Consider the following 144179-nt stretch of genomic DNA (forward strand, 5'->3'; position numbering starts at 1 on the left):
TCTCCTCTATTTCATTGGACTTATAATTCTAGATTGGCAGTGTGGGTTTCAGGTTTTACTTTTTTTCTTTCAACACTTTGAAGATTTCATTCCAGTCGCTTCTTGCTTGCGTGGTTTCAATAATATGGCTGCCATTATTATTCTTATCCTCTATAGATGAGGTAGTTTTTCTCCTCTGGCTTTCTTCAAGAGTTTCTCCTTATATTTGGTTCTCCACTGTTTGAACATGATATGTCTAGTTGTGGGGTTTGGGGTTTATTTTGTTTAGTTTTGTGGGGTTTTTTTGGGTATTTATCTTGCTTATTTTTTTCAGAGCTTCCAGATTTGTGCAGTGTGTGTCATTAATTTTGTAAAGTTCTTAGTCATTATTAACTTAAATATTTCTTCTGCCCATATTTTCTTTATTTTCCTTCTGGTATTCCAGTTATACATAAGTTACAACATTTTTTGTTTTCCCACCATTCCTAAATGTTATCTCCTGGATCTCTCTCTCTCTCTCTCTCTGCATTTCAGTTTAAGAAGTTCCTATTGACCTATTTTCAAGATTGCTCTTCTTTCCTGAATCAACTGCTGAGCCCTTTAAAGGCATTCTTCATTTCTGTTCCAGTGTTTTGATATCTAACATTTCCTTTTTTTCCCCCAAGATGGAGTCTCACTCTGTCGCCCAAGTTGGAGTGCAATGGCGCGATCTCGGCTCACTATAACCTCTACCTCCTGGGTTCAAGCGATTCTCCTGCTTCAGCCTCCTGAGTAGCTAGGATTACAGGCACCCACCATAACACCCGGCTAATTTTTTGTATTTCTAGTAGAGGCGGGGTTTCACCATGTTGGTCAGGCTGATCTTGAACTTCTGGCCTCCAGTGATCTGCCCGCCTCAGCCTCCCAAAGTGCTGGGGTTACAGGCGTGAGCCACCGCACCCGGCCTAACATTTCCTTTTGATTCTTTCTTACAGTTTCCATCTCTTTGTAAACATTACCTATTTGGTGTAATGTCTGTTTTATCCCCTAGTGTCCTTAATATGTTAATCATAGTTATTTTAAATTCTAATAATTCCAACATTTATGTTTTAGCTAAGTCTGTTTCTGATGATTTTTTTTTCATCTCTTCAGACTGTATTTTGTAATCTTTAGTTGAAAGCTGGACATGTATCTTTAATATGTACTGAGGTTAAACAGACCTTTTGTGTGAGAATGGAGTTTTGTTAATCTGGCCAGGAATTGGGCTGTGTGTGATGTTTGTTATGGCTACAGGCACCAAAGGCTTGAAATTCTCCACTGACCTTTCATTTGCCTCGTTGGCTGTGGGGCTTCCCTTTTTTCTGCTCCTTGCTCCTCTGAGAGAGTCTATGTCTTGCAGCTCTTTCTGCTATAACCCACTGTTGTTATACTGGAGGCGTGTTCAAGTGGTGGTAGGATGCAAAGGAAGCTTTGTACAATCTATAGTCCCAGGGTTTTAGTGGACCTCTGTCTTGGGGTTTGGCCTTCTCGAGTGTTTCTGCTCCTTCCTTTAGAATATTGCTCTTCCCAGCTCACCTCCTGCTCCATTCCTTGACTACAGTATTCTAAATCTATTACCTTGATGCCCTGTCCCTTGTTGATTATTGTTTTCTTTTTCTTTAGGGGAAACGGGAAGGCTGGAACCATGTCCAGCTGGGATAAGGCTTCAGTCTCATCCTGTGATGAAGAAATTTTCCCTGTAGAACAGGCCTTTGTTATGGAGAAAAATTAGGTGAGGTTACACAATGCCTACTTTTCCTTTTCTTATGCCAGAGCCATGAGGGGGTTTTTCTTGGATCCTCAGCCTGAAGAACCTGGTAGGGATCATGGAGGGAACTTGTATGAAAGTACAAGGTCTCTCTGTGATTGTCCTCATTTTCACAGTAGTCCACACTCAGCCTCCAGCAACTCTCCAGATAACTAGCAAGGCAAGGATGAGTAGCTCCTGCCCAAGGGAAGCAGGTTTCAGCTGTATCTCACTGAATGTCCCTGTCCCTCTAGATTTCAAGGTGATAGTTTGGCCCGAAACCTCAGTTCTTTGATGGGTCCAAGAAAAGTCATTGATTATCGGGTTGTTCCATTTTCTCTTGTTGTAAGGACAGGGGTGATGAACTCCAAGCTCTTTAACATGTTGGAGCTGAAACTGGAAGTGGAACAACTGGTTTCATAATGTTTGGCACATTTTATGACTTTGTTTCACTTTTCCTAGAATTGCAGGTTTCCCAGCATCAGTTAACTGTCCTAGCATTTCTTTTCAAATGAACTACAATCTGGAAATAGCGATGCTTCACATATCAACTTAGAAACATATTTTTTTCCAAAAAGTATCAAAGTTGTCAAAAAAAATTAAGCTGTCTCAACCATCCTAAGAACTGACAAGAAAAAGAGAATTTTAATTTTATTTCTTATGGATCAAATATTCTAGAGTAAATGCTTGAAAGAATGGTGTTCAGTTAAGAAAATCAATTCCATTGTAGCATTGTGAATTCTAGGAGGCATTGTCATTCTTTCAACATTCTACAGGAACATGAGGCTTCTACTTGACTGAAATAAGGGTTTGAACTCTGGTTTGGGGTTTTAGTTCTCGTTTCTTTATTTTATCCACCTCATCTCCAACTTTTTCATCCTAGTTCATTCTCTTCTGCAGCTTTGTGTTCCATTTTTATATCTTCTTTCAAGTTATGAAAGATACCAGTCCTTTGAAATGTTCCCTTAAGCCTTGCTTATAGCCTTTTTAGGAGTATGTTCTTATTAAGTTTTCCAGATGCTCTTTCCATTTCCTTTTGTTACACCGTTTTTGTTTTTCATATTCTCTTCATTGCTTTCTTCATTTTTGCTGCTAGTTTCTTTACTGATCTTCAAAGAAGGCAGGATTTGTTCAGACAGAGAAGCCACTTATCGCCACAGAGGATTTTGGATCCTTTTGGCCCTGCCTTCTGTCTGCCTATAGAATGGAAGAACTGTTTCTTCAGATCTCAACTCTGAAAACATGTCTGAGGTCAGACTGCCTAGATCTGAATGCTAGCTGCGATAGCATGTTCTAGGTAAGCTCCTTACTGTGTTTGTGCCTCACTTTCCTCAATTGTGAAATGAAGATAATCGTTAACTCTACATCTAAGATTGCTTACAGGATTAAATGGGGTAAGGCATGTTATACATGTAGAATCATGCCTGGCACATAGTAAGTACTCAAAACACGTTAGCTCTCCTTATAATCCAGAAACAAGATCCAGGGTTGTTAAAGCAGACACCCTGGGCACTGCAGGTGATAAGTTGTGTTGTTTGTACCTTGGGGACCACGCCACACTTGGTATGACTCACTCACCTTGCTATGGATGGAACTAAGGGTCCAGTTCTCTTGTTCTAACAAAGTTTCACCTACTGCTCCTCTGTTGTACTGGGACAGCAGAGTTTCCTTCCATACTACCTGGCTGATTTATAGTCTTCAAATAGAGAGTAACTTATAAAATCAATATTTCACATTTCATCTACCAGTGCTCTTCCTACCTCGGTCTCACATATGAAGATTTTATCACACAGGATATAACTGTCTCCCACTGCCTCTTTTCAACTACGTTTACGATTTTAAGAGTGGACACTTATCTTTCTTTTTTAAACGTGTTCTCAGACTCACTAAAATAATGACTGGGCTAGGTGCCATGTTGCGTACCTCTAGTCCCAGCTACTTGGGAGGCTGGGGCATGGGGATTGCTTGAGCCCAGGAGTTTGAATCCAGTGAGACCTTGTCTCTAAAAAAATATTTTTTTAAGTTGGATTGTTTTTTTCTCGAGTCAGTTTAACTGAGCCCTGTCTGTTTCACCGTAAGTACAGATTTTGGCCATATTCTGCAATTAAGCTATATTTGGACACTTGTTGGGGGTACAGCTATGTGTTTTCAATTTATTGTTATGGTTATTCATTTGGAGATATTTCAGTGGGAAGCTAGAAGGCCTGCATTGCCATATGTCATTTAAAAGCAGAGTTTGAACTTAAATTTTGAAGGAACAGGTTAAAGAAAACATAAAAATTTCAAGTATACTCTCCGTACCTGATTTTAATATCTCTCAATAATGCCAGTATTGAAAATATTTTTCCCCAGAACCTTTACACAATCTGCCTTCAAAACAACTTCTAGACCTGAGTCAATACAGCTTTAAGACCATTTCTATACATTTGTCTTAAGAATCATAGTTTTGTGGGGGTTTTGAGAATTTATTCAGAATTTTTAAGTCTAAGAAGATCTTGTATTTTATTCTTATATTATTTCACAGATGAGAAACAGATGAGGCTAAATAACACTATAAAAATTACACATAACCAGTTAGGGGGCAAAATTAGAATTAAAACCCAGGTCTTCTTGTATTATTTTTACTAGAGCAACTTGCTGAAATCTAATTTTATGTACTAAACATAACTTGTTATTTTCTTTTTATCTTAAATCACTCTATGACTTTCATAAAAGGCAAAATTGGCATTTCTTCTATGTGATTTGGATTCTCATTTCTTCCTGTTCAGTCTTATGTGCTGATTTATGCTGAAAGACCCAATCAGTGCTGAAATGTTACAGTTTACAAAGGACAAGCTAAGCTAACTGTGGAAACCTTCTTGTTCTGTTGATATCCCATCTGAATCACCCCACAGAAGATTCTAGCTTTCCAGCTATCAAGTGTTGACCTTACGCCCCTTGTCTTCCTCTAACATGAGGCTCTGAAGGCTAGTACCAGTCTCCACAGGACTGGTAGAGAAGGAAATTTTTGCCCATTACGTTCTATTTCCCCCTGCATTTTCATGTAAATTACCCCTGCATGCAGAAGTAGTTCCCAAAAGACACTCACCTGTGACTATCCGTATTCTTATAATGGATCCTAAGTTATCATCCACTACTACAATGAGCTTCCAGGATGGAGAAAAGAGTACAAATATATAATAACAAGTTAGAAAAAGAATTCTACTGGTCTTGCAGGAGAAAGGTTTAAAGCTCACAAGTGCAAAAGAAAGAATATACAAAAGTGAAATACGTCCTCCCACTAGCTAGTTGAAATGCAAGGGCACATGAAACTCAGATCTATAAGAAGGAAAAGCAAAGTGCTTTTTTTCTATTCTTTTATTGTGACAGCTTCTGCACCATGAATGCTGGTCTATTTAGTACCAGCTGATTCTCTCTCATGCAAACTTCCTCCTCATGTGTAATTTTTGCATAAAAGGTTTTGCTTTTAAATACCACCTCCTCCAATTTCCTACTAAGAAATGTTTTCATGTGTTTAGAGTAAAGTAATCACGATGGTTAACTTGCAAATGAATTAAAACTACAAATGTCAGGAGTTTCTGAGAGCTGACATTAACATAATATTCTTGAGGGATTGTGCTGCTCCAGCTAATTGGACTGTTCTGATAGAAGACAAAATGGAATAAAAATAATGTGTCTCATGAAGCATGTTAGATTCAACCTTAGAGAGAAGCTATCGGAATGATTTGCTGGGGTCACAGTCACCTGGTAAGTGAAACTAAATGGATCAACACCATTCATGTATATTGGGTGAGGAACTAGAAAGGAAGGAATAAGCCCTTCATATTCAGAGACCATTCAAATCAGGAAAAATCTATGCTGATAAAAATACAGTTCCTTTACTTGGATGTGGTAAATCAAATGAATAATTTGAAATCAAAGACAAGAGATGCCATGTGTCTAACTGCTTACAAAACTACCATTCCCAGTAACTGAAGAAGTTTTTCATTTGCACCTTCTCCTTTTGTTCTTTGACAATACCTCTGTCATTTACATATATGGAAACCAAATAGCCCAGCTTATGCAAAGCTCCATTCACTTACCCAAAATCAGGAGGCCACTTGAGGCTGTTGTCCACATGGAGCTTTTGGTCTAATGATATGGTTCATCACAAACTACCACAAATTTAGCCACTTAAAACAACACCCATTTATTAGCTCTCAATTCTGCAGGCAGAAGTTTGGGTGGGCTTGGTTGGGTTCTATACTCAAGATATCACAGCACCAAAATCAAGGTGTTAGATGAGTTCTTTCTTGAAGACTTTAGAATTTAGTTCTTTGCAGTTGTAAGACTAAGGTCTCTGTCTACTTGCAGGCTGTTGGTTGGGAGTTATTCACAGCTCCTAGGCCCTCTAAGTCTTTGTATGTGGACCCATCTTTCTTCAAGCCAACAACAGTGAGTGAAATCCTTGTCATGCTTCGAATCCTTCTGATTTCCCTTCTGCCTTCCTCCTTGCCACCAGCCAGAGAAAGCCCTCTGCTTTTAAAGACTCCTGTGATTAATAGGCCTGCTCAGAAAACTTCTTTATCATAAGGTCTACCATCCCATATAATATAACAGAATCAGAGGAGTGATTGATTATCATATTTACAGGTTCCAGGGATGACTGCATAGAATATTCTACATTATACAAGAACATATGTATCCAACATATTGTACAATATTGGAATATCATCACTATTGGATAGCAGGTTACTGCATTCAGTAAGCGTTGGACAGAGGTGAAAACCAAGTTAGGGGACGTGAAGAGTCAGAGCCAGAATATTCAGGAACCAAAGCAGGTGGAATCTTGCACCAAGAAACAGAATCCAAAAAAAGTCACAAGAGATGTTTCTGGTACTTCACGAGTGGGCAAGTTGAAGAGAAACTACCAGAGACATTTTGAGAGGTGTGATCCAGGAAGGAGACCAAAATCCAAAGCTATGGAATACTGCCATGTCCAGGAAGAGGCCTTTCTTCTCTCTGCCTGGCTCTGTTCTCTCCAGATGTACCCATAGCTTACACTTGATACAACAAGGAGTATAGAGGTCTGGTTATCCCCTGCTTAGACAAATATTTTTTAAAAATAAATTTATCTTTTATTCTGCAAATCAATTCACCATGAAATGGTTCCTGAAAATATTTTATCTAAATGTGAAGACAATGTCTTCACTCTAGAGAGGACTGTCATTGGGTGCAGTGTACGTGTAATCATTGCGCACACACCATCTAGACCCTCCTCTCCCTTCTCAGCAAACACCAGACCATTGGTTTAAGAACCCATCCCCTCCTATGTGTACAGCAGCTGCATGGATTGGGAGGGTACGCACGCTATTGCTTTCTTTGGGTATAAATGGATCCTCCTCCTGGTCACAGTGATAGGACCAGAGACAGAAATTTACGCAGGCCTAGGTTCATTAGTACAATACATTATCCTAGGTTAGTCAGAGAGAAATATAGGCACTTTGTTCTATGCTTGGAGGCAGAAAAGACAATTCTCTTGCTTTTTACAGATTAGTATGAATACAGTAAGGACATTTTACTACCAAGAAAGAAGCTTGGAAAAAATCACATCAAAAGTGAAAATAGTATTTTTTTATTTGCAGAGCAAAACTGCTATAAAATTAAGTTTGAGAAAGAAATAAGGAAGAAAGAAAAATTTCCATTTCTTAGCTTACTGCAGGAGAAGTAATTTCCATTTCCATTTTCTCGATTTGTCCTCACTACTTTTGATTTGTTAGCAACAGAAGAAGCTTCCATATTTTTTAACCTTCTCTGTAAGCTTTACGCCACTGCCCAGTATCTATGTAAGTTAGTATTTTGGTGCAGGTATTAAATTGCTTGCAACCCATAAGAACACCTACATAATCTTTAAATTGTCCTATCATTGTGAAAGCTTGTTTCTGCTAGGTGCTCAGTTCAGGTATCACATTTGTCAAATGGTATAATCATCTCTTCGCCTGAAGACAAGAGCCTGGGGAACTTCTCAAATGCCAGCCAGCACTTAGCCAGCAAAACTCCTTGAAGGTAAAGATGGCCAAAAGGCACACACCATGAAGGACAGGTACGCAATCACTCATTTTTAAAATTAGCTGAAAAACCCAAGTATTTTGGCTCATCAGCACGAAGAGACAGTAGGATATATAGCCTAAATTGACAATTCCCTCAATATGAAGAAAGCAGGCAGTCTCAGATTGAAACGTGTAAGCCAGATAGTCATACTTGTTAAACCTGGGTAAGTAGTTAATCTCCTCAGGCCTCTGGTTTTCCATCTGTAAAATTTGGATAATAGTAACTAGCAAATAGAGTAGTTTTAAAGATGAAAATAAATACTGTCATGTGTTTCTAAAATAAAGAAAATGTTTCTGAACATAAGGACTATATTTAAGAACATAGTATTGTATACTGGAAATTTGCTGAGAGTAGATTTTAAGTGCTCTTACCAGACATACACACACATACATAAAAGGTAACTGTGGGATGGTACATATGTTAATCTGGTTGACTGTAGCTATCATTTCACTATGTATTTGTAAAACAAAACATCATGTTGTTCACCATAAATATATGCAACTTTTTTAAAAAGTTCATTTGAAACTTCAGTACAGGCTTATGCTTAAAACATTTCAGATGAAACTAGAAAGTTTATCCTTAGTACAATTGCTCTAGGTTGATTATTCATTCTTTATTCTTAGGATTTTGGGGGGCAGAAAGGATTCATCTTTTGCATCTTTCAGATATTTTGTGAAAGGGAAATTCAGAAAGAGATGTTAAATCCCAAATGTTAACCTTAGCTCTGAGCAATGACTTCCTCTATCCGGACCTCAGCTCTCTTGCTGAGGCCTGGTAGGAACTGAATGGCATCTCTGTTGTGGACAACCTGATCCCCTAGGCCTATGAACGTTTCAGGCCTCTGTTCCTGGTAATCAGGCTCTGTCTGTGTCTGTTGGAGAACCACTTGGGATGCCCTACAGTTAAACCTAGGATCCTCTCAACACAGGCTGACTCACTAGCTTCTCCTTCTTTCCACAGATTCCTAGGACTCAGTCAACCATTCTTTCCTCTTTGGTGTTTACAGTACTCATTCTACTCCTTGGGGCTTGTGAAAGACATAATAGTGCTGATAGCGTTCACCATAGAGTCCTTTCTCTCCTTCATCCCCCAGCCCCTGGGTTAGGTAGGATCATGTAATGAGTTCTGGATAGTGGCCTGGCAGAGGTGATGATGTGTGTCCCCTCCTGGCCAAAGCATTAAACTCATGGTGCATGATTCCTTCATTCTTGCTCCTCTACTGTGGCTACCAGCTGCATTCTAGATGGTGCAGCCTCCATCAGCCTGGGTTCCCAAGGGACTATACAGAGCAGAGACCCCAACAAACCCACCATGGACATATAGTGTGAAAAATAGATCTTTGTGTTGTAAACAAGTGGCATATTGGAATTACTTCAGCTATCATGATTAATTCTGGATCTTCACTGAAATTTGAGAAACTATTGCTCAAGACTCCCCCTGCTTCACTGTCCCCAAAAGCAAGTACAATGGCCATTTTCATTCTAGGGATTGTAATATGCATCACTGTGTAAGCAATGATTAAATGTTAAGTTGGATATTTTTTAAAGTTGAATAAAGTATAGAGACAGAAAAGTATTAGATGAGTATAGGAAACCTAAAATGATAGATATGATTTGTGAGGAGCAGAATAGATGTTTCTTTCTGGTATTCAGTGAAAAGGACCACAAAAAAGGGAAGGAAATTGAAAGGAACAGATAAGGGCTGGAGAAGATAACTGAAGTAGAACCAGGTTGTGAGTGGCCTTGAGTGTCAGGAGAATGAGTTGGCCTTGGTAACAGAAATATGTGCATGGATTATGAAGACCTTTAATATTAAGAGTGATGGCTTTCTTTATATTTCTTATTCTTGAAGTTTGTATAACTTCTATTTGTAGGTTAATATCTTTTATCAATTTTGGAAAGTTCTCATCCATTTTCTCCTCATATTACGTCTGCACCATTTTCCCCTCTCCTGTTTTCTCAGACTATATAATCTTGTGTGAGATCTTTCCACTGTGTCCCACAGGACTCTTTACATGTTTTCTGCATTTTTGATAGTTTTTTGTCCTCTGTCTAACCTACCTTCACTAATACTGTCTTCTGTGTCAAAATCTGCCACTAAATCCATCTGAGTTCTTCAGTTACGGTGTTATTTCTTTCTTTCTTTCTTTCTTTCTTTTCTTTTTTTTTTTTTGAGATGGAGTCTTGCTCTTGATGCCCAGGCTGGAGTACAGTGCTTCAATCTCAGCTCACTGCACCTCCACCTCCCGGGTTCAAGTGATTCTCCTGCCTCAGCCTCCCAAGTACCTGGGATTACAGGCACGCACCACCATGCCCAGCTAATTTTTGTATGTTTATTAAAGACGGGGTTTCACCACGTTGGCCAGGCTGGTCTCTGTCTCCTGACCTCAGGTGATCTGCCCGCCTCGGCCTCCCAAAGTGCTGGGATTACAGGTGTGAGCCACCGTGCCTGGCTGGTGTTATTTATTTCTATAATTTCAAATTGATTCTCTTTTTAATAAATACTAATTGTCTGGTGCATTCTTCATCTTTACCCCTCCACATGTTTCTCCATATATTAATGATAAAGACTTTAAAGTCCCTGTCCAATATCTGGATCACCTGTGTATGTTTCTATTATCTGTTGTTGTTTTTTGTCATGCGATCTTATCACTTTATATACCTGATAATTTTAAAATTAAATGCAGAATATGATGTATGAAAAATTATAGAAGTTTAGGACCATATTATCTTCTTCTATACAAGATTTGGCTTTTCCTTTGGTAGGTAATAGTATGGGGCTGTTCACCTTAATCCTACTGGGGGCTTAGCTGTATTGAGGTATTGTCACTACCTTGAGTTCATTTCCTGCTAATAGGAGGTGGCCCTGCAGTACCTCCCACTGAGAGCCTGGGGCATTCACTAGAATCCCTCCCCGTGGAATGTCCTGAACTCTAACCCTTGTCTCAGCATCATGACTGCTGTCAACTATTCCCTGCATTTCCAGGGCTTTTTGTTTATCTTCTTGCTCTACTTAGCCTCCTACCCCACGCAGCTCTAGAATCACACAGATGTCTCGAGGGGAAAAAGCAGTGGTATTGGTGTCAGTTCTTTACCCATCTCTTCTCATTGAGGTCCTGGAATCTCAAGTCTCTAAATGTTATTTTTTCCTGTATCTTGACAAAATCTCTGATTGTTTCTCTGCCTTTCACCAGTAATCCTCTGCATATGCCCTTCATTAAACTCTCAGCCTTTTGACTTGCATCTATAATCAGCAACACCCTAAAAGAAAAGTGGCTAGATGGTATCAGCCCACCTCTGCATGTGGATTCTACTCTCCCAAGATCTTGTGCCCTGAAGTCTTGTTGTAGAAGCTCTCTGATGCCTTCAAAGAAATGTTATTGTTTGTACTTTCTTTGGTTTTTCTAGATTATCTCAGCAGGACTTCCACAAACAACTCCATCAGAGCCAGAAATGGAAATGCCAAATAATGGCTTTTCAAATTGCAGAATTATCCCATCATTGCTTTTTAAACTTACAGAAGTCTTCTGAGTTTATGGATAATGATTTACAATATTAAAAGTGGTCATGAATCATGGACATGCTTTTCTTTAGACTTAACATGATTTTGTTCCTTTTGGATGCTAAACATTTTCATTGCAGCCACTTTTTCAAGAGAATTCAAGATTATGTTCACATGTTACAAATCAGCTGTGGGAGAAGTAAAATCCAAGCAATGGCATTTTAAAAATGTTTTTAATGTCATTATATCAGTGAAAAATCAACAAAGTGATAGTTTTGCATTACAATATGTAAGCAGTTGAGGACCTCTTTTTTTTCCTCTCTTTTATGGGTTATTTAAACATTTAAAACACTAAATGCATCTCCATCGAGTATCAAATTTTTACCATGTGACTGATAAGACAGGAGCTGATTCAGGGTTATCATAGCCCAAATTCATATCTCTTAGAAATCAGAAGTAAATGGGCCATATTTCTTGAAAACTTGATCATCTTTCTTGAGAATCTCCATTAACACACCCTTACCTAATAGCTCTGCATTCTTTGATGCTTACATTTATATTTTTCTTTTCATTTCCTCTTTTGACAAAGAAAATGGCTTTTATTAAGATAAAAGTTCTCTGCATCAAAGTTTAGAAGCAAAAAAGAAGCAATCTAGAGGATCACTTAACAAGAACATGTCAATTTTTTTTGAAATAATCTATATAAAATTGTCATAAATGTCAAGAAAGTTGAACTTTGATCCTTTCAAAGAAGACTTTCAGCATTTAAATGAAATCTTAACTTAATAAATACAATTTAATTTTCTCTATTAATATAATTGTTCAATGTCCATAACATAATTTTGTGTGTTATATTAAAAATTATAAATATTATGAATGTTCTGAGTATAGAAAGAGCACAGACTCTAAAAAATAAAAAAGGAAATAAGGTTCAAGGGATTGGACTGGTAATGGAAGATTTTTTGAAAGATCTCTTAGTTTACCCTATCATTTTTAAAATTGATGAGTAAAGATAAGTCATTTTCACACTTCAAGGTAACTGAAAATGAATCATCAACTAAAAGCAGAACAGCAAAGATTTTCCTTTCATCATGACTTCAATCACTTAAGTTTTCCTGCCCATATTTATCCTACTGAGACCCCAAAGAACTGAGAGAGGCTCTCTTCAGGTCAAGTACAGCTCTGCAACCAAGTAATATACACACAAAGCAAGAATAATCTATCAGTCTCATTTGGCATTCAAGTCTATCATCAAAATAGCATAAACAAGTAGCTCTTTTAAGTCTATCTCCCAGGAAGATTCCCTGAGGCCATAATATGAAGTAGTTCTAATTCTGTGTTTATTAGGTAGTTGACCTACCATTCTCTCTATTGCTTTATCTACAAAAATCATGAGTATTGAGAACAAATAATTGCATTATATTTACCATGTTTCAAAATGTTTTTAAAATGACTGTGATTCCAAAAAAATATGATTTTAAATTTGACTTAATTCTTTTCAATTTATATTCCATTGTGTTATTTCTAAACCAGCACTATGAGATGAATCAATATTATTTCACATGGAATCTCATGAATTATAGAATATGTAAGCTGAAAACTGCTCAGTATAGGAAAACAAAATTTAACACAATTATTTTAATTGTATATAATGCCTTTTCATATTCATTCTTACATTATAATGTATATTTTGAGTTCTAATTTCTTTTACTTAGTAATTTATCCTGATTGCTTCCACTGTCATCATAATCATCATTTCTAGTGAACAGATAACTCCATTGACATAGGAGTTTCCTACCACTGAACATTAATATTATATATAAATTTTTATAAATATTGTTGCTGTGGTTATTTTAATATATGAAGTTTCTCTCAAAACCTATTATGTGCCGCTCCCAAAGAATTAGTCTTTAGTTCTCTTCTCTTCTCCATTTATATTTATTCCCTTGATGATCTCATCTCATCTCATGGCTTTTCATGCCAAATATGTGCCAATAACTCCCAAATTTGGATCACCAGCCAAAGAGCTCTCTCGGCCAAGCTCCACACTTTTATATCCAACTGCCTACTCAAATCTCCATTTAGATATCTAAAAAAAAAAAAAAAGAAAATCTCAAACCCAGAAATGTCCCAAACAGAACTCTTGGTTACCCCTTGAAAAACCTCCACATGCAACTTATTTTAATCTCGACTGATACAAAATTATCTTAGTTGTTTGGGCAAAAATTTTGGAGCTAGCCTTGACTTCTTTATTTTATATCCCATTTCTGATCTGACTGAAAATCCTATTTGTTCTACATTTAAAACCTTTTTAAAATGCAATTCTTTTTACCATCTTCATTTTTATCATCCTAGTCTTAACCACCATCATCTTTTTTCTGTATAACAGCATAGTTTCCTGGATGACACTGTAGTTTCTGGTACTAATTTCCTACAGCTGCTGTAACAAATTACCATGAACTTGATGTCTTAGAAGAACAGAATTCTATTCTCTTATGGTTTTGAGCCAAGAGTCCAAAATCAATATCACTGAGCCAAAATTAAGCTATCAGCAGGACTGAGAAATTATTTCCTTTGGATAAAATCTTTATTTATATAATGAGGGGTCCAAAACACTTAAATATTTTTATGGGCTCTGAAAGATACAGCTACATTGCTCTCCAATATGTTCATATCATGTTATATTTTTATCAATATGTTTATCTGTCTCATCATCATCTCACTAGAATTGAGTTTATATTTTCTCTCTTTAAAACAAATTGCAAATGCATTGGATCAAGATGCAGATCTACTTCCAAGACATATACAGAGCATCTAATATTATGATGGATTATGCTATGGATTCAGGAGGGAGGTATAAAATAATAAGATTTCTTAAAGGATCATCTATGCCTTCCACAAGGTCACAATTTATTAGGAGTAGAAAGAACATATAAAATGGGTGACTAAGTGACATTGCAAAGTGTGAAGGAAGATCATCAAAACATATCATAGAGCGTACTATGACTGCTTGTGGTAACTCTTTTATATTGGAATTTGATACACTTAGATCAAGTTCAAATGAGAAAAGAGGTCCTTCTTATTTCATTTCTACAGGGTATTTAATTATCCTATTAATTTCCTGACATAAGATAGCAATGACCCTTCAGGAAACCTTTCTTTAATTCCTGAAGTTATGATTAAATAACATAATGTGTAGCTACTGCACTTTTATTCAAAAGGAAAATACTTGTCTATTTTTTTTTTTGAGACGGAGTCTCGCTCTGTCGCCCAGGCTGGAGTGCAGTGGCGCGATCTCGGCTCACTGCAAGCACCGCCTCCCGGGTTCACGCCATTCTCCTGCCTTAGCCTCCCAAGTAGCTGGGACTACAGGCGCCCGCCACCACGCCCGGCTAATTTTTTGTATTTTTAGTAGAGACGGGGTTTCACCGTTTTAGCCGGGATGGTCTCGATCTCCTGACCTCGTGATCCGCCCGCCTCGGCCTCCCAAAGTGCTGGGATTACAGGCGTGAGCCACCGCGCCCGGCCTACTTGTCTATTTTTTAACTGCAAAGTCTTATGCACTGCTTCTTCAGTGTTTCAATTTAAACAAAAACAAATCTATAGTTTGGATAATCATAGGAGGTCCCAATCAGACTTATTGAGCTCTGCCGTGACTCCAGAACTTACCGGGAGAAAGCCCTATCTGCAAGTGGCAGGGAGGGCTCATGAGGGTGATGATTTCCTGAAGAACTGAACCACGTCAAGAACATCCGGGGAATTAAAAATCAAATCCTGCAATGGAAACAATTATCTTGAAGTCCTGACAGCAGTGACCTAGAGAATAGGCCTTGGTTCAAGACCATAATTGCACAAAGGGTTATGATCTCTTTGATGATGTGAGACCGAAAAGTAAATCTGAAATTTACTACAGGAAATTCCTAAGTCTAGTAAATGATGTTTTATCTAAGATTGGCCAGAGCCACTTTTTAAAAGACAATTTTTGAGATTTTTACTTTAATAAAAACATGGGGCATTTTAAAACAGCTGTCTCCTACCGAGAAATCTGCTACTCCATCAATTTCTAAATTTCACAGTTATAAATAAGAAGCCTGAAAGTATGCCCTCCTTATTGATTATCCCTCAAAACCTAACACATGTGAAAAATAATGTAAGCTTTTGAGGTATACATGGTACTAGCTAAAGATGTAAAAGTATCCTGGGGATAAGTCTTCAAATTTGAGTTAGAAAGCTTGAATTTGTACCCACAATACTCATGCTTTGTATAACCCTGAAAATATTTAATTCCTTTTAAAAAAAAGGTATAAATAGTATCTACTTCAGTATTTATTATGACTATTAAGCGAGATAGGCTTTGTAAAGAGTCATTCATAGATGAGGAACTACCATTATTGACAGTTTATTCATTTATTTAGTTAGTTTATGTAACTGAATAAATATGTAGGAGCCACATGACAAATTATTTTATTTGTGGTAAGATTCTTTCAGTATCAAAAGACACAAAATCCAATTGGGGCTTTAGTAGAAATAAGGGAACATATTGTCTGATCTGGTCTGGGAGGAGAGAGAGAAATGGCTTCCTAGTGATTTAATCAGGGCGTTAAACTACACCACACACTCACAGGCTCCAACTTGGCTGGAACCCCGGGGTAGGCTTCCTGCTCAGCCCAGTCATCCCAGGTAGGAAGATGCTCAGCACTTCCAGCCTCACTTCATCATCCGCCCAATCTAGGAGATGCATACATACAATCCAGGTTGAAGTACACATTGATCGATTCATTGGCTGCAAAAGCCTTTTTTCCCTCAAAGCCCAACAAAAAAGCTTCCCGTGGCCTCTAATGGGATTATGTGCTTCCCATGGGGAGAAAAACCATTGAGACCATGGAGGAGTGGAAACCTTGATTGTCATAAGCCCCTGGGAATGGGGATGAGAGCCCACTCAAGTCGCATGGATGAGCCTGAAGAAGAGTTGATCTGCACCTCCAAAGTGAGCTCTGGATGCAATCATCAAGAATGAATACTAGAAGGCAAGACAGCCCATGTTTGTATCATCAGGTACATCTGATGATAGCCATCCTTACTGGCCCCTAAGAAAATATGGCAGTGCCTAGAATGTCCCGGGATTCCTGCAGCCACCTGCAGCCCATTATCACCCTGAGGTGAATCTTGCAGCTGATTTTCATGTCACCTTCAGTTCTGCTCAGTTCTCGATGCTCCTGTGGTCTTGTTTCCATATCCGTTCCACACAATTCTGGGGTTAATCACCACTCTGAAGCTCCTTTTCTTCATATGTTAAAGCAAACACTTTCCTTCTTGAATACTCATCATTTTTTTAATCTCTTCTCTGACTAATTGTAGACCAGAAGCATCAATGATATTTAATCGTCCTGGCAAAACTGGAAAACAAGTAAAAAGAAAACTACGTATACCAATACCCTTTTACATACAATTTAAGGAAAAAGATTAAGTTGCCGTCTATTGACGTCACTCGCTGCAACACACTGCTTGTAGCCCCACACTCATCGCCTGGTTCCTGCCTCTATATATTTTTTGTGTGCTGTTTCATTGCCTCAGACTCCATTCCCACCTTTTTTAACCTGGCTGAATGTTTGTGTTTCTTCCACGCTCAGTACAGGCTCCAGAAGTTCAAGGTAGCTTCTCTGGAACTCATCTCTTTGTCCCCTCTTCCCTGGTGATACCTCTCTCAGCACTTACCATATTATGTTGATATTTGGTATAGGGGGCTAGTCTCTACCACTGGTCTACACATTCCTTGAGAGCAGGAATTGTCATATGTATCCCATGGCATAGTGATTGACCATTAACACACAGACAATAAATGTTGTCTGTTGAAGTATACATTGATTGATTCATTGGCTGTCACCATTTTAGCCTGTATACTGTTTAAAATTGTAGTTACATTCTAACTGGGTTTAGCATTGCAAATTACATCTGTAATCCACCAATGTGTGATAAATAGGTGCTGGTGATGTTTTCTGCTTAGAAAACATATTCGTGAGTGACTTACAGAAAGAAGATTTAGTAATAAACATAGGTTTTTAGTAGTCAGCACTACCTTTAAGCATATTATGGAAAAGAAGAAAATAATGAGATAGAAACAGAAGCAGCCAGAGAAGGAGGAAATAAGGAACAGAGGGAGAAAAAACAAGCAAGAGAATAATATGAGAGAGGAGACAAAAAACTAAAATGGGATTACTTGAGAAACTGATTTTTAGAATGGTTGTAAACATTTTTAAGCTGTTTACTTGGAAGTAAAACTAAAATGAAATTATCTCAACAATGACAAATGAGAACCATAAATTATCTGCATTTTCAACAGTCAAAACCTCTTCCTGGGTGTCTGTAAATGATTTGTATGCCGTATGGCAACCCTGCTCCATCGGGTACAATTATATGATTGTTTATTGAATAATTGCTCTCCTTGTCAAATGTTTGATTGAATATTTGCCTGCTCCCTGTAATATTTTCACTGAGTAATTGTCTGCTGTGGGTAATACCTTCACTCAGTAATTGCTTGTTCTGAATAATATTTTCACTGAATCATTTCCCATTCAGCATATTTTATTGAATGATTTTCTTGTTGTGAGTCATGTTACTGTAAGCTCACTGAGAATTACTTGCTGAATTGCATATTTCCTTTGTAGACCTGAGTCCTTGCCCCGTACCTTCTCCAGGCTGTTGAGAGATTATATAACAACTTTCTTTTTCTAAATTATTTTCTAGTAGTGCTGAAGTTTGAAACTGAATGCTATGCTCAAAGTCAAGTAAAATGAAAGTTCTGCTTTTAAAGGGGGAAGAAACTTACAGGAGACAAATGGGGAAAGCAAACGATTCTAAGTGGGATAGGTGTAGAACATCATAGGTAAGCTGTACCCAAAACTGATTTGGAGGTTTCTAGAATCAATTTTAATGAGACTGTAATATTTCCCTATTCAACAAAATGCTAGGGGTTGATGGCTTATAAATGGTTATATATGTTAAAGTAGCAGACTGTCGTAGAAAGATAAGAGAATTTGAAATTGAAAGACATAGATTCCATTTATGGATCTGTCATTTACTCTTCTAAACTTCCGTATCCTTATCTTTAAAATGGATATAAAAGTATTTTCTTTCTTTATTCATTGAGCTAGTTAAGATAAAATATGTAAAATTCTTCAGATATGATAATGTCCCCAGCCATAGCTATTATGGCATTATATATTACCCTCTACAGGCCTTTATCTTAGCATGTATTATATTAAATTATCTCTTTATGGGTTAATATCCTGTGGGTTCCCATCCATGGATTCAACCAACTGTGGATCAAAAATATTTTTAAGAATTATCTGTACTGAACATATACATTTTTTCCTGTCATTATTTCTTAAACAATATAGTATAACAACGAATTACATTGCATTAGGTGTTATCAGTAATCTAGATATGTATACCAGATGATGTGCACAGGTTTTAGGCAAATACTATGCCATATTATAGAAGGAAGTTGAATATCTGTGGATTTTGGTATCCACAGGAGGTCCTGGAACCAATCCACATGGATTGACAGCTATAAATGTAGACAAGAAATGATAAAAGAGGCAAAACAATTCATATGTGTCAATCACCATTGCCCTTCATTTTCTTTTCTTTTCTTTTCTTTTCATTTGAGGGGGGTCGGGGGGACAGAGTTTCACTCTTGCTGCCCAGGCTGGAGTGCAATGGTGCGATCTCGGCTCACTGCAACCTCCACCTCCTGGGTTCAAACAATTCTCCAGCCTCAGCCTCCCAAGTAGCTGGGATTACAGGCGCCTGCCACCACGGCCGCCTCATTTTTTTTGTATTTTTATTAGAGACGGAGTTTTGCCATGTTGGCCAGGCTGGTCTCAAACTCCTTACGTCAGGTCAGCTGCCTGCCTCAGCCTCCCAAAGTGCTGGAATTACAGGTGTAAGCCACCGTGCCGGCCTTCATTTTATTTTCTATTTCCTTTCCTATATCCCTTTCTTGGGAGTTTTTGTCCATATTTGCTCTGGAATAATTTGGCACTGATTATTATTACGGTTTCACAATTAATGACCCAGCGGATTGCAAAAACTGTAGAAAAATAGAGAAGCTGCATTGTAATGAAGTTCACCATATTCTGAGGTATAAACAGAAAACTAGGAGAACATGGAACTACCTACAGAATCAAAGGTATAATATCATAAGGTTGTTCAGTACAACAAAATAATGATAGTAACATTTAGTTCTTTCCACAATACAGATATTTTTTCTCAAAGTAAAGAGAGACAAGAAGAAATTAAGGAGCTAATAGCCTCTAATTAGCAACCTATATACTAATAAATATGTAGTATATATTACATATATAATCTTTGAGTACCAATAAATCTAATGACTCTAAATTAAATGTTTTTTCCACTAAACTCTGTTTTGTCCTGTCAGTTATATTGCATTTCTAGTTAATATTCAACTATATAGATATTTTTCCTTATAGATACTATCTTTGGAATTTATGAAACATATTCTTTTATCTTGTAGCTATGTATGGGTTCAAGATTATATGAGTGGAATATATTATCATGGATTCTTCTTCTTTTTTTTTTTTTTTTTTTTTTTTTTTTTTGAGACGGAGTCTCGCTCTGTCGCCCAGGCTGGAGTGCAGTGGTGCAATCTCGGTTCACTGCAACCTCTGCCGCCTGGGTTCAAGCTATTCTCCTGCCTCAGCCTCCTGAGTAGCTGAGACTACAGGTGCGCGCCACCATGCCCAGCTAATTTTTTTTTTATTTTTAGTAGAGATGAACTTTCACCATGTTGGCCAGGATGGTCTCGATCTCTTGACCTCATGATCTGCCTGCCTCAGCCTCCCAAAGTGCTGGGATTATAGGCATGAGCCACCGTGCCCGGCCGATTCTCCCTGTAAGTAGATTTCAATATAGATAATCCCACAAAGATAATTATATATTGTAATGGTATAGAGACCCAAACATATCTTCAAGAGAGCTGTAAATTCTCTAGCTTAGGTATATTCAATTGATGCTTGAGCTTATTCAAAGTGAAGCCTCATCCTAGAGCTCAAAATTTGATTGCACTAGTACCCATGAGTACTATTTACCAAATACTTCTGACATTCCTTTAGGGAAGATAGTAGTGTTGCACTTCTTCTTGGAGATAGGTGTGACCATTTGACTTCCTCTGGCTAATAAAATGGGAATGGAGGTAACATGTCATTTCTGGCTGAAAGTGTTAAGAGCCAGTACCAGATCCAGTGCCAGGTAAGATAGAAGGCACACTTCACCCATCTCTCACACTTGATGCAACTATAAAACCTGAACAGAAGTCGTAGAGCAGCTAGTTGAGGTCTTTGAAAAGCAAATTTCAGCAGATACGTTGGGGAAGAATATAAGAATGTGAAGTGAACTAGTTTAAATCATCCTGAAATTATTTGAACTACTTTGAAGTGCTGTTTGAACTACTTTGAAGCCCACTAAACTAGCAACGGGCCTCCTTTTTTTTTTTTTCTTCAACATCACCCAGCCCAGACTTGATAGAAGTAAGCACTGTGGCAAAGAGAGAGCCCCAGGAACAGTCCTCTAATTCTGGCCTGAGGAGCTAAAATGGGAACTTTTAACAGTCAGAGAGAACATGGGAATCCCTCCTTTTATTCCTCACTCGTCTTCCATTCTTTTATCCTCCATCCCCCAGGCAATCCCACTGTGGGGGTGGCAGTGGCCAGTGATGGGAGCTGGCAGCAGCCAAATCTCTGAGGGAGGGGGACCTTCCTCTCCAGTTGGAAGAGCTGAGACTAAAAAAACATGGGGCCAACTCGTTGCTTTTTTTCCTTCTCTGTCCTTTAGTGGTTTGGTCCCAGAGTAGCCCAAACACAGAAGTGTTCAGCAAAGTGGGGCAACTAAAGCCCCAAGATTTGGGCCAGAATTCTGAAATGGGGAAACCCAGGGAGCCAGAAAATGCTGGGAGATAGCAGACAGGGAAGAGTTTGATCCCATAAAAGCAATCCCATAACCTTTTCTATAAACTCCAGGTCTCCTCTAAGAGCCTCACACCCATGGATCTGATACTAATTCACATACCAAAGACTGTGAACTGAAGAGATAGACTACCACCACTGAGTCACAGACTATCCCTTGCATAGGACATGGCCTGATACACCTGAAGTGCAGTATAAAGGCTTTGAAACTGAACTGATACTGGCACTACAGCCTACGGGAGGAAAATTGGAACTTACGGCCTGAACCTAACAATTTTCCTAATCTTAAAAAATATCAACATTCTCCAGTGGATTTAAACAAGACATATTCAAAATGTCCAGCATGCAATCCAGAATTACTCAACTTACAAAGAACATCAAAAATTCGTAAGAAAAAAGACCATCAGCAGATGTCAAGGCCAAGATGACACTGATGTTGGAATTACCTGACAAAGACTTTAAGGTGATTTTTGTTAAAATGCTTGGAGAGAAATCATGAAAATTTTTGAAACAAATTTTAAAATAGAAATTCTCAGCAAATAAATAAAGATATTAAGAAGAGCTAGTGCTCAATTCACTAGGCTTTCCCTCTGCCGTGGAGACCAGCAATGTTCTAGCCCAAGTGATAAATAAAGGACGACATGGAGCAGAATACTCAACTCACCTGTGATAGACGTGTAATATTAATGAGGAGTAAACCTGGTTGTCTTAAACCACTGAAATGCATGTGTTGCTCCTTACAGCAGCATAACCTAACCTATCCTGACTGATATAACTGAATACTCTGAATTTTATGATCTAATAAAACTTTACATATTGGTATCAGGGAAGTGAACATTTTGGACCAAAACTAGTATTTACTCCATGTTAAATCTCCAGATAAATTCTATAACTCTTCCAAGATAAGCACCTAATTGCTGATTAAGCCCTCTTCTTAAGAGACACAGATAGTATAGTTCATCTAGCTTTTTTAATTATATAGGTTTCTCTTTTTGTGATGTCTACAGTAAAAAGAAACCAGAAATTGTTTGGATTTCTAACTTAATTAATAATAACAATATGCCAAGCAAGATTACTCTGAATCTGTAAAGAAACAATTATGCAATATTATACATTTAAAATTAATTGAGTTAATTACAGTTTTCATGTAATTAGTGCATTCCCTTCTTACCAGATAAAATCGAACTTGTATATTATACTTTAAATCTGTTAATCAATCTCTACTGTTATGCATTCACTCAAAATATACACTTAAAACGGTGGTCATCACTGGGATAAAGAATAAAAAATGGCATAAAACAAAATATACTCTGTACAATTTCCCAGTTCTATAAACAATACTCTATAAAATGAAGTGGAGTTTTAACCTAATTGAATTTATATAATGCTTAATAAATCAATGTTTGACCTTACTTTGTTTGTCAAGAGCTCAGATTAAGTTAAAAAGACTTGGACGAACATTTAACCCCATCACCCATGTCTATTTATTAAAATACTTTTTCTAAAAATCTTGAAAACTCAGTGTCCAAGAATTGCTATAATCAGCTTATAAAATATCTAGAATGATTACTAGAAATGCAGTACCTATTGTAAGGCTCATAATAACCAGATTGGCAATATGTTTGACAAATTAATGGCCTAATTTTTCATTCCTTTGTTATTTATTTTAATAACCTGATTAGCACAATGATGTTGACTCATGAATTACTTAAACCAAAATGGTACAATGTAATTGTCATCCAGCATCAATAACTCCATTTTCCCTCTCGGGCAGATTAGGCTGTATTTATGCATTCTCCCTCACAGTGAAGGAAGAGGAATTGTTCTTTCTCTCCCTTCCACCTCCTCTAATAATGCTCCTCAATACGTATTCCCACGAGATTTACATGGAAATATTAACCATGAGAAATCTTGTGGGCTTTTTAAAAGTTCTGGCTCAATTATAATCATGAGAGACAATGGGAAGGAAAATAGAGTTGTTTGGGACATTATTCACTTACTGTCTCTGAATTGTTTGAGCCAGACGTATATAATCATCACATCTCTCAATTGCCTTTATTTTAATCCATATACCTTAAATCAGATGAAACAAGTTTTCTTTTAAAAAATCCACATTATAATATTCTGCAGTAAACACGCCATAATTTTTCAAAGAGTTTTATCAATGTGAGTTACAAAAGTCACATGCTGTTTGGAGTTTGCAATGGGATATGGTCAGTAGTCAGATTAGTCACCATGATGTCCTTTCTGTGATTTTTGGTCTACAAGTAAGTATTGTTCAAAAAGATGTGAAAAGCTTAAGAGACTCCTTACAGAGAAAATAGATTGGGGCAAAAAGCATGGAGTTAGTCAAACAGCAAGAAGGTTTTTAGGGTTGAAATGAACTAGTCATATGGAAATACGTCTGAGACTAGAGACAAGGTTCTAAGACTAGGTCTGTCCCTTTCAGCCACATGCCCAAAACAGTCAGGGAGGACAGGAGAAGTTCCTTGCTAAGAAGAAGATTAGAAGGACACAGTAATGCTATCAAAATTACCTCGAAATGGAGGTAAACAGCTTAAATGAAAAAATAGTAGACTATTGGTAACAGAGGTGGGAGGGGTAATTTCCACCGACTTGAAAAGCCAAATCTCTGGAATTTAGATGAGTCTATATGAAAGAAGAAGGTTCAAGTGAGTTAGGTAGAAGCATTCTACTAAAACCGAGGGCGACAGACAAGGAAGGTGTGTGTATGTTCACAGAAAGAACAAAACTCTCTAAGCCAGATGTTCAAAACAACCAATCCATTTAAAAATGGCTATTTTTGCTGGGTTGATTTTTCCTCTCTGGTAAATTCTGAATTTTGTTTACAGTATTAGCATTTTTTCAAAAGTTTTTCACTGTGCTTTTTGAATATTTGAATGCTTTTTTGTTTACTTTTCAGACAGTTTTTAAAATGTATTCTCCACCAATTATGCATGCTCTGTTCATTTAGCAATGCCTTCATGAATTTATATTTTTCTTGTCAGATTTTACTTAGCGTTTGCAACTACTGGTTGATGTATTAGTAACTTTTCTGTATCCTGGAGTGCTTTTACTATTTATAAAAGATTAATTTTTAAAATTTTCTTTTTACATTTTCATTTGAAAGTCACTTTCATCCAGTGATGCCAGTTTTAACTATTTAGCAGAGTTTCTTATTTTTTACCACCTTTTTAGTGCGCTTTATATTTAAGCAGCATTCTTCATTAAAAAAATTTATAAATGGGAGTTGAACAATGAGAACACATGGACACGGGGAGGGGAACAACACACACTGGGGCCTATTGGGGGGTGGGGTTGGGGAAGGAAGAGCTTTGGGGAAAGAGCTAATGCATGCTGGGCTTAATACCCAGGTGATGGGTTGATAGGTGCAGCAAACCACCATGGCACACGTTTACCTTTGTAACAAACCTGCACATCCTGCACATGTACCCCGAAACTTAAAATTAAAATTAAAATTAATTTTAAAAAACTTGTCACTTGTAATGAGGAAAATGGTTATTTTTATTGGGTTTTTCTAAAAGGGAGTAATATTTTAAATACTACTATTTTATATGAGAATAATATAATGTAAAATAAAATGATGAGAATATGTCTAGATCATTAAAACTCTTACAATCAGAGGCATCATTAGATCTTTTCCTCCTGTTTACACTAATACATTGTCAATACTATTTCCAAAATATGACAAAGAATTCTTCATCAAAATGAACAAGAAAGCATAGACTGAAAGAATGCAAACTGAGTGATTTAAAATACATTTATTGTTTCTATCAATTAAATTTTTGCAAATCTACTCTTTAACCTTCCAGCAATTTTCTCAGACTGCTATTGTCCCATAATCAGAAAGGTCTATACAGGGTTCAATGATAAAAATTGCAGGAAAAAAATCTCACAAGATTGCCACACTGAAACCACATTGGTGAGGAATAAAAGACATTATACGGGCTTTGTACCAGAGAGCCTTGGATTCTACATCTTCTCTGTTGCACATTAGCTACCTGTTCTTGAATAAATTGTTTCTTCCTCCATAAATGAAAGAAAAGGATCTTTGTTAATACTGAATAGATAGCATATGTAAAATACTAACACACAGGATCCTATAAATGCTGATTCCTTTTCTTCTCTCACTCTCAAGAAATACATATATTAAACTCTGCACAATCCAAACAGGATGGGTACCGTGGAAGACACAAATATGAATCAGGTGTGATCTAAAGAAGCTTACAGGAGAGACAGGAAGGGTAAAAATATAAACCACCTTTTTAAAAGGCAAATAGACAACCGTTCGGTCAAAGGACATGCAATAAGTAGTCTTACCCTGCTGAATTGGTTGACTGGGCCAACTGGTGAATGGAAGATTTTATTTCCCTTTTTGGCCAGCTCTGCCCTGCCTGGTGAGAGGCAAGCCAAGTCCAGGCCTGGAAACAGCCAGGAGGCCTGTGTTCAAAGAAGGGACCACGCAGGTGAAGGAGATCTGGGAAGCTGAACACAAGCCCCACTGAACAAACATCTCACAAAACCAGAAACCAAAGAGAAGGGTTGTTATCAGAAAACAGATTCAAAAGAATTGGTTCTCACTGGACGCAGTGACTAAAGCCTGTATTCCCAGCACTTTGGGAGGCTGAGGTGGGCGGATCATGAGGTCAAGAGTTCAAGATCAGCTTGGCCGACATGGTGAAACCCCAGCTCTACTAAAAATACAAAAAAAATTAGCTGAGTGTGTTGGTGTGCACCTGTAATCCCAGCTACTTAGAAGGCCAAGGAGAATCGCTTGAACCCGGGAGGTGGAGGTTGCAGTGAGCCGAGATCATGCCACTGCACTCCAGCCTGTGCAACAGATCGAGACTCCGTCTCAAAAAAAAAAAAAAAAGAACTGCTTCTGGGGGATCCTGAAACAAATCCTAAGACAAAAGAGTCTCTTAAGTAAGACTAATGAGCCTATGGTTCTTAAGTAGGTGCTCTTAACATACAAGGATTTTTGGATAAACTCAAGATGTCTGTAGCAAAGAAATTCTCCAAATTAGCTAAAAACAACTGACTTTGAGCAACTTGCTTGTACTATTACTGTTCAGTGTGTCCCATTGCATGACAGGACTTACTCACTGACACAATGAGTGGTCTGACAAAAACTCTAAAATACATCCCTATCCACTCATATCTTGAATGTTACTAGAGGATGAATGGGCAATGTACTACTTAGAAAAGCCCAATGTTCAAATATACTCATAAGATTTGGGCTTGCAATTAGTGAGCCATCTTTGGGAGAAAGTTCCTTTATCTAAATTAAACCCTATTTCCACGTGAATGCATTTAGGTTTGCTTGCCCTCAGTTGTAAGTTTATTCCTGACAATATAGCCCTGGTATTCAGCATAGCTGAAACAGACCAGGTTATGTCAGCTCTCCCTCTATGTCTGCCTTGCCTCCGAGATACAAGGTAGAGGTGGGGAGGAGGGGTGCAAAATATAGACAACTTGATGGAGACTTTCATCTTATATGAAAAGGGAAAGAAAATAGCTGACTTTCTAAAATCAAATATGGTTTATACTTTCCATCCATCAGAGATTAAATTTAGACTTCACAATGAATGCAAAATCCATTGACTACTACATCTTGTCAACTTGAGATGTAAGAAAACGAGAAATGAGCTTCAGACTCCACAAAAACCAAAGCATGGTATGAGATGGAAAAGTAAAGAATGTGAATTCATGTAGAAAGTTTCTTCCGCTCTTGTCTTTGCAAGGAAGAAATACGGAATTTACCACTTACTGAGTCCCAAGTCCCAGATTCTTATTTACATCAGTTGATCCTATCTCCCTTCATACAAATGAGAAACTTTGAAGGCCTTGAAAGTTTAATGTTTTTCTCCTAAATCATAGAACTTATACATTCATAACATGCTGAAACCCTGAGTTATCTAACTCCAACACTTCCACTTTTCATTATCTTGCCAGTTTTGTCCCACTTTCTACTGTTGTGTCTTAATACCTCTCCTAGTTCCTTTATCAAATTACGATTCTTCTATTGTAGTTGCCATAGGTATGCCACATGCCTAGAACAATTCATCGAGGGTAAACAAGTATGCCACATACCTAGAACATTTTGAACCATAAAACTCAGTTCACAAATATGGAGGCCTACATGTACTATAAATTCTTAATTATTTAAGTACTTATTTTTTTTTTTTAGTATAAAGGTGAGCCATTGGCTTTCAAATAAATAGAAGATAAGAATGGGAGAGTTGATCATACTAGGGAGGATGGTCAAATGTTTCAAAATCTATGGTGCTGTGCCAAGTTACTAGGATAAAGGGTGGGCAGTGAGCACACTTAGAGTAATTTGAAAGCTCCTGTATTAATTACATATTACTGTGTAACCCATTACTCCCAAGCATAGCTTAAAACAACATGTATTTATTATAATACAATTTATGTGGATTATGAATCTGGTCACAGCTTAGCTGAGTTCTCTGCATTAGAGTTTCTCACAAGGCCACAGTTAAAGATTCAGCCAGGGCTGCAGTCTTACTTGAAGGCTTGACTGGGGAGGATCTGATTCTCAGATCACCCACATGGCTATTGGCAGGAATCAATTCTTTGAACATTGTTGGATTGAGGGCTCAGTTACTCAGGAGCTGAAGACCTCCCTTAGTTGCTTGCCATATAGGCCTTTCCAGAGAGCATCTCACAACTTGGCAGCTGGCTTCAATCAGAGAGAGAGAGCAGGTGAGAGAGCTAGAGATAGTCTAGTGAGAAAGACAATGCTGGCAGATGGAGGACATCATTTTTTATAACCCAATCATGAAAGCAACATCCTCACACTTTTACCCCATTCTGTTTTTTACAAGCAAGTCCCTAAGTCCAGATTGTACTCAAGGGGAGGAAATTACACAGAAGTGTGGGTCCCAGGAGGCAGTGATTATCGGAAGCCAGTCAGAAGCTGCCTGCCACAACACCCTAGAAGACTGTAACACTTTCCTCTCCGGCCCCCCTCCCTCATGTTAGGTTCCTTTGCTTTCTAAATGGCAGACTGATTTATTGTTGTCTGAAACCTTCACTGAAAACACTTGGGAATGACTTGAAAAGAAAACTCAAATCAGTCAGTCTAGAATTGGTTTATGAAAAAGGCAAAAGGTTTGGGGTTTTTGCTTGTGTCCTTTGTCTTGAGGATGGGAAGTGCTAACAAAAGGTAAGGGAATTTAGCTATTTGTGAAAATATAGTTTTATTTTATTTATCCATATAATTTCATTTCTCTGTTGGTGGAGCTTATTAAGAGCTGGACATGTAATTAAATACACCTGAATCTACCTGGCCTTTAACAAAAATTCATGGTCATTATGTTTACTTTTCATCAGAGACCATAAAGAGCTATTCACTGTTATGGTCAGTTAGACTGTGTGTGTAAATTACCTGAAGACAATATGATTAATAAATAACTTATTTTTTTAAGCCCACTAATTATTTTTGCACTTTGGTTTCCATAGTTACAAATCTTTAGCTGTTCAGAATAAACTCATATACAAGGGAGTCTTTGCACTGGTTTATACATTGGGAGCAATTCCAGATCTGGATGACGATGGGCACCTGGAAAAAAAAAAAGTTTTTCTTCAGGGTTAGCATGCCCTGACTGCTGCCATCGTTCTCAAATCACCTTTCATATGTCAGAAAAATCTCATTAAAAATCTCCATGGAAATGCGTGGCAATTCACATATTAACACAGGAAAAATACTTTTAACAGACACCAGAGTAATGTTTATTTCTACTTGGTGGGGTGGGTAGTGATTCTCTGCCACCACACACAGCTCTTATAAACATACACATTCTTTCTTTCTGAAGGAGAAATTCTCTAAGGCAGTAGTTTTTTAAGTTTTTATATAGTTTGGTTTGCCCCTGAGCTAGACTTCTGTCCTGAGTCCCCTTGCTGAAAACAAAATGAAAAAAGTTCCTCCCTTGATCTCCCTGCCCAGCAGGAGTAGCAGGGGATGCTGGATGTCAGCCCACGGAGGTCTCCTGTTGTGGCTGTGGCCTGGACACCTGGTTCTGGCAAGGCAAGCTTGCCAAGGAGTCTGAAAGCTCAGAAAGCTCCACTGGACTTGTGGAGTGCTTTATCCAGTCCACCGTCTCCATTTCCTGGATTCCCAGGGCCTTTGGAAGCTCCCCTCAGGATACAATGAACACCACGATTCTTGATATTCTATAAATTCCAATTCCAATGTCATCCCAGCTCACAAGACTCTGAAGCCCTCTCAGCCCTCTTCCCTATAGCTCACACAAAGTGCCCGACATGCTAGTTTCTCTTGGTTCCCCAACGCCAAGCCCTTCACCAACTCAGTCTTATACTAGTTGTTCTCTCTGCCTGGACATCTCTTTCTCTTGACCCTTTGACATTTCTTTCCCCAGATCTCAGTTTAACTGGCACTTACTTAAAGAAAAGTTCTCTAACCCACCTGTCACTCCTCATTTTCTACTATAGAAATCTGCTTATTTTATTCATAGCACTGGGCTTATTTTCTTTCTTTATTTGCTTAATCATTTATTTCCAACTTCCCCAGCAGCATGTAAGCTCCATAAGGACAGAAGCACATCCGTCTTGTTCATGACTATACACCCTCAGTGTCTAGCACAGTGCCTGACAGAGAGTCACTCAAAAACTACATATTAAAAATGTTGAGTCATTCTAACATTTAAAGTGATTCTAGCTTGTACTTTTGAAAACTTAATATATTCTGAGTGTGTATGTTTTATATGAAAATTTCAAAGAGAAAGTATTGAGGTTGAATCTGAAAAGAATATATTTATGTAATCATGAAATGTTTTAAAATATATTTTAGAATGTATGCATAGTATTGTCCTGTTTCTTTGTTTAAACTCGCATGAATAGAGCTGCCATTTAGGAGAAGAGTGTAGATAAAAAAGAGACTTACTTGTGTTTAAATGGTATATGTACAAACACCTGTAAATTACAAACCATATTTTCAAGAAGTATGATTATTGCTATGTGAGTGTAATCTGAGGCTGGAATTAGGATGGCATTGCTAGAATTCTTGGTACTCGAGAAAGAATTCTGAGAAGCCAGGTAGTTGCTGTGCAGCATAGGGAGTTAAAAAAATAGAGTTTCACTTTATGGAGAATTCCTGAATACCATTAATTAAATATGATACATATTAATAAAGTAGAAGCAACTTAATGTACTTCTAATGCTTTATTCTTTGTTTCTCCTTTTATCTAGCTCTTCCTGAGAACAAAAAGGATTTATGAAGGAAAAAGCAGCTAATCAAAGAAGTTCTGAGTTTAAATTCTGTTTTGTCCACTTACTAGCCATTTGGCCTTGGGCAAGTCACTTTACTGGACCTCAGTTTCCTTGTATGTGAAAGGTTTTGGTAAAAATCATATTAGTTAAAGAATGTAAAGAGTTTTATAAATTACAAAGTGATTAAAAAAAGTAAAATGTATTGTTGTTTAGGAACAATGAAAAAAAAAGAAACCTTGACATTTTTTCTTCAAGTTCTTGCCTAAAATGTTTATTTGTTTGGCCCTTTTTAGATTTAACAAATTCTATGTGTCTAAATATCAGTGTAGACCCCTTCTTACCCTACTGGATTTATAAGGTACTAAAAGTAGATATGCATCTCTTCTGTCTTGGTTCGCTCTAAAATGGGATGTTTGCAAACCTCTTGGTTTTTCTTTTTTAATATGGATGAAGCTTATATTAATTTTTGGCTTGGTATTAAATTTTGTTTGGAATATTATTAATTGAGAATGTTTTCTGTTTTTGTTTGTTGTTGTTTATTTATTTTTCCAAATTTGACATCATCTCTATCTTTCCTGGAACCTTTATTTTGTTATGGACTTTTGCTGATTGTAGTCTTCATATAATACCGAAAACAAAAGATGGCATATAGGCCTCAATCCTAAGAACTTTCCTTTAAGTTCTCATTTCTACAATGTGTGAAACCTTTTAAAATCACTTTGTTAAGAGATTTTCTGGAAGAAGGGAAGACATGAGAAGACTCAAAATACTTAACAGCCAATCCCTGCCAAGTCTTCATAATGTTCCTCTCTCATACATCACTTTGAAACTACCTGCCTAGTGGTTTGGATTTTTGAAACCCTAAGTCAACATTGCATTGGTCTTCCTGTTGCTACTGTCTTGACTTTTTACTCCTGTTTTGGTGGAGTGGAAGAGTCCATTCTGTCTCTTCAGGACTGCCAGCTTTTACTCCTTTTGGCAAAAGGAAGCTGATCAAGTAATCCAAGCACCAGGAGAACAGCTGCCCTGGCCAGTGATGGCCTCTGACCTAAGGGTCGCAGGTTATAGCCTTGTGAGTAGCCCCTTAAGTGCATTTATGAGGCAGTCCTGCCAAATCGCTATAATACTGACTAATTCTGCCAACTGGAACCCCTCTTGGGAAATCTGAATATAAAACATTCAAAGGGAGCTAACGAACAGCTAGAAGCAGGAAGTCACACAGACAGAAAGCAGTAAGCAGAAACCACAAGCAGAAACAAGGCATGGAAGTGTACAGTGGTAATCTTCAGTAATAGCCTAATTCTTCTGGTCGATGCCATTCTTGAGGCAACAACCTTTAGAATCCTTATTGGGTGTTCAGAGTTGCTGTCAGGCTAGTAAAGCTATGGCTGGACCCCAAATGCTCTTGGGGGCTGCATGTCCACCCCTCTCTTCTTTACTCTCTGCATATCCTTAAAAGAAGACCCTGTTGTGAGAGGTCACTGAGTGTAACTCCTTCTTTGGCAATGGCTAAGAACAAAGCTTACACATCTAAAGAAAGCTACCTGTTACTGTGATCACCTCATACCTTATGCCCTGATCTCAGTAACTGACTTTCTGCCTTGGTGCTTCACCTGGTGCTAGACTCCTAGAGTCTATCTTGTTCTGTCTAGTATTCCCAAGAACTGGATTCTATCTCCTAAATCCTGATATATGGTCAGCTTCTCATTACTTCTGCCAGACTGTTCTACTGCCAGCTGGCTTGCTGGACTCTACCTATTACCTGCTGCCAAGTTCTCTGCATTCTTGTTCCACCCACTTGAAAGCCAGCCTCCCAGATGATGAAGTGTGAGATCATCTGTCAGCGTCTTTTCAGGAGATGACACAGCCTTTGTCCTGTCACTATTGGCTACCTTCTGCATTGTCTGTTGTATCCTGCCATGCTCCATTTCTGACCTGTTCTGGGTTTGACCTAACTGGATAATCAGTGTCCCCCACACTACCTGTCTGTTACATCGCTCACTGAAAATGAGTTTCCTTCCACCTTATGGGAGGTAATTATAATAACTGCCTAACTGGTCTGTCTGACAGATAATTCAGCTATTCTGTACACCATATGAGTCACTTTTTTAGTCTTTAAATGAGACTTTGGAAACATGCCCATATTGGGAAACCATTAACTAAAACGCCTAAGTGTGAACTTCTTATCCAAGTGTTTAAGGTCCTCTCCAATCTGACACTCATCCACCTTACCTTCTGCCCGCTTGACTCCTCTGCCCCAGCTAGAAAAGTCTTGCTAACAACTTTCTAAAATTACCTGACATATTCTTTTTTCTTGCCCTTGAGTATTATGTCCTGCTAAATTACAGTGTCCACTGAGTCCTCTTTAACCACTGGACTCCCACTCAAGTCCTGTGTAATTCATTAACTCAGCCAAAAGACAGTGACTACCACTTGCCAGTCACAATATCAGTTTATAGTTATCCAACAAGATATAGGATATCTTTCTCTCAAAGTGTTTTTAGTCTAAGCAAGAGAGCTGAATGCTAAGCTAAGAAACGGTTGGAGAATATGCATTAGGGAGACCACATAAAGGAGGAAGCTGTAGATTCTCAAGCACCAGGAGAAGCGTAATCAGAGAAAGCTTAAGGATGGGCAGATCCTTGATCTAAATCTTTATTTAATGATAAGTAAATGTTTGAAAGGTTGTAGAGATGGGGACATTGTAGGCAAAAAAGTTAAAGGAGCAACAGTGGAGATGCTAAGATGTGTCTTCCATGTATGCAGAGAGTGGGTGATGGTGCAAAGTGGGGATGTAAAGACAAACACAGATCATTGCCTCTCATAAATACACAAGGCATGGTCAGTCTGGAGAATTAGGAAGACTTCCCAACTCTCTTCTATCTCCCCCTTGTCGCTACAATTCTTGCTTCTTCCTCTGCTTTGATTGTATAGATATCACAAAATTGAAACCTCCCCTCTGTATCACATAAGCTGCTTCTTGATCTCATCCCACCTTTCCAGCCACAATGTTTTTTTAGCATATAACTATTTCTTCTCCCACTTCATCATGTTGGAGGTACCTAACCTTTAAAAGTTGCAACAATAAATTCATTCAACAAATATTTATTTACGGGGGATGCTATGCTTAAAGTGTTTATTTGCAGTGGATGCAGTAGTGCGCCACCTCAGCTCCCTTTAGGACCTACACATGTGTTCCCATAGCTTCCACAAATGTTGGCAGCTGATGGCTCAGAGTTGTGACCTGTCCAGAAATTGAACTGAAAATTCAAAAATTGAAGGAAGTTTCCTTTCTCAATGTTTGCTCCCTTCCCAGGACCAGTTAGCATCTAATAATTGATACCTGAATAGGTAGAAAGGCTGATCCCCCTTTTCTTCAGTGAAGATAGCCTAGCAGTTCCATCTCAGCTCCAAAGCAGTCTACAGAGTCACTTAAGATATCTTTTGCAACTGTGTTGCAGTTACTTTCTCCTTCTCCCCAATCAGGCTTTCCTAATCCCTCATAGGGATTAACCCCAATTAACAAACTTACCACTAAACTTTCTGCATGCCAGTTCCAGAGCCTCAGAGACTATTTCTCAGGGAGTGTAACCTATAACATTATTTAATGAAAACCATGGTTCCAAGAAGAAAAACTACGAAGTGAGTTTTATTTTTTTTTAAGAACTATTAAGCACATTCCATATGCCAGGAGCAGCATTACACCTGGAGAAGATGCAAAGAAGAGGAAATGGCCTGGGTGGTGGCAGTGCCATCTCCCAGTCTGGAGGCAGGAGAGCCTGCCAAGGGGAAAGGCCGGCTAGATCCCCATCCTGCCAAACTCTCTAGGACTAAGTACAAGATTAGATTGCCTTGCTTTACCCAGTCCAGTAATTCATGGGTCCAGAAGGTTAAATCTGAAATCTCTTTTTCTTGATGGCTTTAAAACAAAATTAATTTCCCAGTACCAAAGTGGTGAACATAGTCCTCTTTAGAAATAAGAGAGAAGGCAGCCAGGTGCAGTGGCTCATGCTTGCCAGCACTTTGGGAGGAGGCGGGCAGATCACCTGAGGTCGGGAGTATGAGACCAGCCTGACCAACATGAAGAAACCCCATCTCTACCAAAAATACAAAATTAGCCAGGTGGTGCGTGCCTGTAATCCCAGCTACTTGGGAGGCTAAGGCAGGAGAATCACTTGAACCCAGGAGCTGGAGGTTGTGGTGAGGCAAGATCACACTGTTGCACTCCAGCCTGGGCAGCAAGAGGGAAACTCAGTCTCAAAAAAAAGAAAAAAAAAAAAAAAAAAGAAATGAAAGAGAAGGCTAAATAATGCCTCAAAGTTATTTTCAGGCAAAGACGCAATATTAAAAGTGATGCACAATTTGAAATAGAAGCTATTTTAGTCTTGATCAAGGATGCATTAGGGATTTTAGGAAATTTGCTTGGGTCATTTCATGGTATGAGAACTATTTATTGTAGATTGGCATTGTGTCCCATTTATATTAAACCTATATATTGAATCTATTTTATATACAGCTTTCTAACTAATAAGACTGTTAAATACTGATAATCAATTATAACCTTGCATTGAAGCCACGGATCTGCTACTTAAGAAGAAGGATTACTGAGCAGTGGCCATCAGCACATTTATTCAAAGAGATGATAATAATTTTTTCCCCTGGCAAACAACAAGCCTACTGTATCACCCCAGACTGCTTTTAAATGGATGTGGGTTTGCAACTCCTAAGGATAAAATTAAAACATGTACATTCTCTCATACCAGCATTATTTATCAAAATGACAGTGTGACCATTTTTCTTACAGCTTAAAATGGCACATTGATGATAATTACTTTAATCTATTTTTTAGCACACTATAAGACACTTGAATTGCTGATGTAATTTTGAAGTTAATCTTTATTTATAGTCATAAGTCTCCTGTGGTGTAAGGATTGGTCATTCATAACAAGTCAAATAGAATATCTATTCATGGACTATGCCAACGAGGAGTAGATGCTCAATTTAGAAGGAAGAAGCGGAATAGAAAACAGAACTTGTTAACTTCTTCTCAAACTTTTCATGCAGTTTTCTAGATTAACCTTCCTACAAACAAAGTTCATTTATCTTTTTATTAGAATAGAAGAGCAGATCTCCTGACTGGCATAGAAGAACAGAAACCTATCTGGGTATAGGAAAAGCTCATGCATTTTTTTACCATTAATTCCGCATACATCTTGTATGTATGTTCTATGAGCCAGCAATATGGAAGCTGCTGGAAATAGGACATAAATTTAAAGAATCCTTGGGTATAGATCCCATTTAAGCAGAAACCATGACTGATTTCTTCATTGCTCTATATCAATGATAGAAAAATGGGGACTCCACAATTATTTACAGAGTGAATAAGAAAGACATAGTCTCTAACTTCAACAATTTTATGACCTAATAGAAAAGTTATCACCAAAAAAAATTCATATATTTTCAAAGAATTTAAGATAATTAAAAACAGGAGTGGCTTTTTTAATAGTAAAGCATAGCAGTTATAGATTTCGGATCAGATAAATATGAATGTGAATTTTGGTGCTACCACTTAGTAGCTGTCATACCTGGGCAGGTGTTTGGTATCTAAACCTTGGTTTCATTAGCTATAAAATTAGAATAATCACATTTTTCTGAGTAGTTGTAAAGATTAGACATTATATATATGTATAAAATGTCCATATGTATAAATATATATGATGTCTAGAAAATTTGTTGTTACATAATAGACATTCCATTCATTCATTCATTCATTCATTCAACTGATATTTATGTTGAGCCCCTTCTATAAGTCAGGAACTGGAGATGCAGAAAAAAAAACACACTCTCCTCCGGAATGGAATCTACATTGTGGTACAATTTCTGATAAACTCAGTAGCCCCAAAAGATGGGATCTTTCTCTCTTCGGTGTCACAGAGCCAATACACAAAACCAAAAGGCCAAGGAACGGAGAAGCAAGAGCATGGCTCGCAAATCAACTTCTCAACTACCAAGGGGTAAGGGGGTTAAGACAGAGAATTTCTCTAATGAAGAGGGTGGACAGTAAAAACGAGGGGAGGAATACCTATGTCTTTTCTGGAAATGGCTGGTGGACCTCTCAGAACCAGCATGCCACCTTCCTTTTTGTCCTTTTACAGCTTCTTCTGGTTATTGTCATGGTGATTGTCAACTGTCATGATGCTGGTAGGAGTGTCATTTAGCATGGAAATGAAATTAAAATAAAGCATCAGGTATTTGGGGGGTCCTTCAGTCAGCTGTCTCACTTCTAACCATTCTCAGCTTGTCTAGTTACAAGGGGAACTTCTTACCGAAGGCATGCTGTATTTTAAAGATAAGCAGCATGAGAACAAGGTAGAAATTCAGCTAGGTCACACAAGCTTTACACTGGGCAACAGTACGTTAGTTAAACATGTTTTGAAGAAAGCATTAGAGTAGGGGAGGAGTGTTGTTCAGAGAAGATGGTTGGAGGGGCCTCTCCAAAATGGTGACATTTGAGCAGAGACCTGGATAAAATGATAGAGAGTTACATGGCCACATAGAGAAAGCCCATTCCATTAACGGGAGGAAAAGTGCAAAGGCTCTGAGGCAGGAACATGCCAGGAACATAATAACTGGTGAGCTAGAGTGAGACAGAACAAGAGGGTAGGAAATGAGATCAGAGAGCAGGCTCCAAACCACAGAGAGCTTGCAGGTGATCCAAGGCCTTCGGTTTTTACTCTAAAAGATGGGAAGCCATTGGAGGGATGTGAGAAAAGCAAGGACATGATGTTTTATGTTTTTTAAAAGAATCCCTGGCTGCCTTGTGAAGTCAAACCTTTAGGGAAGCCAGGATAGAAGGAAGAAAACATTGTTGATGTTAATGCCCTTCATCAACAGCTGATTGGTAGTATTTAAATCAAAACTTTTTAGGAAGCTGGCATAAAGCCAAACAAATGATGTTTGGATGGAGCTCAGTGTTTGGCCCCAGTGTTTGGCTAGTTTTGCCTCCGCATATTGGCTGCTCTGCCACGGAAAATGCTACCAGCTGTTTCCCTCTCACTGCCCCAACCCTGGCCAGGTCCTGATCTTTGCTTTGCTTGACCCTGCGCAAATTCTTTTCAGAGACTGAATTCTCAACATTGAAGATATAAAGGGACTTGTATCAGACAATTCCATCCTATGGTGATGTAAACCCAGAAAAATCAGAGACAGGTCTCAGTTAATTTAGAAAGTTTATTTTGCCAAGGTTGAGGATGCACCCGTGACACAGCCTCAGCAAGTCCTGACAACATGTGCCCAAGGTGGTCAGGGCACAGCTTGGTTTTATACGTTTAGGGAGATATGAGACATCAATCAATATATGTAAGAAGTACATTGGTTTGGTCTGGAAAGGCAGGACAACTTGAAGCAAAGGCAAGAAGACTCAAGGCGGGGAGGAAGCTTCCAGGTCACAGATAGGTGAGACACAAAGGGTTACATTCTTTTGAGTTTCTGATCAGCCTCTCCGAAGAAGGCAAATCAGATGTGTGTCTATCTCAATGAGCAGAGAAGTGACTGAATAGAATGGGAGGCAGATTTGCCCTGAGCAGTTTCCAGCTTGAGTTTTCCTTAGTGATTTTGGGGGCCCAAGATATTTTCCTTTCACAGTGAAAATCAAAATGAGTGACTGAGACAAAAGTCTCAGTCAATCAAGGTTTATTTAGCCAGATTTAGGGCATGTCCCAGAAAAAAAAAAAAAAAAAAACGTGAACCACAGAAGAGCCTGGGGCTTTTTCTCAAAGAGGTTTTTAGGAGGTTTAGTATTTCTACATTCCTTAAAGGTGGGAAAGGCACGTAAGAAGAGGGGCAGGTAGGCAGTCAGGCGAAAGGTTTCATACTTGTAAGACTTTAATTTCCTGCCCAGGAAATCTACATTTTACATAAGATAAGGTGAATGTTTGAAGAGAAAAGGGGAGCAGAGGAAGAGTCACTTACAAAGACATCTTTGGGTAGGTGGAGGAACTGATCTCCTCTTATTTTTGTTTTACAGCTGGGAAGATAAGCTTACAATTGACATTATCAGTGTGGGATGAACTTTAGTTTTAGACTTTAGTTTTAGGGGCTAGACTTGGATTTGTAGACCTAAAGCTAAAAGTGGCATGTCCTTGTTTATGGGAGGTCAACAAATAATTTACTTATGAATGAGCTGTGGAGGCAATCATTCATAGATGCCGGAGGCCTTTTACCTTTCCGTGGGGATCCCACTAATACATAATGCCAGCAACAGCTATTCATTTGGAAGAAGGTGTTGTCTGACTCAGCCTCCCAGCTTCCTTTTTGCATAAAGAGTCTGGGGGTCCTGAAATTTTTAGATTTTCCTTTACAGTGGAATAACTTCAGGTATCAGCTTGTCAGATGAATCTGAGGAAAACTCAAGGAATAAAGACAAAATGTGAGTAAAACTTATGGCTTTCCTCCTGGTTAAAACCCCAAGTATAATATGTGTACATAATATTTTATCACTTACTGAGTTGTTTTAATGAGCAAAGGAACCTTCTTTTGCAAGTCGTCACTCAGAAAGTGACATAAGACTCCAGTGTATTTGTTGCTTAATAAACTTATCTTCCAGTTCTCTCATTCTTTCCACCTCCTCTCAAGGTGCGAGCCAGAGTCTCCTCTTCAGGACACTGACTAGTATATTGCTTAAGTGTCCATCTCTCTGCTTGCCTCTGCTTTCCTCTGGCCAATAAATGGGTAACTATTATGGGACAAGAGTCGAGAATATTGGCTTAGAAAATTTTCTTCCACAGCAACTTCAGCCGTTACATCCTCAGAAGAAAGAATTCAACTGAGGGGCATAAAGCAGAGAAAGAGACTGAGGCAAGCTCCAGAGCAGGAATGGAAGTTTATTAAAAAGTCTTTAGAACAGGAAAGAAAGTAAAGAACTCTTGGAAGAGATCCAACTGGGCGCCTGAATGTCAAAAAGAGAAAAGAAGATCCTTTAACCTTGACCCTGGGACATTATAGGCTTGCCCCTTTCCTGTGATTCTTCTTTTCAGGTGGGCTTTCTGTATGCGTGGTGCCCTCCTTACCCTTGGGAATTGAGCACATGCAGTGTGTTTAGGGAGTTATAGGCATGCCCATCTGAGGCTTTCTTCCCTTTTCCAGTGGAGTGTGCCTCTGGAAGATCATTCTTCTCCATTTTTGTCTCTTTACACACATTCCCAGGAAGTTGCTTCTCCCTGGGGCCTGCATTCAATTAATATTGTGATGTTAACAGGTGTGGGCCATCTGGAAATGAACTCTCCCTGGCACTGCCAAATTATCATTTTTAGAGAGGCAAAGCGATAACTGCCAAACCGTCACCTGACATTTCTAATGGCTTGCACATGACTACCTGTAACAAGTCCATACAGCAAAGTGAAAGCAAGTTTACTAAGAAAGTGAAGGAATAAAGAATGGCTACTCCATAGACAGAGCAGGCAGTTCCCAAAAGGGGAGGGACATGCCCACCTTAGGTACAATGCTTGTTTATATCATGGGGAGATGTATTCTATTACAAGGGTTTGTGATAACAGATTAATTTTTCTAATTACTATATTTTGCAAGTTTTTTTTTTTTTTTTTTTAGATGGAGCATCACTCTGTCACCAGGCTGGAGTGCAGTGGCACAATCTCAGCTCACTGCAACCTCTGCCTCCCAGGTTCAAGCAATTCTCCTGCCTCAGCCTCCTGAGTAGCTGAGACTACAGGTGTGCACCACCATGCCCATCTAATTTTTGTATTTTCAGTAGAGATGGGGTTTCACCATGTTGGCCAGGATGGTCTCCATCTCTTGACCTTGTGATCCTCCCGCCTCTGCCTCCCAAAGTGCTGGGATTACAGGCATGTGCCACCACGCCTGGCTATATTTTTATCTTTAAAGCAAAATTAGGAATGCTTTTGTCCTCAAGATATTGGGATATCAGGATATTCCTGAGTCTGGGTCTGTTTAGTAAATGTTATCAATCTGTTCCCTTAACTGTAAATATCTAGAGGTTAGGAACATCTAACTTCTGGGAAATGCAGCCCAGCAATTCCCAGCCTCATTTTACCCAGCCCCTAGTCAAGATGGAGTTGCTCTGGTTCAAACACCTCTGACTCAAGGACCTCTGCCTTCATTGACGATTTTGTCTCTTCATTTTTGCTGTAACAATCCTACTCTGACACAATGGAAACCTAATATCTAACAGAAAGAATAATGAGGTGAAAAAAGAATTTGCACAAGAAAAAAGAAACAAGTAATTTATTATTTCAAATAATAATCCAGAAAACTCTACTATTTCCATTTTATAGGTGAGAACACTGAGCCCTAAAAAGGTTAAAAAACTTGCTTACATTACATAGTTCATTGACAGCAGATTTAGTACTCAAATTGATATCTAACTTCCTCAAATTCATGTTGTTAGTTACCACATGACCAGTATCGTCCCCATTGTTATGCACGAGAAACCTAAACCTGGAGGGATTAAGTGATTTATTCAAGATCACATCATTAACATACTGCAGAGCCAGAAAGAGAACCCAGATTTTCCACATCTTACCAGTTGTATTTCCATATCGCCCATCCATTTTCTGTCTTGAATTTCCCATTCATCCACAGAAAGTAGTAGTCTTGAAGTTGTGCCGTGGAATTAATGGAGTTAATATTCCCAGTTAGAGGAAAAATTTCATTATTTAACACTATTATAAAATAAAAATGGTATTTCCACAGTAATCATCCGTATTTACTTATGATTTTATCCTATCATTTTCAAAACAACTTTCAGGGCAACACATATTAATAATACAATAACAATGATGACTATATGATAATCTCAAATAATGCCACATGTAAAATTGAATATTAATGAATATTTCTATGACTTTGACAACAGAAAAAAACGACGTTTTTGGCGTACAAAATGCCCTAATCATTGCTCTGATATTATGAAAAAGCTAGCATACCTCCCAACGTGCCTTCTAGTTTTTTAGAAATGATTCTCTCCACAGCTGGGTCTGACCTCCAGAGCTGCTGGAGAAGATCTATTGTAGATTCTTTGTCTGAAAATAATTAAGCTCAGGAGAGTAAACAAGGAAAAGAGATATTTTTCTTGGTAGATACAAACATTAACATTTGACCCATGGTAACAAAGTAATAGTGACAGCTTAACTATTGAAAGAGAATCTTTTATATTTGCAGTTTATAAATATTTGCTGCTTACTTCCCTCCCCTATTCAATATTCTCTGTTTTATGTTTTGTAAACAACCCAGAAATCTCCACAGCAACAGTCATAGTATCAAAACCACATTATAGCTTTGAGTTTGGAAATGTGTAGGGTGAAATCTCAAATTTTCTTGGCTGTAGTGTAATACGAAAAGGAAAGATTTTTCCAGGGACTTTGTATGGTCAATATTACATAAGCATAGTCACAGCTCAAAACCATGTATTAAATCTTGTTCTAATAAGCCACTATTAACAGTACATTTAAAGAATATTTTAACTTATAATTTTTATGAAAATAAAACTTAAATCAGCCAAATGTGCAATCCCACAAACTAGATTGAACAACTTGTTCTGGGGCTGTCATTTCATTTTTACTGTCTACATCTCACTCTTACAATCTTATAATGTCCTCTTTGAGTGTACTTTTGTCTAATTACATAAAAATCTATAACACTACCAAATTATTTTCAAGAATATCAGTAAATAAGTTACTGTTTTGTCTCTATCATCTCATAGGACATCGGAGTGGTACCTACGACAAATGGTCATAGAGGAACGCCTCTCCCAAAGAGCTCCGGAAGAAAAGAGCCCAGTGGTAAACAACCCATATACTCTGCAAAAATAAGTAAACAAAACGTTTGATAATGCATTGAAATCATCTTTTTAAATGATTTCCTGAGAGAGCAAGAAGTCAAAGAATGCACAGAAGCTGAAAACAAGAGAAAAAGAAGACACTTGGAAGATAATAAAGGCCTAAAGCCAACTTTTCCCTAGGAAGCATCTGCTCAATCATGATAATCTCCAGTTTCTGTTTTCATGGAAGTGCAGAACATAGGAAATAGGTAATAAAATCAAGGACTACCCAAAATGAAAGATTTCACAGATCTCTTCATAAAATTGATGAAAATCCTGGAGGGTGAAATCAACCAAACAGAAGGATCAGCAAGTAAGCTAAATTCTCTAAGGTTCCCTGACTAGTAAACACAATTTGGCTTTTATAATCTATATTTTCAACCTGCATTCCTTCTACATATATGGTCAACAAAGATTTTTAAGTGATATCAAATTGGAAATACAATCAGGTGACTGATAGAAGCCAACAGAATTCCTCTCCAGAGAACGCAGTCATATCCAGGCCTCAAAGAATTATCACAGCTGAAGTTCCAAGAAACATGAGTTCATGATAGAAAATCATGAAATATGTGAGCATATAGGGTGAAATTAATGAGAGTCAGCCAAAACAAGATACCAGCAATAACTATAAATATTGAAATTAAATTAATTAGGAGAATATAAAATTAGCACTTTCTATGTTTCAATCAATAAGATATTTACTGAAATTATGAGCAAGGGACAACAGACTATATAAATTAAATAATAAAATTGGAAATAAGTGAAATTTTTTTTAGAAATGAAAAATAAAATAATTGAAATGTAAACAGATTAACAGATTACAGGTTAACAGATTAACAGGTTAACACATTAAAGAGAAAACTAGGTACAGCTGAAGAAAAATTTAATGAACTAGAAGATAGATGCAAATATAGTATGCTGAAATTAACCCTAAATGCAAATATATTGAAAATATGAAAGCAGTTAGAAGGAGTGAAAAGATCTAACCATACGTTTGATCAGAGAAACAAAAAGATATGGTACAAAATAATTAAACTAAGGCAATAATCAAAGGGATAGAAACAAATAATTTTTGAACTATAGAAAGACAGAAAAACCTCAGATCACAGAAACCTACTGATTGTCTTACAGAAAAAATGTGTATATTATCTATATCTGTACAATTAGTCACCAGATATTTTTGGTGAATTTTAGAGCACTAAAGCCAAGTGTGATATTTAAAGAAGTCTGTGATAAGAAGAATTATTTTAAACTGATAGCTACAATAGAAAGCAGAAAAAGTAAAAGACTTTTTAATCTTCCTTAAAAAATGTTAATCTAAAATACTATACTAACAAAGCTGTCTTTCAAGAATAGTAATGAAATTTTGTTTTCAGCAAAAAAAAAATCTAAATGGAATGTTTACTATAAATTCTCATTAGAGATCTAAACATCTGCTTCATTCAAAAAGAAAATTATCATAGAAGTTCTGAGATGCAAAAAGAGAATAATGGGTAGTAATTTTGGTAAATCTATGAATCATTATTTTTAAAATAATTATAATGTTTAAAGAATGGTATTAAAAACACAGATTAAGGGAAAACATTAGATAGAAATAGAATACAATTAAGTTGGAGAGTTGTGATGAGTTAAAGCATTTTAACATACCAGTTAAAAAGGGTAAAGTAGAAGGTAAAGATATTGATCAACTTTACACATTATTTAGTTACATATGCATATAAAACTATCTAAAGTTATTTAAAATAAATATATAAAAAAGAAGGTGGTGCAAGATGGCAGAATAGGATTTTTCAGTAATTGTCCTGCAGAAACATCAATTTGAACAACTATTCACACACAAAAAAATCTTCACAAGAGCTAAGGAAACCAGATGAGAGATTACAGTACCTGACTATAGCACAATAATAAGAAAAGATGCATTGAAGAGGGTAGGAAGACAGTTCCACATTACCCATATCACCTCTTCTCCAATCCCAGGCAACACTGTGTGGAAAAAGATACCATCTTATTGGAGGAAAGAAAGGAAAGTGAAGGAATTTGCTTTGGACCCCAATAGTGGGTCTGCCACCATAAAACAAGGCATTGAGCAGAACTCCATGGCCTCTGACTTCAGGCTGGTATTCATGGACTCAACCTCCAGACACGACCTGGTAGCAGACAGAAACCTGTATCCCCTGTGAGGTGGATCTGAACTCCAGTTCACATCATTGCCAGTCAATCACAGTGACCTTGAGCTCCAGACAACATTCAGTTATAACAGGTCTTAGCAGCAGTGGACTTCAGGTACAAGCCAACATTGCAACAGATTCAGAAGCCAGAAGATTTAGGCACACACCAGCTCTGCACCAGCCTCAGCAGCCATGGGATTCCAGCTTGATGCCATACCATTCACAGTGGCCCTGAGTTTAGGGAGCATCAGATGGTCTGCTTAGAATCTCTGGACAGGCTCACTGTTGAAAGCCATTCCCAGACAAAGCCAGTCTGTGAAGAATGAAATATGTACCTATTTCTTCAAATGTGCAGACATTAATGCACGGCCACAAAGATCAAGAATAATCATAGAAACATGACATCATCAAATGAACAAAATACAGTGCCAGTGCCTTACCCTAAAGAAATGGAGATGTACGAACTGTCTTATGAAAATTCAAAATAACTATTTTTTATCAAACATCAAGGAAATAGAAACAATTCAACAAAATGATGAAGACAATAAATGACCAAAATAAGAAAATTAACAGAGAGATTATTATAATTTCAGAAAAATCTAACAGAAATCCTGAAACTAAAAAATACAGTGAATGAAATTAAAAGTAAAATAGCATCAACAGCAGAATTATCAAGCAGAAGAAAGAATGAGTGAACTCAGGGATGGGTCATTTGAAAATATGCAATCAGAAGAGAGAAAAAAATGAAAGGAACAAAGAAACTTTTGTTGCTCAAGATTTATGGGACAACATCACAAGAGTAAACGTCATAGGAGTTGAAAAAGGAGAAGGAAAAAGGAGTAGAAAGTTTAAGAAAATAATATCAGAAAACTTTCCAAACCTGGAGAAAGATATAAATATTCAGGTACAAGAAGGGCAAAGATCTTCAATAATAATGAATTCAAATAAGACATAATATAATCCAAGACATGGTTTTTGTGATCTACATTGTTGTTATCAGCATAAAATAATATAACTATAAGATGTTTTTTGTAAAACTCATGGTAACCAGAAAGCAAAAACCTATAGTGAATGCACAAAAAAAAGAAAGCAAGGAATCAAAACATACCACTAAAGAAAATTAGTCACAGAAGACAATAAAAGACTAAGAAAGAAACACAGATCTACAAAACAACTAGAAAACAATAAAGAAAATGGCAGTAGTAAGTTCTTACCTATCAATAATTACCTTGAATGTAAATAAATTAAATTATGCAATCAAAAGACATAGAGTGGCTGAACAGGAAAAAAAGAAAAAACAGTTATATGCTGTCTACAAAAGACTCACTTCACCTGCAAAGACACAGACTGAAAGTAAAGATATAGAAGAAGATATTCCATGCAAATGGAAATCAAAAGAGAGCAGAAGTAGCTACACTTATATTAGAAAAAAATAGACTTTAAGTCAATGGTTGTCACAAGAGACAGGAAGGAATTAAATAATGATAAAAGAATCAATCCATCAAGAAGATATAACAATTATATATACACCCAACATCAGAGCACAGGCAGCTGTAGCAAAAATGAACAAGTGAGATTATATCAAGCTAAAAAGCATCTGCACACCAAATGAAACAATCAACAGAGTGAAGATTCAACATAAAACATGGGGGAAAATATGTGCAAACTATATATCTGATAGATCAATATCTAAAATATACAAGGAACTCAATAGCAAGAAAAGAATATTCTGGATTAAAAATGGGCAAAAGATTTGAATAGACAGTTCTCAAAACAAGACATAAAATTGGCCAACAAGTATATGAGAACATGCTCAACATCATTAATCATCAAGGAAATGCAAATTAAAACCACAATGAGATAATCACCTCACACCTGTTAGATTGGCTACTATCAAAAAGGTGAAAGATAACAAATGTTGGTGAGAATGTGAAGAAAGGGGAACATGTTTACATTGTTTGTGGATATGTAAATTAGTATGTATCCTGTTTCAAAAACAGTATACAATTTGCATAAAAAATTAAAAATAGAACTAACATATGACCCAGCAATTCCACTACTATGTATATAATCCAAAAGAAATGAAATCAGTATGTAAAAGAGATACCTGCACTCCTATGTTTATTGCAGCATTATTCACAATAGCCAAGATATATAATCAACCTAAGTGTCCTTTAATAGATGAATGGATAAAGAAAATGTGTGTGATATAGATACGCAATGAAATACTATTCAGTCATAAAAAAGAAGGAAATTATGCCATTTGTGACAGCATGGATGAACCAGGAGAGCACTATATTAAGTAAAATGAGCCAGGCATAAAAAGACGAATACTGCATAATCTCACTTATATGTGAGATTTAAAAAAAAAAAAAAAAAGTTTATTTGGTAGAAGTAGAGGGTAGAATGGTGATCACCACAGGTACAGGGTTGGGGGAGGGGAAAAGAGATATTGTTCAAAGAATACAAAATTTTAGCGAGATAGGAGGAATAAGATCAATCAAAAGATCTATTTTACAACGTGGTGACTATAGTTAAGAGGAATATATTGTATTCTTATAAAATGCTAAGAGAGTGAATGTTAAAGGTTCTCACCACAAAAATGATAACTATGTGAGGCAATGCAAAGTTTAATTAGCTAAATTTAACCATTCTGCAATGTATATATACTTCAAAAATATGTTTTACATGATACATACATACAATTTTATCTGTAAAAGTAAAATAAATAAATAAGTAAAAAAGTTTGAATTGACAAATGAATAGTGTAATTTTCAAAATATTAATTATAATGGAGAGCCAATGAGAAAAATATGCAAACAAAACAAACAAAAACCCAAAGCAATAAAACAATCCAAATGAAAGTTTAACAAAAAGGGTAAAACACAAAATTTCTCAAAAGTAAGAACTGGTAAAAATTAAGATATAGAAATAAATCCAAGTATACCAATAATTATAAAAAGGGATAAACTTTCCTGTTAAAAACAAAACTGTCTCACCAAGTTCTTTAAAACTCCAGTTTAAGTCATTTATAAGTGACTCTGTGAAATACATACAGACACAGAAAGTTTATATGAAAGGATAAAAAATATGTACAAGGCAAATACAAACCAAAAGAAAACTGGTGTTGCTTTATAAATATTGTATAAAATAGATTTTGAGACAAAGCATTACTAGATTTAAGAAAAATAACAGCTTTTTTACAAAAGATTAAATTCACTAAGAAGATAAAATAATTCAAAATCTTGATGTATTTAAGAACAAAACCTCAAATTATATCATCAAAAAATTGACAGCTCTGCAAGAGGAAGATAAATTCCAACAAGATTTGAACACTGTAGTTAACAAGCTTGCTCTAAGGAACATATAGAACATTATATCCAACAGTTAAGAGACTACAGTTTTTTTCCCTAGGTACACATCAAATATTTACAAAAATTTACCAAATGCCAGGCCATAAAGCAAGTCTCAGCAAATTAATAATAGGCATCCTACCGACTACGCTCCTTGATCAAAATATAATTTAGTCAATTAAAAAAAAAGAAACATTTTTTACACGTCAATTTTCTAAACAATATTCTGCTCAGCTCTTCCACTATCCTTTTGATCATATCTGCAAACATGGGTGGGTGCCCATTTTGTGATACACAATGTGCCTGGCCCTGGGAAAGCATCAATCAATAAGACAAAGCCCTTGCCTTGATAAGTTTCACAATCTAGTGGGACAGACAGTAACATAAATAGAGCAATTAATGACAAAGATGTCCCTGCTTATGCCAAAGTGATTGGTCTGGATGTATTAATGATGAAAAATGAGGAAAGACATGTCATAGATGCTATGAATACACACACATAGAAACAAATTTGCAATACCTCCAGAATCCCAGACTTTAACACAAAAAGAGTCATTAAAATATTGCCTAACTTATCTTACTCTAAATCATACTTTGTAACAGATTGAGATTTTAATTTTTTACTAAATTCAATATTTTTAGAAATCCAGTGTTTAAAAGAAATAACACAGGAGGTATACACATCCTCTAACTTACTCAATTAACCCGCCTGTGAACTGTTATGAGCATGACTTTCTTTGCATTTCAATGAGAAAAAGTGGATGATATCTGGCTAAGGCAAGGTGTATGGAATGGTTGGTTTACTTTTCTATGCACCTACTAGTAGTCCCTGCTCAGATTTTTTTCTCCATCTCAGCTGTTTACACCTAGCACTTAATTACCTGTAGACTCCCCTGCTTTCTCCTGGGACCATGCGCAGTATACCAATAGCCTATATCCCAAATCAAAAAATATTTAAAATAATTATTTCACTGTTCAATGTCTGAAACTAAAGATGCCAAGCACTTTCAGAGCACCATAGAGTGGCATCTCTGCTTCCCAAATTCTTTTTTTTTTTCTTTTTGAGATAGAGTCTTGCTCTGTCACCCAGGCTGGAGTACAAAGGCACAATCTTGGCTCACTGCAACCACCCCTCCCAGGTTCAAGCAATTATCCTGCCTCAGCCTCTCGAGTAGCTGGGATTGTAGATGCCTGCCACCACGCCCAGCTAATTTTTGTATTTTTAGTAGAGATGAGGTTTACACCGTGTTGGTCAGGCTGGTCTCGCACTCCTGACCTCAGGTGATCCATCTACCTTGGCCTCCCAAAGTGCTGAGATTACAGGTGTGAGCCACTGCGCCTGGCCCCCAGTTCCCTTTTAATAGAGTAAGCCTATTGGCCCATCTTCGTCTCAGGTCTCATGGGTAACCAGAAGAAGTTCTATCCCACCACATCGCTGAGGAAGAGTGGTGGTAACTAGAAGCACCTGAAAAGGAACACCTACCTGCAACCCAGTCAGCTGAAAATAGCTTTTCTTTTTTCTTTATGTCAAATAGCAAGATCATTGTTCTCCTCAGTTTAAAGTCAATATTCGCTCCCTCCACCCCCATTTTGCTTCTTGCTAATTTTTCTCTCTATGTGTTGAATAAATCTTCAGTCTCAGCATGCCAGGGTTATGAACTCTGTGGGAACTTTAGTAGAAGCCTCTTCTGACAATATGGGCAGGGTACTATTATGCAGAACCATACTTTGTTTTGTGCTCTTCCTGGACTATGGAAATTGGACACCAAATATGGCCCAGGCTGTCTTAACTGAGTCACCAAGATTGTGCTTCCTGAAGCTCTTCTGCCTACCACCTCCAAATGGCACTTCAGCCAGATCCATCTCAAGGAGACAGAATAGCCCCAAGTACATCTTAATTGCCATATATAAAAAGTAAGAGAAGGTAGAAATGGGCTTCTTTAAGGTCCTCTATCTGGTGAATAGCCAGTACAAGAACTGGAATATTTAGCCATCTCTCCATCATTCTATACCTGAAGCACTCGAGGATGAAGGAGGCAGAAGGGATAGAAGATACAACAGAACAGCCATAATGAAATGAAAAAACTATAGCCTAGTGGTTAAGAGCTTGGCCCCAAAAGCCACACTACCTGAGTTCAGAACCCTGGGCTATGCCACTCAAAAGCCCTGTGACCTTTGACAAGTTAGTTATTCTTTCTGGGCCTTGTCTCCTCACCTGTCAAATGGAGAGAACCTTACCCCTTAGGGTTGTTGTGAAACTCTACTGCTTGTGGAGATGGTAAAAGCTCAGTAAATATCATTTTCTAGATTTTCTAAAGATCTATTATTTTCAAGAATACTATTATTCTTCTTTCTGAAATAAATGATAATTTTTTCCCCAAAAAGTTCTGTGTTCCACATGATAGAAGCAGATGAAATAGTGAAAGTTCTGTTAACCAACTATTTAACCACAAACAACTCCTTTGCATTTTCCAGGGAACAGATGGACCTTTCAAGACCAACTTGAAGGCTATAAATAGACTCACTATTTTGTCATGACACAAGTCTTAGACAAAACTGGGTTTTAATGCTCCTTCTTTAAGAATTGTTATTCATATTATCCATGGAGTTATTTCTGTACTAAAATAATGAATTGCTATCTCAACTTGAAGCCAAAGCATAGTTCAAAAATAAATTTAGGATGAGCATCCTTTTAGTTCTGCACAGTCCAATACAGTATCCAATAGGCTATTTAAGTGTGGCTATTTAAATTTAAATGAACTAAAAATTAAATAAAATTTAAAACTCAGCCCCTTAGTCACACTAACCATGTATCACGTGCTCAAGAGCCACATGTGGCTACTGGATCCTTCCTGTTGGATAGCATTGTAGATTATAAACTGGAGTGTCTGGTACCACTTCTCAGCTAATCTAACCTGATTAGTAAAACCATTAAAAAGTCACTGGTGAAATCAATCTTCAATTTAGAGTCTAGTGTGATAATTAAGAAATCTTACTTTACAATTATCTATATTCATTATTCCCAAGCAAATTTTATAGGCTATCACATCTGTATTTTTCAGTTCTAACATCAGGAAATTACACAGTACCATATGTTTTCAAGACAGTTGCTAATTTGAAACACACATATGAGATATCCCAAGCCACCATTTCTTTCCATAATCATATATAAACTATGCAAATGATTACTGGTCCAGACTCCCCAAGCAAAGTCTACAGAGCAAAATGACACTTCAGTGTCATTGAGGAAATTTGTACTGTAAGGGTAGCAAATATAAACTAATAAAATTATAAAAGTGATTCTTTAGATTTTTCAGAATAAATTTTCTGATATCTAAATTTACTACTTTATATATGCTTTCCTTGACTTCAGCTCATTATATCTGAGTTACCTGCTCTTTCAACACCTTAGTTTCATTACGAAATCGTCATGAACCACTGATCCAGCTTCTCCTAACTGTGAATCAAGCAGCTGCACATCACACACATCTCCCCAGCCCTGGCCCTCCGAGGCCCTGGCCCTCTCTACAGCTGGCCAGGTTAGCAGGTTAGCTTTCAGAGCCTTCAAGAAATCCAATTTATTCCCAGGAACTGCTCTCACACTATTTAAATCCCCTAATCTCATTGTGACCTTCTTGGAGGTAACAAGGTGGTCACATGAATAACAATGAGTCCTAGGTGGGCACTACAAAAGAATACAAAGAAATAAAAATGTCCCTGGTAAAAAAGAATCAGGAGTGGAGTGGATTGGAGGACAGTGGACATTTCCAGGATTTGAGTGATTTCCAAGTGTTAGCACAGAGACTAACAAACTAACTGTCAACTCATGGAGGTAATGATGATGGTGATAATAGTGATAATGATGACAACGACGATGATAATGATGGTGATAATGGAGATGATGTGTTTTCCCAAGCCTATCTCCAAAGTATGGGAGAAATAAAATTCGAACCCCTATTTGTGACTCCTAGTCTGATGCTCTAATTCATGCTGCCTACACTCATTCAATGGTAAACACACCTTGCTACTAGTTTACTTTGTGTATTCATAGACATGAATCTCCTCAAAGACCCCAGAACTAAACTTCAGTGAACAGAATGTACACTGGATAAAGTCACCCCATGTAATAATTTCTCCTGGCTATAGGTCTGTTATGTGCTAATTTGTCAACAGCTTGTTTTCAAGATGTGGTTATGAAGAACGTGACTCTTTATTCTGGACGAAGTGGAAGCCCCAGAAGCCACCTGGCTCATCAGGGGTGGACGCCTTGTTTTTCTATTAGAAGTTCTCATTTTCCTGTTTTACTTTGTCTTGAATGACGTTGTGCTGTGTCCATATGTTGTCTCCTCTGCCCTCTTGGGTCATTCTGTTCCAGCTCACCAGATCGCAGCTGTTTAATGTCTCCTGCAGGCCTCCATTCTTGGCACATGCCCAAACTAGTGCCACAGCAACCCTATTCCAGGTAGGAAACTGGCTACTTTCCAGGGCGTCATTGTTGTTACAGTGTCCTTAAATGTCTGACCTTTCCACCTCTGTAGATTTGTTTCCATTTAAAAAGCCTGGAGGATTTACAATAGCACTTCCTGTAGTACCAATGTGATAAAAGCAAGGACACCTGGGGAAAACTATCTTTTTTTTTTTTTTTCACTTTTACATTCATTTCAGATTTAAGGTCGTCAACCTCATGTATCCACTAAAATGGAACTTGTGCCTCCATTCAAATATATGAGGAAATTTATACTTCTCTTGAATTTTGAGATATTCTCTTTCAAAAGCTTCATCACATAAAAATCTATCCATTTTGCTATCACCTATTCATATTCAGGAATCTGGATTTACAATGTCACACGCAATATTATAAAAGTATTCTACAAACTGATCATATGCCATCTGCTTATGAATAATAATTAGCAGCCCCCTCTCCCACCCCAGGAACACCTGTCTCATTTTACCGCCAGCCTATTTAGAGCCAAGCGTCATTGTTACCTGGATCTTGATCCTCTTTTTCCTGATTAATGTACTTATTTAGACCTACTATTTAAAGTTTATAGACAAGCTCTGAGCACTACTGGATAGAGAGCCCAGAAGGAAAGTCAAGATGCCAATGCTAATTTTAGATGATTTTACTGGTCAGTCGACCCAATGTCAAATTGCTAGATTTTCACACTGCCACTCCTATGGCAACCCAATTAGCAAAAAGCTCCTAGCTTGCAAGAAGAGTTTTCATGAGTATCCTTAGAAAACATACTTCTTATTCAAGGAAGTATGAGTAAAGAAAAAAATAGAAAGTTTTTTGTTTGTTTGTTTTGGGGTTTTTTTGTTGTTTAATAGAGGGTTTTATGTTTGTTTCTTTGTTTGTTTATTTGCCCATGTATCTTTCTATTCTTGAAGCCCAAGGAGGAATGTCCATTTTCTCTTGAAGTCATGAGGCATATTTTCTTATTATGATTCTCATAAATAGAAGGGTGCCATTTGGAAAAGTGGAGATCATCTTCATCCTGGTGGTATTAAAACAAACTTTTTTTGTGCTTTTCAAGTTTTAAAGACCTCAACAAACTTGAGATGTGCATAGATAATTCAAGACATTTTATTTTACAAATTGGAAATTGGACAGAAATTTTGACTTGCTGCAAACAAATTTTCTTCAAGAAATATAGTAATGCATCAGCTCATGCTTTTTCTTAGCATACCTCTGGATGCAAGAGACACAGTTTGTTGTTCATATCAATAGAAACATTTCAACAACAAAATCTCTTCCCTTTTGTAATATCTGTACATCTGATGGCATTATTCCTGCACCACTAATTATTCAGAATGGTCTGTAGTTTGCTATGTATCACATTTTTTTAATCACTCAAGGAATTGTTAACCTATATAACATTCTTCACTGCTACTTGCCACTCCCATGAAAACTCAAAGTCAGCTATTACTAGAATTACTTTTCCTAAAAGCTCCATGGAAGCCTTGGAGTAGCTAACACTTTGAAATAAAAAAGAAAAAACTCATTTTTGAGGCCTTTCACTTATTAAGTTATTTTTTATGAAGACCTTGGCATAATTTTATCACTAGTGGTAAAGATTGTTTTCTGTTATACACCATGAATGAATGAAGTTCTTTCCCATATAGTATTTATTGTACAGTAATTTCACATGCAAATCTATACAAAATACACACAAAACACAACAGTGAAAAATGTGACATAATCAGTAGTCAGAAGGCATCATGCCACATGTCTATCCCATTGCCAGCATCTTCTACTTCAATATCTATTCCACCTACATTTTTCTCCAATTTCCACCCTTTTTCACATCATATGATTTGTTGTGGTATGTAAGAATAGGAGAATTACTCATGAACTTTTCTAATTTTTTTATTAAAAAGAGAGAAAATATTAAAATAATCATTCCTGACTTACAGCCAAAGCTTTTATAAACTATTTCATTCAATATTTATCTGGGGTGCTAGGTTGAGAAGTTTACCAACTGAAGCTCCTTCTTATTAAGCAATAGGGCAAAATAAAGATTTTGCCTACAGCTCAGTTATTGCTCTTAAAAAGCTTTTAATTTAATCTATGATCAAATAAAATGTCCCAATAGGTTGATTTCTGTGTTCATTGAGTAAGTCAACTACTTTGACTTCTAAATCATTTTTCAAAATGTTAATCATGCTAAAAATAAGAACATAAAGGCAAATATAAATCAGACAAAGTGTCTATAAATTAATTGCCTCTGAATCTTAAGACTAAAAAGGATCATATAATACAATGGTTTTCCAGTTCTGATTCATGGCACACTAGGAATTCTGGAGAAGGGTCTTGAGGGCTGCCTTTGCCAGGGAGAGTGGTAAGTGGAACCCTCCAATCTCATTCAGTTACATCACTCAGCTCTACTCTATTCTACATGTTAGACAGAGTTCAGTGCATTACTTAAAGAAAGGAATTTAGCGGCTGTTTTACTTTGGACTTATATCTTGCATCAGTTTAGATTGTTCAGAGCTGAAGGCAAAAGAGGAAGCCAAAGGTTTTGCTTTTTGTTCTTCAGTTCATGGTTATTAAAATGTATGTTTTAGGGGTTTTCTCAAGGAAGTTTGATCCTTTGGAGAAAACTGTTGATTAGCATGTCTGCTAAGCATTTGTACCACTTTCTTGAAAACAGCCAAGCAATGCCAACTCTAGGTCCCATGTCAGGCATAAGGAAGGCAAGAAGCATCATTGGTAACAAATGGGAGTGGAGGGGGTACAGGATTTGATAGGAAATATAAAATGTGTAAGACGCTTTTAATTGTATTTGTCTCTAAATATCCTAAAATATCAGTCTTGTTGCAATTAACAGGTATCAAAATAAGTTTTAGCCAAAACTAGGAATTGAAAAGGGTCAGAAGACTCAAGAATTGGCAAACTTGGCCGGGCGCGGTGGCTCACGCCTGTAATCCCTGCACTTTGGGAGGCCAAGGCGAGTGGATCACGAGGTCAGGAGATGGAGACCATCCTGGCTAACACAGTGAAACCCCGTCTCTACTAAAAATACAAAAAATCAGCCGGGCGTGGTGGCGGGCGCCTGTAGTCCCAGCTACTCGGGAGGCTGAGGCAGGAGAATGGCATGAACCCGGGAGGCGGAGCTCGCAATGAGCCGAGATCGCGCCACTGCACTCCAGCCTGGGCGACAGAGCGTGACTCCGTCTCAAATAAAAAAAAGAAAAAAAAAAAAGAATTGGCAAACGCTAAAATATTATTGGCCATCAGTTTATCCTTTTATAATACATTCCGTTGAATGGCAAAATCTATTTATGTATTATAAAAGGATATATACATATATGTGTATATATGTAGTACATATCTATAGCATATATATGTATCACAGCTCTTGGATATTAAAATGCATGTTTTAGGGGTTTTCTCAAGGAAGTTTCATATATATACTATATGTATATATATGTATTACACTAGGATATACACATACGGCACATTACATACATATGTATATATTACATATGTATGTAATATGTATATATTCACACAGCGTGCCAGTTTCTTCATAATATCTAATTTAGTCACTCCTTTCAACAAAACATTACTGAATTCCTACTGAATAGCCTATGTGAACATATATGTATATATTACATATATGCAATGTGCCATATGTATATATCCTAGTCTATATATGTATATATCCTTGTATAATATGTATAACATATGTGTATATATGTATTACATATATGTGTATATATATTTGCATATAAGGATAAAGTGATAGCCAATAATATTTTAGGGTTTGCCAATTATTAAGTCTTCTGACTCTTTTCAATTCCTTATCTTGGCTAGAACTTATTTTGATAACCATACTTCTTTTTTTAATTTGCCTTCAAGAAGCAGAATACGTAGTGTTTAATGGCATCCCTTATGAAGGTAAACTATTGCCTAATCAGACAAGGTTTTCCTTTCTATATGTTTCTACAAAGCTCCTTCACTTACTCAGAAGGTAATTTCCTGGTACTTAATCCAGTGATACCACAGGCCAAAATTATCTTGAAAAGTAAAAGTTCATTTCTTGCATCAATTGATCTGAATTATTGGAATGATGCTATCTTTTCACACATCATGCCATTCAATTTCTTCATAGTATCTAATTTAGTCACTTATTTCAACAAAATATTACTGAATGCCTACTAAACAGCCTATGTGAACAGCCCCTATACCACAAGATGGGAGATACTTTTCTTCAAAGATGATTTAACTTTAACAATTAATCGTTCATGAACCTCCCAAAACCTCTCAATGAGAATTCTGAGAATACACAGAGGTAGTCCTTAATCAGGCAATGAAATCTATTTTCTCAGCCCATTTTCAAAACAATGACCCTTTTACCATAAAGATACGATTCTAGGAGCATTCTGTTTAAAGCACAGGTCTTTCTGTCTCTCTTCTCAGACAAAAAGCTGAAGCATTTAATTTGCCTTGGCTCATCTCAAGTATGAGTTTTAGACTGAAAACTACTCTTCATTTATTCAATGGCAGAATCTCTATTAGTCAGCTCTAGTCTGTCTAGTATTTCAAAGCTCCATTTAAGGAAAAAAGAAAAACAGGAACCAGCTTCATTCTTAGATTTTACACAGAGAAATCCCACAAAGTAATCTTCTAGTGGACCAAAGATGGCTAATCTATGCTTCCCTCATGTAAAGGTTTGATCCTTTGAAGAGAAATCTAAGTAACATGGAGGAGGCTAGCTCACTGATAAGCTGAAGATAGAATTCATGAGATACGTAAATCCTTCTTCCAGACAGGGCCCCAGAGAGACAGTCTTCTGCCCCTTCACAGTCTGGGTACCTGGCAATTACTTCTGATGACCTCAGTGCCTCATGTGGTAATGATCTTGTCAAAGGTTTAGCCATAGACAAAATAATCAGGAAGAATTATTTCCCCATAGACCAATTTTCTAGGGCTGGCTGTGTGAAACCAAGAAGAAAATACTTTGTCAAATTTATGTGCAGATAAAATCAAATAATGCTGAGATATATTAGCAAACCATATTCAATAGTACATTAAAAGGACCATTCACTACAATCACGTGGGATTTATCATTGAGAAACAAGGTTGATTCAACATATGCAAATCATTAAATGTGATTTGCTATATTAATAGAATGAAAGATAAAATCCATAAGATCATCTCAATAGATGCAGAAAAAGCATTTGACAAAATTCAACATCTTTTGTGACAAAATATCTCAACAAATTAGGTATAGAAGGAATGTTCCTCACAAAATAAAGGCTATTTATGCAAAGCCCACAGCTAACATGATACTTAATGGTAAAAAGTTGAAAGTTTTTTCTCTAAAATCAGGAACAAGACGAGGAAGCACATTCTCACCATTTCTGTTCCGCATAGTCCTGGAAGTCCTAGCCAGAGCAATTAGGCAAAAGAAAGAAATAAAAAGACATCCAAATAGAAGAGAATGAAGTGAAATTGTCTCTGTAAATGACATGATCTAATATATAGAAAATTCTAAAGACTCTTCCAAAAAAACTATTAGAACTGATACATGAATTCAATAGTTTCATGATACAAAATCACCTTACAAAAATTAGTACCATTTCTATATGCTAACAATGAACTGTCTGGAAGAGAAATTAAGAAAACAATTTCATTTACAATAGCATCAAAAAATAAAATAAAGTAGGAGTAAATTTAACCAAAGAAATGAAAGACTCTTATACTAAAAACTGATGAAAGAAATTGAAGATGACACAAATGGAAAGATACCCTGTGTTCATGAATTGAAAGCATTAATATTATTAAAATGTCCACAGCAACCACAGCAATCTACAGATTCAATGCAACCCTTATCAAAATTCCAATGTTCATTCTGCAGAGAAATTTTAAAAATCCAAAAATTTATATGGAAACAAAAAACACTTCGAATAGCCAAAGCAATTCTTGCCAAAAAGAAAAAGCTGGAGGTATCACTCTACCACATTTCAAAATATATTACAATGCTGTAGTAATCAAAATAACATGGTACCAGCACAAAAACAAACACATAGACCAATGGAATAGAATAGAGAGCCCAAAAATAAACCCATAGATTAACTGAGTTTCACAAAGGTACAACACAATGTGGAATGGACAGTCTCTTCAATAAATGGTGTTGGGAAAACTGGATATTTATATACAGCAGAATGAAAATGGACCCTCATCTCACCCCCTATACAAGAATCAACACAAAATGGATTAAAGACTTAAATGTAAGGCATAAAACTATAAAGCTACTAGAAGGAAACATGAGAGAAAAGCTCCCTGGTATTGGTCTGGGCAGTGATTTCTTAAATATAACCTCAAAAGCACAAGCAATAAGAGCAAAATTAGACAAATGAGATTGCGAAAAACTAAAAAGCTTCTGTATAGCAAGGAAAACAATCAATAGAATATGGTCAGGCGCGATGGCTCATGCCTGTAATCTCAGCAATTTGGGAGGCTGAGGCGGGCAGATCACTTGAGGTCAAAGTTTGAGATTAGCCTGGCCAACATGGAGAAACCCCATCTCTACCGGGCATGGTGGCACACACCTGTAATCCCAGCTACTGGAGAGGCTGAGGCAGGAGAATCGCTTGAACCTGGGAGGCCAAGGTTGCAGTGAGCCAAGATCATGCCGCTGCACTCCAGCCTGCGCAACAAGAGTGAGACTTTGTCTCAAAAAAAAAAAAAATTAATAGAATGAAGAGACAACCTACAGAGTGGGAGAAAATATTTGCAAATTATGCATCTGATAAAAAGCTAACATCCAAAATATACAAGGAACTCAAACTACTCAATAATAAGAAAATAAATAACCCTATTAAAAAATGAGCAGAAGACTTAAATAGACATTTCTCAAAAGAAGACACACAAATAGCCAACAGGGATATGAAAAAAATGTTCAAAACCTATAATCATAAAATAAATGCAAATTAAAAATATCACCTCACACCTGTTAGATTGGCAATTATCAAGTAGATGAAAGATAAATGTTGACAAGAAAAGGGAACGTTATGAACTTTTGGTGGCATTGTAAGTACAGTCATTTTGGATAACAGTGTGGAGGATCCTGAAAAAAACTGAAAGTAAAATTACCATATAATCTAGCAATCTCACTACTGAATATATAACCACAGGAATTGAAATCAGGATGTCAAAAGAGATGCCTACACTCCCATGTTCATTGCAACATTATTCACAATAGCCAAGGTATAGAAACAACCTGTGTCTAACAATGGATCAATGGATTTTTTAAATGTGGTACATATACACAAAGGAACTCTATTCAACCTTAAAGAAAAAAAATTAATAATTCTGACACTTATAACAACATGAATAAACCTAGAGGACATTACATTAAGTGAAGTAAGCCAGGCACAAAGAGACAAATGCCATATGATCAGATCAGGCTAATTAGTATGTCCATCACCTCAAATATATATCATTTACTTGTGATGAAAACATTAAAAATTCTTTTTAGCTATTTTAAAATACATAATACATTATAATTAACCATAGACTTCATGTTGTGCAATATAACATCAACACTTACTCCTCTTATTGGTAAACCAAAAAGTATCTGAGACAGATCTCAATCAATGTAGAGGTTTATTTTGCCAAGGTTAAGGACATGTGTAACATCCTTAATATAATGTCCTCCAATAAACCTAGAAGACATTACACTAACTGAAATAACCTAATCCAGGCCCAAAGAGACAAGGGTCATACATGAAATCTAAAGAAATGAAACCCATAGAAGTATAGAGAGTAGAATGGTGGTTACCAGAGGATGGGGGTAGGGTTGAATGGGAAAAGGGGAGTTGTTGGTCAATGGGTACAACGTTTCATTTAGATATGTGAAAGGAAAATAAATCCTGGGACCCATAAATCACTAAGCCAAAGGGAAAAGTCAAGCTGAGAACTGCATCAGGCAAACCTGTCTTCCATTTTATTCCTAAATAAGATAACTACAAAGATTTTAAAGAGCCACATACCTCCCTCACAAGTTGCCCATTAGGAAATTCCTTGTAGGCATCAAAATCTTTACCCTAATAGTTCCGTTGAATTTCACCCTGATGGTGTAAATTGATAGCTTATCTTCACAGGTACAGGACAAAGGACAGAACTCAAAGTCATCCCTCTGCTCACCTGAGACAAATGCATTATGTGATTACTTCTTCTGCCCTATGTTTATTTTACCTTATGTAGAAATGCAGACTCACTGAGCTAGATAAATGCATAAGTGACTTTTCCTCTTCCTGCCCTCTCACATAAGAAGGACTGATCAAAGACTCAAAAAGAAAGCAACCATTTGCATCTTATCTACCTACACCTTTTAAAAATATTTTCCTCTTTCCTCAACATCCACCCTTTTCCCTTTAAATATTGAAGCGTTCAAAATCATCTTTGGAAAAAGGCATAGTCCTCTCTCCCAGGCATGCATCCTTATCCATGGCAAAATAAATGTCTAAATTAATTGAGACCAGTCTCAGGTACTTTTTGGTTTACAAATAAAAGGAATAAGTGCTGGTGTTATATTGCACAAATGGTGACTATAGTTAATTATAATGTATTAAATATTTTAAAATAGCTAAAAGAGAAATTTACATGTTTTCATCACAAATAAGTGATACATATTTGAAGTGACGGATATACTAATTAGAATGATCCGATCATTCCACAAGGTTTACATGTATCAAGACATCACATTGTACCCCATAAACATATACAATTATTATTTGTCAATTAAAAATAAAATAAAACAAATAATTTTTTAAATTTATAAAACAAACACTAAATTAGCAAAAACTGAAACACTGCCCTTAGGAAAATACATATATTAAACATATATATATTAAGTGATGGATATATCCCATATATATAAAGTGATAGGATGCATGTATCCATCATTTAACATATATATGTATATTATATATATATATATATACAATGTACATATATATTTCCCCCTAGGGAAATATATATCATATATTATCATCACATTGTCCCTACTGTCTCCATCTTCTGGTCACCTCTGTATGACAGCTAAAACAAGAAGGTGGAGCAATGCCTAAATCAACCTCGGCTGGGAACATGTACCTCCGGCAATTAAATTTTTCACTATCGTGCACGTCTTTGAATGGCCACAAAAACATTGCAAATACTGATTTGGAGCTACAAATAATTTTAATATGTAAGCAAATTCACAAATACGGAATCTACAAATAATGAGACTAAACTGTATCTGAATAGGGTCTATTATTCAGGATAAGGAATGGTACAACTCAACTGTGAAAAGACAAGCCAATTAAAAAATGGGTAATGGTCTTAAATAGACATTTCTCCAAAAAAAGATATACAAATGGCCAAGTACATAAAAATGATGCTCAATATCATTAGTCATTAGGGAAATACAAATCAAAACCACAATGAGATCTCATTTTACATCCACTAGAATGGATATTTTTTTTTAACTACAAGTTTTGACAAGGACGTGGAGAAATTGGAGCCCTTGTACATTGTTGGTAGGAGTGCAAAATGGTGCAGCCACTGTAGAAAATGGTTTGATAGTTCCTCAAAAAGTTAAACATGCAATGACCATATGACCCAGCAATTTCACCCCAATATCAGCCCAAAAGAATTAAAAACAGATATTCAAACAAAAACTGCAGCATTATTTGCAACAGCCAAAAGATAGAAACAACACAAATGTCCATAAACAGAAGAATGGAGAAACAAAACATGCTCTATCTATACAATGAAATATGCAGCCATAAAATGAGTGAAGTACTGATAAATACTACAACAGAAATGAATCTCAAAAACATTATACTAAGAGAAAGAAGCTAGACACAAATGTCACATATTGTATGATTTCCTTTAGGTAAAATATTCAGAATAGGTAAATCCATAGAGACAGAAACATATTAGTGATTTCTAGGGATTGAGGTGGGGGTAGATGGGGTGTGACTGCTTCATGGGTAAAGGGTTTCCTTTGGGGATGATAAAAATTACTTGGAACTAGATAGAGATGATGACTACAGAAATGTAGAAGTACTAAATACCACTGAACTGTATGGTTTAAAATGTTTAATTATATGTTATGTAAACTTTACCTCCAAAAAAAATGCATCACTAAAAAAATGCTGAATGGGAGCCCTTGAGACTGCGACTGATTTATAAATATTTGGAATATTTCCATTGAACGTGGATCTGGTTTTGAATTTATAATGAGAACTCAAGTTATATATGCTAATAAATTATTCTTATGACCTATATTTTAAGATACAAAGGAGATTTCTGTTATTTTAATTGTCCCCAAACTGATCCAAGTATATATTTTCAATATACTCTTTTAAAAGGAGTACACCGCGTCTTCAGGATAAGACAAACATTTATCTCACTTTCATTTCATAACCTTAATAAATACATGCATTTTTCTAATAAATCTAAAATATATCAATAGCATATATTAAAATGTATGTATAATGTTAGGAACTAATAAATTTATTTCATGCCTCACAAAGCACTAGCTAAAAAATTCAAAACACTTGAAGATATTTAAGAAAAAAACACAATAAAGTTTTTGTTTTCCTTCTAGGTGACATTGAGTTCATTTAGAAGACAAACAGTTAAATTCTTCACCCACATAGGCAGCATCAATTTAGCTGAATTTCTAGAGAAAGACTAAAGAAGCAAACTCTTTATGGCTCTTATGTTGAAGTTAATAAACTTATTCCTAAAGCTGGATAGAATAGAAATAATAGAAATAATTGGTCCCTAAGATATAAAAGCTACAGCCTACACTCGGTTAACCTCTTCTTTCTCCTTCCTCGTAGAACCAAAATTGTTAATAGCTGTTAAACCCACTCTTTTTCCCAGAAACCCCATACATCTCAAGCGAAGTCTACCTCAGCTTTAGGGGTGGACTTGACAACTATAGGTGACCTCAAACCTCTTGCCAGTAATTTCTTCAGGAATGGTTACATGACTTACACCGAGCAAATGGTATAGGGGAGTGGTTTACTGGAAGCGTCTAGGAAAATTCTTCCTAACTCTTCTGAGAAATTTTTCTAAAACAACCTCCCCTCCCTTTGCTTGAACACTGCCAAGCATGGATATGAGGCCATATATCTACAGACATCTTACCAGCCTCAGGATGAAGCCAACATACAGAGAAGTATAAACACCAAGACTCCTGAAAAAGAGAAATGAAGCCCAAATCATGGAAATCCTGACCAATACCTCATATCCAAATATTCCATTAAGTTAGAGAATACTTTTTTTTATTTTTAAATATGAGTTGGGTTTCTATTAAAACTGAAAGAATGTTAACAGATACAAAGGTTTAGGGCAAGCTTGCCTTCTCACAATTACTAAATTATGCACTATTAAATTCATTGTTTTTTGTTAAGATACTCTCTTCAAAGAGCCCATGTTTAAATGGAATATTTAGTAGATTAAGGCATATCTCTTGACTAAAATCTTAGTACATTATCATTGGCACCTACTAGAAAGAACACACTTGTCAGATTGATAGTTATCATCAAGAAACAGGGATTTTTTTTCATTAATTAAGCATTACTTTTAAACATAGTATTTATTGAGTGCCTACAATGTGCCCAATCATACTCTAGGCAATGAAAATACAGTAATGAACAAAACACACAAAAATCCTTGCCCTCATGAAGCTTACATGCTGGAGGGGGAAACATACAATGACATATTTATAAAATATATAGTATGCCAGATGGTGGTAAGTGTTAAGAAGTAAAATCATACAGACCAGAGAGATAGAGAGTCTGAGGATGAAAAGACAATCTAATCTCAAAAAGAGAGTCAAGGAAAGCCTCACTTCTTGTTCACATTTGAGCAAATGCCTGCAGGAAGTTAGAGAGCAAGAGCATCGCTGGGGATAGGGAGATAGCTACAGGCAAAGAGAAGAGGGTGTGTGAAATGCCCTGGAAGTGGAGATGGAAGACTTCCTGCTGTTTCCTGTATGGGGAATAGCAAGGAATGCAACAAAGCTGGGCTGCAGTGAGAAGGGAGAGTAGTGAAGATGGCATTAGAGAGGGGAACATGGGGCCATTGGCACTTAAAAGAGAAAGCAGACCAGTATCAAGTGCTGTAATATGCAAGTTATTAGAAGAGGTCTGGGTCCAGGTATACTTTGAAGATAGAGCCAACAGGATGTGTTGGTGAATCAGATGTGAGGTATAAGAGAAATATATCAGTCAAAAACAACGGCTCAAAGTTTTTCGACGTGAGCATCTGGGAAGATAGTGCTGGTAACTGAAAAGAATGTTATGGCAGAACAAACTTCTTTGGCTATGGGGAGGAGGCAGTACATTTGAGGGAGCCCGAATGTGTATTTGGACTTACTAAATTTGAGCTTCCTGTTAGATATCCGAATGGAGATGTCAAAAAAATCTGTTGATCCTAGGAGGCAGGATTCTGGAGTTCAGAGAAGAGCTCCAGATTAGAGTTGTAAATTTAGAAGTTGTCAGTGTTTTGTTGGTATTTAAAAGCATGAAGTTTGATGAAATTATCTGGAAAGTAGAGGTAGAGTATGAAAATAAGAGATCCGAGGTCTGGGCCCCACGACGACGTGATGCAAGAAAAAGTTTATTTATGTTGAGGAGAGAGGCTCATAAAACGCTGTTGCAACAGAGAAAGGATCCCTATTTCCATCTAGCCCCAAAGCTATGAGGAACAGGAATAAAGGAGATGGCACCAACATATGCCTAAATGGTTGTATGTCTTTCATTATCCCATCCGGGAAGTATATTAACATGGTCTGTAAAGTTCCAATGAAGGTTTGATTTTGTGAATGGGTCCGTTTGCTGAAAGTAACAGTAAGCCCAGACTCAAACTGGAATAAATGATAAGGTGACAGTTAACCTCACATGACAGTGAACCTGAAGGAAGAGCAGACCGAGGAGCAGGCACATGGCTCACCTCTGCCTCCCTGTGGTTCTCCTGCCCCTGCTGCCCCACATTGACTTAGGCATCAGAAAACCACCAAGATGGTCACAGCTGTTTCTGGCCTCAGAGCAATAGCAGAAAAGCAGATCTGCTCTTTGAATGTCTCAGAGCAAAATGAGTCAGAACCGGTGAGGAGCTAGAGAGCTTTACTTCAATGAATAGGTCACATAGAAGTTGACAACTTAATCAAGAAGGAAGCAATTCAAAAGTGATATTCAGCGATGTCCTTGAGCTCATTACATACAGAGTACATTTTTCAAGTACTTTTGCATTGCCTTTCTCTCTTCTATTATTTGCCTTCACATAGCCAACCTCTCAAGGACATTAACAAATTCTTTCAAACCCTTTCTCTTAGTTTTCTCCCCTATGGGCCTTCATCTGCTTCCTCAAATTTAAACCAGTTGCTTTCTGGTCCAGCTGCACAACTATCATTATGGGGATAATGTACTTTGTTACACCCCTGGATATATTTCTTGAATCCCACAAGGAAATCTTTCCTAGAAAGCTTCAGTAGGACATCTCTTCATACTTCATCGGTCAAAATTAGATCCTCTGCCTACTTCTATACCAACTAATGGCAAGAAGACAGGATGACCGTCACTAGAAAAATAAAGGTCCCTTTGACCTAGAGATAGGATTCCTCCCTGAGGAGCCGATGTCTAGAGAAATCAGGATTTTATTGTCAACAAGAAAGAAGGAATTGGATGCTGGGTATGAAGCCAACGGTATCTGATTCAATGATGAATAGAAAACTCTATTTAAAGCACACAAAAGGAGCAGTGAGTTGTAAAAAGAAGAAAATATAATTGCAAAACTAAAAAGCCATCCATTTGATTTCACAAGTTGTTGTTCATGAAATATGAAATAGCTAGAAGATTGATTGATTAGGATTTTTCTTTCTTTTTCTTTTTTTTTTTTTTTTTTTTTTTTGAGACGGGGTCTCACTCTGTTGCCAGGCTGGAGTGCGGTGGTACAATCTCGGCTCATTGCAACCTCCACCTCCTGGGCTAAAGCGATTCTAGTGCCTCAACCTCTCGAGTAGCTCGGATTACAGGCACGAGCCACCATATCCAGCTAATTTTTTTTTTATTTTTAGTAGAGATGAGGTTTCACTATGTTGGACAGGATGGCCTTGATCTCCTGACCTCGTGATCCACCCACCTCAGTCTCCCAAAGTGCTGGGACTACAGGAGTGAGCCACCGCGCCCGGCCTGATTAGGATTTTTAAAATCACTTCTAGCACCAACATTTTGACTTAAATACTATTTTGATAAAATCATGTGAATTGCTATTAAACACCAAAAAATATCACCACTTTATTTTGAGAAATCTTAGTACTTTAATGATAGCCATTTTTGGACATAAACTGGTTGCATAATTTTGTTGTTGTTGTTGTTTTTTAGATGGAGTCTCACTCTGTCACTCAGGCTGGAGTGTAGTGGCACCATCTCGGCTCACTGCAACCTCTGCCTCCCAGGTTCAAGCAATTCTCCTGCCTCAGCCTCCTGAGTAGCTGGGATTACAGGCACGTGCCACCACCCCTAGCTAATTTTTGTATTTTTAGTAGAGATGGGGTTTCACGATGTTGGTCAGGCTGGTCTCGAACTCCTGACCTCGTGATCCGCCTGCTTCGGCCTTCCAAAGTGCTGGGATTATAGACGTGAGCCACCACACCTGGCCAGTTGCATATTTTAAACATTACATTGTTCATGCCAGGTAAATGTAAAACCAAGCTTCAATTGAAAGTAATCTGATGGGTTTCAGACTATAAATTACTTAGTTTTATATCAGAAACAGTGAGCATCTGATTCTTAAAATGGAACTTAATGGAGTTACGATTAAAGTCAGTGTATGAACAGAGCCAGATTAATAGTAGATTAGGTAAATGGTGATCTCAGTCCCAAAGGCAGCTTGCAGTTTATCATATGTCTATATTTCCCTCTTTAAGTGAGAAAACTCTAAATTGATGTTTTTAAAGGCCGTAAGTCATCCCTCCAAATCTCTTCTCTTCTCATCAACCATGTATCCTGGGTCCTGTACATTCTGACCTCCACTTCACTTCATTTGCCTCTAATTTGGTCTCTGTTGCATTCATTGCATTAAGAAGGCACAAAAATACCACACATTTCGCATGTGCAGAATTGTCATTTCAATAGGAACCCTTCTCTCCTACAAAAATCAAGCTTCTATGAAGAAATATAGAAATATATGGTTCAGTTTACTCTTTCTGTCCCTGGCTAAATAATGACTAAATGTGATCTCCCATCCCTTTATAATTGATAGGCCGCTGACCTAAAATAAAAATCACTGCTATTGATTTTCTGTTGGACAAGGTTTATAGCTTGCTTGTTCTTGTGTGCTTTCGATTTATATGTGGCCATTTATTCCCCTGTTTTTTATTTGTGTTGGTTTTGTTAATAAAAAATCATTTTGTAAATAAGATTATCATTACTTATATCAATAATCAGGTTTCTCTAGTAATGAGGCTATCAGGTAATATACCAGTGTTCTTTCTCTCAGAGAAAATTATCTCTTACTCATTTTCACTTAGATTTGAAACATTCATCTCTTCTCAATTCTTTAAAGATAATTCCAAATTAATTATCAAGCTGCACCAGGTAGAAGTAACAAAAATCCTTTAAAGGGAGAAAATAGATAAACCAATTGATTCTTCATGAACTAATCAGCTAAAGTTCTTCTTTCATATTTCAAGTAGCCTTCTCAAGATCACAGCTGATATAATTCATAGGAACTATTACATCATTTTTCTTTGGAAGTTTGAAATAAAGAGTTGAAACCAGTTTCTGAGAGAAACTACTGTTATCTGATAAAATAATTTATGAGGCAATAATGAGGGAAATGTTAATGAACATTCCCAGATTATGTACATCTAGCCTTCTTTCCTGAACCTTCCTGAGTGCAAATAGATCATGTATTACTGATTCCCTAGTAATGGATAAGTCATCATTAGGACCTAAGGTGTTCCAATGTGGAAATTGCTATTAATACTTTTGGCATCCTATATTAAATGTGTTCTTTAATAGAATGATTACTTCTTATTTATATAAAAAATACCTTATCATTATTTTTATTATTATTATTTTTTTAAGACAGAGTCTTGTTCTATTGCCCAGGCTGAAGTGCAGTGGCAACATCACAGCTCACTGCAACCTCCACCTCCTGGGTTCAAGCGATTCTCCTGCATGAGCCTCCTGAGTAGCTGAGACTCTAGGCATGCACCACCATGCCTGGCTAATTTTTGTATTTTTTTTTAGTAGAGATCAGGTTTCACCATGTTGGGCAAGCTGGTCTTGAACTCCTGACCTCCCTTTGATCCACCTGCCTTGGCCTCCCAAGGTGCTGGGATAACTGGTGTGAGCCACCACGCCCAGCCAAAATACTTTATCATTATTTAAAGCCCAAATACACTGACACGCATGGTCCCAATTTCTGAGCTTAAGAACAATTTAACCAAACTACAATTTCAAAGTAATGCATGATGCTAACAACATCATAGTGTGAAAATGAAAGTGTTCCTTGGTAGCCTGAGACACAATGTCCTATCCAGACACAGGCACATGGAAAATAGGTATCAAAAGCAAGGCCTCTGTCAGTTGTGATGAAGGATTCTGCCCTTTGCAATAAACACAGTTGTCTGGCATGAGTCAGAAAAGTTGCTTTCTCCTGAACGACAGCACTAACCAGTTTGTCATCTTGCTAATGGCTAGTTCTCTTCACCATTCCATCAGTGATATGGTTTGGCTGTGTCCCCACCCAAATGTCATCTTGAATTGTAGCTCCCATAATTCCCACATGTTGTGAGAGGGACCCAGTGGAAGATAATTGAATCACGGGAAGGGTTCCCCATACTGTTGCCCTGAAAGTGAAGAAGTCTCACGATATCTGATGGTTTAACAAGGGGTTTCCACTTTTGCTTGGCTCTCATTCTCTTTTGCCGCCACCATGTTAAGAAGTGCCTTTTGCCTTCCACCAAGATTGTGAGGCCTCTCCAGCCGTGTAGAACTGTGAGTCCGTTAAGCCTCTTTTTCTTTACAAATTACCCAGTCTCGGGTATGTCTTTATCAACAGTGAATGTTGAATGATGAATACAGTCAGTTTTGCTGAGTCTCATCTCTAAGGCTGTTGGAGGCTGCTGCACTGCTGCACTGCTCCACTGACTGTGGCCTGTCTCTGCGTGAGAGTCAGTGCAACTATTCTAGGCTTAGTGACAGAGAACATGAACAATTCACTCTCCCCTCAATCCCAGTGCACAGAAGGGAGGAACTGGAGAAGTTTATTTCAGTTAATGAATCACATAGAAGCTGATAACATAATCAAGAGAGAAGAGACAGAAACAATGATCCAGTGTTGCCCTTGGTCCAATTGAGGACTCAATATGTTTTTCCTGTTTTTACTAACTGCCATTTCTTTTTCCTTATGTAGTCTGCCTTAACATAACTACTCCCTCAAGAACATTACCAAATTTCTTGAAACTCTCTCAGTTTTCCTCCTTTCTGGTCCTCTCTCTCCTTGCTCAAGCCTGAACCAATGGCTCTCAGGCTGACTGCCCAGCTGTCATCACAGGAACTTGCTTCATTCCTCTCCTGAGCAGGATCAACTGTTTCCTCATTGCCATCTGTTGTTCTGGCTTGCTTTGCTCCTCATTTCACTCTAGTTCATCTTTAAGTAATTTCTTACGTAAGACTTAGGACTTAGGAAGTATGGTAGGTAACTTTCTGAGCCTTTGACCATCTGGAAATGTTGCTAACCTATTGTGCACTTGATTGTAAGATTGGCTGGGCATAGAATTCTAGGTTAAAATAATCTTCCTTCAGATTTTTTAAACTATGGCCTTGCTGTCCTCTGGTGCAAGATATACATGTTGAGAAATCAGATGCAGTTCCAACCTTCTTGTTGTTTTTCTCTGAAATTGTTCAGGAAATATTCTTTGCTCTTGATATTCTAGAACTGAAAGTGTCAATCTTACCCAACCTCTTCCCTGATTTAAGGAAAACCCACTTCAAACAAACTTAGAGACTTCGAATCTTTCCAAAGTTTCATTAGAATGAGTTAGCTTCTGTTTAACACAGGACACCACAACAGAAATGTATCATGGCATCTCTTTGGTGCTAAAAACATTGAAGAAATTGTGAAATTGCATTTTCAAAATTATGTGTTGTGGATAGAGTTATTATTTACCCAAGTATCCATTTTTATAAGTTGTTTCCTAAAACAAGCATCAAACACTCACATAGCACTTACTATATATTATAAAACATTCTAAATACGTTACAGCTTGCTCTTACACCGTGTAATTCTCATAACAGCCCTGTGAGAGAGCTTCTGTTATTATCTCTATTTTGGAGATGAGCAAACTGAGAACCAGAGGGGTTAAACTATTCATAAAGAAAACACAGCTAGTGTAGAGTAAATACACCTTATAGCAATAACAAGCAAACCCTTAGAATGACCGTGTATGGCACATGCACCTGACTATGTGCTCTGAGCTAGGGAATCCAGAAGTGGCCAACTCAGAGATACATTTGTTATCTATGAGAAACATCTGGCACCCCATTCACTGCCCCCCCACCCACTCACCCGCTGCCCACTGCCCCACCATCATCCTGTGGAATACAAGCTGTACAGGGGATTGAGGCCCTGAGTTTTGGGTTAAATGAAGGTTGCCAGGTGGAGGGTGTTAGGGCGGGTGTTGAATGAAAATGCTGTATCAACTGCATGCTGTTTACAAGCAGTTGTGGTTTTCCTGCCCAGCCCACTGCCACTGAACTGCAGGAAGTGGGGTATGCTGTCCAGCCCACCACCATGGACTCTCTCCCCTGTATATAATCCCTTAGTATAAGCCATGTCTTGCTTTCTGGTTCTGGGTCTCTTCTTCCACCTCTTGAACCTGGTGCCTTCCCTAATGAGGTTAAGAGGGGTTCGGTACAACCGCTGGTAAATGGCTGATTCAGGATTTGCACCCAGGAAATCTTGCTGAGGAGACCATAAGCACTGAGGTATGTTGCCTCTCATGAGCTAAACACATCAGGCTCTTTAAACATTATCTTACCTTACAGTTATACAATGAGCATTTGAACATGACAAATGAATAAAAAGCCCTAACATGAAAAGATGATGCTGTTTATGCTCCCATCTTCCTCAAAGTAGTGCTTCCTAAATTGTGTAAGTTCTTCACCTACTTAGCATTCAATACATTTGGAGCCTTAGTGAGTGTTAAATTGATGCTTCTGCTGCTGACACTGCTCTAAGCCTTGCAGTATAATGAGGCCCTCAGAAGAAAAGAAACCACTTATTTTATTAGTCAACTCAAAACATCTTTCCCTCTATTTTACAGATAAATCGAATCAGCATAAATGCTCAAGACTATACAATTTCCAGAAATTTAAGATTTTAAGTATCTTTTTAGAAGAGAATAGTTTGCATTGACTAATATTTAATTTTGAAATTTCCCCTTCTCTCCTGGGTTTTTTGATTTTAAATAAGAAAAAAAACTTAACAAAGGTCGTGTTTTAAAGTATTATTTTTTATCTTCCTATCTATTTTCACAAAGTCATTCAGTGAGCTTCACCTTTCATTTTTTATCTGCTCCATCCCAGAACCAATATCTTCCTCAGGGAGCCATCCTGGTGGCTTGACCCCCATGTGACCTAGGTTTCAGTCCCACCTCTGACTCTTCGTAACTATGAAACCTGAAGCAAATTAAGTACCACCTTCTCTGAAATTCAGTTTTCTCATTTATAAAGAATTAATAATTTCTCCCTTGCAGACTTGTTGTGAAAATTAGTGGCAACATACATGAAGGATTTGATCCAGAATGTATACTCAGTAGACAGCATTTGTTCTATCTCAGTATGTCTTAAGAAAAAGAAGATGCATTTTGTCTTTAAATGCAAATGGTCTAACTAGAAGTTTTACCATAAACTAAGTATCCCAAAGTTTGAAAAAAAAATCAAGAGATAATTCCTGGAGTCAAGCCTCTCTACTCCAAGTCATGAAAATGAGTTCAACATCTCAAGAATGAGATTTGTTAAATTGATCGTTTGGGATGAAATCAAGCAAAGAGAATACTAGGCAAACTTTTAAGATTTCTTCCTAAATACAGATCTCTAATTATAATTATTGAGCAGATTCTTTGCTTCCCTTGTCCATATTGACAACCACATCATTAAAATTTTTTCAAACCCTTGATATTCAAATATAAATGTCTGGCATTCTCTTTTTAGAACGATTTTACTGTACTGAAAACAGCTTCAGTTTTTCTGTGAACAATTAAGCTATTCTGAGGACTCCTGGGTAATTAATTAGCTTTCTCCAAACTATTAATTAAGAAGATGTTTAAGATATATCAAAGACCATTATAAGAGGCCTACCTTGAAATATCCAACTTTTCTAAGTTTAGTCTTGCTTTAAAGTGTCTTAAAAATGAATCTGTTATAAAGGAAACATTCTGGTCTCTGACATTTCCCACTCAATCAGCATGAGGCTAATGACACTTATAGGCCTGAATTCAAGACAGAAAAATTGTGTCTTCCCACATGCTAAGAACAATGCCCAGTAAGTGAGTCTTTTTTCCCTAAGCAGTCATACGCTTACGTCCCGTGCTTTCTGTTGCATTACTAGTAATCAATCATTCCTGTAAGGCCAGTAGGATCAAAGATCCATGGATGTATTTTAATCCTCCTCCAAAAACTCTCCACACTCCTGCCCCACATACATGAAAATGCTCAGTATCTCCTTGTACATGCAAGAAAAAAAAAAGTCCTGTTCAACGCTTACAACAAAAAGAAACATGAAGAAACAGCATTCATGCCTCACTCACATTTTATAAAAGGTAGAGATGCTGTGTCTGCTGCGTTTCATTGTTTTTTTTTTCGGGGTGTGTGTGTGTGTTCGTGTGTGGTGGTGGTGTTGTTTTTAAAGTGAATGTATAAACACCAATCCTCAAAGGTAGCCTTAAAAAATGCCTGAATAAACACCTGTAGTTTCAGAAGGCATTGCCTAATATAAATTTTGATTTAGATTTAGTTTTACTAATGTGAAAGAAAAATATATCTTGGGGCCCCCAAATCACTAAGCTGAAGGGCAAAGTCAAGCTGGGAACTGCTTAGGGCCAACCTGCCTCCCATTCTATTCAAAGTCACCCCTCTGCTCACTGAGATCTATGCATATCTGATTAGCTCCTTTGGAGAGGCTAATCAGAAACTCAGAAGAATGCAGCCATTTGTCTCTTATCTGCCTGTGACCTAGAAGCTCACTACCAGCTTGCTTCAAGCCTTCCCACCTTTGTTTCTAGTTGTCCCGCCTTTCCAGACCGAACCAGTGTTCACTTTGCATATATTGACTGATATCTCATGTCTTCCTAAAATGTATAAAACCGAACTGTGCTCTGACCACCTTGGGCACATGTTGTCAGGACCTCCTGAGGCTGTATCACAGTTGCATGTCCTCAACCTTGGCAAAACAAACTTCCTAAATTAACTGAGACCTGTCTCAGATTTTCTGGGTTCACACTAAGCACTCTCAATTGTAAAATTATCTGAATATAAACATAATATTAAATTTTCAAAATATTAAATCTTTGACAAAACAGTTGTTTCTAACAATTTATACTAAGAAATTAATCCAAAGGGATCTAAATATATAAAGACACAATGTTCATTATCATGTAAGGAATAAAATTGAAAACTCAGGTATAGCATATTTATAGAATATTTGAATACATATATATATAAAACCTTTGATATGATGGCATATTATATAGCAATAAAAATTTTTAAATACAGTTTCCAAAAAAATTAATGATATAAGGAAATGTTGATAAGTGAAAATATGAATAAAAAATATTAGAGTATGGTTAAAATTAACTATATGTTTTATATGTATGTGTATTTGTACTATGTACAATATGCAACACATACAGATAGTAGTTTATGTAGATAGATATATAGGTGTGTAGATACATAAGTATATATGAAAAACCAAAAAGATATATACCAAAATATCTTAGTGGTTACTTCTAGATGGTGCAATTATAGAAAAAACTTAATGTTCTTTTTATGTCACCGTACGTTCCTTGTACTATACAATGAATACGTATATTTTTAATTAAAAATGTTCTTTTGATTTAGAAAAAACCCAATGAGACACTGAAATCAAATCTTCAGTAGTACTTTTGACAGTGGCTTTAGTGGTTATGACAAGATAGCTAGTTGCATTTTGATACCTATTTTCTATCTTCATTAGGAGCAGAGTAGCAGAGACTCCCATCTGCTCCCTGGAATTAAGCTCTGAGTTTCTCAGCTCCACTTGCAGCTAGGCTTGGTTAAGGCTAAGCCAATGAAGTGTGAGTAGAAATGCTGTATGGAGCTTCTAGGAAACCTCTTTAATGGAAGTGGATGGAATGGTAGAAAGTTATGTTTGCCCTGGCCGAGGCAGATGGATCACCTGAGGTCATGAGTTCAAGACCAGCCTGGCCAGCACGGTGAAATCCCGTCTCTACTAAAAATACAAAAAATTACCCTAGCATTGTGGTGGGCGCCTGTAATTCCAGCTACTTGGGAGGCTGAGCCAGGAGAATCGCTTGAACCCAGGAGGTGGAGGTTGCAGTTAGCAGAGATTGCACCATTACACTCCAGCCTGGGCAACAAGAGTGAAATTCTGTCTCAAAAAGAAAAAAAGAAAGTTATGTTTGCCCTTTTATATTTCCTCCAGCTAGTGGCTTCCAACAAAGGAAATAGTCTTGAAAATGGAAATCAACAACTAGAATGACAGAGCTTAACCCTGGAGGAAACCTGGATCCCTACTGGCCACAAAGCCACTGTACCAGCCTTAAACTGCCTTTTTGAGGAAGAGAAATAAATGTCTACCTTATTTAAGCTATGTTATTTGGGTTTTTTCTCTTCTGTGCACCTTCTACAGGCAGTGGTACCATCAACATTGGTCCCTGGCAACCTCAGCAATTATATTAATGGGCAGCAACAGCAGTAAAAAAAAAAAAAAAGAAAATTATTAAACTTTAGAATAATAGTTTTCATATTTGACCAAAGAGAACCAGAGCAGAAAGGAAAAAAATATATATCATGGTAGCAAGTCCTGGAGCAATTTCTGAAAAATTTGAATGAGACTGGCATTCTCACATAAGGTGGCTAAACCTTTGTTAATAATGTTCTTGCCACAGCTTAATCTTTAAAAGGCATGATTTGCTCCATCAATTTATTCTTCCTGAGAGACAAATAAAAATCCCTAAGGATTCTTTTTCTTCAAGCTTTTGATGTAGCTGTAATATAAAACTAATAATTTTTGTGACATGATCATTTCTTGCAGGGCCCAATCTCTCGTTTTCAAGCTATACTATTTCATGTCTAATTACTATAGTACAGCATTTGTAATTACTAAAATTTTACCAAGATCTAATGAAATTTCAGAAGTGAAAGTCATACTAAATTAAGCTAATTTTATGACTACTTGCTCAGGCAATTTGGGTTGCATTTGTCTAATAGTTTGAGTCTAGAGTTTTTAGAACACAATGCAACACTTTTAGTATTTTATTCTAAAGGATTGTACAGTTCAGCATTTCCATTCTATTAAACTACAGCCCTTGGCTCCAACAATACCATATTTACCAGGTTCAATACCAGGGTTTCCATCTCATTTTTATGATATGAATTTTGGTTCACCTTCCATAGCTGTACTTCTTCATTGAATCCCTTTCTATAGGTGGTTGCATTTTGACAATTTGCCCCTCCTGGAAATTGGACCTCTTTATACTCCAGTGACTACATGGCATTCTCCCCAAAACTGGGACAGTGGCTCTAACTTACCTCTCTATCTCTGCTACTTTCTGCTATAACAGCCAGCTCAGCCAAAACATGAGTTCACCACAGGCCTTAGAATATTACATTTAAACTACTCCCTGCCACCCCTAGAGATAGTTTCTCTTAACCATGGCTAAGACTCTAACTTTTCTTGCAGACAAGCTTATCCAAGAAACAATCACCACGTTAACCACTTTTTCCTTCATTGACTTTGTGAATCATTCACAGTAAGAAAATTACGTATTGGCAATAAATGATACCAAAATCTAAATGGCTTAATCTTTTCAAAACAGCAGTACTCCATGTGTTGGCTCAGCCTCATCAACAATTGATTCTGCAATGACCTTGGCAGGGAGAGAAAGAGATGGGAGAATAATGGGAGTCACGTACCAGCTCTTAAATATTTCATTAACCAAAAGTAAGTCGCATGGCCATGCTTAACTTCAAGGGGCAGGGAGCTTTAATCCTCCAGTGCAACCAGAATGAGAGGAGAACCAAATATTAATGAACAGTGCTAATGTCTACCACACCTTGCTTATTATAATATTTACATGATTAATGTCCATTATTATAATATCATCATAACATCATTTTTTAAAAACAAAATATTAAATAATTACTAACACGTTTTGAGCATAAAACATTCACAGGCTGTGCACGGTGGCTCACATCTGTAATCCCAACACTTTGGGAGGCCAAGGCTGATGGATCACAAGGTCAGGAGATCAAGACCATCCTGGCTAACACGGTGAAACCCCATCTCTACTAAAAATACAAAAAAAAAAAAAAATTAGCCGTGTGTGGTGGTGGGCTCCTGTAGTCCCATCTACTCAGGAGGCTGAGGCAGGAGAATGGTGTGAACCCGGGAAGCAGAGCTTGCAGTGAGTGGAGATTGTGCCACTGCACTCCAGCCTGGGTGACAGAGTGAGACTCTGTCTCAAAAAAAAAAAAAAAACATTTACAGAAGACAGAATTGAGGCCTAGAGAATGTTAGGAACTTGCCCCAGGTCACACAGCTGGCAATTGATAGATCCAGAATTTTACCCAAATCTTTATGAATCTGAAGACTTTTTGAAATTAATATGACTAAAGATTTATGACCCATAAATCTGAAAGAAATTGTGTGTCCACCTTCAAAATCCTGGTAGACATGCCTCTGAGTGCATAACTTCTAGGAGAGGTCTTGGTGCATTGCCTAAAGGGAGCCAGGCTGGGCCAATATAAATCAGTAGATTCAAATCTAGGTTCAAAGACTGATTGAGAGGATGAGGTGAGTTGTACCACGCATATAAAAACATTTGATCAGTCTACAGGGACATATGGGAGCCAAGCAGAGCACAGAGAAAGAAGTCAACTATAATGTGTAGAAGGTAATAGCTGAGGTGCCCACAAACAAGGTTTTAGTCCACTTTAGCAGTGACAATCATTTTGTGGCTTTTTGCTACTCTCTATCCCAGACAAAGACTTAATTATGAGCATTGGTTATCAATAAATCTAGAAATCAATTATATAATGTGATCTTTCATTCAATATGGGTACTGGGTAGAAGCCTCAAATAAAAACGAAATTAGAGAGGAAGATGCCATGCATGAGTGATATATGCATAGCATATTCTAGAGTAGTAAGGACTTCAAGAAGAAAGGGTTTCAGAGTTTTCCACCCTGAAAGGAAATGAAGTGTGAGCATAAGCTGTGAACTCCAAGAGTAGATCAAGGAGACTGGCAAGAGACTGAATTAAGCTGCCCAGAGGCAAAGAGATGACAGATCATAAGAGGTGGAAAGAGACAACAGGGTTGGGATTTGGAGGTCAGCTCCACAGAGTGATCTTCTGCATTACTCATGATTTAATCCCATAAGAATAAGCCATGGTGAGACTCAGTCATGATGCAAAGATTATTACCATTCAAATATTTGTTGATGCTTTGAAACTGTTGACTCTTTTTAAAAAAAAAAAAATTTTTAGCATATTTGCATGTTAAGAGAATTGAGCTGTTTGGCTGTTTACAGTTGTTGTAGTTACCACCAAACTTGGTACTGCCAAAGTCCTTTGTCCGTAAAACACATGACTTTGATTCTTTTCAAAAGCCACGGGGTGGAAATTCCAGGGCAGTGAGAGAAAGAAATAACCAAAAGTTTTCTCAGTCCCTTTTTGTCCTGCCAAAGAAAATGTTAAGCAATATCCAGATAATACCTATCCTGCCTCCAGGTATTTACTTGAACATGGTTATCTTTAATTGCACAAACAATAGCCAGAATTGTTCACGCCATCTCTTGGAGGAAGATGATGCACATATATCCACAAAACATAGCTCAAAACATCAGGGAGCACTAAGTGTATGCTCCTAGAGTGTTCTGATCTTATTATTTTCTCTGGATGGAAGTTTGAGGCCTCTGGTGAAATCTGATTATAATATTAATTTGTCTAAGATGCAAAGGGACAAATCCCCCTGCCCCTGCCAATCTACCTACAGACACCAGAAGTAATAAGAGTTTACAAGTAGAATTTGTAAAGTAGAAGATACTTTTCTACAGAAATTATACAAGATAGAAAACAAACAAACAAAAAATGATAGCTGAAAGGAATGAAAGAAAAAAATTTAGCCTAGAGTTCTATACCCAGCAAAATATTTTTCAAAAACTGAAGGTTTACAAAAAGACTTACAGACCAACAAAAGCTTAAACCTGCGATGAAAGAAACTTTAAAGGAATTTCTTCAAGCAGAGGCATAACGCGAGGTAGAAATTTGAATCTACACAAAAACATGAAGAGTGTCACAATAATAAAAGTGAGAATGAACATAGAAGATATTTTTTTTTATTTTCTGACCTTTGTTATAGTTGGCAATTGAAAGCAAAAAAAATGAGTGCACTTTAGGGTTAACAACATTTGCAGAAGTAAACTATATGACATTTATAGTTAGTTCAAAGGATGGGAAGAAGAAAATGGAAATATACAGCTGTACTGTTTTCTACGCTAACTGTGACATAGTATAATATTATTTGAAGGTAGACTGTTGTATGTTGAAGACATATATCAAACCCCTAGAGCAACCATTAAATAAAATAAAAAGGAAGGATAACTAATAAGCCAATAGTAGAGCTAAATTGGAATTATAGAAATTCCTCAATTAATTCAGACTGCAAGAAAAAAGAAAAAGAAAAGAAAGATGAGGTAGGAAAAATAGAACAGTAATTGTAGATTATTAATTTAAATCTAACCACATCAATAATTGCATTAAGTGTAAGTGGTCTAAATTCTAAAATTAAGGCGGAGGTTAACAGACTGGAGTACAAGAACTCCTCCTCAAATTGAAAGATATGGATTGGTTAAAAGCCAAAGGGTGGAAAAATATACAGCATATAAATACTAATCAACAAAAATCTTAAGTAACTTAATTAGTATTAGATACAGTAGACTTCAGAACAAGAAATATTCTCAGGGATTGAAAAAGATCACAGCATTAGAATTCATCAAGAAAAATTAAAATTCTAAATGTGCATTCACCTAGTGAAGGAGCTTAAAAACACATAAGACAAAAAGTGAGAGAACTGAAAGTAGAAATACACAAATCCACAAATATAAATGGAAATTTTAATACTCCTCTCTCAGTACATGATAGAATGAATAGAAATTTAAAAATCAGTAAAAACATAGAAATTCTGAACAATATTATCATCCCATTTTACCTAACAATCTACCAATCAACAGCAGGATATACATTATTTGCAAGTGCACATGTATCAATGTTAACCATATTGTGAGTCATAAAACATGATTCTACAAAATTTTTAAGTCACACAAAATATATTCACTGAACACAATAGAAGAAGCTAGAACTCAATAAGAGAATAATATCTCAAAAATCCCCAAATGTTTGGAAACATCATATTTTCAACTAATTCATGAGTCAAAGAAAAAAATGGCAAGGAAAATGTGAAATGTTTTTAAAGGATTTGAAGTGAAATCACAACATATGAAGATATAATGAATGAAACTAAGACAGTCCTTAGGAAGAAATGATCATATTAGAAAAAAAAAACATAAGTTTTCAAATTAATGATCTAAGCTTCCATCCTAAGAAACTGGAAAAAGAAGAACAAATTAAATCTAAAGCAAAGAGAAGAAAGGAAATAATAAATAAAAATAAATCAGAAATCACTTAAATAGATGACAGAAGATCATGAAGAATCTCAAAGCAAACAGAAGCTGATTTTTAGAATTCTTTGATATCAACAGAATTGATAGACCTCTAGCACAAGTGTTATGAAAAAGAGATTATCAATATTGGAAGCAGAAAAGTAAATAACACTGTTGATAAAACAGATATTGAAAGGATAATAAGGACACTTTACTAATAACTTTATGCCAATAAATTTGATAAATTAAATTATGTGGACTAATTCACTGAAAGATATAAACTACCAAAGCTCAAAAAAGAAACACATTACTTATTCCTATGTTTGTTAAAGAAATTTAATTTATGGTTTAAATCTTTCCCACAAAGAAAACCAAGATGGCTTTACCAGTGAATTCTACTAAGCAAGAAAGAAAAGAAAAGAAAAGAGGAAAGAAAAAGAGAAAGAAAGAAGAAAAGAAGAAAGAAAGAAAGAAAGAAAGAAAGAAAGAAAGAAAGAAAAAAGAAAGAAAGAAAGAAAGAAAAGAAAAGAAAAAAGAAAAGAAAAAAGGAAAGAAAAGAAAAAAGAAAAGAGAGAGGGAGGGACAGAAGGAGGGAGGGAGAAGAAAAGAAAAGAGAAAAGAAAAGAAAAGAAAAGAGGGAGGGAGGGAGGGAAGGAAGGAAGGGAGGAAATCTGCAGATCATCCCTCATGAAAATAAGTGCAAATATCTCAACCAATTAACAAATCTAATCCAAAAGTGTACAAGAAGGCTAATATATCATGACCAGATTGTTTTTTCCCAGGATTCAAGGTTGGTTCCACATTCAAAAATCTATTAATGTGGTACATTATGTCAACAGAATAAAAAAAAGAAAACTCTATGATGACTTAAGCAGATGCAGTAAAAGCTTTTGAAAAAATACAACACCCATTCACAATAAAATCTCTCAACAAACTACAAATACAAGGGAACAGCTTTGACCTGATAAGAACATCTTTGAAAACACTGTAGTTAACGTAACACTTACTGATGTAAGTCTGAATATTCCTCTCCTCATCCCCCTACCACCAAAATCAAGAATAAGACAAGAATATCTGCTCCAACCATTTCTGTTCAACATAAGAGTAAAGGCCCTAGCCAATATAGTAAGAAAAGAAAGATAAATAAAAGACATACAAATTGGAAAGGGTGAAATAAAATAATCTTTATTCACAGACAATATTGTCTACTTGCTAAGAAAAAATATAATATGTAGCAACAAATAATTTGATGTTGAAAAATAAAACTATTATAATAGCTTCAAAAAAAGAAATAATTAGGTATAAGTATATAAAAATAGGCATAATAGCTATATTATCAAAACTACAAAACACTGATAAAAGATATCAAAACAGGTCTGAATAAACAGTGAGAAATACCATGTTAATGGAGTGGTAGACTCAATATAATTAAGATGTCAATTCTCCCTAACGTATCTAGAGATAAAATACAATTCTAATCCAAATCTGAGTAAAATTTTTTAAGAAACTTAAAAGCTAATTGTAAAATGTCTACGAAAAGGCAAAAGAGCTGAAAGAGCTAAACAGTTTTGAAAAAGAAAACAAAGTTGGAGGAGTCACACTAATTGTTTTTAAAATGAAGTACAGTAAGACCTCACTTAACACCATCAATGGGTTCTTGAAAACTGAGACTTTAAGTGAGATGATGTACAGGAGGTCCTCAAGTAAGATTGTTTCATTCTACATTGTTTTGTTTTAATGTTGATGTGGGAAAAAATTAGTTTTATTATAATACATATTGTTTCACTTAAAGTTGTTGTTTCCAACAACCTATTGATGACCTTAGCTGAGGACTTACTGTTTCAAGAAGTCATCAAAAGCAATATGGTATTGGAAAAATGATAGACATATATATCAATTCTATAGAAGAGAGAGTCCAGCAATAGATATCACATTCACCCACTGTGTTAGTCTGTTTGCTATATATACCTGACACTAGTTAATTTATAAAGAAAAGAGGTTTATTTTGGCTCACAGTTCTACAGGCTGTACAGGAAGCATGGGGCTGACATCTGCTTCTGGTGAGGTCCTCAGGAAGTTTACAATCACGGCAAAAGGCAAAGGGAGAGCCAGTGTATCACATGGTGGGAGGGAGCAAGAGAGAGAAGGGAAAGGTCCCAGACTGTTTAAGTAACCAGATCTTGCATGAACTAACTAAGCAATAATTCACTCATCACCAAGGAGATGACACTAAGCCATTCACAAGGGATCTGTCACCATGATCCAATACCTCCCACTAGGCCTACCTCCAACATTGGAGGTCACATTTCAATATGAGATTTAGAAGAAACAAAACAACCAAACCACATCATTCTGCCTCTGGCCCTCCAAATGTCATGTTCTTCTCATATTGCAAAATAAAATCATCTCTTCCCAATAGTACTCAGGAGTTTTAACTCATTCCAAGGTCACTTAAAAGTCCAAAGTCCAAATTCTCATCTAAGATTCAAGGCACGTTCCTTCCAACTATGAGCCTGTAAAATCAAAAACAATCTATTTACTTCCAGGACACAATGGTGGTACAGGCAATAGGTAAATACCGGCCTTTCTTCCTATCTCACAAACTACTTGCTCCATCTTCTTTGCTGATTCTATTATCAACCTCTTAATATTGAAGTTCCCCAGGACTCCATCCTGGGTCTTCTTATTGATAACAATTTTTTTAACGATCTCAAGTTATCTCATGTTTTAAACATCATCTACAGGCTTCTGATTCTCAAATTTATATCTCAATCTGGGTGTCTCCTAAACTTTAGAATTCTATATTTATTGCCTTATTCAACATCTCCACTTGGTTGACTAATACACGTCTTAAAATTAGCATCTCCAAAGACAAACTACTGGTCCTGTCTCCAAAACCTGCATTCTAGGGGCGCCTCCATTTCAGTCTATTGAAGTCCCTCCCTTCAATTGACTGAAGGCCAATCAATTCAGAACAGTCCCTTATTCCTCACTCTCACAATCCTCTCCAATCTATCAGCTTGTTCTATTGTTTCTACCTTGAAAATACAATATCCACAATCCAACCTCTTCTCACAATTTGTGTTGCTACTACCTACCAAAGCCATCATCATATAAGGGATTTCTCCTTTTTTCTCTCTTGCTCCAACCCTGCCAATATATTCCCCACACAGAGCTAGGAAGATCTTATTAAAACAATTCAGAGCACTTGCTTCTTATGCTCTTCCAATAACTTTTCATCTCACACAGAGAAAAAGGCAAGGTCCTTAAAATGACCTTCCATTTCCTTAGCAGGTCAGTCCACTCTCTCTTTATTAATACTGTGTGCTTCCTCTTGCTGCTGTGGTCTCTCTAGCTGATGGCTGTTCTAGAGCCATCCCTCCCCAGGGCCCTTTTGTTTCAGTTCCCCATGCATAGAATACTCTCTTCAATGATATAGTGCTCACTCTCTCAAATCTTCAAGTCTGTTCAAATATTATCTTTTCAGCAAAGCTTTCCCAGGCCCTATAACACCCCATAATACTTCCCACTTCCATGTTCTCTTTTTTTATGCTCATAATACTTAATAAACTATATTCTTATTTATCAATACATATTCATATAATACACTCACATGTACAAATACATGCACATATATATTTTTCTTTTAATGATTTGTCTCACCTCAGTACTATTGTGTACAATCTATGTGGACAGTGATAATTTACCTATTTATTTACTGTATATATTTCTGTATTATCTATTTATTTACCATATTTCATATATTTCTGTATTATCTATTTACTGTATTTTCTATATTTCTGTATTATCTATTTATTTACTGTATATTTTCTTATATACTATTATTTCTACTGTATATCTCTAATACAGTAAATAAATGAAATTATTTACTTACTATATTTATTTATTTACTGTTTATTTCAAGGATTATTTTACTGTATATTTCTATATTTATCTATTTATTTACTGTATATTTCAGCCATCAGAAAAGCGACTGGTTGAGAATAAATATATAAGAAATAAATAACTGAAAGACTCCAACACTTTTTTCCTGCAAGATCTGAAAACATTCATAGATACACCAAATGAACTAGCAATCCTAGTCTTCTATTTAATAAGTATGTAAGGAACATCTGAGATTTAAAACTTCAGTTTGTTTCCACAATGCAAATGTGTGATTGATTTCCCCCTCACTTTTTTTTCACAGAAGTTTCTAATTCTATGAAACTTTTTTCATATATAACACCATGCATACAAATTTGACCGAACCAATGGCGAATTTTCTTCAACAATTTTTGGCTGCACTAAATTTATACTAAGTCTGAAAAGAAAGAATATCCTTCGAATGACTGAGAAAGTCTTATAGGTTCATTATCCTTTATTTTGGAGAGGTTATGTTAAAAAGAGGATGACATTTGAAAGAAAAGCACATAATATAATATCAAAGTGAAATATGGGAAACTACTCATTCGTAGCATGTTACAGATTTATCAATAATTTACAATTGTATTTCTTCATCTTATTGTACTTCTCTTAATGAAACTAATTCTCTTTATCTCTATTTTTATGAGTTATCATTAATATCAATGGACTCAAATTGCGATTTAAATCTACAGTTTAAAAAATCATATAATGAAACTGAGGAGGATTTATGCTTATAAGACAGTTTTACAAGTTTTCCCATTCCCAAAAGAATTGAGTGGAATCTGTAATGGGTAAAGAGATCTTATTAATTTTGTCAGATTTTTTTCTTGTCAACAGGAATAATGTAAAAATGATTTTTTATGGTTGAAGTTACCAACCAAAACTTATTAAAAAGTGGCTCATGTGTGAGAGTGAGCCATCTAAATTAGGTCAGGTCAAAATGATACATCCAGTTATCTCATCCTGACTTCTGGACTTGCAGCATAATAATTCATGGAAACATTCTAAATGTGCGCTCATAAGGATGATCTCGAAATTCAGAACAGCATCTTAAAGTACAAGAGGTGGAAGAGAATAAATTGGAACTCAGGATGGGTAAAAAATATATTTGTAAACCCTAAAAAAGCTTTCTATTTTAACTTACTTCTAAAGAAGAAAGGATTAAAAAGGTGTTTGTCTGTCAAATAACTGGTAGTTTTAAGCACAATTCAGCAAGGAAAAGTTCTTTTTAAAATTTATTTTAGTATCCTTTTTTATAAGTTCTTTTCAGCAAAGTGTTTTTCATGTTGTAGAATGTATTAGGTTTTCTAAATGTATTGTAATGAGAAAATTATAAGTTGTGTACTATTATTAAAAGTTATTAACTATAGCAATCAATAAATAACATTTTAACATAAAGTTTAATCATGGAGTATTTATGTTCTCTCTGGCCCTAAATTTCTTCAATTTGCATAAATATAAATTACAATATGAAGACTACTGGCCAATTATCTCTAATGTTGAAGAGGAAAACAAAGCTCATAAACACATATTGGTTAAAACATAATATAATGTCAGGAGGCCCCAAAAGGATTCATGATGGAAACTGGACTCGTTCCCTGCTCAGTACATATTAGGTATCTACGAGCCTAATGAGGAAGGTGAAAGGCTGGAGACTCTGAACGAGGTAAGATAGAGACAGTAAGATGTGTTAACAGAGGTGAGTAGGAAAGGCTCTATCCCAAAAATAAGTGACTGAATGATGTCAAAGCTCAACCAAGAAAGAAGAGCAATCTTTTGAAGGTGGCATTCTGACCTAAAATGTCAATCCTATTTTACGTCGTCCTACAATCTCCGTTCATTCCATTTATTTAGGGACTTGTTACATGTCTAAAAGTTCTCTTTTAAAATCTGAAGCTTCTCATTAGGGCTACACATTAAATTTTGATCAACAAGTTCCAAAAAAAAAAAAAAAAAAAAGAATTCATGTACAGCTCTCTGAGGGAGAGCAGGACAAAGTGAGAGGGAGGTGCAGCTTCCGTTCAGAGAAAGGTGCCTCCCATCCCCGGCTCACCAGGTTTCCCAGGGATAACGTCCGCCTCAGCGGGTCACAGCAGCTTTGGGAAGCATTAGAGACCTGTATTCTTTTGTTCTATCCAGTAAGGACACTGAGACTCCAAGTCATCTGCCTGTTACTGAGCCTATCTTAGGTAGCTCAAATGCTTTCCTTAGTGACAATTTCTTCCCAGCCCAGACCGTGCATCTATGGTTGGTGGTGTTACTGTCCTCGGTACCATTCTCCCGCCAGCAGGGGGCGCTGCTTCGCTTCTCCCCCCCAACTGCTGTAATTCTGTCCCTGCTTTCTGTCTCATCCCGCCCTCCTAAGTTCATCAGGTCCCTCATGGCTCCCACATGCCACTCTGACTCTTCCAATCAGATATAACATACCAATGAGATACCGAAAATATTCTTTTCAGACCATCAATCAAAGTTGCCGTCCATGTTTCAACTTTGGGGATTCAGTTCTCTCCTACCTCTGGGGTAAAATTCCCAACGAATCCAAAGCATTCTTCCTAAAGGTGGCTTTGTCTTCTCCTCACTCTTTTGTCATCTTACCATTGTCTCCAACAGACTAATCAACAGTCTAAAATCCTGTCACTTCCCAGGAAGCACAGGCCAATTTGGCTCTCGCTTGCGGGACACTAGCCTTCCCACTCAAAGCTTACGGCACAGATGCCAAAGGCTGCCCAGTTCGGAACCATACAAATAAGAAGCACAAGTGCTATTTCCAAAGGTCCAAAACACAATTTGCTCTCATAAAAAGTATAACCACTATTCAAAAAACAGTGAGGGGAGGTTTCAAAAAAACTATTCTTACTTTCTGAAGTAAAATAATTCATACACTTGGTCAATTAAAGCACCTGCAATCCCAGCTAATCAGGAAGCTGAGGTGGGAGGATTGCTTCAGCCAAGAGTTCAAGAGTTCAAGACCAGCCTGGGAAACTTACTGAGACCCTGTATTTTAAAATATATATGTGTGTGTGTGTGTGTGTGTGTGTGTGTGTGTGTGTGTGTTAAATTCCAACATAAGAAGTGAAAAATAGAGTCCTGAATCCCATACAGCTATCGGGATGCTTCTCAGACCCCAGTACCATGGTCATTTTGACAATATCCCCAATCAGTCTTTACACGGAAACAATGTTAGACACCAGCAGGAAGGGTGCAGCCAATGGAAGTTGGAATCAAAATAGGCCGGGGCTGCATCCGCTCCTCTACCTACTAGCTGTGCGACCTTGCACAAGTTTACCAGTCAAGTGTGAGAATTGGATCAGGTGGCCTCTCTGATCTCTTGGGACTCAACAGACTCCAAGGCTCTTACCCCTTCCCCACATGGGAACCAACTAGCAGATGCTCCCCCTTTAAAACGTGCACTTTTCTCTGGTAAAATAGCATTCTCTTCTTCTCTAAAAGAAGCTCAGTCAATAAAAATACCTACTCCAGAGACTGAGATGGGACGGGTCACGTTAATCATTTCTCCCTGTGTATCAGATGGGAAAGCTTTTTATTAGGGATCATTTGCCGGTGATTTCCACAAGGAAAATAGGGCTTTATTTTACTACAAACTATAGGTAAAACTCGTGATGAGAATTTGGGCCATTGGCCATTTGAGACCCTGATACAGGTCAACCTTCCTGGAATTCACCAGCTCATTACCATTAGTACTAAAGCAATAAACACTCACACACCACAAGCTCACCCCAATTAGTATAACTGCCTAAGAATTCTTTATCTTGCTTGATTAGTTGCATGATGCTCAACGAGTCCATTGATCTCACTCTGCCTCAATTTCTCTGTCTCTAAAATAGGGTGCTTCCCTTTTTAAATCCTTCCATTTTACCCAACTTAGGGCAGGGTAAACTGATAATGTGAGTTTTCAGATCAACGGCTCCCTGCTTTCCTTCAGTTGAACTGGAATTATCCAACTGCTAGTAACACAGTTAAACTGAAGTTTCATGAATACAAAGTTTTATACAATGAGCTATTTTTTTTTTAGTACTTGCTATGTGCCAAGCACTTTTCTAAAAGGTTTACATGTAGTAGGTCCTATAATTTAAACAACAACCCTGCAAGGCAGGGATTATTATCACCTCTATCTTACAAATGAGAAAAATGATGAACAGTCACCACGCCTACTCCAAGCTGGAAGACTGGGGAGAATGATCATTAAAATTCAGCTGAAAATTATTTTTACTTCAGCTTGCTTCCAACGAGCAAAGAAATGGTGCAAAGGTTACATGGGCATAAGACCATTAAAATGGATATGGCCCCTGTTGACCCTCTAGGTCCTCACAGGGCTCTTGGAAACGTCCCAGGTCAGTGAAGCTGGACTACAGGGCAGGATCTGCTGTGTGCAAGTCATGCAGGCCCACGAGCTCCCTGCTTACAGCCAGAGTCTCCTTTCCACCATCTACCTGAAGTTCTTCCTATACCACCTTGCATGTGTCAATGTTCACGCCATCTTTATAGCCCAAGTCCACTGCAGGCATGACCATAGCTCACCCGAGAGTAGTGTTTGCTTTCATCACAACACCTAAAACAAATGGGGCAGGGCCTGAGCTGGTTGTTTAGCTTGGTGGTGAATGAGCATGGTCTTTGGAGCTAGACTTTTAGGGTGCAAGTCCTGATTCCAGCACTTTCTAGCTGTGAGACCTTGTGTAAATTGCTTAGCAGTTGTATCTCTTCGTTGGTTCCTCATCTATAATGTGCCTAATTATTGTCAGGATTAAATGAGTCAACACATATGAAATACTTCAAAGAGTGCCAGGGCCATAGTAAGCCCTCAATAAATATTAACTCTTACCTTTATCACTATTATCTCTTTTTTTTTTTTTGCTCAGGCTGGAGTGCAGTGGTGCAATCTCAACTCACTGCAGCCTCCACCTCCCGGCTTCAAAGGATTCTCATGCCTCAGCCTCCTGAGTAGCTGGGATTACAGGCACATGCGCAGCTAATTTTTGTGTGCGTTTTTAGTAGAGATGGGGTTTCGCCGTGTTGGCCAGGCTGGTCTCAAACTCCTGGCCTCAAGTGATCCACCCACCTTGGCCTTCCAAAGTGATGAGATTACAGGTGTGAGCCACTGTGTCTGGCCACTGTTACCTTCATCATTGCTATGATGTTCTTCTCCAGTTCAAATACAAAAGCTTTTCTGTCCCTGTCATTCATTCATCCAGAAAAGGATATTTGTGTCTATTACATGTCAGGCACTCTAGCAGGTATCAGAGATTAAAAAAATAGAAAGAAAGAAAAAGAAAAAAGACAGCACTATTGGTAAGAGTCTACTGAAGAATAATATCAAGTTAACGGACACATATATTATTAAACAATTTTCTTACCCTTCATCCCTCAAAAGCGATCATGCCACTAGCACCAGAGCAATACATCCTAATTATTCAATTACATTCTTTCCTGGAATGGGTTTTTTTTTTCCTAAATCAGGTAAAGCAGAAAGGTGCATTGTACAATTTTTCAAAGACACTCATAAAATTTAATTTGATTACTATGAGAAATATGAATATTCCTTAAAATAAGTTATGTGAAATGTGGCAGGATTGTAGTTCAATGTTTATGCTTCATTCCTACTTGGTTTCATATAACCTACGCACTCTGGGCTCCAAAAAAGTTTTGTTGTTAAGACCAGTTTATTTTATAATCTGGTATTTAATCCAGGAAACTTCTCTCCCACCTGGGAAAGGTTCAGAAAGATTTTTCTAGTGAGATGCCTAAATCAAGAAACCCTGGACTGATTAGCTTAAACTAAAAACAATAGCAGCCCTCATAATCAGGTTAGAGGAAGGTAAGAAAAATTCAACCTCCTATATCAAGTAACAGATCCTGGCCTTGGTTAAAATCCAAATAAAGTAATGAGTAAAGAATCCTCTATTTCTCGGCTAGGGAGAAAAGGCAAGGCAGTGAGTCGCAGCAACACACACACCCAATACTGCTCTGCACTCTTTAGATCCTAATTAGAGAAAAAAAGTGGTTTCCACCATGGGGACCCTGGTGCCGTTAGCCACTCTCCACAACATTCCTCCACAATGACCCAATTCCTCCTGCATCTGTGTGTTGCTGCTCTACCTAATGTATTTTTCTCTCTCCCTCATTTGGCTCTGTCATCTCTCTACGGCTCCTTTTTTTTTTTCCTATCATTAAAAAATAAATTCAGGGCCCGGTGCGGTAGCTCATGCCTGTAATCCCAGCATTTTGGGAGGCCAGGGCGGGCGGATCACAAGGTCAAGAGTTCAAGACCAGCCTGGCCAAGATGGTAAAACCCCGTCTCTACAAAAAAATACAATTATCTGGGCACGGTGGCAGGCACCTGTAATCCCAGCTACTTGGGAGGTTGAGACAGGAGAATGCTTTGAACCCGGGAGGCAGAGGTTGTATTGAGCCGAGATCGCTCCACTGCACTCCAGCCTAGGTGGTAGAGTGAGACTCCATCTCAAATAAATAAATAAATAAATACATACATACATAAACAAATAAAAAATTCAGTGCAATCCTCTCCTGCCCACTACACTTTGCTTATTTCTTATTTCCATCTCATGTGCTGAAACGTACTGAGCATGCATGCACACACACTGAAACACACACAGACACACTCACGCCCAGCTTCCAAAAGATTTTAATACAAATGCAGGTGGTGGCTTTCAAGTCATAGATTTTTGACCCTAGATATCAGGTAACTATTCACTGTGACAAAAAATAAAGGAGATTATTGTGCTAAAACAGAAACAACCTGTTCTATAAACTGATACAGTTTTGTCTGTTTACCTGATTAAGCAGTTTTTATTAATATTCTTCACCTTGATGACTCCTGAAAAAACTTGGGGGGCTAGCCTAATTTAACTAGAAAACTTTTGATAGCAGTGAAGCTCCAACTACTATAACTTGTTACTAAAATTATCATTATAAGCTAAACAATAATAATAATCTACATCATGAAGCTTTTGATGTGAATAAAAATTATTACTATATCTAGGTTATTAAAATATTCCCTGCATATTTTAATGCACATTCAAATCTGTAAGATAAATGAAAATTGCAACCAAACAGACATGTGATATGATTTAAATTAAAACATAAGAGCATAGAGCACAGTGGGGAGGAAGGGATGAATACATAGAGGAGGGAATGTTTTGAAGACAGTGAAGCTCCCCTGTATAATACAGTAGTGGTGGTTATATGTTCATTACAGATTTGTCCAAACCCACAGAATGGACAAGAAAAACCAGGAGCGAATCCCAGTGGGAACTATTGACCTTGGGTTATAATAATGTGTCAATATAGGTTCATTGATTGCAACAAATGTACCACTCTTGGCTGGGAGTGGTGGCTCACATCTGTAACCCAGGACTTTGGGAAGCTGAGGAGGGAGGAACACTTGAACCCAGGAATTCAAGACCAGCCTGAGCAATTTACAGAGACCCCCATCTCTAAAAAAAAATTTTTTTTAATTAGCCAGAAATTTAAAAAATTAGCCTGGCATGGTGACACACGCCTGGGGTCTCAGCTACTTGGGAGGCTGAGGTGGGAGGATCGCTTGAGCCCAGGAGGTGAAGGCTGTAGTGAGCTGTGATCACACCAGTCCACTCCAGCCTGGGCAAGAAGGGAGACCCTGTCTCAAAAAAAAAAAAAAAGCAAAAACCAACAAAAAACAAAGACACCACTCTGGTAGGGGATGTCAACAGTGGGGGGCTGTGCATGTCTGGGGAGGTTGTGTTTGTAGGTATATGTGCATCTTTGTGCCTTCTGCTCAGTTTTGCAGCAAACCTAAAACTTCTCTTTTAAAAAATCTATTTAAAATGGAAAAATGAGGCAAACAGGCCAAGAAAAGAAACGTTAAAAAAAAAAAATTAGTAAGACCACAGAGAAAGTGTGCTTTAAAGTATGCCACTGTATCAAAGAGTAGGCACACCAAGTCCAAATATAAACCCAGGAAGGAAATTATTTGAGTCAGGCATATGTGCAGGTAGCTGCTTATCTCTGAGTTTCTCCACCTTTGCACTGTTTCGCATTCGAGATTATTCTTTATATGAGGAAATTTTCCTGTGCCCCTTGAGTGACTTTCCTTCTGTTATCCACTGCCAATGATCAGAAAACCTCTGAGAAAACAGAGGTAGAAAACAACAGTAGAAAATGAAGAAAGCACAAGACTCCCTCATTTCATCACCTCCAGCAACTTCATAAGAAGTCCTGTAATTATAACATTGTAAGATTTGAGATGAAGCAGTCTAATCCCTTCTTTTTAAAATGAGACATTGAAGGCGAGAGATGCTAACCCCCAATTACCCCTCCAGAAACAGATCCCAATTCATGCCCAAGGAGTTCAGCTCAATATTCTCTCAAACAGGTCATATTGCAACATGAAGAAGAAAGAAAAAAGGAATTAATTTAATAGAAATGTGCTTATGGCTATTTATTAAAATGTCTATTAAGTATTGATAATCCTGGGTCTTGGCTCCAGCTCCCCATATGTCCGCCCCATTCGATCCTTAGCTGACCACACCCACCACCTGCCCAAATCCAAGACTCCAGGATGACAGCTCTCCAGAACAACAAACTTCTGTGCACAGTGAATATCTCCAGTACTACATGCTTGATATATTCAAAAATAACCTAATTGTCTTATCTGGACTCAAATCTATTCCTGATCCCCTTCCTGCAATGATGGCCCCACTAGCCACCCAGCCACCCAGCCAGAAGCCCTCCAGAGCTCTAGGCCCCTTTCGTCCCTCAGTCCCCTCCTTTACTTGCTTCTCCTGCCCTGTTCTTGCTCCACCTAAGCATCTGCCTCATCTAGTGCTTCCTTTCCGTCCCACACAACTGCCTTACCCCAGGCAGGCTCTCATCATTTCTCATTTGCAGGCTGTGGTAACTTTCCCATCATTTTTCTCTGATCTCCACATTCCTTTCAGATGATTCTTTCTGAAACACAAAGCAAATGTTGTCGCTTCCTTAAAACCCTTCCATGTCTCTCCATCACTTTCAAAACAAAGTCTCACACCCTTACTTCCCATGCAAGGTCCTGAATGTGTGAATCCTGCATTCTTCTTCAGCCTCGTTTTGCACTGCTTCTCCTCCCTCGCCTATGGGTGTCAATTCTCAGCTTCTTAAAATTTGTTGCAAGATACCCTAACATGACCCTGCTCCTTGGTGCTTACTGGAGTCCATCTACCCCTCCTGCCCTGCCCCAGATCAACCGAGCTGAGTCCTCCCCACTCTTCAAGGCTCAAGTCACAAGTTGTCTTTATTCTGTGGGACCCACATAGGAGTTAGTCAGAGTGATGGGATGGCCCCAGTATCAGGATCTTATAATCAGGGAGGGCTTCCTAATCTACATCTCCATGAAAGCTGTGGTGAAATGGGTGGGAAAAGCAGGGCCAAATCTCCCTCCCAGAGCCAATCACTAACCCGTGAGGTTTAGCTAATTTGCATGTAGCCTCCTTGGGGACGAGTGAATGACAAGCCCCCAGGAACCACTGCAGAAAGAACCTTCTACACTATAGCAGATTGGAGTCCTGAGATCCACAATGGTGGGCGTTGGTCTCACCACACCTGTGCAAGCTGTCTGTTCCCTCTTGAGCACTTGTGAAGGCTAGTGCATTGCAGAGGCTCTCTGGACCTGGCTCTGAGAGAAGGCTCATTCTAAATCCAATGGCCTGCACAGGCAGGCACAATAAATGTAAATAATCTGGAAAGGCTAAGCCGGTCGAAGCCAGCCAAGGGCATGCAGCTCTTACCCCACTAGCTTTGATATTTGGGGTTGCCCATCCCCTGCACCCTTCACCCTGAAGGAATTCACTGTTCTCCCCCACCTCCTAACACCTCCCAGCACTTCTAGGAGCTCCTTAGAACAGGAGTTGCTTTACTTAGTGCCTCATGAATAATAACACTTAATAAGTGTTGGCTGTGTGAATGAAAACATTATAAGAAGTGCCACTTCCAGATTCGGTGATTCCTCGCTGTTTTGAAACCAATAGCTAAATGTGTTTTCTTTTGTGCATAACGTTGAAACTGCTGTGACAAATACCAGCTAAGTTTGTTATATTTAATGCCTCCAGGTAATAATTTCCTCTCCTAATTTTTTTGTGCTTGTTCATCCTCTGAGTCATCGTTCCTCCCTCATTTCTTAAAAATGTCTTTCTGATTCTGCTTCTAAAGGTTGTTTAAAATCGAAAGGCCGATTTAATGAAATAACTTTATGTGAGACAAGGAGCTGTTTTGCTCATTTTTCAGGGGCTGGCACCACCACACAATACTCTCTTCAGACTTTCCATTTTCATTAAACAATTACATTTCAGTTGTTTGAGTCTCATCTAGTGTATGTGATCTTTTGCAAAATTTTAACAAATTCACCAAAATAATTGCAATTTCTTCCTCCTAATTGTAAGAGTTGAAACCTACAAGTTTACCAAAAGTGGTCTTCGAAAAATTATTAAGATTTTTCAGAATTTGCATTTTTCCCAAATACTCAGGTTTCTAAGGATTGAAAACAAGGAGATAGGAGAAAAGCATCATGCCATATTCATATATCACACATCCCCTTCTGCAATTTAGTTTCAAATCTACAAGAGAAATTATTGCAGTAGGTGGCATGAAGTTAATCTCTATTCATTCACATTTGCAAAAACACCACACATGATCAGACTGCTGAATGAACTTGCATTCACAAATTCAAACCAGGGATGATCCATCTTGAAGATGACATAGATACCAAAATCCAGGCAAGCAAAAGTAGAGAACAGCAAGGCATTGATCAAAGGAACCAGGTATTATGTTTTACTATATTTTAATTCAGTGACCACTAGGACTAGCGGTAGATGCTAAGCTACCTAGATAAATAGACAGGTAGGAAAATAGATGTTTTAAATAAAGGAACAAAAGGTTAAGTAAAACTGACAAGCATGGCAATAGAAAGTCATATTTATTCTGATTTTTAATTAAAACTATGACCAAAATAATAAATGTTCTCCTGTGAATTGGGGGGTCTAACATACATACAATTATAAATGAATATTAAAAGGCTTTGGGTTGGTATTTCCTAGTATCTTTCCTCTTACATCATGCTAGTCTAAAAAGTACTATAATAAACTTCACCAATTTAGTGAAAGTTCTCCCCCTTGTTCCTTTTTATAACTTTGCAGTGACTATAAATAAAGGTGAGGAACAAAATCATTATTTTTGAGTAAAATGCTAACCACATTAATTTGCAAGTCTGATTGGTATCTCTTTCAGAAAATCACAAGTAGTATAAATAGCATGCAATGTGAAATTGTCATAGTAAAAACTGCATACCCTTGCTTAATCTATATCTATCTCATTCAGAGATAAAGTTACTGTATTATGCTTTTACGATAATCACTAAAAATTATATTTTTGAATGGTTTTTGTGCAACAGACTTTCAAACCCCCTTATTTTCCCCAACATTATTACATTTGAATAAATAAATTAGGTATATAGGAAGGACTTTAAGGGAACCAAAATATAATCCAAATGTAGGCATGTACTGAGTTGATATAAACATTTATTTTCCCTAAGGTAAGAGGAAAAAGCATCTTCCAAACAAATGAAAGCAACTGTTACACTCAAAGTCTTTTATTATCTGGACCCAGCCTCCTCTACTCTGACAATACCCAAGGCTCCAGCTCCAGTGGATTGGTCAACAGGGGTCTGAAAACCCTGCAGAGGGAGGTCTCAGCTCTTCTGCTCAGATTACATTGCCTCTCTTCCTTCCCCACAGGTAGTTTCCCGTTCATCCTACATGGCAAAGCTCAGAAATTGCCCCTAGAAAGATTTCCCTACCACATCACTCCCCCTCATTTGAATCAACCAATTCATTCCTCCTTCGCCTTTGCTCCAACAGCATCTGTTCATATCACTTTCATAACAAGCCTCAAATTGTTTTAGGCTTGGCTGTGTGCTCCCACCTCCTCTGCTAAGCTGACAGCTTCAGAGACCCACCTACCCATCTCTTATTTGTTGAAACATAGTAGGCACTTACCGAATGTAAGTTGTGTTAAAGGAGAGTCTCATTCAGAGAGGGCTGTAATTTTGATCACTCTTTAATGCATTTTAGAAGATGCAAAACTTCACTCCTATTCAGTGTAAGCACATGCACAGCAGCAGCATGGCTTCCTTTTCTGTTAGAAACATGTCCTACCACGTGATCTTGGCACTTAGTCAACAATGGGACTGAGGACTTCCAGAAGTCAGCGCAGCAAATGCCCACTCTGTCAGGGCACCAGCCTCAGCCCTGTTCTTAGTACTCCATAACCAAAGAACAAACAGGTCAGATAGGCCCCCAGGGGCTCCCCGGAAGATGCTAGATACTTACTGCCTTTCTGGAGCAATCTATCACCGCTCCTTGCCTAGCTCCTCTGTATTTCTGAATTATTTTCTCCTTCTCCTCCCTCTCCAATTACATTAGTTTCCGTGGATCCAGTGCTAATATAGACTTCAAATTTACAGCGTCAGCAACACCACATAGAAATGCTGGCTAAAATGTAACCAAATAAGATTAATAGGTAAACTTGGAAAAAAGCAAAGGAAATCTACAGGTGCCAGAAATAGAAGAGGAACTCAAAAACAGAGCAATAAGCTTGTCTCCTGATACACAAGCAATAACCTGGTCCCCTGGAAATATTAGTCCTAAAATAAGTCCCTGACTCCTGGGAGGAAATACATGGATGCATGGCCACAGGGTCTCGAAAGGCAGGAAAGTGACACCAAGACTCACACATTTCGCCAGGACCCTATAATGGGTGACCTCTCCGGGAACAGGGGTCTAGAAACTCTCTTACCAATTTTTCTCCAGGGAAACATGAGAAATTACTTCTGTGAGGGCTTTGGGGAAAAGTAATTCCATTATCAGAAGCAAAACTCCAAATCTGCAATTTACGTGAGTGTTGGGGAACATTTAGCAATCTGGGTGGTATAAGATTCCCAAGTTGGGAGATTAAGGTAAATACTGCTATATGTTTAATGAGAACTCCCTAAAATTTTAGCAGAAGCAAAACCAAGAATACTTTGAAGAAGTTCCATAATCCAAGATGCACTAAACTCCCACACTTAAGCAAACAACACTCAAGAGGCATTTGCAATTTTTAAAAATAAATGAAACAGAAAAATGAGCAATCAAGAGTGTATCAACAGACAACAAAATAGAGAGAAGTAGCATTAGCATCCTCTGATACAACAGAGCAATCAGAAAGAATGTTTAACATGTTTAGAAAAGTAACAACACTATAAAAATTGATTAAACAATAACGTAAAACATAGATTGATACTAAAAGACAGAAAGTCTTTTAAAAATAAAAAAGCATACTTCGAAGTAATCTACAGATCAAAGAAAAAAAATCATAATGTAAACTGGAATATACTCAGAATTAAAAGAGAATAAAAACACTATCTTTTAAAGTTGTGAAGCACAGGCCAGGTGCGGTGGCTCGCGCCTGTAATCCCTGCACTTTGGGAGGCCAGGCGGGCGGATCACGAGGTCAGGAGATCGAGACCATCCTGGCTAACACAGTGAAATCCCGTCTCTACTAAAAATACAAAAAATTAGCCGAGCGTGGTTGCAGGCGCCTGTAGTCCCAGCTACTCGGGAGGCTGAGGCAGGAGAATGGCGTGAACCCGGGAGGCGGAGCTTGCAGTGAGCCCAGATCGCGCCACTGCACTCCAGCCTGGGCGACGGAGGGAGACTCCGTCTCAAAAAAAAAAAAACGTTGTGAAGCACAACCAAAACAGAATATAGAGAATGATGTATTGTGTAAATGTTTATATTAGAAAAAAGCTGAGTAAGCAGTTAATTCACAAAGACAGATAATAACCATAAAATAAGCCCTAGAAAGTTGGAAGAAAATTGGCAGAATTTAATGAAACAGAAAACAGAAAAAGACATAAAATTTTAAAGTGTTTTTTAAATAAAAGACTAAGAAAAATAGAAAAATCTCTGGATATCGCCTAATATAAAAGAAAAGAAGACATAAATAAATAATGTTAGCAAAAAAAATTGATACAGACAAAAATAGAAGGAAAATGTCATTAGACATTATAAGGAACACCTTTCTGTTAATAAATATGAAAAGTTAGAGATATAGAAAATTTTTCAAAAAATATAAAGGTAGCAAAATTATCTCATGAAAAAACAGAACATGAAACAACTTAAAATCAAATTTTTTCAAAAGAATTGAAAACTTTTCTATAATTTAAAAAGAATTTAAATTTTACCTGCAAGAAAATCACTGACCAAGGCAGTTTTACAGATGAGATAATATGAATAATCGAGGAAAAAAAATAACCCCACTGCTATACACAAACTGTTCTGGGAAATAGAAAGTGAAATGCGCTCACAAGTCATTTCATGAAATTGACTTCAACAAAAGAATCAGATGAGCCAATCATAAAAAGGAAAGTATAGGCCATTCCTCCCTTTTGAATATAAATACAAAAATTTTAAATACAATATTTGCAAATCAAACCAAGCAATATATTTTTAAAGTAATGTTATATTAAGAGACAGTTCATAGTAACCACTTAGAGTTTATCCCAGAAAAGAAAGGATAGATTAAAATTAGAAAAATTTATTAATATAATCATATTAGTAGATAAAATAATACAGAAAAAAATTTGATTCAGAAAAAGCATTTGATAAAATTCCACAAGCATTCCTGATAAAATTCAGATAACTAGGAAAAGAAAGAAAACATATGATGAAAAAAGATTTCTACAAAAAACTTACAGCAAACAGCAAACTTTATAGTGAAAACTGGAAGCATTTTCTCCCAAATTTGAGAAAAAGACCATACCCTCTATCACTTTTTTAATTAAAAATGCTACTGGAAACACAGCACTATGTACATTTATGATTAAATTTGGCTGTGTGTTACAGAAAACATTACCAATAGTGCCTTAAACAAGGTGGAAGTTAGTTTTCTTGCCTAAAAGAAATTCTGATGTCAGTGCTGACCTAAAATTTCAGCTCCATAAATATATCAGGGCCCAAGTTCTTCTTCCTTTCTGTTCCACCATTCTCAACATTTGCTTGCATTCTCAGGGGAATTTCATGATGCCAAAATGGGGGCTGGAGCTCCAAACATCACATCCATTGATCCAAGATTCAGAAAGGAAGACAGAAAAAAAGGCAAAAGGATGCACTTATCATTGGAGTTATCTTTCCCCTTAAAGAACTTTCTTGAAAGTCCAACCCACCTACTTCTATATACATCTCAGTTGTCATCCCTATATGAGAGGCTGCAAAATGTAGTTTTTTTAGCTGGGCACATCGTGTTTCTATTTTTAAGAAAGAAGAATGCATTGTGTAGATGCCAGTCTCTGTTAGCTCAATACACAAGAAAAAGAGAATCAAAATATAGTGGATAAAAAGAAATACATTTGTTATTGTAAAAGTCATGGTTTTCTACATAGGAAACTCAAAAGAATCTATAGATAAACTCATAACTAATAAAAGATGTCAACAAGGTTGATGAAAACAACATTAATACAGAAAAATCAACAGAGTTCCTATAGACCAGACACTTTAATTTAAGAAATGTAGTCGTGTAACAATATTATACACATACACACACATAATAATAGGGAAGAAATCTAATAAAAATATACAAAGAATTATAAAATGTTAAAGATACGCGAGACCTAAGTGATGAAATGAACTGTTCCTAGATAGAAAAACTCAATATAGTAACTATATCATCCTTCCCCAATTAATCTCTAAATATCACCAAAATCCAATCAAAATTCCAAAAGCATTGTTTAAATAACTTTACAAGATGATAATGAAATATATGTGGAAGAATAAACTGTCCAGCACAGGCAAGACAATTATTAAAAAGGAAAATAAGATAGACCGATCTGCTCTAGCAAATACCAGCATGTTGTAAGGCTGTAGTGATTGTGATAGTGTTGTAATAGAACAACAACAACCAAATAGACAAATTAAAGATAAGGGTTCAGAACCAAACCATCTCTCACATTTGAAAAGTTGTCATAAATTGAAGACAACATTACAAATCAGTGTGGTCACAATGGACTATTTAATAAGAAGTGGTGCCAGGATGATGGTTAGCTACACAGGAATAAATTAACTTAGCTTTCTACATCACACAGCATGCAAAAACAATTGTTTTAGAAGAAAGTAGTAAATGTATTTATGACCTCAGGTAAGCAAAATATATCTTCAATAAGAAACAAAAAAACCTTGTAAAGAAAATTTTAATAAATTTTGCTACATTAAAAGTTAAAACATCTATTCATTAAAGGAACTCTTAAAATACAGAGACAATCTACATACCAGAAGAAAATATTTGCCATGCATAAAACTGACAAAGAATTAGTATCTCAACTATATCATAAATGCTTAAAAAACCAGTAGGAAAAGGAAAAATGACCTAACAGAATAATAGGCAAAGAAACAGGCAATTCACATCAAAGTGGAGCCTAAAAGCTAATTAACAGGGAAAAGTACATAAAAACCCATACGAGATGTCCTTTCATATTTAGCCACTTAGCCAATATTTAAAAGTCTAATTTCAAGAGTTGACAAGAATGTAGGGAAATAGTAATTCATGTATTCTGCTATTGGGAGTATAAACTGGAAAATAATTTAGTAAAATCTAGTAGAGTTAAGATATGGATATTTTCAAACTAGTAATGCTACTTCTAGGTACATTTAGAGAAACTCAAATATGTGTAGAGAAGACTCATAAGAATATTAAATGCAACATTTTACAAGAGCAAAAAGTCTAAAATAACTTTGAAGTGTATCCTACTGGGAGAATGAATGGATAAATGGTTGTATTTTGATAAACGGATCAATGGGATTATATATGAGCATTTGAAAGTGAAGTAGCTCTACATACAGCATCATGAATAAATCTTAAAGGTAAAGGTTGACTAAACAAAGTAAATTGTAAAATGACATGTAGAACAACAATTGTTATGTATAAGCTTAAAATACACATAACAATATTATACAACACTTATGAAAGCTTACACATGTAACAAAAACATAAAACTCATAAACCTCAGAATAGTGATTACTTCCAGGAAGAAAGACAGAGAAATCAAACACTTTATCTCAAAAAAATAACTGAAAATATCTAAGCAAATGAGACAAAATCATGCAAGATCTCATATGAATACAAAGATATCTGTTATTTTATATCATTCTCTGTAGTTTTTGTATGTTTTATGTAATTATTTTAAAAGGAAAATTACTAAAAAGGAAAAACACTTGCTCATCGTAAAATTTCAAAGCATATGAAACAATGATTAAGAAGAAAATGATCAATCTTAATGTTTTATTATATTTCCTTACAATTTTTTTTTTTTTTTGAAACCTTGTTCTGTCATCCAGGTGGATTTCGGTGATGTGATCTTGGCTCACTGCAACGTCCACCGCCCAGGTTCAAGTGCTTCTCCTGCCTCAGCCTCCGGAGTAGCTAGGACTACATCACACCCGGCCCATTTTTTCATTTTTAGTAGAGATGGGGTTTCACCATGTTGCCCAGCTGATCTCAAACTCCTGATCTCAAGTGATCCACCCTCCCTAGCCTCCCAAGGTCCTTGGGATTACAGGCGTGAGCCACCGTGCCCTTACAGGCAGCTTCTATGCATATTTTATATTGTTAAGAATATACTTTATTATCACTTTTCTATTGTCTTTTGTTTACTTTACATCATAGCATAAGCATAAGCATTCCTCATGTTGTCCTAATGATGGCATGATAGCCCATTAAGTGGTCGCACCATCATTTATTCAGCCAGTCTATTTTGGGGCATTCAGCTTTTTCTAACTTTTCTTGATTGTGAAAATTGATGTAAGGAATGTCTTTGAACTGAGCTTTTCTGTATCTTTAATGATGCTTCTGAAACTCATTCTAAGTAGTCCAGCAATTACCAGCTGATGAAAAATAAATAGCTGGAAAATCTTTGGTCTCCATGGGAGAATCCAGGCAGTGGTGTGGTCCCTTTGGACACCACGTTCCTCTACAGAACTGACTGTACAAACCCCGGGAGGGAGTCCCCAAGGGGCTGTATCCCAGACCAGTGACCAGGGATGTGACTGTGCAATGCTAATGTAGAGATGCAGGAAATGCAAAAAAAATAAGATGTTAGCAAAAGCAGCATGTAGGCCAACAAAGACACCGGTAGTATTATTTAATATTATTTAAAAACCAAAAAATCCCAGCATGGGAATCATGTAATGCATGAAAATTCTAAATATCATTTCTATACAGTGACAAAAAAAATCAGTAGCTTTATCTAAATGATAATACATTACTTTTTTTAAAAAAAAATTATTTTCCCTTCTAATATATGTTTGTTGTATAAATGGGTGAAAATTTTATTGGTTTGCAATTACAGTTTTCTTAGTCAACCTCTTTTAACAAAAGTATGTCCTACCTTTCAAAACACAAAAATAAATAAATAAAAACATAGCTCCCTTTAACCTGATTCGACAGAAAAAAAAGATAAAATAATAAAACATATGTCTCTAATAAGAAGAGCAACATCTTTTGGACTTGTTTATGTGTTTCTATTACTATTAGTTCTTTTGTAATAGCAAAGAGATGCTGTCCTACTGCGTTAGAGCAAACTCTAGTGGTAAGTGGGTAAAAAAAGTCTTAGAGCTTTGCAGGAATGATGATTTTTACTTCCTCCAAGGAGTGACTTTGTAAAAGCCAGGAGAACCAAATGGAAAAGACTTCGAGAACCAGGGACATTGAAGTCTTAAGGGATTCCTCATTATCCCTGAGCCCACAAGCAAGCCTTGGCAGTCAAAGCCCCAAGAGACACCCTTAGGGAGCTGTTGGGAAGCCACCCACACCCTCCTCCCTACAGAGATCATTAGCTTTTCATCTCAAAGGCACTTTACAAACATTAGCCAATTAACAGAAGCAAGCAGTCATAAATACCAGTAAGCAAGCAGAGCAAGAGTACGATTATATAAAAGCCCTAGCTGAGATGTGTTTACACATTTGGAAGTAAAAATTTAATTTCAGCAAATGCAGTAGTCTCAAACAAAATTTACAGGTCATAGCTGTTAATGACATTAAGTTCCTCTATTATTAAAAAGAAAGTGCATGATAAATCCTGGATGGAACTTTTGGGAAATTCATTCTCTCCTCCCTCCAAAAAAAGAAAAAGAAAAAGAAAAAAGCATCGTTTACATGAGCCCCTGCTTTTTTAGCCAATAACCTGTGGAAATCCTTCTTTAAAGAGTATTCTTCTCAAGAACTCAGTCCCCCCAACTAAGATCCATGGAATCAAAGTGGTAGGAAATGAACAAACAGTTCATTTGGGTCCTATTATATATGATGCTGATTGCTATTGAGTTCATTCATTTTTGTGTTGTGATTTATTTCTGGCAACATAATTTACACTTCTTGGCACCGTGAGTAAAGACAATACAACCTATCTTGGTTTTTATGGGCAAAATCAGTTAATTTTTATGGGCAAAGTTAGTTAATCAGCTTGAGTAGAAAACAGACTTTGAAGGAAAAAATATGCATATTAAAATAAGTAATTCCTTTGCATCTATTTACCTAGATGAAATTTTGATATGTTCTGTTGCCACAGTAACCAGATATTCTGAGAGATACATCAGGTAAAGAACAAATACATGAGGCAAAAATTGGTGAGATACCTTACCTAGCTTGTTCCTTCTACATAATAAAGCTAAGCACTGGCCTAATAGGGTAAGTCCCTAGAATGGAACTTTAATTGATTATAGAGTAAGCATATTATCATTAAAATTATTTTAATATGCTAATTATGTTGTATATGGAAAAACAGGCATGGCTTCTCCGGTCTTCTCTGCACTGCTTTTCTCAAAACTCCCACAGAATAAGACAAATGGCATTTGATTACACAGTTCATCTAAAACAAAAGCAAAATTTATCTTTAGCATCCCCTTCAAGTTTTACACCTTTATTTGCCTACACAGAATAGATTTTCTTTTTAATGTATTACATTTCACACAACCAGTATTGAGAAAGACAGAGGTTAATTTGCAAATGTTCTATTGAGATCATTACAGAGATGATCTGGAAAAATCTTAAAACAGCAATAATCTGGTCTAACAAGTAGACATCTGGCCAAAAACTAAAAGACCCAGCCTAAGAGCTGTGTGGTAAAGGGAAAGACTACATACTTTGGAGTCAGACTAATTTGACTACAAACTCTGACTTCAGGTCTGAAAAAGATGTACTATTTCTTAGGCTCAATTTCTTCATCTGTAAAATAGGGGTATTACATACAGTCTTTAAGAATGAAATGATCTAATTCCGTGAAAGGGTCAAGTAAAGAACATGATACATAGAAGCCAGGAACTATAGATAGAGATACATAGTTAGAAGACAGATGGATGGATAGATGGTAGATTAGATGATAGGTAGGTAGACAAATAGATGATAGATAGATAGGTAGATAGATAGATAGATAGATAGATAGATAGATAGATAGATAGATGGATGGATAGACAGACAGACAGACAGATAGACAGACAGATAGATAGATGTGATATGATAGTCTCACTCCCCCATCCCCTTATCACCATCCCTTTCTTGTGACAACTTTAGACTATTGGATCTATCCATTGCTTTATCATCATCAACAATGTTGGGGAACGTATCTGAAATGGGTACCACAAATGGCAACCTTAGAGGATTTGAGGCATGGGAACACGGATAACAAAGGCAACCACAAGACCTACTACTTCACAGCACAACAGTGTGACTGCAGTCAATAAGAACTTAATTGTGCATTTTGAAGTAACTAAAAAAGTATAAATGGATTGTTTGTAACACAAAGGATAAATGCTTGAGGGGATGGATGCCCCGTTCTCCATGATGTGACTATTATGCATTGCATGCCTGTATCAAAACATTTCATGTACCCCATAAATATATACACCTACTATGTACGTACAGAAATTAAAAATTTTAAATTAAAAATAAAAAACAAAGCTAATCCTAGAAAACAGCACTTCCCTCGCACCAACCCTAAACTTTTCTCTCCCCTGTGATGACAAGAAGAACACTATCAATCTGCAGAAGCCCTGACGTAGAAATACTGCCCTCATCTCTGACTAGTAGATGAACATCAAGGGAATTTCTGTGGCACAAGAAATTCAACCTCCCTGGCTACTCTAGTAGGCCCCAAGTGCTGAGAAGTGGCAGAGAGTAGCAGTAGCAGTTAACAGCCTACAGCCACACAGCCTGGGTTCAAATCCTGACTCTGCCACCTATGAGCTTGCCTTAGACAAGTTGCCACTTACTCCCTGGTGATCTTATAGTTACATAACCTCTCTGTGCCTCAATAGCCTCACTTGTACAACGCGGTTTGTCATAGTAGTTATTTCATAGGACTGTTGTGACAACTCAAGACCAAGTGAGAAAATATATTGCAATAGTAAAGGTGCTTGGTATCATTATCCTTTCCTTCACACTCTGGAGCTCAAAAGTATAGATTAAGCCCTTATAGGCTTTCCCAGGGATGTTACATAAAATTTCATCAAAGTCAGAAACATCTCACCCCAACTTCAAGCAAGGACGGAACTCTAGGCCTCACAAATCCTGCCCAGTGTCGTACTCTTTTAAATCAATGGGAATAGCCATGGTGTTCAAAGGTGTACAGGAGAAGCAAAGGAACACATTGCTAGAAAAATACAAAAACCATCAGGATATTATATTCAGGCTTCGGTCAAAAAAAGAGGGGAGTCCTAGAAAGATAAAAGATGAAAAGATAAAAGATAAAAAGAAGGCAGAAAGACTCAATGATAAACTTCGGCATTTGACTTGAGTCCCTGGTTTCTGGACAAGTGGTGGGACCATCCTGTCTCACTCGCTCTGGCTACCTAATCTCTCTCAAGTTTCCGTCGGTCCCCCACCACCCTTGATTTGTTTAAGCCATCATCATTTATCCCTTCAATTACTACATCTTACTTGATCTTCTCCCATATCTGTTTCATCCAATCTACCTTCCACACAGCTACTAAACATCTTTTAAAGATATATTTCTGGTCGTGCTCCTCCTCTGTCTAGTAGCTATCAGTTGTACCTCATTAACCTCATAATAAGTCTAAACTTCTCAGCAAGAAATATCTTATTGCCTTCATCATTTACACTCTCCTAATTATCCAGCCTAATCTCTTACCCACCTTTGTCTTTTAATTGGAACTTTCATTGTCATTCTACCAAATGACATCTAGTCCATTGAATATACCATGCACTCTCTCACCTCTGTCCCATTATGCTAAAGTATTTGGAATTCTCTTCCTCCTGCAAGGTGGTATGGTGATGGATAAGGTAAATTTTATTTTGCCTTGAACATTGCATTTCCTTTTTTCCATGTAACTTCTTTATGTTATACAATGAAAGAACAGCTCATGAGAAAATGTTCACAACAGCAAAATGTTCATTGAATTACTCTGAAGTTTATTTAGACATGTTCTTATGTATCCTTGGGACTGTTTTCTAATCATCCCTGAAAATTATTTCCTAAAGGATGACACTCCTTTTGAATTAAATGAAGTATGTATATATAGCAGCTTATGGAATCTACTTTTTATGCTGTTGGGATGACAGTAATAGCTGTCTCCCACGCTGAAACAAAATGTTCTACAATTACAATACAGAAGAACTAGTAGAATAAACTTGAGAACTGAAACTGAGGACTCGCCATGTCTCTATGTGTTCAGTTATCTAGTGCTTTATCTTACCATTTAAAAAGTTGTTTTGTTTTGTTTTATTTTGTTTTGTTACTATAAGCACTCTGAAAAGAATAGTGTTAGTTGTGCGTTGATCTGTTTCCCTTATGATGAAAATTTAATAGAATGCAGTCTCTTTACTTGGTCCAAGGGGAGGGATTTAAGTTATTTTTCAAAACATAGAGGACTACCCAAAGCAGCCCTCACTGACTTCTCAAGCTCCCAAACAAATGGCAGGCCTACTGGAGGCAACTGGGGATATGACTAGAGCCAAGAGGCGTACTAACTCAAACTTTGGCAACCCAGCGCAGAGCATTGAACAATTATTCACGCACTCACTCACCAAGGGACCCTTCATTCTTAGCTCTTACCACCACTCAATTCTACACCCACTGTAATTCTGTGCATCCTCTCTATTCCTCCATCCAAGATGCTCTCCCCTTCTGATATTCAATTTAAAGTGTAATCAAAAATCTCCTCTACATCTTTGACTTCTTCTTCTTCACTATCTTGCCTTAATCAATACTTGGTTTAATCAAGTCTTAGCTGTCCCCTGAGTACCCTGCTTCCCCTAGACCCTCTGAAATGAAGGCTATCTTCTCTTCTATATCCCAACATATTCATGACCAAGAGAAGATTCGGTGTCTCCTTTACTCACCATTGCTTGTTCAAGACCATGACATACTCTCTCTGTTGCAAAATCCCTGTTCTTTTGAGCCAACCATTTGGTAATATCATTTCTTCTTTGTCTTCAAAGAAGTATTTTGAGCTCCTGGTCCTGCTCCTTCATTCACTGAAGACTTTAGCTCCTTCCATCATCCCAGACAACGTAGTGCCTACACAGATGACATTGTATGAAAAGCCCTTACCTCAATTCTTTGACCTTTTTATTTCCAATTATATTTTCTTTGTGTTTTTTAACTTTTATTTTAGTTTTGGGGGTACATGGGCAAGTTTGTTATAAAGATAAATTGCATGTCACAGGGTTTGGTTTACAGATAATTTCATCACTCTAGTAATAAGCACAGTATCTGATAGGTATTTTTTCTGATCCTCTCCCTCCTCCCACCTTCTACTCTCAGGTAGGCATCAGTGTCTGTTGCTGCTCTCCTAATATTCATGTGTTCTCACTGTTTAGCTCCCACTCTTAAGTAGGAATACACAGTATTTGGTTTTATGCTCCTGTGTTAGTTTGCTTAGGATAATGGCCTCCAGCTCCATCCATGTTGCTGTGAAGGAATGATCTAATTCTTTTTTAAGGCTGCATAGTATTCTGGGGTGTATACGTACCACATTTTCATTATCCAGTCTACTGTTGATGGGAATTCAGGTTGATTCCATGTCTTTGCTATTGTGAATAGTGAATACTGCTGCAATGAACATACACATGCATGTGTCTTTATGGTAAAATGATTTATATTCATTTCAGTATATAACTAGTAATAGGATCGCTGGATTGCATGGTAATCTTGCTTTAAGTTCTTTGAGGAATCACCACCCTGCTTTTCACAATGGTTGAACTAATTTACACTCCCACCAACATTCAATTATATTTTCTATAGCTCCACCTCCTACTTTCTTTAGCTTCTCCTCAGCAACCCACTGCTAAAATCACAACATGAAGACAGCACAACCAAACCCTTCAGAAATTTAAAATCTGACCCTAACCCCCTTTTTCCTGCCTCTTTTGCCCGAGTGCCTCTACTTCAGCAGCCTCAGCCACACGGAATCTTCACTGTCTCTCCCCAGGCCCTCCAGTCTTCATGTCTCTCTGCCCAGTTCAGATGGCCTGGAGCATTTCAGACTCTTTCACCTTCCTGTCCTTCCTCCTTCCTTTTAGCAGAGTATTCCCGCTTTTTTCAGGAGTCAACTTCTATAGCTTGTGTTATCTTCTTCCCTTTCTGGTCCCCCTTCTCAGTCTTCCTTTCCAATTTCTCTTCTCTTACTTGTCACCCAGTTGTTCTCCTGCCCTCTTCAATTTATTTTCCATATAAAATACAAAGTGATCATAGCTTACAGCTACCTCTTTCAAGGTCTTCCATTTCATTTAAAAAGAAATATGAAATCCTTAACATGGGCTTCTATAGCCCCAAATAACATGGCTCCTGCCTCCATCTAGACCCTCATCTTTCCTCCGTGCTCTCTAAACTCCAGCCACACTGACCTGCATGCTGGTTCTGAAACAAGTCCAACCTGTTCCCTCCTTGTGCTTTCTCCTGGGTTCTTCCCTCTGTCCACCTGTGGCAGAGTTTCCCCAAGCTTTGCCTAATCAATCCCATCCATCCATCAGGGTTTGGCTCCGATATCAAAATTATCTAGACGCCTTCCCTTAGTGTCCATCTAAATCTCATCTCTGTTATCCTTTCATGCCTCCAATGACCTTTTTGAAGAACAATGATCACCATGCTTAATTGTATATTTTATTGACATCGTAATTTGCTCAATACTTCTAAGCTCTATTAGGAAAAGATTCTCTAAGTTTTGTTTATCATTATATCCTCAGTGTCCAGAACACAGTAGATGCTCAATCATGCCAAGACAGAAGGAATAATAATGATGTTCATATACCTGTTCAGTGGGACTATAAGTACCCAAACTGTTTCCTTCCATTGTTTGGGAGACATGGGACATGGGAAGTGTGGTATCTTTATATTGCTTTAAAACCATTATTGATATTTCCTCCTCCATACACAACAGAAAAGTGCTCAAAATTGTTATCAAGCCATGGATGGTAGTGTATTAAATGTATACTTTGGAGCCAGCATATCTATTTTATATTCCAGTTTCCAAAAGCGCTAACTATGTGACCCTGTGCAAATCCCATAACCTCTCTGAGACCCAATTTTCTCATTTAAAAAATAGGAGCAATAGAACCAGCTTACAGAGTTGTTATGCAGAGAATGAGATATAATTCAGATAACAGCCCACTGTCTAGCATTTCACAGGTGCTCTACAGAGGTTAGTTTCTGTCTGATCCCTATTTCTACATCGTTAATGTTAATATTGTCATTTTGCATGTGCTGTGAGATTGTTTCATCAAGCTAATGAAATAGTCTCACACCCACTATTACAGAGAATCTAAATCATTTCAAAGTTTCTTTATCTTCCAGTTATTTTAGGGAGTTTGGAGGAAATGTCTCATATATATTCAGGAAGAGTAATTAATTCTCAATTACTCATATTCTCCTCTCCCTTTTGGATTTGGGTTTCTGTCTGATAGTGACAAGCAAGCCTTCCCCTGCTGCAGCCACCCCACTGGTTCTGCTTGATCATCAGCTTTTGCCCAAGGAAGATGTGCCATGCTAAGCTATACTGCAATGAGGTGATTCTCATGTGCCAAGACACAATGCCAGGCTGCTTCCTGGGGCCACTGCTGGTATTCTCTCCTACTAATGCCACGGGGGTCATTTTTGGTTCTAAAGCTGCTCTGTCTAGAAAGTGAGCAATTCTTCACATTCCTATGTTTGTGCTACTCTCTGTTAGCATCTATTAAAGATTTTGGAAATATAGCTCTTTTCTTTTATAACTCCTTTTTCTCTAGCATTCAATCAAAAACCCATACAGCCTTTTTTTTTTTTTTTTTTTTTTTTTTGAATTTCTGAGATGGAGTCTCACTGTGTTGCCTGGGCTAGAGTGCAGTAGTGCAATCTCGGCTCACTGCAATCTCTGTCTCCTTGGTTCAACTGATTCTTCTTTCTCACCCTCCCCAGTAGCTGGGATTACAGGCACACACAACCAGGCCCAGCTAATTTTTGTATTTTTCATAGAGACGGGAATTCGCCATGTTGGCCAGGCTGGTCTCAAACTCCTGACCTCAAGTGATCTGCCCGCCTCAGCCTCCCAAAGTGCTGTAAGATCCATATGGTCTTGTGTTAGTCGGCTAGGGCTGCCATAACCAAATCTCACAGACCGGGTGGCTTAAACAACACAAATTTATCTTGTCACAATTCTGAAAGCTAGAAAGTGCAAGATCAAGGTGTCAGCAGGTTTGGTTTCTGGTGAGGCCTCTCTCAGCTTGCAGACAGCACCTCCTGGCTGTATCCTCACATGGACTTGTGTGTGTGTGTGAGAACACACAGTGAGACAGCTCTGGTGTCTCTCCCTCTTCTTATGAAGACATCAGTCTCTTTGGACCCTCTTCTAACCTCACTTAATACCTCCTTAAATGCCCTATTTCCAAATTCGGTCACATTGAACGTCAGGCATCAACATATGAATGAAGAAAGGGGTGCACTATTTACTCCATAGCAGGCCTAGACTAGGAAAACCAGGTAAAAATGGACCAAGCAAGAAATTTCCCATCCCCTCAAAGGATCAATAAATTGTTCTTAGACCCAAATTCCACTCGCTTAAATTACTTTCCTTAGGCATGACATTTCCTCTTAAGATCCCTTATTCCTAATAGGATAAATTGACCTATCACCCTCTCCTACCCACCCTCGTATCTGCCTGAACATATCTGAATTGACTCCATCTCCTGCACCCCCACGCACACACGCTTTTTCTTTCAGTACCAAAGCAAAGATAAATACCCAACATGATAATGATCCAGGATCTCTTCAATTCCTGAATATTTCTCAGGGGTCGTAGAAAATGAGAGTTTTACAAAGAATCAATAATTCTTTGAATTATTAGATGTTCATTCTGTGCATTCTTTCAGTCATGTAGCCTAAAAAGATTAGAAACTCACTACCCAGTGACTTGATTTATTCCAGAAGAGCAATTTAGGTCACGGGAAAAATGAAACCTATCAACTGCCAATCCCTCAGATAACATAATAACTGTTATTTTTCTCTACTGGCCATTTGTTTCTTAAATTAGAAGTCTTCACAGCACAAAAGGGACAGAGGTAGCCTTACCTATGTGTAGATTTGTGTCTGAGCCCATTAACGGAAGAGGTTAGGTTCTTGTACTAATGAGGGAAATGCAGAACTTGCATCCCCAGAGAACAATTATAGTCACACACAAGAGATGCCCTGCTTCCCAGCTTACTACCTGATTTTCACATAAAGCTGTGCTACTTGTCTTAGAGAACACCGCACTAAAATGTCTAGATGGTAACTTATTCAGCAATCATTGACTGAGCTTCTTCTGTGTCCCAAGCTCTGTGCTATGAGGTAAGCATATTAATATAAATAAAATACCACCCCTGGGCCTGGCGTGGTGGCTCACGCCTGTAATCCCAGCACTTTGGGAGGCCGAGGAGGGCAGAACATCTGAGGTCAGGAGTTCGAGACCAGCCTGGCCAACATGGTGAAACCCCCTCTCTACTAAAAAAAAATACAAAAATTAGCCGGGCATGGTGGCGGGCGCCTGTATAATCCCAGCTACTCGGGAGGCTGAGGCAGGAGAATCGTTTGAACCTGGGAGGCGGAGGTTGCAGTGATCTGAGATCACGCCATTGCACTCCAGCCTGGGCAACAGAGCAAGACTCCATCTCAAAAAATAAATAAATGCCGGGCGCGGTGGCTCACGCCTGTAATCCCAGCACTTTGGGAGGCCGAGGCGGGTGGATCATGAGGTCAGGAGATCGAGACCATCCTGGCTAACAAGGTGAAACCCCGTCTCTACTAAAAATACAAAAAATTAGCCGGGCGCGGTGGCGGGCGCCTGTAGTCCCAGCTACTCGGGAGGCTGAGGCAGGAGAATGGCGTGAACCCGGGAAGCAGACCTTGCAGTGAGCCGAGATCGCGCCACTGCACTCCAGCCTGGGCGACAGAGCGAGACTCCGTCTCAAAAAAAAATAAATAAATAAATAAATAAATAAAAATTAAAAATAAAACAAAATAAAATACCACCTCTGTCCTCAGGAGTCTTGTAGTCTAGTGAGTAATCAGTGAATTTTATTAACATTACTGAGAAATAAACAATCTTACTAATGTGGTTGATTCTGAACACGATATACTGATATTTTTATAGTACTTTGCAACTTAGCAAACATTTTCATATAATTACCTTGTTTTATTCTCACAGTGGTCCCCACAAGAGATGTCATTAACCTTGATTTGGAGATCAAAAAACTCAGCATTAAAAAGTTTAAGTGAATTATCCAAGGTCACACAGCAAGTGAATAAATATAAGCCATCTTCAAAACCCAAGTCCTGTGTCATCAAAAAATGTATAAGCCCTTGCCAAATTATGCTCAGAATAGTCTTTAATGCTTCAATTGTTTCATCTCACTATTTTTTTCTTTATAATTTTATAAACAATTGTCTGCCAATGTCAAAGGTGCATTTTTGATAACAAAACTTCTGGTCGTATCGAAGAGGAAAAAGAGATAGAAACATAACGCTTATGCTTAAAAAAAAAATCAAGTTATCAGTTTGCCCAAACTAACCTGGTTCTCTGTAAAATAGTCTAAAAATTTCCAAAAATTGAAATTTCAGGTCCTGGATTATACAATAATGTTTTATAACCCAAAAATACAGTTTGAAAATGAAAGTATTTTTCCCTCTTTATTATGTCAATATACATAATTCAGCTCCAATAATTAATGTTTAGGTTTGCACTAAGAGGCTTGCACATGGAGAAATTTATAGTCTTTATTAAACCCATCTGCATCAAAATGTCTATTGCAAAGTTAGGTAAGAGTCCTATATTTGCATAGTGTTATATTTCTCACTTCGCACAGCAAAGCTTTGCATCCAGAGAGTTCATTGAGATTTAGTGAAAACTAGCCCAAGAGCACACAGTTTATCCACAGCAATTCTGTCAAATGCATTGAGCTGCCAAGACCTAATTGCGAAGGTTCTAGTGGCATGTTGGAATCACATGGGAAGCTTTAAAAATTCAGATGCCAGGTCCCACACTCAGAATTCTGATTCAATTGGTCTGGGGTGCAGTCAGTTATGCAACTGCCCAGTAGGTTCTTCCTGCTCACTGCCCAGATAGAGCTGATTTCTCAAAACAGGGGTATTGCAATAAAGAGTTTAATACACATAAAGCCAGCTAAATGGGAGAGAGATCAGAGTTTTATTATTACTCAAATCAGCCTCCTTGAAAATTCAGAGACTAGGGTTTTCAAGGGTAGTTTGACAGGCAGGAGGCAGGGGAAATGATGCTGCTGATTGGTTGGGGACGCAATTGTAGGGATGTGGAAAATAGTCCTCGTGCACTGAGTCCGCTTCTGGGTGGGAGTCACAGAAGAATCACTGGTCCAGGTGGAGTCATTCAGTAGTCGATAATGTGAAAGTCTGAAAAGACATCTTAAAAGGCCAATCTTAAGTTTTCTACTAATGGTTTTATTTACAGGAGTAATTGGGGAAGTTGTAAATCTTGAGACCCATGGAACAACAGCTGGTAATTGTTTAACCTACCACTTTGCAGAATTCAGACCCCTCTCATTTTAACCTGGTAACCTTTCATTAATTTTATAAAGCCGGTTTAGTTTGGGGAAGGGCAATTATCACTTAAACTATAAACTAAATTTTCCCCTAAGTTAGCTTGGCCCACATCCAGGAATGACCAAGGGCAGTGATATGATTTCGCTGTGTCCCCACTCAAATCTCATCTTGAATTGTAGCTCCCATAACTCCCATGTGTTGTGGGAGGGACCCAGTGGGAGATAATTGAATCATGGGGGCAGTTCCCCCCATACTGTCCTTGTGGTAGTGAACAAGTTTCATGAGAGCTGATGGTTTTACAAGGGGAAACCCCTTTCGCTTGGCTCTCGTTTTCTCTCTTGCCTGCCACCACGTAAGATGTGCCTTTTGCCTTCCGCCATGATTGTGAGGCCTCCCCAGTTACATGGAACTGTGAGTTCATCAAACCTCTTTTTCTTTATAAATTACAGTCTCAGGTATGTCTTTACCAGCAGCATGAAAATGGACTAATACAGGCAGTTTGGAGGTTAAAGATAAGATGGAGTTAGTTAGGTCAGATCTCTTTCACTGCCATAATTTTCTCGCTGTGATAATTTTTGCAAAGGCAGTTTTAGTTATTTGGGATTTCTGAAAGCCCTACATGGAATTGAAGGTATAGTCAAGCTCAAAAACCATTGCCTTGAGACAGTCAGAGATTAGTTCAAAGACAAGCACAAACCAGGAGCTTGTTAGAAATACAAATCCGGGATCCCATCCCAAACCTAATTAATTAGAACTAAAGTTTGAGAATACTGTCTTTAAGGGAAAATAAAAGATATTAAAGGTTATTTATAGATCCTATAGAGATCAAAGTATTTCTTTAAATAAACAATAGGTTTTAGTGAATCTCAAGCATTTGAGAAGAGTGAATCTTTTTGGTAAATGTTATACTTCTTGTTATTCCTTTGCAATAAGCAACACTCTGGAAAAAGAGGTCCCTTGCCTGGATCCCTTTCCATTTCAAGTGCAATAGGGAAGCAGACATTGGGTACTGGAGGATAAACCTTAGGAACCACAGGAAACAGAATAGGTCTTTACTGCCTGTCCACAGGGCAAGAGTGGTCACCACATACTGCTCACAGACATTAATAGAAGCTGTCTACCTGCTGTGGTGCTCATAATTTTACCCCGCTTACTTTTTTTCGGCCAAAAACTGGAAATGGCTTTTTCAAGCAAACAGGAATGGATAGCTTGGGCATAATGAGTAATCATCTTGCTATATTCACCTTAGATTGTGAGTATGAATCTTCTTGCATTGTTCCAGATAAATACTACAAAAGATTTTGATTATTTTTTCCACACTGGGTGGTGCCTTAGTTATGGTTTCTTGATCTAAACCACTCAGCTTTCTCTGTTTACCAAGAGATTACACCACAATCAATATGAAAAACCCTCATCACCTTGGAATATTTGAGGGTTTTTCTCAGGTGGAAGAACGCTGTTACCTCATGGGGAAAAGAAACCTTTTTAAGTGCTCTGAACTTTTTTTCTTTCATTGGAAGAAAACAAAAGAAAAAGGAAAGCCCTATATCCACATTGTGCCAGTTGTTGAGATGAAAACCCTGCTTGCACATTTTTCCAGATAGATATTTATTTCTTTGCAGGAGGAGTTATGGGATCCTAAGAATCCCCTGCACACACAGCCCCCTGCTGTTGTTTTGAGCCATCTGCACAGAGTACACTCTTAGCAGCTCCTCCCCAGGCTCAGGCAATTTGTCTCTCTGATTTTCTTTCAAGAGCTTGAACTTCCTAAAACTTCTAAGCATGTACCATGACAAAAATTTCAAAGATGTATTTAAACAGAAGATGACATTTTAAAATATGTCATTGGCTTCCATTCCCAGAAAAAGGTAAGATGAAGTAACATGACCTACCCTCCCCTTAAGATCAAATAGAAATGTTAGATTTAAGAAAATAATAAATATGATACATACTTAGCGAGCTGAAAGGAAGGAACAAAACGTTGTCTTTATGTTTCTGTCATAGCCAATCCATCGGGAACCAGTGCTGGCTGTACCTTCCTGCCCCCTCTACGGCTACCACACCTGTCAGGTTCTGTCATCCCTGCTCCTGGATTCCTGCAGTACCCTCTCAATATATCTCCCTATCCCTACCACGTCCCCTACAATCTACCTATAGCTAAACATAGCTATCAACATATAGCCAACAAGATCTTTTTTTTTGAGACAGTCTCACTCTGTCACCCAGGCTGGAGTACAGTGGTGTGATCTCAGCTCACTGCAACCTCTGCCTCCCGGGCTCAAGTGATTCTCCAGCCTCAGCCTCCTGAGTAGGTGGGACTACAGGTGTGCACCACCACACCTGGCTGATTTTTGTATTTTTAGTAAAGACAGGGTTTCACCATGTTGGCCAGGTTGGTCTCAAATTCCTCACCTCAAGTAATCTGCCTGCCTTGGCCTCCCAAAGTGCTGAGATTACAGGCATGAGCCACCAGGCCCAGCCAACCAATGCGATCTTTTAGAACATGTCAGATCAGGTCACTGCTCTCTTCAAAGCACAGACTAAAAGCCAAAATCCTTACAATGACTTTCAAGCTGTACAGGACCTGTCCTCTCCCTTCGACTCTGGTCTCCTCCCCCAGGACTCCTTCTCTAAACGAATCAGCTCCAGTTACACCAGCCTCTGTGCCACTCCCACAAAGCCTGCAGCATCCTCATACATGCAGGTCTTTACTCTGCTGTTTCACCTCAATGAAACACCCTTTCCATGGAAGTTGCTTGGCTCACACTTTCTTTTTTTTAAGCCTTTGCTCAAATTCCACCTTTCCATGAAGCTCACCCTGAAAACATGACTTTATACTCCAGCTTGCTTCCCTTCCTCCTCCATTCTTGACCCTTTTATGAGATGCCTATATCCCTCTCCCATATCATTTATTATCTTTTAAGATTTCAGATACTTTACTGTTTTAATTATATGTTTACATTTATCTATCTGCTGCTGGAATCTAAACTCCACAAACATGGAAATCTATATCTCTTTATTCATAGACATAACCCAAGTCCTAGAACAATACTGACTTATTATAGGTACTCAGTAAAAACCTGTTAAACAAGTGCCTAATATCCTCATCCACTAGAAATGAATAGGAGCTTAAAGTCAGAGTTTTAAAGTGATAAGAGGGAACTTTGGTAGCTTGGGAGGGATATTAGATCATTATATAGGCCCTAGGGGAAAGGAGATAAGGTTTTAATACAACACAAAAAAAGAAGAGAATGGTCTCAAAGCTACGAAATAAGCAGGGACTCATACTCTCTATCAAAAGGCAGAATCCTGGAAAGCTTGGCCCCTTGGGAGACTAGAAAAAGCCCATTCCTCAAGGAGATGAATCTATGTCCAAGACCCTATGAAAAAAATATGTGTAAGGTATCAAATCTGAATTGACACCATAATAAATGGTACGAGAATCCCAAAACCAAGAAATTGGTTCTTTAACCATGGTCCTTGACTCGTGAGGATCTCTGCATATGTAGCATATGTACTTAAACAAGACAAACACTTGTACAACCAAGAACCTTCCGGGTCTGATGAAAAGTAATAACCTTAGTTTCAAAAATTTGCAGTGCAAAAATCACAAACTACTCCAGAAAATCATTTATTGAAAGATTGCAGAAACACAAACAAGATTAGAAAATCCAAGAAGCTGACCTAATCTATGAATCCAAAAAATGCTACAAAATAAAATAATGACATTTAAAATAAAATCAGCATGTTAAAGATGGAATAAAAATATAACTAAGGAAGCATATACTATTAAAATAGTGTGTAGAAATTTTAGAGAAAAAATTGCCATTAAAATTAAAGGTATAATAGTTTAATAGCAGACACTACTTAAAAGAAAATCGCATTGATAAAGCATATCCAGTCATTTGTAGAATAAATGTCATAAATCTACACCTAAAGAAAGACCTACATGTAAGAGCTAACACTAAGAAAACAATGGAGTGATACTACACGGCCTTGGATTCAGCAGTGTACTGATTCCCAGATATGACACTGAAAGTGCAAGTAACAAAAGCATTCTATCTACATGGAAAAAATAAAACTAGACGCTTACTTCCTACCAATCTAAAAATTCGTTCCAGGCTTACTAAAAGTACAAATATGAAAAACAAAACTTAAAAGTTCTGGAATACAATATTTAATGTCTCTTTCCTTTAAAGTGGTGAAAGATATCTTAAGGTACAAAAAAATCATAAAATAAAGGAAAAGATGGAAATTTAGCTAATTAAAATCTCTGAGAAAAATGTAGTAAATTAAAAATACAAACTACAGACTGGGAAAATATATTTCCAACTCATGTAATTGACAGTGGACTCCGATCAAATATATATTAAAAAATACTTAAAACCCAATAATGAAAGATAAATAACCCAATAGAAAAGTGGCCAAAGGTCATGAATGGCAATTTATAGAAGAGGAAAGATGAATATACAATAAACAAATGAAAATAGTTCCATTCTTACTTGTTTCAGTGAAATGCAAACTAAAACAATGATGCGATATTTTTACACCTGTCATGCTGACAAAAATTTAGTCTGTTAACACCAAGTATTAGTGAGATGAGGGAATAGGAATGGTTATATACTGATGGTGGTGGTATAAATTGGCATAGCACATTGGAAAGCTAAAGATATGATTAACCTAAAGTCCAGAAATGTCTTTTTCTGGACTCATATATCTTAGAAAAACTTACATATTTACTCAACAAGATATATACCAGAATGTTTACTGCTTGATTGTTCATAGATGGGAAAATTTGAAAACGAACTTCATACGTCTATCAGTAATGAAATAGATAAATAAGCCATGGTAGAATCACATGTTAGTATGAATGAACTAGATCTGCAACTATCAATACAGATAAATATTTTTAAAATATTAAATTAATAAAGCAAGTTGTAAAAGGATTTACATAATATAATGTGCAAAATTTGAAAACACTTTTAACAATACTATTTTTATGATGATACTATGTTATGATGTTACATATGAATGAAGCAGCAAAAACGTCTCAAAAATGGCACAAGCATCTCCAGGACATGTTTATCTCTAGGGAGTCAGAGTAATGGGACGGAGAGGAGGGCCTTAGCTGCAGCTGTAACGTTTTAATTCTTTAAAAATAAAATTATCTGAAACAAATATGAAAAACTAATATTCAGTAAATATGAGTGGTAGATGTCTGTCATAATTTTTTGAATTTTGGGGGAAGAATTTTCTTACTTAAAAATTGTCAGATAAATAAAACACGTTCTTCCATTTATTCAACACAAACTCTGCACTAGGCACTGGAAAAGCAAAGGCAAACAAGGCACAGTCCTTCCCACTGTAGAATTCAGAGTCTTTGATGGAAGATGGGCACATAACCAAATAAATGCCTTAATATGTGATGATGGCAGAGATAAATAACATATGTACGTAAAAGATACAGGGAACACATACAAAAAGATTAATCAATTCCACTTAAGATTGGAAGAGTCTTAAGGGTCTTTTAAAAAGTGATTACAAGTGGTTTCTCCACCAATGAGAACAATTTAACTCCCAAGCATTGGCTCACATTTCAACCCATCCACAATTACAGTTATATCAGTATCTAGACAAGGAAATAGAGCCATAATACTTGAAATCACAACGGTCTCTGTGATTTTAAAACTCTTTGCCTTGAAAGAACTTGCGCAAATAAATTCATGAGGAAGGGCCTGACACAGGCCCCTAGATACAACAGTAGGGCTTAATGTGAAATGAGTTACTGAAGATATAAATTTGGCGAAAGGGGTCATAAGAAGTCAGTTTCAAGTTGATCCTTAAGCCACATACTTGTCCCAGCTGGACAAACCAAGGTCAATTACTCTGAACTTTGTGAATCTCAGCCAGCTCTACAATTGTATCAGGATACTACTTCCTCATATTGTACAGCTCATTATTTTTAAAAGTTCAGTCTATATAATGCTCTTGGGGAAAGATTTCTTTCCTTCAGAATTGTTCAAGGAACTCTCCAAATTACAGCCTCAAATTCTTCCCCATATATTTAAACGACCTAGTAGTGACCAGAATGTAAGCTATTTATTGTTTAAAGAACCACCCCCTCTTATGAATGATTTAATGATTCTTCCAAAGGTGTGGCAAGTTTTCATCAATAAGTTGGAAGCCTTGGTTTCTCAGGTTAGTATTCTATCCATGATCCAGCCGATCACTTTATTGATGTCCATCATTAAACATAATCCATACAGCTTGTATGGACTTCCCCTTGGTATTGACTCCAAAAACAAGAATCAGGTAAGGGTACTGTGGTCATTTCATCCATCTTTCAAGCCAAGACACTTGTGTGTGTGCCAGAGGTTAATCCTTTTATTTAACATTTAGGGAATTAACACATAGTTATAAGGTCAATATAAGCCTTCCAATGGAAGTACTTTATTTGGTTTAATTTATTCTTCAAGGAGAAATGAACAATTCTAGGACCTTTATGAGGCAATGGATCTTTACAACATAGAAATTACTCTAAAGTTTACAATTAGTTGAACACACACACACACGCACACACAAACACGCACACACATAAAGGTGCTCCATATGAGGTTAAGATTAAAATTTGGGTCATTTTTAGGATTTGTTAGTGATCATCCTTGTTTTCCCAAAAATGCAGAAGGCAGAACCAATAAGCATGGAGGCAAAATTTCTGGAAAAATATTTTACGTTAACATAACATTCTCAGGAAACTTCTATAATTACCAATGTTACTGAAAGGCATTAGAGGAGCAAAAATACTTTTGACGATAAAGGAGTTAGTATTGACAATCATGCTAGGACAACAGGCATTATCCAGGACCATCCAGGAAACCAGGACATACGGTGATCACAGGTACCTCCAGTAAGGACTAATACATGGCTGCTTGTGGTTACGACTCATTCAGGCCTTAGGGATATATTGTGTAATAATTTCATTCCACAGCATTCTGTAGGAGGTTACATTGCTCAAAGTTTAGATGTTCTATGGATCTCTTCCTGAGGTTTATTTTTATGGCCATAGTGGGCATTTGTTACCACCCACTTTGAAACTGTTCCAAACAAAAATTCTTGTGGCCATGTTTTGGGGGCCTCGGTCACCCATCTGTTCATGTACTGGAATAAACTTAAAATTATTTTTAGGGAAAATCTTGGCTTACTCCTCAGTACTTGCTCAGCCCATCACTCTGTGAGTTTGCAGTGGCCTCCTACTCTAACACATGCAAATTCATAACTACATGGAAAATTACATTATCAAAAAGGCAAAGTATAAACATTAGGCTGGGGAAAATACGTGCAAAGGAGAGTATAAGAGCTCCTGCAAAGAGACGGGTAAGCCTCCTCAGCTTCAGAGAACTCTGAGTGCTTATGGGTATCTGGGTCTTCGTTTAATAAATTAATTTTAAAAAAAACAGGAAACAGACTCTCTGCATGCCTAAACATTCACTTGAGAGGATAAAGTGAAATTCACTGCCACTCAATACTGACTGAAAACCTTATTGAGAAAAAAAAATGTACTTAACAGAATTACCTGAAGTATATGTTTTCTATTCACTTTCCTAAAATTTGAAAATCATCCTTAAGAAGACTATGAGCTACCTTCATATCTGGACTGCACTGCTTTGGCCCCTCAAAAAATCCTCCTGCTAAGCTGAGCTGATTTATTCTGCCAACAGCCTTTACAGGGAGTAAAGGTAAAGCAACAGTCCTGTGAAGCTTGTCGTAATTATTTGTTGAGGATATTGTTCATTGTAATAATGGGCCCCTCTCTATAAGGTCCTTAGGATACATTTTCTCAGGGCTCAGAACCAGGAATGATTGTGCATATTCTGGAAAATTGGTGGCTTTATCTGATAAACACGATGGCTCATGCTTCTTTCTTAGCATTGGCTGCTAGAAATCTGAGAGCCAAATTTATAGTTTCCTAACAGTGTTTGATGACCTCATAATATGCATTTTGTTTTCTAACATCACCGGTCATTAGCTTATTATCCCAATCTTTATTTTTTCCTTCACCATAATTCTCTCACTTATAAAAGTCCTACTGTACTGTACTTGTTTTGTGGGTTTGCAGGAAAAAGGTAAGGTTATAGAGATACACAGTTACATGCATACCTTCAAAAGAAAGAAAGAACATACAAAATCACCCAGCCTCATTTTCTCATCTGTCAAACAAAATGGATGGGTACTGTAATCCCTCTAGTTCTAATTTTTTTTATAATTCTACATTTTTGTTTCTCAATCTGGCTGAGCTTCTGATTTCTCTGAACACCTGGAAGCCGATTCTATTTCTCAATTTCCCCATCTGGGAAACAGCAGTAATATTTTATTTTATCCATATTCCTTAGAGCTTCATAAAACAACCTGGACTCTACAATATTCCTACTTATTCTTCTTTCCTTGACACTCATTACAAGTAGCAGGAGAACAAAGAAGTATACATCAACACTCTAAGACATCACTTGAATCACTGCTTTTATGAAAAGCTTTCATGGTAAGCCATCTCCCCCATCCCCTCTTCACCACTGCGCAGTTTCATATTAAACTAAAGAAATGCACTACTCACAGTCACCTTCCAAACCAGCCATTAAATTTTAATTTTGTTGTTCTCTGCATCAAGAGCCTAACACAAGGAAAATGTCCTTACTTTTTAGGAGATGAACTGGTACTCTTTCAACATTGATATATTAATTCAGTTGAAAGGACTAGGAGACAAGATGCAAAATTACCAGGTGCCAGCCAATGTTTGAAAAGCAGTACAACTACTGGTTGTACATGCAGACTTGGGGAGTCAAATGGCCTATATTGGAATTCCAGGTCTGCCACTTACTAACTCCTGACTTTAGCCAAGTTACATAACATCTCTGTGCCTCTGTTTCCTCAACTATGAAATAGGGATAAGTTGATATAAGGATCAAATAAATTAGTACAAGTAAAGCAACAGAACAGTGCTTAGCATCTAGAGACACACAGTGTCACCTGCTAGTATCATTACTCAGCCACCAAAGCTATAGAATTTAATGAATTCATAAGTAATATCCACAACAAATTGAGGTATAATTTTTCATACTGGAAATACAAATGCAACGGATATATTTTCAAATAGGGTTTTTGTGTCTTGTATTTTAGATAGTAGCAACTACCAATTAGTTTTATATATACATATATGTATAAAGTATATATATATGATTAAGAAAAACTCACTTCACTTACATGTCAATTTTCTCCTAGTGAAACAGAAAGCTCCACAAGTCATCAATACTTTAAAAGATTCATGAATATATATGCATTATGATTATGTTAGGATTTCACTATATTCATTTTTAAATATTGGCATTGGCCTTGGTCGTTTGGAGATTAAATAAAATAAATGGCATGAATAGCAGAGAATCAGGTGACAAAAAAAAAAAAGAATATGGCTAAAGTGGCCATCTGGTAAATCAATTCCCAATTCTTTGCCCAATTCACTGACATTTGCATTTTACCAAAGCTTATCCAGACCACAGAATGAATGAAACATATGGCACTTCTTATTTATGAGCGATGTTTCATGATTGACATTATAATATCTGACACAACATACATTAATTAGAAAACATAAATTAATTAGAAAAGAATTAATTTAATTCATTAAGTAACTCTAACCGTTTGACTCTCCGTTCTCTAAATGAACAGTATCCAATTTCTCTTTTCTCAGACACCTTGAACTAGCTATATGTGCTCAGAGGAAATGATTCTTTCCTTTATTTCAGACTGACACTACAGTTTTGGTTTTATGTGGCAATTTTGGGAAATCATTCTGAAACTCACATTATGAAACGTGAATTATGTGCCCACAGAGAATTGTTTAAATTTCCTGAGGGAACTTAATATTCACCCACGCCATATGGAGAACAGTTTCCCAGTTTCCACTGTAGCACACCTACCTGAATATATTTAGTTCTGGTCTAACTTCAGCCTCCTCAATTGATTTAGAGGCTGGTAACTTCTCAATGACATCACTTTTTATTCTTTTTGTCATTCATTAAAGCACTTAAATCTGTGACACCATTCAGGCTTAACTTTTTCCTCTGGAAGCCAGTTGGACTAACAACACACAAAGCAGAGAGCAGGAAAGCTCTAGTGGAAGGCATTTCCTGACTTATCATTCTCCTATCAAACAGTTATTTTCTTGTACAAGTCACCTTTACAATCTTTTTGGGTGTTATGCTGTAACAACAGGACCTCGTTGTCTGGATATTGTCAACTTACTAACTGTATACTCCATCTAACTATCATATAGATTTATTTTTCTTAATACCTCACCAGAATTGGAAGAGGTCAGTCTTTGCTCTAGGGTTTCCAGAAAGGTCTAGTTGCCTTATCTCATCTTTCTTCTCTAACCAACAAAATAATTTTTCTTGCTTAATCTATTTTGGCCTATTTAGTTGTTTCAGCTGATGTAATTCTTAGAGACCATCCAGTCATTACTCTAATTCTTCCAAATGTGTAATATGCCACATTTGAATAGTCCTCCAGCCCCCGCCAGATCCCACAGTCACTCACTTCTATGGGATCATGCTTCTCTGTACATTCTCACCAAAGATTTCACTATCAGATTTGCAGCCAGAAAAAAATATCATCTTCAATAACATGTGGCTCATCCCAATTGCTTTTTTACCATTTGCCTTTCTGGCTTTCCCTAGCCTGGGTTAAACTCAGGTAATTGTCTTATGAGATTAATATATCATCCATTTTATTTGCAGTGCCCTTTCTCTCTGATCTTTCTCTTCTCCTCTCTGAAGAGAAAACCAGAATAGCTACACAGAATGTCTCAAGTAACAGAAGCAAAAGGCATTTTCCATTGTATGTGCCATAAAATGAAAAATGTCTATTATCTACTCACTCACTCAAAAATCTTTAGTGTTGACTTCATGCTGGGCCCTATTCCAGATGCTGGGAATGTAGCAGTGAAGAAGAGCTCAAGCAAACCACTGCCCTTGTGTAGCATCCATTCAAGGGCTGAGGGTGAGAAATGGTCAGTAAACAAGCAAGATCATCATCTGCAACATGTCAGCTGGCTTCAGAGGAAAGTCAAACAGGCTAAGGGAAAAGCCCGTGGGGAAGGTGTGGGAGAGGTGAGAGAGGGGCTGTGTGAACGGTGATGGTAAAACGTTCTGGATACCTTATATTGTATAGAATATTTGTTATGCACATGCACTCTGGAGCCTGAATACTTGGATGGAATCCATCATGCTCAGGTAATAGCTGTGTGACAATTCTGCTTATCTTCCGCTGCAAAACAAATTAGTTAACACTCTGTGGCTTAAAACAATAGTCATTTATTTTACTCATGAATCTGTGAGTCAGGAATTCTTTCAAGGCAAAAGAGATAATGCTCATCTGCCTGCCATGATGTCTGGGGCTTCAGCCAAGTGACGTGAACAGCTGGGAGCTGTAGCTGTGACAATTGGGGCTCACTGGGCATCAGTCTGTCTCAGTTGGGTATCAATCTGTCCACACTTGCCCCCTCCACTGGCTGCCTTGGGCCTCCTCCCAAAAGGAGGACCTCAGGCTTCTACATGATGTCTTAGGGCTCCAAGACCAAGTGTCCCGAGAGACAAAAAGTAGATGTTGCCAAACCTTTAAGGCCTGGACCTCTTAACGGGTGAAGTGTCACTGCCACCGTATTCTATTTGTCCAAACAGACACAGAGCTACCAAGTTCCCCTAACTCAGGGGAGTGTCAAATAATTTATGCACATTTTTAATCTGCCACAGCATCCTTGGACAAACTCCATGACTTCTCAACAGCTCCATTTCCTCAGATATTAATACAGGTAATAGCAGGATCCACCTCATAGGTTTGTTAGGGGAATAAATTAGTTAATAAAAATAAAGTTTCTGGAAGATAGTCAGCACTCAATAAATATTAGCAGTTTTATTCTTTTCAAGCCATTTTAAATATTACTTTTATTATGTTTGCTTATCAAACACTGCATTTAAAATAACACATTTCCCCTCAGACCTAGGTCAACTGGAGTTTAATAATACATGATAGTGTCAAAGGCGTTCGAACCAGAGAGACCCCATCTTGAGGGAGGGCTAGGAAATTGAGGCTGGGACTTGCTGGGCTGCATTCCCAGAAAGTTAGGTATTCTTAGCCTCTAGACGTTTATGGTTAAGGGAACAAATTGCTCATGTTTACTAGGCAGACCCAGACTGAGGCATGTCCTGATATTCCTATATCTTGAGAACAGATACATTCCTAATTTTGCTTTAAAGATAATAATATTGATTCTTACAAAATAGAGTAATTAAGAAAATTAATCCTTTATCACAAACCCTTGTAGAGAGCACATCTCCCCATGATTTTTTTTATCCTGTATAAGCGAGCACTGTGTCTAGAGTGGACACGTTCCTCCCTTACTTTCAGGAACCCCCTACTCTGTGTATAGAGTAGCTTTACTTTCATCACTTTACTTTCTTAATAAACTCTCTTTTGCTTTGCATTTTGGACTCACCCTGAATTATTTCCTGAGCAATATCTGAGAACCTTCTCTTAGGGTCTGGATTGGGACCCCTTTCCTGTAACAATAGCAAAGAATCTGACATCTGATATATCTTTGGGGGGTGTACAAACTTTGACCAGCTTTATAATGACTAACAATGGCCCCTGCTCCCTCAAGTTCCTCATCCTCTAAACAAGCACTCACAAAGCCCCGCACTTTTGCACTCTCTACCCAACAAATGGGGTGGCATTCAATGCAAAGTTCTTGGTCAGTGGGAAAGGGACTGGAGGAAAGGAAATGAGGACCATGTGTTTTGTTACTAGTGATGGAGCTCTCACTTTGATTGCAGATGGTGAACTTATAAAAGAAAAAAAGGACTGCAGGAAATATAGTTTGTGGCCCTGAACGACTCTATGAGAACATCCAGACAACGCCAGGGCTACTGCAAAATGGAGTTCAACACCAGGGAGTCGGGAGATTGACACTGGAGCCTTCTCCCCTGGAGAAGATTGGGACCCAAGTCAAGGCTACTTCCTCCCCACCTGCTCCTGTGTCAGATCAGTCCTGAACATCCTCACCTGCTAGCCCTCCAGTTGAACACCCCCCACCAATAATGACCCCTGAGAGTCTTTTCATGCCAACATTGGCTGCACAGAACATGATACCACTGTCCTTGACTAGCATATGGGAAAAGAAGCCAGCATCCTCTCATCACCATTTCAGCAATTTTCCCCTCACAGGCCATTCATGAGATGTGCTACAGTGCACTTTTTCAGTTTATCTGATGAAGTGCCCTTCAAATTTGATGCAGGGCCTCCATCTTGAGGTACTTTTCCAGAGGCAGTGATGACTAAGCCCTGGGCTATCCCCAGTATCTCATTTCGTTGCCTTTGAGTTGCCAGGTGCTCCATCTGCAAGGTGGATGATTAGAGCTGTGGGTCCAGCTCTAGTCAGGAAGTCAGGAAACAATGTACACCAGCCTGTTCATGGGCTGAACTCTAGATCTTGACCACACCAGCATGGAAGTAACTAAACACAGACACGACTTATATTAGGATTTGTTTGTTTGTTTGTTTGTTTGTTGGAGACAGGGCCTGGCTCTGTCGCCCAGGCTGGAGTGCAGTGGCATGATCATAGCTCACTGCAGCCTCAAACTCCTGGCCTCAAACCATCCTTCTGCCTCAGCCTCCCAACTACCTAGGACTACAAGCACATACTAACAGGCCAGGCTAATTTTTAAAATTTGTTTTTGGAGATGGGGTCTTGCTGTGTTGCCCAGGCTAGTCTTGAATTCCTGGCCGCAAGAGATCCTCCCATCCCATTCTCCCAAAGTGCTGACATTACAGGAATGAGCCACCATGCTCAGCCCCTATCAATATTTTTAATAACCGTTTGTAGCAAAACTTTTTTTTGAGACAGGGTTTTGCTCTGCTGCACAGTGTAACAAAACTTTTAAGAAACCCCAAAACATGGACTGACTGAGCTACCTAAAAGTATTAGTCACCCAATCTTCAGCAAACAGTTAACAGCAAAAATAAATATATCTTCTCATGGCAGCCCAAAAAAATAAATAAGTGAAGGAACATTATACAGGGAAACCGCAGTGCATTGACTTTACCTTTATGATGATTTTATATACCAGCATCATAAAAAATTTCCTAAAGGCTAAGCTGAAACTAAACTGCTGCTCTGATCCATGAATATACCAACATTCAAAATAAATCAAACACATCAGGAAGATCCGTGCCTTTCCCTTATACTCCTGGTTTGAAACACCAGTGGAAAGGACAAAAAATAAACTTTGATTATCAAGAATTTCTTGAAAAGGAAGAACACACAATAACTATTTTTTTTAAATTATAAGGCAAATACAAAATCTGATTGATTTTAATTGTTTACATTGATTTATATTCTGTTTAATGTTTCCTTTTCTCCCACTAAATTGCTGTGGAAACCTCATTTAATAGATAAGAAAACAGTATATGGAATTAATCATTGCTAATTAAATTGCATTTAACATCTGCTGAAGACTTAGAAATGTGAAGGTTTGCGGGAGATTTTGAATCTTTATTCTCATCTCAGAGCCAGGATATCATCCCCATACCCACAGTATTTGCCAGACAATCGGGATTAGTCAGCCAAGGAAGATGGATGAAGTGTTCCTTTTGTGGGAGCTATTTATGTACTTGTTGGATTGTCACTAAGTAAAGATAGTTTAAATGTGCATTTCCGCAAGGCGAAAGAATGAACCACAGTATCTCAGAGGGTGGCTTGTAACCATATGCTTTTTGATCTATTCAAGTTCTTTCCCCCGACTATTTACAACTAGTTGGAGAGCAAAAGAGTCGGGGAGGCTCCCAGAAATGATGTAATTGAGTATTTCCATTATATTAATGTACTGCTGCATAATAAACCGCCCCAAAACTTAGAGGCTTAAACCAATGACTTATTATTTCTCATGATTCTGAGCTTGATTGGGTAATATTTCTTCTCTTTGTGGTGAGGCTAGAATCATTCATTCGGCTGCATTTAACTGGGAGCTTTGCCTCCCTGAAGTACCTCCCATCATTCAGCAGTTTAGCCCAAACTTCTTTATGACACAGCCCCTGGCCTCAAACTCCTGGCCTCAAGCCATCCTTCTGGCTTCCAAGAGGGAGTGTTACAAATGTGCAGCACTCAGCATGCCTCCACTTGCTTCATGCATGTACCAATGGCCAGAGCAAGTCCCATGGCTGAGCTCAGCAGCAGTCATGAAGAGGATTGCACAGAGTATAAATATCAGGAGTGCGGTCATTGGGGAGCACCAACATTGCAACCTCTTCCATCCAGTCCTCTAGTGAAGGCAAAATACCTCAAACTAAGTAGACACCTCGATTATCCTTCAACATGTTAATCAGATGGAACACATTAGCACAACAGCTCATTTAAATGCAAGACAATATTTGTTAGAAAGTGCTTCCTCTGCCTCCTTCCAACTTCCACCCATTAATTCTATTCCTGCTTTCTTAAGAAACAGAAAAGACTAATTTATTTTCTCTTTCCAAAGATAACACTTAAAAATCCATTAAAAGGATGTCATGTTTCTCCAAACTCTTTCAAGAGTCCATGTCTTCTATTTTCTGGCCACAGCATTTTCAGTTTCTTCCCACTAGCCTGGTCAAACTACCAACGGCAATGGATAGCTCAGTTCTATTTAAGATAAGCTTGGCTGTTCTCTTAAGTGTCTTGCAGCAGAAATACTGGCCCATTCAAAATAGTTGGGCTAACTTTTAAAACAACAACTAAGCGTCTTCCAAGACAGTTACAAAAGACTAAATAAAACACAGAGGAAAACAAAAAAGAGGGAGCTCAAAATGGGAGCTTGGCTCTGACAGGTGAATTTTCACACAGAACTGCGGCACTGAGAACAAAACTAGCCTAGAACCACTTGTGCTATGTCATGTGGAGGTCATTCAAATGCACAGGATACAGAAACTCTTCAACGGTCTAGTCATTTCACACTACGTCGAAGCAAACCACAAAAGCAGGCCCAGGAAATTAGATTTCTCCAAGGATGGACCCAGACGACTCAGCCTGAATAAAATGATCCAAGTATGATTCTGATCCTATTCAGATATTCCCCCAGGAATACTCCAGAAGGTCTCTACAAATTCAAGTCTTTTGCAATAAACTACAGAGGCCAGAAAAGACTACAACCACTCTTGCCCAACTCAGACTATTTCAGGAAACTGTCAAACCCAAAATTGTACATTGCCTATGGAGAATTATCTGGATCTGTGAAATCATTCACTTGAACTGATTTGCTGGAGGACTTTTAGGTCAGATATATAGGTAACCTCACACTGGAACCAGCTAAACAGAAACATAAATGACAGACAAACCTCTAATCCATGCTGCAGCCAAAACAATAATAAGGCGCTATGAATTCAAGTCTCTTCTGCAGTACTAGGCAACTAAGGGCAATTGGCTGATGGCATCTGGGTCTCTTCATCAATAATATTTCCATACTAAGACTTGATAATTTGAGAAAAAAACTTAGCCTCAAGTCCTGGTTAAGTCTCTGTTAGTTCAAAACCTCTCTGCTCTCCTAATTTAATATTGTTATTAGTTGAACTCCATAAAAACGAGCTCTAAGACAAAGACAAGCACACAAGAAATTTATTGAAAAACTCTTGGGACCAATATTTGTGTAAGGAAAGGAAAGGGAACAAAGCATGGTTGGGCAGAAGCAGAAGATGACTTCAACAAAGACCTCGGCTAACCCCTTGGGGAACTCAAGCTGGGATGACCCTTCTGGGTCCAGAGTAGGGCTGTGAAGGACAGGGCTTTACACATTTGCATTGACATTCATAGGATGCCACCTTCCCTGGAAAGGGGCGTGATCTTGAGCAAGGAAGGCCTCTCAACCAAGGCACTTTGCAGAAGGCTATGAGCTGAGGTGTGTCTTCTTATACCACTTCCAGCAGCTGGAGAATAAGTATTTCATTTCAGAAGGAAAATCTGGGCAGCATATGCCAGAGCCAACTCTCCATATTTAATGAGATATTCTTTCTACAGCCTCACGGGTGATGTACAGCTCCCCCACAAAAAAAGTACACACTTTATTTTATACAATTTGACTCATACTCTGTTTAGCCACAGTTTGAGACCAACGTCTAAATTAAGGATTCAGAAACTGCGTTTCAAACTGATTAGGTAGCTTCATATCCAAAATTCATACCAGATACATCAAATTCGTAAGTGCTCCTTCTTTCTGAATCCCTAATGCAATTGTCTTTGGGGCAAATATTTAATAAAAATACCACTGGCGTAATCAGGTTGCATCTGCTGAACAGGTCTACACAGAAAAATTAACAAAGCCAAAGAATAATTTATTGATTTTGAAGCAACTGGCTTTTTGAACAAGATTTCACTAAATCTTAATATAAAAATATAACAGGACATGAAGATACTATATTATTTTTTATTGTGTCTTTATCCCCCAAAATAAGCAAACAAACAAATAAATAAAACATTGCCCATTGTCGGTTCAGTATGCCCAATTAGTCGGAACAATTGTTTTAGCACTAAGGAGACTTTTTCTTACTCTCAATTTATTAAAGATTTCACCCCAAATTGGGATGTTTAATTTAAAGTAGCACATGCATGCGCAACACACACACACACACACACATACACCCCACCCATCAGTAATACTATAGCTTCCTTGCTTATAACTAGCATATCTAAAGCCTGAAATTTGATTACTTCAAAATACTTTGACACCCCCTACTTAACATATAAAATTCAAAACCTCCTGCCCAAGGTCCTTTATTCCTACTTAAGTTGAATCACAAGGTACATGCAATCTGTGAGTCATTTTGGAAAGAGGGTTGATTTATATAATTCTATTTCCCCAACATGCATTCTGTTTTTATTTCACTCAGTTCAATTCAACAAACCATTACTGAAGGGCTTCTGTGACCAAGATGCCATGGGAGATTCAGAAGTTAACAATACATAGATTTTAACTTGTAGATGTATGAGCGTGTGTGTGTGTGTGTGTGTGTGTGTGTGTCTGTGTGTTTAGAATTCCACTAGTTAATTACAGTAGGTTGAAGCATATGAAAGTGAATGTGTTTATCTACAAACAAAAAAAGCACTTGCAGTTGGTTCAACTTACTATAGAAGACAATGTAATTATTTTTCATAATAGAATTACAATCAAGCTATTATGGGAATCCAGGAGAATAAAATGTTCATTCTAATTAGGGAAATTAAAGAAGGTTTCATTGAAGACCGCAAACTCATCCTTGATGAGTCAATTTCAGCAGCTGACTAGAGATGGTAGACAACAGCACAAAGGCACAACTTGTGCAAACGTACTTGGAGATTGCAGAGCTCAGAGCTGAGTCTGGAAGGACTGGAACATAACACTTTTATTTTATCTCAATGTTGCAAATACTCTCTCCCTGGAAGTTTTTTCTACAAAAGTATTTGGAGTTTTGTTTGGTTGGTTTAGGTTTTGATTTTTTGATGTGGGGAAGAAGGGAGCCTCCTAGAACCAAGCATGCCATATATGTGCTCTCTGCTCCTATGGAAGGAAGATTCTCAAACCTTTGAGCCACCTCAGAAATAATATTCTGCAGCAGCTGTCTAGAGAGGCTGAGATTTTTCCTTTTAGCTACCTGGAGAATGTAGAGTTGCTATTTCAGGAAAACGGGATGAATCTCAAAAAAGTGTATATTTTATTTAGTCAATAAAAATGTCCACCCACCTATTCCACCCACACTGAACAATCAATAGGAATGAAATTTTGGCCTACAAGGGCTGAAAATAATAGGGACAAAGCAAATAAAGACACTAGAAAAGGATTAGATGTAAAATCTTAATTTCATTTACAGAAAGCATTAGTGTAAGTATTTTCACAAATTGAGATTATTGGGTGTACCCTTTCATTCCTAAGATATAAACCTAGAATTTGAAGACTTAGTAAGAAAAGTGAGATATAAAATGTCTCAACAATTTTTAAAGTGATTACATGCAGATATAACATTTGGGTATATTGGGTTAAACAACATATTAAAATTAATGTCACCCTTGTTTATTTTTTACTTTGTGTGGAATTCAAAAATTTAATATTACACATGTGGCTTGCATTATATTTCTATCAGACAGCATTGGCTTAAGAGATACAACTTAACTTCTCTAAGCCTCAGTTTTTACTTTTATGAAATGACGCAAATAACTATTGCCCTGTCTTATTGGTTTGCTATCAAGATAAATGAGATAATATAGAGACATTTTACAATTCTTTTGTAAAAATTTTTTGTAATGTAGACATTGCAGTATTTTGTAAACTACTACACATTATATAAGTACCAGGGACTACCAAGAGCAATAATTCCTTACGAAAAAGCCTGTGTAATGAATCAGGGTGGTAAACATAACTTTCAGGCTACTCTGGCATAAGGTTTCAATGTGCCAAACAAAACTAAGAGATGCAGACTTACCTTCGAAGTCCTTCAATGCTTTCCATTAGTATAAATTTGAAATGCCAAGCACGCCAAGCCATCTGCCAGGCTCCATGATGGATGAACCCCTCCAGGAGCTGGATGATGTTCTGTGAGCATGCTCAAAGGATGAAGCAAGCTATCACTCTATTCTCAGAGGTCAGCCTGGCTGGGAATCTGAAAGCCTGTGGTATTAGCATCCACCTAACTTGTGAACTTACCAATGTAGCATTGGCAGTAAACAGCCAGCCATATCTGGACCCAGGGTTTGTGGTCACTGTTAATTGTCAAAACAATGACAATTTTCCAACCTACTAAATAAATATAAAAATTGAGCCTAAATCAGAAAAGACTAATGTTCCTAAACTAGGAATTGCTTCTCATTTCCAATCTTTGCTAGAATTACATCTGACTTTTCTGGAAGCACAAGAAATCTCAAATCTCAAACTCTCAGTCTGTGAGGCTGAGATAAGTAAAGACAGAATAAAGTCTGCCTACCCTTAAAGCAAAGATGCCCTGAGATTCTTACTCCCAGCTAGTGCAATGGTAGGCCAAAGGGCAGAGCTTCAAGAAACAAATTTAAAGTCCCCAAACACAGCCACACTCAGAAGCAAGGGACAGAGAGTCAATCAAGTGTGTCTACCATCCAGTCTTATATTCTGACATATTATCTCACCTTTGACAGTTTACAACCTGATACTATCAAAACAATTGTTCTTCAAGCGTTTCCAGCCTCAGAATTTGTTTGCATGCTATTTCTCTGCCAGAAAATGCTTACATGGCTCATACGGTCCCCATTCTATCTGGCAAACTCCTACTCCTCCTTCAAGAGTCAGCTAATGTCATCTCCTCTGGGAATCTATCTCTGATACCCCCTACAATGTTTGGACCTGTTTATAAGACCTCTTTATGTTAGAACTGCCTGCTTCTGTATGTGGCTTTCCATTTGACTGACATCTTTTAACCACATCTCTTAACATAGTTGAATTTGTTGGAGGGAACCTTCGTTCATTGCTCTTCCTTGTTCTGCATGAACAAGGGGGGACCTCCACTGGAGTGACTCTCCTGGCCTCTCTCTATCACCCCTCAACCCATTCCTCCTGATTGGCAGGTGAGTTAGAATAAAACAGCCATGCTCTGTTCTTCTCCTATCTCATTCTCTTTTCTTTGTGATCTGCATACAAGATGAGACTGTATGTATTGTTCCTCTTTACTGTGCAATAGCAGAAGACTTGCCCCATGGTTTCCTAGGGCTGCCAGTTGCATTGGGGAAGGGGATATATTAGCAAACTCACTTGACAAACCTCAGCCACAACCTCCAAATAACTTTAAAGTTATTATAAAACATTATTTTATCTCCAGCTATCAGACCTCCATGTTCATATCAATTAGTTCCAAACACAGATAGGGAAACAGGATTGTTTATTAGTCTCCGAAAACTCCTATATAGTCATCAGATACTTAATAAATAAATGGATCTCAATTCAACACTAGAGCCATAGACAGAAGAAAAAATGTAAGTCAGGAAAGCATAAGCAGCTTAAAATAGAACAGTTGTAAAATATAGGCAGGCTGGATGTTATGCCAACAAAGACCTTGAAGAGAAGATGAGGGACAACAATAACCTTTGTTACTGACTTCTATTCCTGTCCTCTCTTTCAGGAAAAGGCTGGGTGTTACCCATTTTTTGGGTCTCCCAAATTAGCACCAATAGTAGACATGCAAATAGCTGTTTAATTAGTAAGTAATAGCCCGTGCACATGCACAGGTTCATACTGGGAGGAGGAGAGCATAGGTACAAGTTAAAGAGTTTCTTATGACAGCTGGGCTGAGAAATCAAGTATAAAGTGATGTGTATGATATCAAACAAGCCAGAAAACTACATCCTATGAAAGCAGCCCTGATGGAGCCTTGACAATGATGGTAAGAGAAGGGCTTTTCTAAAGGCAAATGGAGTGTTACTACTATGGACTAGCTGATAAGATGTGGGTTAAGCCACTGAATTGCCTGGCTCAAATCCTTCTAAGCCTCAGTGTCCTCATTCATGAAAGGAAGTTGGTGAAACTGCTGATGTCAGGGGATTTTTGTGAGAATCAAATAACCGAATTCATGTAAAGATATTAGTTCATGCTTTTCACATAGGAAGTGCCAGATACCTGCTGGAGCTAGAGTAGCAAGAGCAAGAGTAGCAATAGCAGTAGCTTCATTCCAGCATTCACACTTAGGAGAACACAGATGTAACATGAAAAAGAAATAATTTCAAGGCAAGGAGATGGTACAGATAATTTAACAGGATAGAGGTAGATCTATTAGCTAATCAAAAATCTGTAATTTTTTACCCTACCACAGAATAAACTGAGCTGTGCCTTATATTTTACAACTTACACAGTTTATTTTTATATTATTGACGTTTCTATCACATTTCCTGACAATTTCAAATTTCCTCATCAGAAACATTTGGATATTATATTAGGAGGACCCCAGAGCCTCCATCTTCCATAATGTACATTTTCCTTCTGATGCTGATCTCAGGTCAGAAACATGCAGGTCTGTTATACTGGGTTGGAGTTGCAGTCAATAGTCACCAAATATTAAATTCTAATTTTTACTCATTCACATTATCTACAAAAATAAAAAACTAAGAAACTTGTATTTTTTCTAATTTTCTTCCTATCTTTCACATGCCACAATAATTATCTGACTCAGTTCCCCACTAAAGAAATTTCACATGCAGAGTTCTGCTATGCTTGAATTCAAAACCATCGATGCTCAGTTTTTAAAAATCTATTCCATAGTAAATGCATCTAAACAGTTTTAGATTTTTCTGGAAAGGAAAATCACAATTGCCTTTCCCAAAGCCACTATTTGAATTGGTAGCCTGTAGCTTGCAAGGCAGGCACCCACACTTAAAAATCCTGCAAGCTGCTATCTATAAGATACGTCCTCAAGTTGTAAACACCTATTTTCTTAATGCCCCCCTCCTCATATCCCCTAGGCAACCTATAAAGAAAAAGTTTAACAGATTTAGTAAAATAAAAACTTGCTTCCAAATTTACATCCTATCTTCCCACACACCTAACGAAAAAAGTAATAAAGATTTCATACTGAATGAGCTAAAGCCAGCATCTTAACCAAATATTTCCCCATCTACATTCAAAAAAGGAGAAGAAAATGCCAAATGTTAAGTGCATATATTAAATATTTTTAATTTTTTTGAAAGATCAAATAATGTAATAACTACATTAACACAAGTTTAGTAAAATTCTCGGCCAGGCGCGGTGGCTCATGCCTGTAATCCCAGCACTTTGGGAGGTCGAGGTGGTCAGATCACGAGATCAAGAGATCAAGATCATCCTAGCCAACATGGTGAAACCCTGTCTCTACTAAAAATACAAAAAATTAGCTGGATGTGGTGGTGCGTGTCTGTAATCCTACCTACTCGGGAGGCTGAGGCAGGAGGATTGCTCGAACCTGGGAGGTGGAGGTTGCAGTGAGCTGAGATCGCGCCACTGCACTCCAGCCTGGCAACAGAGCGAGACTGTGTCTTAAAAAAAAAAAAAAAAAGAAACAAAAAATTTATGTAAAAGAGATAGTAGAAACCAGTTCACATATGTAAGGATTGCTCCCCTCTGCCCACTTGCCAAGTTTAGAAGAACTTCCTGTTGCCAATGTGCACACACAACCACAAATTTTCAGGACACTTCTTCATAAATAGACTATACTATCTGTGCTTATTGTCGCTAATTTTTGTTGCAATTTCAGCGGCGTAGTTTCTTATTACAAGTCTTTCGTTCACCATAAAGTCTCATTAGAGCAAACAGAGCTGTTAGTGACTGAAATGTCTTTGCATACACTGAAAATATAAAGTCATAACCAACTTTACTCATGATTCTCCTACAAACATAAAAACTTACAGGTCAGGTATATTTTATTTTCTCCAACCTGGTCTACTAAAAATAAATTACAGATCTATTCCCCATCTGCAATTTATTTACACACTCAGGAGGCCAGCCAATTAAAGTTGGAGGGTGTCATTTTGCAGCCTTTGGGGAATTGGAACTTCTCTTTATTTGCATTGCTTCTTTGTAACAATTCAGACAGACTCAGGCATTCAATCATTAGAAGCTTGAATGAGAAAAGGTAACATGGACATTTTTTATGGCCAAAGTTAGAGGAATTGAAAACAAATAACACATTGTCATCTAAAGTATTCATTTTTAAAACAGAGCGCACTATGGTATGTTCTTAGCACATACCTCATTATTGATTTTCATTCATTTACAAAATCTTTGGGTAAGAAGGAGCAGGAAAGGTATTCCTGCCCAACTACTACCTGATGCCTTGAAAATTTCTGTCCTATGTGGTACAGTCTGGTCTATATTCTAATAAATTATTTTTATAATCAGTGAGGAATCAAGATTTTACAATTTATATTCAACTATGTGTTGTTGTTTAGTAATATATTTATTTTATTTTAACCCTGGAAAACAGTATTTTTAAAACTTCATAATTTCTGCTTTTAATTCCTTCAACTCTTTCATCCACTGGGCATTAATTTATCATTTTTTAAAAATGTCTTTAGCATACTGTCTTGAAATGCAGTTAAGTCAAATAAGCATTTTGTTTGTTTCTTTATTAGCAAACTGATTAAAATGCTGAGGACTAAAGAAGGTAAAAAAGTAATTTTATATAAGACAGAATCTTGTGTGGTAAATTTTTGTCCTAAAACAAAATGACTGGGTTTTTCAAGAAAGAGGAATATTTAAGACAAAACAAAATTTAAGCACATTGTGAATGGTCTGTGTAAGTTGTAATAAAGTTAGCAAAAGGAATTTTTAAAGGGGTTGTATAGTTCAATCGGCTATAATTAAAAGGAAATTATTATAATCTTTCTAAAGATAGGTCTTTAATATTTTTAAAAATTCACTAATACATAAGTAAATAATTGGTTAAAACAAGATTTTATTATAAATATTCACTTATTTTTAATGCAAAAACTTTTTAAATTTTTAAATTCTATAATGCCTTTTTAACAATTTTCAGATTGATATCTTAAAAGTGCCGCTCTTTCTCTATTGAAAAGGCCTTGAATGATGACTCTCTCCTTCACCTTTTGTTGGCTCCTATAACTTTTACTAATTGTCTAATATAAGGAAAATTTATTTTTGGAAAACAGGCAAATAAAGTATCTTTTGGACATGCTTTTTGTTCTGCATGCCAGTTATATTCCTATCCTTATATGTATCATGTGGAAGTGATAGTTCACCACCAAATTACATGAAAAAGCTCCAATCTCCAGGCATGGTGGCTCACGTCTATAATCCCAGCACTTTGGGAGGTCGAGGCAGGTGGATCATGAGGTCAGGAGCTTGAGACCATCCTGGCTAACATGGTGAAACCTTGTCTCTACTAAAAATACAAAAAATTAGCTGGGCATGGTGGCATGCACCTGTAGTCCCAGCTATTTGGGAGGCTGAGGCAGGAGAATCGCTTGAACCCGGGAGGTGGAGGTTGCAGTGAGCCAAGATCACACCACTGCACTCCAGCCTGGGTGACAGAGCGAGACTCCATCTCAAAAAAAAAAAGGGAAAGAAAGAAAAAGCTCCAATCAAATAACTTAAAAAATGTAAGTGCTAATGTAGATGACAGGTTGATGGGACCAGCAAACCACCGTGGCACATGTATACCTACATAACAAACCTGTATGTTCTGCACATGTATCCCAGAACTTAAAATATAATAAAAAATAAATAAATAAAAATAAAAATAAATGTAAGTGTGTATTCAGATTTGTAGAAGCTAGCTCCGATGTCTTTTAATTCAATGCCTTGGTAAGCTTTGGTAAAATTAATTTGGTAAATTTAGTCTCAGAACTCTCCAGGAATTTAAAAATCTCAGTCATGTTCAAAACCTCAGAGTTTCCCCCTGCCCAACCACTGGAAATTTGGGTCACTAAAAAGTTAAAATAGTAGAAGCATAAAATATGCTTTTGTCAAAATTTTATAAACACAAAGATGTCAATTCTCAAAAAAAAGTAAGTTTTTTTTTTTTTTTGGTTAAGAAACTATTTAAGAGTTGCTTTATAATGAAGGAAATCATACAGATAAAACTAAATAAATTTTAAAAAAAAAACAAGCAAGGGCAACGAAAGTCTGAGCCCTATGGTTAGCAAGAAAATAGTCGGCTGGGTACGGTGGCTCACGCCTGTGATCCCAGCACTTTGGGAGGCCGAGGCAGGCAGATCACCTGAGCTCGGGGGTTCAAGACCAGCCTGACCAACATAGAGAAACCCCATCTCTACTAAAAATACAAAAATTAGCCAAGTGTGGTGGCACATGCCCATAATTCCAGCTACTCAGAAGGCTGAGGCTGGAGAAGTGCTTGAACCTGGGAGGCAGAGGTTGCAGTGAGCCGACATCATGCCATTGCACTCCAGCCTGGGCAACAAGAGCAAAACTCCAAAAAAAAGAAAGAAAGAAAAAGAAAAGAGAAGAAAAGAAAGAAAGAAAGAAAGAAAGAAAGAAAGAAAGAAAGAAAGAAAGAAAGAAAGAAAGAAAGAAAGATCAATATGGGGTAAGGGCAAAACCAAGTAACTATTTAAAATCAAAGGGTGTAATGTAAAGGAATCGTTCCATTTTGTAGATTGGTATCGTTCAGCTTCTTAAAAAAAATCTTTAGTGGATTGTAAAAATAACCACTTTAAGGACAAAATTCTTAATTTTAAGTGCTACAGAATTTAAGAGCTTTTTTTGGGGGGATTAATGCAGGACCCACAGCTCATTACTGAACAATCTCTGAGTATATGCGATCCAAATGCACAGAAGGTTGTTCCTGAGAAAGCAACCTGGCCCAATAAGGTCTGTTTCCCCCGAGAAGGGGACTGCCCAACTCTCCCTATAAAATACCAAGGGAAGCACCCCAGATGAAGCAGTTAATATGCTTCATATGCAAGCCATGCTGGACTAGCTTTATGATAACTGGAATATCCTCCCACCAAATATGCCTATAACCCAAGTCACGGTAAATTGGGGGGTTAACCGGGGCCCCTTTACATGGGTGCCCCTCCCACAGAATTATAAGACTGCTTAAGAAGCCTTTTCAAATTTGCTACCCCTCATAGGTCTTACGCATGCATCTCCCTGCTGGGAGCCCAACCATTTTCACCAGAAAAGGTAAAATGGTCTGGGGGTGAAAAAGGGTTCCTGAGACCAGAACATAAAAACATACAGGTTAATAGAATTATAAAATTTAAGATGTTTAAACAAGCTTTATGTAAGGTATCTGTAACCCCTTTACCTAAAAGTCTTATGAAAATGGGTACTGTATGTAACTAAGGGGGTGTTTCCTCTGTCTAATACTATAAACCGAAGGCATATGAATCTGTTCTTTCAAGAAATACTTAATTGCACATGCTAAATGGGAACTAATAAATTGTCTAAGCCCGCAAAATATAGGGTAAAAGCTGGAGTGCTAGTCAGGATGACCCCTCCACTGCATAGCCCTTTATGTGGAGCTTTTACTGGGGATGATGGCAAAAACTGTAAGTACCTTTCAATGGCAATGACTGAACTAGAGAATTTCTGCTTGATGGGACATTGACTGCCTTGCTTTGGAATATTAACTGAAGCTACCCGCATCTTAATGGAAATAATGTTTTCCAAACGAGTTCCAGCATAAAAAAAAATGGTTTACATAAAATCTTGCTACCTAATAAACAGAGAGCCTCTTTCCTAGGACTAATTGTGAGGAGCTGCTAAATTCTCCAGTGCCTAGTAGCTCTCATGAGCTGTTTGGTTTGTAAATGGCATTTCCAAGGTAGACATCTTGTTTGAAAAGCTCTGGTTAAAGAAGGATCAAGAAAATCTTTTTCTTTTACATTACTTGGGTAAAGTATGTTTTTGTAAGCAAATTTACCTTTCTGAGTTCCCCAAAATTCAGATTGTAATTTTATGACATTATAGTTGTCTGCATAAGTTCAGTAATAGTTTAAAAAATTCATTTCAAAGGAAAAGCATAACATTAATACCAGATTAAATTATTCCTTGGCTACAATAATCCTCTAGAAAGTACCAGATTATAATTTTTCTTTATATTTTTAGTTGGTGCCGTAATGGAATAGGTTCCTTTTTCTCTTCTGACATACAAATTACACTTATAATTGTCAAGCGATAAATGTTATTTATCTCTCCTTGTTTTACTTCCAAGAAAACAAAAATCATGGTATTCTGAAGACCAGAGATATGAATCTCCCTCATCTGGCATCTCACTGGGCCTGGGTCTGTTTCACTGCTAATGCTCTGCTTTTAAAACTACACAAGCTGCCTCCCTCTAGGCCCAGGGACTATCACAGAAGAGGTGGGTGCAAAAGATCCTAAGGGCTGGTTTTGAGGGATAAAATTAGGTCAAGGTCAAACCCTCCAAATCAAGAAAGGGGTACAAAAATGCGTTAAACAGCTGGTAAAACAAGATTAGTTGTCTTCTAAATTATTACGTGTCACTTTTGCATCCACCCCCACCATAAAAATTGTTTGCTTACTATAGAATTAAAGGAAATTCTTTACTAACAGGATGAAAATACCTTGTAACAAAGCCTCCTGAGTATAATACGCCCAAATATGAGTTGTGAAGACAAATCTATCTATATATTTTTAAATTATTTTTCAGAACAATGCGTATGTTTTATATAGCTAATTATTAAAAGTATGTAACAAAAACCAAGCTGACAGTGGCTCCACATATACAAGTTAAAAGTAAGTCAGTCTTGGAACTTTGCCTTTTGGTTTTGTCGTTGGCCTTCTTTACTTAAAATAATAAGTATAAGAAGTAATGAACGCCTGTCCACATCCATTTTTATCTGGCCTAGCACAATTAATTGGCTATGAGTCTTTCGACTCTTAAGGCCCTCGGCCATAGGAAGTTCTGCCGAGGGAAAAAAACAAAATGACACTGTAGAATCATATGACTTCTCCTGTGACAAAGTCTCCTTTTATCTCTCAAGTATATGGTGCAATATAGAAGTGGTGGGAAAAATAGATTTGTCTACTGTTAACAAGTCTCTAACAATTTAGACACTGAGGACCAGGCAGGGTATTTCTTGCATTTGATTTATACCCTCCTCAGGATGTTATACCTATGGAGATAAATTGGCCAGAAGACAGATTAAATTTATTGGATTCTGATTTAATGTCAGTCCTACAATCTTCAAATAAGACTTATTATAAAGTTCAAATGGCCCTTGATAAAGAGGGTAAACACAGTGAGTCCGATCAAAGAATGTAACAATGCACGCAGTGGTATTTTGGCTCATTAGGTTGTTTACTGCCCTGTGACTCTACCTATAACCTTCTTGGATGCCTAATCTTCACTATCTTTAATGATATTCATCACTGTGTTAGTATTGTATAGCTCTTGTAAATGTTATGCCAGATACAGCAAAAGGAAAAAGGCACTACTGAAAGCCCGGATCATGATAGCTTGCAAAATGGATCTGATCTGGGATGTTTAGACCAAACCCTAGTCCTGACTCCATCTCATACCTTAAACAGTGGGCTATTACATCAAGTCAGACTGTGTTCTCCCCACCGTGATCCAAACTGCTAATATTTAAAACTATTACCACCAACCAGACTACTCTAGGAATGAGCCTTCCTGGCGCTGTAGGACCTTGCCAAATGACCAAATCGGATAACTCTGGGAATGAGCCTTCCTAGAGGAACCTGCTGTTGTTTGTTGGCCCACATATGCATTCTATGGAATGCTTTTTGACCAAGAGGGGGTACTGAGGACTAACCTCTGGTTTTTTATTTTGCCTAAATTCCTATCAAAGGGGTCTGGGGAGTCATGCCCTACAAACCACAAATTATCATCAGATAAGGTTTAATTTAACCCTATCTATTGTGACTTACTTTCCAACCTAACTCTGGCGTAACATTCCGAGACAAGGAAGAAAATCAAAATATTTTACCCCAAAACATGTTTCTTTGCCATATTTTGAAATGGCCCTGCAAAGCTGTTCTTTGTGGGGGGACAATTTGCATCTGTAAAGCATCTCTGTTAACATAACCAGATCTTTTTCTTCCAGACCCTCCCAATCTTAAAGAAATGAACTAAGATCTGAATAGAAAACATTTGTCCTCTATTGTCTCTAAGGGCAGCCACTATAAGACTTCAAAAGACTTTGGTCTCCA

General features: G+C 37.4%; 2 long non-coding RNA genes across 3 annotated transcripts, besides 1 other annotated feature; one reads left to right on the forward strand and one right to left on the reverse strand.

The window, feature by feature from the left end:
• The first annotated feature begins 1350 nt into the window (after nucleotides 1-1350).
• On the forward strand, nucleotides 1351-31090 carry LOC105371957 (uncharacterized). 2 transcript variants are annotated; one of them, XR_935089.3, is made up of 4 exons: nucleotides 1351-3041; nucleotides 18080-18218; nucleotides 19872-20249; nucleotides 30571-31090. It is a non-coding gene; the product is annotated as an uncharacterized LOC105371957 (long non-coding RNA). The 2 variants fall into 2 exon arrangements; XR_935088.3 differs by lacking the exons at nucleotides 18080-18218; nucleotides 19872-20249; nucleotides 30571-31090 and adding exons at nucleotides 6098-6178; nucleotides 7659-7816.
• On the reverse strand, nucleotides 15784-107961 carry LOC105371956 (uncharacterized). The gene is made up of 3 exons (XR_935087.3): nucleotides 107784-107961; nucleotides 93228-93320; nucleotides 15784-16731 (listed from the first exon to the last, which is right to left on the reverse strand). It is a non-coding gene; the product is annotated as an uncharacterized LOC105371956 (long non-coding RNA).
• Nucleotides 64214-64715: an enhancer, noted in NCBI's record as "NANOG hESC enhancer chr18:2082631-2083132 (GRCh37/hg19 assembly coordinates)". NCBI's record gives its function as "activates a minimal SCP1, AML or CMV promoter by ChIP-STARR-seq in primed H9 embryonic stem cells {active_cell/tissue: H9 hESC(primed)}" and the evidence as "EXISTENCE:reporter gene assay evidence [ECO:0000049][PMID:30033119]".
• Nucleotides 107962-144179: the final 36218 nt, after the last annotated feature.

Source organism: Homo sapiens, chromosome 18 (assembly GCF_000001405.40).
Source record: "Homo sapiens chromosome 18, GRCh38.p14 Primary Assembly".
Lineage (NCBI taxonomy): Eukaryota > Metazoa > Chordata > Mammalia > Primates > Hominidae > Homo > Homo sapiens.